This window comes from Cynocephalus volans, chromosome 2 (assembly GCF_027409185.1).
Source record: "Cynocephalus volans isolate mCynVol1 chromosome 2, mCynVol1.pri, whole genome shotgun sequence".
Taxonomy (NCBI): domain Eukaryota; kingdom Metazoa; phylum Chordata; class Mammalia; order Dermoptera; family Cynocephalidae; genus Cynocephalus; species Cynocephalus volans.
This window is the reverse complement of record NC_084461.1, coordinates 133,049,017-133,192,378: the sequence shown is the minus strand read 5'-3', so window position 1 is coordinate 133,192,378 and position 143,362 is coordinate 133,049,017. Positions and strand designations below refer to the sequence as shown.

Genomic DNA, 143,362 nt, shown 5'->3' with positions numbered 1-143,362 from the left:
CCCCTGCTGGCAAGGTCTCCCGGTAAGGGTGGAGTCAAGATTCAAGCCTATAAAAAGAAGATAATAACCCCCTCTGCCCACCACACACAGGAAGAAATAAAATAATGGAGGAGACATATGTTTTGTCAACATATGTTAAAGCTTACTAAGGAAGCTCAGGACTCACTTGCTGAGGCAACGTTGGCTGGATGAACAAGTGTGAGGGTGTTGAGACACTGACAGGTAAGGTCTGGAGGACAGAGGTCCAGCGCAGGGTCTGGGGGCAGGTTGAGGAAGGAGGCTATGGTAGAAGACGCGGAAGGAGGAGGGCGGAGCGTGCTGAGCCTAACTCTACAGATTCAATAGACTGGCCAGCTCCCATCCCCTGCCTCTCCTCTTCCAAAGCCTTGGCTCAGCGCACACGAAGACATCCAGCCCTGCTCCTTCCACTCTCTGTGGTCGTGGCAGGTCATTTCCCCACCCTGGGCTTGAGAAAGGGCAAAATCATATTGCCACTTCACCCAGCATGGCAACAGTGAAGGTGAAAGTGCTGACTCTGGTGCCTGGCACAGAGCAAGAGCCTGGTGCCCTCAGAGGCAGTGGGGGGTAGTCAGCCAGTGGGCCCTGCACTCCAGGGCCTGCTCTGTGGTAGCCAGCCACTAAACAACCTGTGTGACCTTGGGCGAGTTACTTCCCCTCTCTGAGCCTCCATTTCTCCATCTGCAAATCAGTGCTCATTACAGTGCCCACCTCATAGAGTGGTTGTGAGGGTTAAACAAGCTAATATAAGTAAGGAGCTTATAGCAGAGCCTTGCACGTGTTAAGTGCTTAATACCTGGCAGGTGTTATTGCTGTAGAGAGGGTTGGGCTGAAGTTGTTGCGGTAGAGGGGATGGAGGAGGTTGAGCTAGAAGGATCTACAGAAACCCTCCATCCCAGGACCTGCCCTCAGCTTAGAGGTTCCCTGCTGAGTGTCTGTGCATGTGTGTACCAGGGGTATTCAAAAAGTTCATGGAAAAAACAATATTATCTTTTTTTTGTAGGCACCTTTATTTTATTTTTTATTTCAAAGGAAATTAGCTCAGATTTTTAACATTGAGTATGTTTGCTGTAGGAATTTACAGATTGCTTATACTTGATTAAAAGTCATACTCTTCCTGACTTAATAAGGTATTTTTATCACAAATAAATATTGAAATATATAAAATTTTTTCTGCTGCTATATAAATTGTCAAATATATTATTCCCCTTTCTTGTTAATGTGGCAAGTTATATTGCTTTACTTTTTAATGTTAAATAGCCTACATTGCTGAGATAACTCCAAATGTTCATGATGTACTGTTAATTTTATATAATGCTATAGTGCAATTTCCTTAAAGTTTTGTACACATTGTAATATTGGCCTATAATTTTCCTTTCTCTAGAGTCAATTGCAGATTTCAATATCAAGGTTTTGCATCTTCATAGCAAAAATTGGGAAATATTTTCTCTTTTTCTATACTCTTAAATTTTATATAAGGGTGATCTTATTTTTTATTGAAAATGTGTAATTTGCTATTAAAACCAACCATACCTAAAGTGTATATGTGTTCAATATTATCTTTTAATTCCATTTTTCCTCTGTGTCCATCTGTGTATGTGCCCATATGTATATGTGTGTGGCATTTATTACGTGTGGGAATCTGTGTGTATATGTGCATATCTGTTTGTGTGAGTCTGTGTGTGCCTGAGTATGTTTCTGTGACATGTGTGTATCTGTGTGCATCTGTGTGTATATGTTTTTGTGTCTGTGTGTATGTAGATATATATTCTGTGCATATGTGTCTGTGTGTTTCCATATGTCTATGTGTTATCTGTGTAACTGTTTCTCTGTGTGTCTATGTGACTGTGTGCATGTGTGTCTTTGTGTGTATCTGTATATCTGTATGTGTGTATTTCTGTATATGGATGTGTGTCTGTGTATATCTGTCAGTGTATCTGTGTATAAACCTGTCTGTGTGTTTGTATGGCTGTATGCCTGTGTGTAGCTATGTGTTTGTGTCTGTATCTGTGTGTATATCTGTGTATGTAAGTATGTGTTATGTGTGTCTCTGTGTACATCTGTCAGGGTATCTGTGTGCATAGCTGTCTGTGTGTTTGTGTGTCTGTATGCCCATGTGTAGCTAAGTGTTCATGTCTGTATCTGTGTGTGTCTGTATCCGTGTGTGTCTGTGTGTGTCTATGAGTCTCTGGGTATATATGTCTATATGTGTCTCTGTGCATGTATGTGCATGTCTCTGTGTGTGCATGCACGTGCTCATGCGCATGCATGCATGTGGTGAGGGTGTTGGAGTGTCTGCAGAGCTGCTGGGAGTGGCCCAGAAGGTGGTTCAGCCAGACCAAACAACCCCAGTGAGCTTGGAGCCTAGGCTTTTCTCCTGACTGTTTGCTTTCTTCTGCTCCTTTCCGTCTCTCCCTTAACCCCTTCCTGCTTCCAGAGGAGCTGGGAGGGAGGCCCTGCCAGGGGAAGCAGCAGGGCCCTCCCCTGCCCTTCTCCCCGTATGGTTTCCCACCTTTTCACCTCCACCCCTTCAGTCCCTGCCTTGTTGCCATGTGAACCCCACACAGGACCCTTCCCCTCTCCGAGCCTCAGTTTCCCACTTCCTCAATTCTCCAAATATCCTTCAGGTACGAAACTCTTCCACTACTCCTGCTGTCAATGATAACGAAGAGCAACCACTACTGACCACCCGCCATCCCAGGCAGAACATTCCAGGAGGTGTTTTTGGTAGTGTTTATGGGAAGATTTGAGACCAGCCCCTGGGGGACTGCTCCACTTGGAGCTCACAGAGCCTCTGGCCACCCGTCCTTACTTACAAATGGTGACTGGAAGGACTATTGGAGAGGAACAGTTTAGGAGGCAAAGACCTCCAGGTGGGCATTCAGCTAGAGTAGTATTCATCAAGTACCTACTATGTGCCAGGAGCTTCAGGCTGGCTCGTTTAATCTTTACAGCTGCCCTATGAGGTAGGCACTCTTCCTGCCCCAGTTTTACAGATGAGGAAACAGACTCAAGGGGTTAAGAAACCTGCCTGAAGTTACACAGCCCATGGGGGCAGGGCCAGGCCTGGAAGCCAGGCCTGGGAAAGAGCTGGTGCTCTTCCCTCCGCTCAGGGCACATCTCTTGGTGTCTTGTTCTTCCCTCTGTAAAATGATGATGACACCCTCAAGCCAGCAGTTATTGACAGGCCTGACACCTTTGAGCTACTATTTATCCAGTGCAAGCTGAGAGCATGCCGGGGCTTCTGTACCGTCACCTCGCGAGTCTTCATGACAACCCATTTCAAGGATCAGAAAAGTAGAGCCAAAAGAGATGCAGGGACCTGGCAAGTTCCCACAGCCACTGCAGGAGCAGAGCACAGGTACACCTGACTTTCTTTTTTTTTTCTGTTTTCCTAACCCAAGAGCAAACTTTAGCTTTTCCTTGCCTGAAGTTAATATATGACTCTATAGGTAAACTGCTATGCTGCCGCTTCCACACTTTGCCTCTACCAAACCCAGGAAAAAGAAATCCAGGAGAGATCTAAAGTGGAGAGGCCAGGGCATCACTGTCGGTGGGTAAGCCAAGTGTTACTAGGCTCCTCTGCCTGCATCTGGACCCCATACTTAGCCCTCCAGAGTGACTTATTTAAGCCGGCCATGGTTATATGAACAGTTTCCTTTCCTAAATGAGACCGTTTCTTCAAGAATGAGTTGCTCTTTAAGCTCATATCCTCTCCTCTGAGCAGTGCCACCTCTCACTCCCCCATCAGGCAGATCTCTCTATAGTGATTCTGATAAAGCTGCTCAGGGCACCCTGAAGCAGGTCTCCGTCCACCCTTGGCCTTGGGTGTAGCTGCTAGTGGTTCAGCAGGACGCACAAGGCTACCAAAGGACAGTCAGAATGTGGTAAGTTCTGCAGGCATAGACCATGCCCTGACCATGGCCAGCTGCTTCCCCAGGGTTTGAAACAGCTGGCCCAGGCCCCAAGGACACCCAGGCCCAAGAAATGTGAGTGACTCCCTGTGGCCCATTCCTGCTCCCAAGGAGCCCAACCCCAAAACTCACAGGGTTCTTCCCCCTAGGGAAGGCGCCCTTCTAGAGGAACAAGAATCCTCCAGAAGTAGGATGCTGCTCCATCCTAGGACAGAGCTATAGAATCATTTCAGCCTCATCAAGGACAATGCTTCCTGGGGCCAGAGGAGAGGAGGGCCAGAGAGGGCAAGGAGCTTGCCTAGGGTCACACAGCATGTTAATGGCAGGGCTCAGATGGACCCAGCCCTGGGCTCCTTTCCTTTTGCACCTGGGGCCTCCCCAAGGAGGGGCCATGAATTCATCCCCACCCAAAGATGCTGTCCACACTCTTGAGCTAAAGGTTGGTACCCTTTCCCTGTGGCAGGATGAGACAAGAAACAACAGTCCCGGAAGTTGTACTTCCCACAGCAGAGCAGGGTCAGGCTTCCCTAAACAGCTGATGATGAGACAAATCACCAAAGAGCCACATATGAGCAATTATCATCACAAGTAACAATAACAGCAAACTGTGCAGGAAGGGGATAGGGGTTCGTCCTCAAGGATGCCAGCTCTGACCAGCCCAGCCTGGAGAAGTGATTGTGGGCTCTGCTGCGGGGACCCTCCACAACCCCTGCATTCTCCCAGTGCACTCCTCCTGGAACAGTCCTGGGTTGGCAGATAAAACACAGCAAGCAGCCAGTGAGCCAGGGCTGAACGGCAGGAAAGGCCAAGGCCAGGGTGGCCTCCCACCTACCCGCCCACCCCGGCCATTCAAAGCAAGGCTCAGGCCGGACAAAGCACTTGAAAATGTCAGTCAGGGGACAATCTCTTTCCCAAACTTTTACCTTGGGCTCCTAGCCCCCACCTGTGATGGGCTAATCTTTTCCCCAGCTCTGCCCCATTACTACACACACACACACACACACACACACACACACGCACACGCACACACACACATACACGCACGCGCACGCGCACACACACACACACACACCAAGGTAGCAACTGGGCTGTTCACTTCATAATCACAGAATCATAGGGCTGCTAATTTGTGGGGACCAAAAGATGGTCTACACAGCAGATCACATCTTTGGGCCCTAGGCAGCCAGAACCAATACTCTATGAGCATTTAAAATAGTACAAGCATAAAGAGAGCCCACTATCAAAATGGATAGGACCTCAGGGATCTTCTGCTGGTCCCCTGATTTTCATTCATTTGGGTAGATTATACTTTTATTTAAATCTACTCACTGGGCCGGCCCGTGGCTCACTCGGGAGAGTATGGTGCTGGGAACACCAAGGCCCCGGGTTCGGATCCCATATACGGATGGCCGGTTCGCTCACCGGCTGAGCGTGGTGCTCACAACACCAAGTCAAGGGTTAAGATCCCCTTACCGGTCATCTTTTTAAAAAAAATAATAAATAAATAAATAAATCTACTCACTGGCTCAATATGTTATTAACATATTTTTCCCTAATATGGGTAAAAGTAATACATACTCCTGGTTCAAATGAAAACTGGCAGTCCACGTGGCACCATCTCATGAGCCACCGGAGGTGTGCACACCACACTTTGGGAAACACTATCCTGGCCTACAACACTTCCATTGTAGGGATAAGGAAACTGCAGCCCAGAAATGGGAGGAGACCTGCCCAACATCCACACAAGACAGTGGCAGGGCCACCACCAGAACGCAGAGCCTGGCTCCTAGCAGGGCTCATTCTTTAGATAGAGATGACCCAGGACTCAGGTCACCTGCGCCCACAGGAGTGCCCACATTTGCCACAGAAACTGAGAGTTCAGCCTCCAACCTTCCCCCAAGGCTGAACCCATGTCCCAGGAAGCCTCTGACCCCCTGATGGGTCTGGACAGCCCCCATCACCATCCCCCCGATGGCCATGACCCCTCGCTCAGGCCTGGGTTCTCACCTTGCCGGCTACAGTGATGATGCCAAGCTCCTGGAGGCAACAACTCTGAAAAGATGAAAACAGACGGAGGAGAAGGGACTGTTGTCACCCCTTTGCTCCGCTCCTCAGCTTTTCCCTCTGGGGAATGGGTACAGGTTGTGCAAGTGCCAAAGACTGAACTGGGCTGGAGGAAAAGAAACAAAGAAGGATAGTGGCCACAGGGGAGTCCCAGCATAGTTAAGGACTGCCACCACTCAGCTGGGTGTCTCCTCACCACAGAAGACCCTCCCAGGAGGCAGCCAGAAAGCTCCCAAGCTCTGGGTGGCCTGCCCAGGACTCAGGCTACAGGTGGCCAAGAGGAAGGCCACTTTGGCCCTGGGAGCAGTGGCACTCCATGGACCTGCAGACAGATTCACTCACACACAACACACACACACACACAAACACACTCATCCACACAACCTGCACGCGCACACACAGAACTCAGACGTCCACTCACGCTCTTTGACACACATTCACGTGTTCAGATGTAGATGACCCCACGTCTTCCTGCGCAGCCCCTCACCCACTCTGGGGCACACTCCGGGGCACACGGTGGGGCAGTCTGCACTTTCCTCCCCCAGTCCCAAGCCCCAGGCTTGGCGGCGTCTCTGTCCGGCTGCCTGGGAGACACATGTGGTTTCAGTTAGCAGCAGAGCGGGCATTTCCGTCCCAGACAGCAGGGCCCTGCCAGGGCCTCGGCCCCACAGGCGCCCGCAAGAAGGGCCACCTCAGCTCCCACGCCCCCACTGGCCATCCCAGGGACCCTGGAGGCCCCTCCGCCTGGGAAGAACGCTCTGTCCTTCCCCGCGCTCACCTTCTCACCTGGAGCTGGACACCGCGCCCACTGGTGTGGGGACCGGCGATGCCCGGCCGCGTCCACAGCTGCCCGCCTGCCCGCCTGCCTCTTCACTCTGGCTCTGTCTCGAGCAGGCTGAGTGGGACGGGAGGAGGGCAGGGTGTCAGGGGGCGGGCGGGAGGGAGGGGAGGGGGCGTGTGGAAATGAAACTTTAATAACAGAGCCCCTTTTGTTTCCGAACATATGGGATATTTCATACATACTGAAGACATTAGCCGTCTATATTTTTAAGGGCTCAGGCTAAAGGATGAATAAATACAGCCCATATTCTGCTCTGCAAACACACATGCTGAGTGCTGACTTCTGGAGCATTTCAAAACCCAAAGAAAAAGCCCCCAGTCACACAGGACACTTAAAATAAATATGTTTCCAAAACCTCAGGCTCGCCTTGCCCCCTCTTGGAGCCATCTGGAGGTCTTGGGGTTCCTTTTCTTCCACGGCACTCCCGCAAGACCATCCCTGTGCCTTCTGCTCAGTAGTGGGAAGCAAGCCCTTGAAATCCAGGCCACCCCAATTCCCTTTCCCAGGACACCCAACCCCTACTTGGATCCCAAATTGTCTGAGTTCCAAAAGAGGTTGGAAATCTCTGCCCTCCTCACTGCAGAGACAGGGAACCAAGGCCCAGAAAGGGGCAGGGACTTGCCTGAGGTAACACAGCAAATCAGGATCTTGGGCCAAGGGGCAGTGCCTTCTTCTTTCAACAGGTGGGATCCCCCACTTCCCCATCTGGGAGTGGGGTGGGGGTGGGGAGACCCCAGGGCCCCAGGGCGTATGGGCTGGGAGAGTGCCCTCCTGCCTTTCCCACTGGGGTACTGTTCTGGGCACCACCCCCAACTCTGGGCACCCATCCAGGGGCGACGTCAGCAGGGCTGGGAACTGGGCTGGCCCAGGAAATCCCCTTCAGGCTGGCAGATCCCAACAGGCCTGGAAGCCTCAGGTGCAGGAGCCTCCCTCCCTAACAGCTCAGCTCCCAATCCCCTCATGCCCTTCATTTGCCCTCCAGGAACAAAAACAGAGGCTCAGAGAGGGCCATGCATTGGCCAAAGTCACACAGCAAGATGACAGCACAGCAGAAAATTGAGCCCAGATCTTCTGAGCCTGTGCTTGCTGGCACAGCTTTGCTGGTGAGCTGTTCTCTAGCTCCCTCCAGCCAGGGCCCCTTCCTCCTGGAAACTTCCTCCGCACAGTTTCGCCACTGGTGTTTTCATCCTGCAGTCTCAGCTCCCTTTCCTGTTAGAATTCAGTCCCTTCTCACCACTGTCTGACCATCCATAGTTTAGTGAGCACAGTGTTTGACACTTAGTAAGTGCCTACAATAAACGCAATTTATTTTATGGTTGGGTGGATGAGTTCTTACCACCACCAAGCCCATGTCCAGCACTGGTGCTGCAATAGTTACTGTAGGACAAGCCCACACCCTCCCCTGCTCACAGGACAGGAAGAGCTTTCATCTTGGCAGGCATCTTCAAGGAACTCTTCCCCAATTAACTTTGCAGTAGGTACCACAGTTGTCCCCATTTGGGGACAACTGAGGCTCAGAAAGGTTCAGGTGCTTCCACAGGCCTCCCCAGTGGTGAGTGATGGGGCTGGGCCTTCAGGCAGGACTCCCTGATTCCAGAGCTGGTGCGTGGAACCCTCCTGGGCTCACCCATCACCCGGCCCTGGCCCTGGTCCCAAGAATACCCAGCATCGCATTACCATGAAACATCTCCACATTTGATAATAGTCATTCTCCTGGCCCCTGCCAGGAAGAGCACGCCCAAATCTGCCAAGAAAAAGGGGCATTGATGTGGGGACTGTAGAACTGGGTTCATGTCCTTGCCCTGCCACTAATGAGCTGTGCAAGGTCCCTTCCCTAAGGACATAATTCTTCACCTGCTAAGTGAAGATAACGATTGCACTAAGTTATGAATCTCACACAATGTAAAGGACGTGAGAGGGGCTTTGCCCAGCCCATGGTGATTTCCCTGTCTGGAATTTCATGTTGCAGATGGATCCTGACATTAAATCCTGTGTGGCTTCCAGCAGGCCCCGACTGGCCTCCTTGCCCCCAGCTGGGCCCTCTACATAGCCTGCATCCACCCCCAGAGTCTGCTTCCTGAAGAAGCCCTTCTATCTCAACAACCTGTAATGACCCTGCAGCAGCTCTGCATTGCCCCACAGGCTAGAGAGGCATTCGAGACCCCTATGACCTTGGTCCTCACCTCAACCTCCCCCCTCCTGCCACCCAGACCCTCCATCCACATCAGCCCGGCACCATCAGACTCCCAGGAAGCCCTCCCTTCCTCACCACCGTCCATCGGCCCCCAGCTTTCCACTCCTATCACCACCTCACTGACGAAGGAAGTCCACGAGCTTTGCTGCGTAGATGTGGAACTCTCTATGGCAACAGCTCAGAAGCCTTCTGCATTCAGAAGATTTCCAGGGAGGTGAAGGTTATTGTCTCGATGCTAGTTATTTCGTACAATAACAATAAAACTGCCATTTGTAGAGCATGTGCTTAGTGTCTCACCTGCATCATGCACTCCTTCCTAACAATCTCATGAGGCTGGTAGGGAGGCCAAACTGTCTGCCCAAAGCCCCTAGCCTGTCATGGCAGAGCTGGTATTCAAGTATGGCCCACCAGCTCCAGCCTATGCTCTCAACTGCCTCATAGACCGGTTCTCAGGTCGGTGTTTTCTCTCCCCAGTGACAGTACAAGTCCCTGGACCGTTCTTTCTCCCTAAAGCAGTGCCAAGCACAGTGCTTTGTTCAGAATTGGCATTAGTGATATTTGTTCAATTGGATACTATAGTGGCCCTGGTTAGATTCTCCGATGGAAGGAGGTAGCATGTGCATGTGTATGTGTATGTGCGTGTGCATGCGTGCACTGCTTCTTCAGCTTTGCAAGTCCTGAGCAGCCTACCTGGAGCCCATGACCATGGAGTGTTGCCTGGAGGGCAGTGGTTATTCACAGGCATGATCCCACTACTGATGAGCATAAGGTTGGTTCGCTCCTCCTTAGGCAAACTGGTGATCCCCCACTCCCAGGAGGTCACTATATTAATGCCAAATTTAGTGTCAGCACAGCACACTACGGCTCAGAACTCCTGGGCTCAGTGGTCCTCCTGTGTATGTTGGTGGTGAGGGGTGGGAAGCCGCAAAAAGGCACAATGTCCAGGAAGGCAGTCCTTGAGCAATGGGCTCAGAGGTGTTAAATGGAGTCTTGAAGAAACAGGAAGCCCCAAATCCACTGTCCCTCACTAGCCAATAGCAGAAGCCACAAGAGGACAGCAGGGATTATTTCAATTTCCTGAGGAATGCATGCTAAGACATAGCACTAGGGCCCCAAACCCTCACAGTCACAGCCTGACTAGTGACTACCAGCCTTACCATCCAGGCTCCCCTGCTAGGCTGCAGAACGTGAACAGAAGTCCTGAGGGTTACCACCCCTCATAGACTCCATTGGCTGGGCATTTGGCAAGGCCAGTGGGTGTAAAATTCATATATCATCTTCCTCCCTTTGCCAGCCTTTACACCATGATACAGGTCTTCGAATGGGGGGCCTGAGCCAGTGTTAGAGGGGGCAGCCTCTTCTGGGTCCCCTACACTTGCTCAGCAGGGTGCTGCTCACCAGACCCCATCTCCCCAGGGACCTCAGGAAAGCATCCTGGGCTGTGAGAGGGGTGGATCACAGGCCCAGGAACCCTCATCTCTGGCAGAGCAACCTTCACCAGGGCCCCCTCTGACACATGAGCCGTCCTGATCAGATCACCGGTAATTGAGTGGCTTTGGGGGGTAAATTCCATCCAGATGTGGAGGGCGGGGCAGACTTCCTGAGCAGAGCAGGGGCGGGGTACTGATACATGGGGGTCATGCAGCCAACTCATCAAGTACCCAGGAGGGCTGGGATAGAACACTGTCTTCTGAAAAGCCAGAGGTAGAATTTCAAGGCTAGGATATGTGAGTACAACCTCCTGAGTGGGCAGATAGGGAAACTGAGGCCTAGAGAGCCTAAATAGTAGAAGGGACCAGTCCAACAGTGATTGGTAGATGGGTTGGATTAGGATCCCAGATCTCCTCTCTGGCCAGATCTCTTCAGTCTGGAGGTTTTTAGATGGAAGTAGGCTGGGTAGCTCCCTTCCCAGAAATCCCCATCAAGCCCTGGATTAGGAGATCAGGAGTGGGGGTCAGGAAGTAGAGAATCTGTGGTTGGGGGAAGCTCTAATCATCTCCAGCTTGAACCCCCAAACAGAGAGAGCTCTGCGTTCCGTTGGCAGAGATTGTGGGAGCAGGGGAGAAGTCTTCCGGAGGGTCGAGCCTGTAAACAACATGCCACATACCCCACCCCCACCTGCCTGTGGCCCGGGCCTGTTTTCCCAGGGGAGGCCCCTCGACACTTCTCTCCTTTGACCTCCTCTGGGCCACATACCTTCCTGGCTCCTTTGGGCTGACTTACTGGAAGGCAGGAAGAGGCCAGCCAGCTTGGGGGGGGGAGCATGAGAACTTGGAGAGAATGAGAGGAAACGAGGGGGGAGTGGGCTAGGGTGGGGGGAGTCTAAGAAGGGAATTTTTTCCCTCCTGCCTCATGTTTTGGCTGCCTTAGTGTGAACATGTCTAGGCGCCTTATCGCGAAGGCCAGCACAGTCTGCACGAGAAAGAAAATAGTGTCTGCAGCGGGAAAATCACATCTTGATAAAATGTCCCTCTGGGATGGCATTGTGGGTCTCTTATCAGTGGGCAGCCAGGCCCCACATACCTCTGTCTGCCTGTCCCCAGGCCCCCAGCCCCTGCTTTTCCTTCTCCCTTCTCTGTCTCCCCACCCCGTTGTCTCCTCAGAGAGTGGCCTGTGCTGAACCTGTCAGGGAAGTCAGGAGACCCGAGTTCCAGTCCTGTCTCTGTCACTGATACTGTGTGAACTGGGCCACATTCCTTCCCCTCTCTGGGCCTCAGTTTCCCTTCAGTAAAGGTCAGAGAGGGAGGGATGGACCGAACAGTTCTTAAGACCCTTCCACTATTATCACTTTGTGATGCTGATGTTTTTGTACTTTGTGATTCTCTGTTATATAGTTTTCCAACCTCCATCCAAATGCCATCACTGCTAAATGTCTGACCCAAAATGTGCAAATCCCCTTCATTTCCACTGACACATGAAGCTCTTCCTTAAATCCCAGGTAAAGCTGCCCAACCTGAAGTTATGCAGCTCAGAAGAGGGTAGGTCGTCTCGGTTCCCACCTGAGAAGTCCTGCAACAGCACAGGGATTTCAAATACCTTAGACATGTTTTCCTCAAAATACTTCTATGTGGAAATCCATTTAGAAAACAGCCAAGTGAAGCAACTGTGCCTACTCCCACCCACCCCCTCCTCCCCCATATCTGACCCTCCTCCACATCCAGGGCCCCACTGAAGCCTTTTGCAAACTTCTGGGGCAGTGGATGGAGGTCTGGACACAGCAGCAGGAGTCCCAACTCAACCACTACCTCGCTGGGTGAACAGGAGAGAGTCTTTCCCCTCACTGAGCCTCACTTTTTCATCTGAGAACTGGAGGGATACTGCTCAGCACGCCCACCTCACCAGGTTGATGAGAGATAAACTAAGTGTGAATAGGAAAGTGCTCTGTAAACTCGGAGATCTTATGATGATGAGGGAGAATGTAGAGTCTGAAAATGTGAGACCTGGAAGGGCTTTTAGTGACCATCTATCCAAATCCTTCCTCATACAGTTGGGGAAACTGAGGCCCAGATAGAGGGAAAGGGGCTTGACCAAGACCCCACAGTGAGATAGCAGCAGAACCAGGGGTAAAGGAGGGAGCCAGGGAGGAGGTGGGACCGTCTTTGGCCATCTGTCAGGAAGGCCTGTCCATAGGCTGGGGAAAGATGAATTGATTTTAGGGACTCTGACCAGCTTGAGATACTCAGAGTCTGGGCTTTCCCCTCTTCTAGCCTCCCACCCCTGCAAGGTAGAGATGGAGAGATAGCCCCTTTGTGTGTTAGCCAAGCCCCAGCTTTGACCCATGATATGTTCCCTAATGGCCTTCCACCTGGCAGAGAAGTCCCATCTGCACTCTGCCAGCCCCCCTCGCCCCCCAGCTAGCCACCCCTGCTGCCTTCATGCCACCCTGCAGCCGTGAGCCTTGACCTGTGCACAGGATTCCACAGAGTGCCTCTGTCCTCTGGCCATGTGGGTGGCAGGGCAGGAGCTAACACACGTGATCATTTGCAGGCTGGAGAAAGGCAGGGCCAGGTCAGCATGATCATGTAGGGATGTCCCCTAGCCCCTAACCAACTTCACTGATCACCTCATTTTGTCCTGCTATAGAATGGTAGAGCCACACACTGCCACAGCTGGCAGCCCCCTCAAGTCCACGATCAGCACATATGCAGCTCCTAGACTGCCATTCCACTGGCCGCACAATGCCTGTTTTCCCACTGAACCCAGACACTGCCTCAGAATCCTTGTTATCACAGGACTTCAGCTAGCACTAACCAATCAGAACAGACACAAATGAGTTTACAGATATAGCACAAGCAGCTCACAGTACATAAAGTAGAGCTAAGGTCCAGAGAGGAGAGGAGACTTGCCTGAAGTCACACAGCAAATTAGGGACTGAGCAGGGAACAGAACCCAGGGCTCCAGGGCTCCTCTTGCAACAACTACAGACTGAGCATCCACAAGAAAGGAACTTCCCTCCCTGTCCTGGCTCTGTCCTGGTCTCAGCTCCCAGCATGTCCCCTGGCCAACCTCTTCCTTGCTCCCTGCCTGAAGACAGTACACAAGTCAGTGCCACCCCAGGTAACACCCCCAGCCCAGGGTCCCAAACCATTTTCCTGTAAGTGAGGATACCAGAGACCAAGCTGAAAGAGGTACACTTCAAATAAATGGGTCTATTTAGACTCCAGTGGGCTATCATCACAGCTGACAGATGTCTCAAGGACTGTCCTGAGGCAGAGGAGAGCACTTTGTTCAGCAGGCAGAAGTAAATCTACAGAGACAGGGCAGGAAGGCAGCCTTCTGTTCAGTCTAAGGAAGAGCTTTCTAACATCAAAGCTGCCCAGTGATGGAAAGAAATGCCTTGGTAGGCAGTGAGCACCCCATCACTGGAGACAACTTTCAGATTCCCACATGGGGTAGGCAGGGATGGGAGAGGAGATGTGCACAAAAGCCCTTTTCTGTCCCGAAAGTGTGGGGTTTGGGCAAATACACACAGTCACTCACGTTCACAAACCATGCTCACCAGTGCTCTCAAACATAAGCCCCTCCGTCTTCTGAGCAGGGTCAAGTCTCTATCCCTGAAGAGTGTCCTCTGTCCCTCAGGCTGTGGGGGGAAGGGGGAAGGGTGCTCAGAGCTCCAGGGTTGTCACCTTACTCTGGCTGACCTATAGGGTCCAGCCCCAAGGCCTCCTCATCCTCTGGGGAGTCTAGAATTTCCCCAACTGGAATACTCTTGCCTACCTCCAAATTCCTACACTATTGTGTTTCTTTAGTAGGGATACCACATGGAAACATCTAATCTCTTAGCAGTGAGAAAATTATTCCTTTAGAAACTCTCATGCATCAAGGATAGCGTTGCAAGGCTTAGCAAATAAAAATACAGATAAACAATGAATAGTCTTTTAATGTTAAATATGTTCCAAATATTGCATAGGCCATACTTATACTGAAAACAGTTATTTGTTGTTTATCTGAAATTCAAATTTAACTGGGTGTCTTGTGTTTTATCTAGCAAGTCTAACCAAGAAGAAAGCCTTAGTTGGGTGCTAGCCTGTCTTTAACACAGCTCTCACTCTTGTTAATTTCCCTTTTTATCAGAGAGAGAGCAAGTTTCAGGTTCTAGGTAAAATGTAACTACATTGTTTTGTTTTTATTGCATTTTATTTATATGGTTACTATGTATGGCAAGTGATACAGTCTTCCATTTATAGTAGCAATATAAAGTTCCTTTTGAAATAAATGTATACAAGGTTTAAAAAGTGAATCAGTTTAAAGAAAAGTGGTATGTAAGTAATGCCACAGCTAAACAGGGCTATGACAGAAAGTAGGAAGAGCCTAAGGGATCAAGGCTTGGGGTTATCTGAGAAGGTGCTTCTCCCCTTCCTCATCTGTGATCTCCAGGGTCCCTTCCTTCCATGCCCTGGTCCCTGGGCCCACACAGGCTCAATGGCTGGAATTCTCCAGCCCCTAGGGCAGGCCTTCAGGAAGTGCCGGAGGCTTGGCTGGCCGCATGTGTTGCAATTCTGGGGGAGAGGTTTCAACCCCTTCTCCATCACTGAGGTCTCCAGAGCCCCTTTATACAAAACAGCCTTCCTGGCCCGGGCTCCACTTCAGAGAGGTTGTTTCTGAGGAGGCAGCCACCAGGGACTTCTCAATGTGTTTCCAAGTCAAATCCAAACCTTTCAGCCTTGCCAGGAAACCACCCACCCCCCTTTTCACTCTGGCTGCCTCCAGGAGTCAGGACTGCAGGGCTACACGCTCCAGACACCCTTCCCCCCACCACAGGCTTTCAGGCCCAAACACCACCGGGTGCCCCCATCCCATGCCTGGCACTCACAAGACAACCTTGGAATTTGAGGTGGGGGTTGGGAGGGAAGCAGAGAAGGAGCTGATTCCCTGGATTGCGGTGAAGGCCACAGCCCCTCCTTAGACCATGATTGGGGTGGGATGGGGAGGTGTATTAGCAAGTCTATTCCTCACTAGCCCCTTCTCCTTAAAACCCCTTCCCCACTTATTTATTATAACCATCAACAACAATAAAAGCTATTATTCTTGGAACTCTTTATGTACCAGGCACTGTGCTAAGCACTTTCCATGAATTTTCTCATTTCACCCTCCCAGAGACCCTTCAGGGTGGGAAATGCCACTATCCCATTTTACAGAGGAGAAAGTTGTGGCTCAGCAGTGTTAAGTAACTTGCCCAAGGTCATACAGCTAAAAGGGACAGAACCCAAGATTTGAACCCAGACAGGGTGACTGCAGACACCCAGACATAACCACCACCCTCAGATGCAGGGTATCAGCATGTAAAGAGTTCTAGAAAGTGAGGTAGAGAAACTGAGAGTCCAAGAGAAACAGAGACTGCCAGACTCAGTTTGACCCTGGCAGAAATCCCCTCCATGATCTCCCCCAGCATCTTATCACCACCAGAGCTAGAGAGCTCTACCAATTTGCTGTGTGGCCTGGGGCATCCCTCTTGCCCTCTCTGGGCCTCTGCATCCCCTTCTGGGCTCTATCACAGGGGCCTTTCAGGTTGGCCAGGCTGTGATGGTCTCCTCACCCCCCTCCAGGAGCCTGTAGTCTGGCCAGAGTGGAGCCAGGGAAACACATAGGGGAAAGGCCTGGGGACCATCTCAGGCTTCACTCCCCTCTCAATCCTCAGCAAAGATGCTTCTCCCCAAGGCAGAGGCAGTCTCCAGCCCAGACATCAAAGGGCCTATGCGGCTGGCGCTTTGATGGGACTCTTGTAAAGTAATAGGAAACATGAGGATGACACTGTGCCCCAACTCAAAGCGTAAGCCTAGGAAAAATGAAAAGAAGAAACTCTTGGCAGCCCTCTGTGCAGGCTTTGGCTGAACTCAGCTCCTTGCAGCTGCCGGCAGCCTGTTCTCTCCCTACTAGGCTGTTTGCAGCCACCCCAAGGGATGCAGGTCCTTGCATGGCTGTGGGGCTGGGGGCCTCTCCCCACAACAAAGAAACTTGTCTACAGGGACCCGTTTCTCCCAGGCTCCAGAAAGCGCTGCAGAGAGTGCCAAAGCTGGGGGCCATGGAAGGGCTCACAGGTACTCAGACTGAACCCTCATTTAGAGACCCTTTAGCCTGTCTCAAACCTCAAGACTGTGTGGCCCGTAATCCAATAATTTGCTCTTTTTCCTTCTTGCCAAATGCATCAGGAGCAACTGACCAGACCATGGAGGCCTGTCATTCCCTTGCTCAAAACCTTCCAGGGTAGCAATTTGGTGATATCTACTGAGTTAAATGCACATACCCTTTGACCAGCAATATCACTTCTAGGAAGTTACCTGGCACACATAGCAGCCCATATGCTCGAAGGTGCACGTACCAGGATATGTTCATTGCAGGATTGTTTATGGAAGCAAAATGATAGAAACAATGTCAATGACCATTAGTAGGGACTATGTAATGAATCACAGAACATCCACACAGCAGGACAGCACGTGGGGGTAAAATCAATGAGACAGACCTATGTGTGCTGCCCAGAAACAACCTACGAAGCATACATTGCAGCAGAATGATGCATATAACATGCTGCACTATAAAAAGGAGGGGACAGATACAATGAATCAATACAGCCTAGACTATCTCTCCAAGGACGTGCAAAACCGGTCAACAGAGGTTGCTTCTCGGGAGGGAACTGGAGAAGGGGGAAGGGAAATTTATTTTTTACTGAATGTTCAGAAGTACTGTTTGCTTTTTTTCTTTTTTACAATGAGCATGCAGAATAAATTGTTTAATGTCAAAAAAAAATGCGGAAGCCTTTTATAAAAAAAAATTGTTCTTTACTCTATAGAGGATAAAGTCCAAAGGCCTCAGGCTGACTTTATGGCTCCTGGGAGCCCCTAGAAGCTCCACCCCAGCCTCCTCTTCCCTTCTCTTTGCCTTCCTGCACGCACCCCTACACAGACAGAATGCGATCCTGTCCTCTTCTGACTCCTGCATCCCTGTGCTGGGGCTCTGAGTACTTTCTTCTATGGCTGCCACAGAAGCCCTTTCCTTGCCAACACATGGAGCCCCTTTTTCTCTGGGCTGGGACAGACAGCCTAAGCTGGCTCTTGGGGCATTCTACCTGGCCTAACACACACCCCCAACTTCAGGGGCTGGTGTTTCAGGAGTCCAGAATAGTGAGGAAGTTTCAGGTAGAGCTTATGGAACCAAAAACTCACTAAGAGGTCCTTCCACAATCTGCAGCCCCCAGAGTACATGTGAGAGTGGGAAATCATGCATGGAGATATGAGATGGGGTTGGTGGCCAGGCCGGCTCTAGGGAGAGATGGAGGCTGGTCCTCCCACCCCAGGCCTGGGACCTCATTCCACCCCCGGGGGCCTGGGATCAACCCTGACAGCTTTACTGGGCTTTGAAAAAGGTATCTGGATCCAGGCCTGACAAAGCCCAGTGAAGCTGGCCTTCCCCAAAATGCAAAGGAAATGCTAGATTTGGTCCTGGGAGAGATCCAACCTTTCCTCTTAAAGAAAAAATGGAGTCCCAATAACTTGTCCCAGGTCATGCAGATACCTCAGAAGAGACAGGACTAGAATGAAGGATTTTGACCTATTTCCCAGAGGGTGTTTCACATAGTGGTGAGAAAACAGGGATTTGGGGTCACCTAATTTGCTGTGTGACCGTAGACAAATCTACTTCACTTCTCAGAGCCTATCTGGTCATCTCTCATAAAAGGGAGTTGAATTCTGTAATTGTCCCTTCTAATTATGATGCTGAGCTATGTTTCATGCTAATATAATAAATAAAAATATCTGACTTTAGCATTCTAGAGTTTCATGATTACAATTAACATTCTAACAATCTAACATTCTAAAGTTCCACCCACCCATCCACCCATCCATTTATCCACTCACACATCTATTCACCCACCTACCCTACCCAGCACCATTCATCTGTGCGTTCTTTCACTCACCCACCCACCCACCCACCCATCCATCCAAACATACATACATACATATATACATCTACCCATCCACCCATCCATTTGTTTAACAAATATTTCTTGTATTTTTACTACATGCCAAAGTCTGAGGACACTCTGGTGAACATGGCAGACACCTCTCCTGCCCTCTCAGAGCTTGCAGCTAGGACACAATATCAATCCAACAATCCCATAAATGAGTATATAATTACAAACTATGTAGGAGAAGCCCTAGTTTTAGAAGTGCTATTCTGGAGGAATCAGACCACATCTCCATGTGGTGTGGCGAGGGTGAGGGGCAGGCACCAGGGTGGGCTTCCTTGAGGAGGAGTCACTCTAGCTGAGACCTGAAGGATGAGGAGATGTTTAACTAGAAGAGGGGAAATCATGGTGGAAAGTAAGTCCATGGGTTGATTTAGGAGGTCCCTGCCTAAATCATTTATTGGTTCTACTACAGTGTGATTGATTCTAATCTCTGTGATTTGGCGGATTAACTGAAAAAAATCACAGTACTGGCCTCAGCTGCCCCACCCTACAGAGACAACTGGCAGGGGTGGGGCTTCCCTTCTCCCTTCCCCATTTTCCAGCCCCACCAGGTCTGCCAAGGCCAAGGGCAGCTTCTGCCTGGCACTCACCTCCACTAGCCTGGTATGCTGGCCTGTAGCTGTTCCATATACCAGGGAACTTGAAGCCGAGACCTCCTGAGGATCTTCAGAGCCTGTCCCCGACAGTGTCCGTCTCTGGGGGTGGCACAGCCACTAGGACTGTCTTGGCTCCTCCTTCTATGGGGCCTGGTTTATGACACCAAGGAGACCTTTGCCCAGCTCAGTAACTCTGTGTCAACCCTGGCAGAGTCTCCAAGGGCTCCCCAGACCTGGGTATCTGGGCCAGGCTCACCTGTCGACCCTTTCTTCGAGGAAGAATCTGAGTGATGCCATGAGTTCATGTGGCTCCCTTAGCCATAAGCCTCCTCTCTAGCTCCTCTGTCCCCTCATTGATCTAGGACTCACCAGTTACATTTCAGCCTCCATACCTTAGCTCAAACAGTGCCCACTTCACAGAATGCACCCTCTCGCCTCCCATCCTTTCAAAGGCCTGCCCAAACCCTGAGCTCCTTGCCAAAGCCTTCATCTGTTGGAGGCCCCTGTCCCCCCACCCATTCCAAGGCAGTGCAGCCTGGTGGGACAGCTTGGGTTTTAGAGAAAACAGACTTAGGCTTGAGTCTTGACTGGTTCTTTTATCTGTACAATGGGGGAAAGATGGTAGTAATAATGTCTACTTGCTGGACTAGCAGGAAGAGTAAACAAGAGAATACACATCAAGTGCCTGCTGCATGCAAGCACCCAATGCATCGGAGAAAGGATTACTGTTGGGGCTACTCTGAACTCCATGTAGGAATCCATGTCTGATCATGTAGTATTCAGAACACAGCACATGTCGCCTTATATCATTAGTTCCCAAAATTAAAGCCCTGGCCTGGGTAGGGGAAGCCTTAGCTATTAGGCCTGGCTCTGCCTCTCACTCTCTGTTTGATCTTGAGCAAGCTGCTTCCTTCTGGGCCTCATGAGATTGGATGTGCTGTCAGTCCCCTGAGGCCAGAACCTGGGCTACCCTCCCCAACTAGACCCAGCATCAACCTCAGTGCCAGGCACACAGTAGGTAGGTCCTGGGGGTTGGCTTGAGAGGGTGAAGGAGGAGAGAGAGGGGAGAGACAGGGAGGGTGAGGGAAGGAAAGGGAACGGGCTCAGCAACATGGGGATGGGGTGGCCGCTGCTCCCTTCCAGTTCAGAAGCGCAGGTCTGGGAAAAACTTTGAATCTATACAAGAAGCCAAGAAGGTGGTTCACAGCCTGGATTTACTGTGTCTCCAGCTGCCTGAATCTGGACAAGCCAGGTCTGTTCAACTGTGTACCAAGGGCTGGGTGAGGCATGAGGTGGGGTTTATGTGGGGAGCACTCAGCTCCCGCAGCTGGGCAGAAAGGCAGCGTTCAGGGAGAGGGATGGATCGGGGTGTGGTGGGGTAGGGGGGCAGTGGGGGCCCCGGACAGGGCTCTTCTGCTCAGCACCTCTGGCACCTTAGGTGAGAGACTTCACCCCATCTGTGCAATGGAGCTGACGATGGGAGGATTAAACAAAGCCTGGGATGGGCCTGGCACATAGTAAATGCTCAATAAATGTTATTTAAATTATTGTATTATTGTGTGTCTGAGTCTGATCACATGTGCATGGGGCAATGAAAGTGCAGGCTTCAGTTTGTGTGTGTGTGTGTGTGTGTGTGTGTGTGTGTGTGTGTGTGTGTGTGTGTGTGTGTGTGTGTGTAGGGCAGAGAATACAGCTGGAAGTAGCTGTGTGCAAAGTTGAATGAGAGCATGGGCATACAAATTTCACAAAAGGTGCCGGTTCCATACAGGTGACAGAATTCTGGGTTCCAGGAAGCCTTGAGAGGTCACCCCAAGTCCATTCCCTTCCTCCAACTTTCTCTGAGCTGTCACAGCTCGTGCCGCTTGGTCACACATCCCTCTCCCAGAGGAGGAGTAGCCACGTCTTCTTTAAGTAGCTTGCTCTGGCACTGAGCTGCTCTCACCCCAGCCAGGTCTTCCCTGTGTCCCTCAGGGGGAAGCTGTTGCTGCACAGGCCCATGCCTGGGCAAGTGCTCATGACATGGACATCCTGCCCTTGTGCCCACTGCAGTCCCCTCACTAGTTGCAGAACTCCCTGCCAGTAGGGTGGGATTGTAGAGGAGCTGCTATCATTCACAGACTGTGTAAACTGATGAGAACTGTGACATTGGCTCTCTGCCCCGCCCCCATTACAGATGGGGAAAGTGTGGACCAGACAGGATTTATCCAAGGTCTGCTCAGTTCCAACCCACCACTCCCCCACCCTGTGCTTCTGGGTCTGTAGGCAGACTCCGTCTGTCCAGAGTGCCACTGCAGCCACAGATGAGGGTCTCTGCAGGCACCAGGCACTACCAACCACCTTCCTTCAAAGGTGAGGTCAGAGTGCAGTGGACATTGAGGACAGCTTCGGGGGAAAGAGCACCTGCCTGTGAGTTAGATTGGCTTATTCGACATACTCTACGCAGTTTTACTTCCTGGAATTCATCCTAAGGAAATAATCCACCTGTGTACAAAGGGGTAGGTACAAAGGGATTCAGTGCTGCTTTGTCCGTACTAGGGAAATTTTGAAAATTACCTAAATGCACAACAACATGGGGCAGCTACTCAATGGAAAAGCACTAAAAAGTTGAGGTGGACCTACAGTTTCTGACCTGGGCAGGTGTTCACAGTGTGATGTTGAGCAGAGAAAGGCAAGTTACAAAGCTGGATGGATGCAAGGAGCCCGCTTTTTTGAAAAGTATACTTACATTAATATACATGACGGTACTTCAAAAAGTTCATTAAAAAATAAAATTAAAAGATGATATGAATCTTTCCATGAGCTTTTGGAAATACCCTTGTACATAGGCCCAGAATATAAAAAATAGAAGAATTACACCAACATGTTGGCAGCTAATCTTTCTACATGGTGAATCTTGAAGTGATATTTCATTCTCTTTTTTTGTTATTCCATATACATTTTTTTCTGTTCTCTTCTAGTTATTAGATGTTTAATAATAACATCGTTGGAAAGTGCAGACACAGAGCCCTGCAACGTTCTACAACATATCACGGTACTTGAGGAGCTAAAGAGCAATAAATATACCTGGAGTCTACCTTAGCACCTGCTGGTGGAACTTCTCTGCGCAATCCAGAATCTTCCTTCAGACCCACTCCTCAAATCACAAATCCAGGGGCCTCACCTGGATTTTCTTACCCCATGAAGGGCTCAGGCCCCAGTCACACCTCTCCCTATAGCTCTGGCCAGAATAACCCAAGAACCTCAGGCAGGTGGAATGTTTTCCTCTTTAGAGCTGAAAGCCCTTGCCTGGGCAGCTATCTTCCTCTCTGAGCAGGACAGTATGGGTGAGAACCACCATCCCCAATTCTGAACAGAGTCAAAGCCCAGGGAGACACAGCTACTGGCCAAAGGTCAGCAGTAGAATTGAAGCCACCTGAGCCCAGCTGCTGAGGGGGAGGTAGAAAGGCTCAACATCTGGGCAGCTGCCCTCTGGCCCACAGCCGGCCTCCCCTGCCCCCATCCTAGCTCCCTAAAGGCTGGGAACATCTGGCTGCTGGCCTGGCTCCAGGACGGGTAAGCAAGGGGGCCTCCTTCCTCCAGGCCTGGACTCTGCCACAGTGCAAGGTACATCAATCAAGCCTTCAGGGCTGGCTGGTGCTGCGAAAGGAGCAGGCTTCTTCCCCACCCCCATTCCAGACATTCCTGCGTAATGGAATCTCCTTTCCTGTTCATTTATTACCAACCCAAAGAGCTTCGCCAAGCCTGGTCTGCAGACTCAAGCCCCACCGAGCCCCACAGACACTGCCTTTTCCTGGGTAAAGGGATTGCCTGGGGGGACCTGGAAAGAGCTCCAGACCCCACTGCTCACTAGCTTTCTCCCACTGTGCTCCTCTGCCCTCAGGGACTTGCCCAAGGGGCGAGCTCTGCTGGGCACTTCACGTGGGGGCTCTTGAGTGTCTTTACCTGTGAGATGAGCATCCTCTCATTATCCTCATGTTAACAGATGAGAAAACTCATGCTCAGAGACGTTAAGTCACTCGCTCAGAGCCACACAGTGAGACAATGAAAGTCTGCCTGCTCCCCAAACCCGAACTCTTTCCTTGCCCTCTTCTTCTGTTGAAAGACTCTTCTTGCCATTGAATGGTCTTGGCACCCTGCTGGAAATCAGCAGACCACAGAGGTACAGATCAGTTCAGATGGAAATCGATCTATACATCTAGCTTTGTGCCAGCACCACACTGTCTTGATGACTGTTGCTTTGTAGGAAGTTTTGAAACCTGGAAGTGTGAGTCCTACTTTATTTTTCTTCTTCAGGATTGTGTAGGCTATTCTGGATCCCTCCAAATTCTATATGAGTTTTTACAATCAACATATCAATTTGTACAAGGAGTCAGCTGAAATTTTGATAGGGATTGTGTTGAATCTGTACAACAGTTTGGCCATCTTAACAATATTAATTGCATCTTCCAGTCCATGAATATATTATGTTTTTCTATTTATTTAGACCTTTAATTTCTTTCAACAGATTTGTAGTTTTCAGAGTATAAGTTTTGTACTTTTACTAAATTTATTTCTATGTATTTTATTCTTTTTCATGCTATTGTGAACAGAATTGTTTGCTTCATTTAATTTTTGGATTGTTCACTGAGAATGTATACAAATACAATTGATTTTTGTATATCGATCTTGTGTCTGCAGCCTTGCTGGATATTTATTAGTTCTAATAGTTTTTTAGTGCATTCCTTAGGATTTTTTCTACACAAGGTCATGTCATCTGCGAATAGAGGTAATTTTACTTCTCCCTTTCCAATCTGGATGCCTTTTATTTCTTTTCCTTGCCTAATTGCCACGACTATAAACTCCAGTATGATACTGAGTAGAAGAGGTAAATGTCCTTGTTGTGGCCCTTTTCTTCTTCATGTCCCATATCTCCCCTTCCTTTCTTATGCTTCCTTGTCCCCTTCCTCCTTCCCAACACAGTATGGGGAGGACTCTAGGAGGGAAAGGTGTGTATACAATGTAAGCGACAAGAGGAAAAGGAGAAGGAAGGAGATTAATTTACTAGTCACCTAAAAAGCTCAGGGACTATATCAGGACTTCCACTGTATACCTGAGAAAACTGAGGATCAGGAAAAAAAAAAGTGACAATATTTATCAAACACCTACTACATGCCAAGTACTTAAGATACGCAGGTGAATCAGACCCTTTAGTAAGGGTCAAAGCTGGAATTCAAACTGAGACCAAACCTAAGGTAGACCCACACTACCATCTTGTAAAGGGGAAAACATGAAAGGAAACCATCACTGTCTCTCCACAATCTCTTGATTGCTAGAAGGGGCAGGGACAGAGGTGACAGGAAGGCAGCAAGTAGAGAGTCTGATTCGGGTTGGGTCCCTGCTCCTCCACTTTCCACCCGTGGGGTCTTGGGAACATATGAGCTTCCCTGAGCATTAGTTTCCCTAATGTGAAATGGAGAGAATTATAGCTCAGAGGACTATTGTGAGGATTAGACGAGTTAGTTGGTGAAGTAGTTAGTAGGGGCCTGGCATGCGATGGAGCTCTATGAGTGAGTCATTCCTTTTCTGCATGTTTGGCCCCCAGAAGCCAGCCTGGTCGTGGTGTGGGAGCCTGCGTGGTGCTGTGAGGCTGTCCATGCTGGGTGTTTGAACGGGACTTATTCTTGCTGCCTAGACCCTTTGGAGTCACGGAAGAAACTGCTGTGACTTCTGTTCCCCTTATAAGATGGAACTCCTTGGTGTTTGCCAAGGGCTCACTATGTGCAGACCCACTGCTGGGGACTTCTCAGAGAAGATGATAATCATAAAAATTGTTATTCTATTACAGCTCACTATGTGTATCAGTCAGGGTTCAGCCAGAGAAACACAATCAATAGGAGGTGTGTGTGTGTGCATGTGTGTGCGTGTGTGTGTGTGTGTGTGTGTGTGTGTATATATATGTATGTATATGTACATGTACATGTATATGTATATGTATATAAAGAGATTTGTTGCAAGGACTTGGCTTACATGATTCTAGGAGCTGGCTAGGCAAGCCTGAAATCCTTAGGTACTATGGTTAATTTTATATGTCAACTGGACTGGGCTACAGGGTGCCCAGATATTTGGTCAAACATTTTCTGGGTGTTTCCATGAGGATGTTTTTGGATGAGATTAACATTTAAATTGCTGGACAGAGTAAAGCAGAGTAGCAGTCAGATGAAAACCTGAATAGAGCAAAAAGGCTGACCCTCCCAAAAATAAGAGAGAGTTCTTACCATCTGACTGCCTTGTAGCTGGGACGTCAGCTTCTTTCCTGCCTTTGGATTTGAACTGAAACATTGGCTTTCCTGTTTCTCAGGCCTTCAGACTCAGACCAAAACTACACCATTGGCTCTTCTGGGTCTCCAGCTTTTGACTGCAGATCTTTGGAGGTTTCAGCCTCTGTAATCACATTCATTATAACAAATCTCTTCATATATACAATATATATAAATACACACACACACAGACATACACATACCCTATTGGTTCCATTTCTCAGGAGAACCTGACTAATACAGCAGGGCAGGCCATCAGGAAGGGCAGGCTGGGACCCTCGGGCACAGTACCTGCTGAAGCTGGTGTCCAGAGGTAGAATATCCCCTTCTTCAGAAAAACTTCAACTCTGCTTTTAAGGCCTCAGACGGATTAAATCAGGCCCACCCAGACTACCTAGGATAATCTCCCTTGCTTAGAGCTGACTGATTATGGACTTAAATCACATCCACAGATACCTGCCCAGCAGCACCTAGACTCATGTCTGAATGGATATCTGGGGAGAGCTGCCCAGCCATGTTGGCACATAAAACTGACCATCACAACATGTGCCAAACGTGAGGGCAAGCCCAGGACTCCAGATCAGCTGACTTGTTTCCCCAACAATCCCATGAGGAAGATTTGTTAGAACTCTTTTTTCTAGAAGAAAGTGGCTTGCCCAAGCTCACAGAGCTGGCAGAACAAGCTGGGGCTGGAACCCAGGTTGCCTCCAGAGCCTGTTCTTAACCGCTCTGAAGCTCCACATCCTAACTCATCTGCTCAGTCCTCAGTCCTTTGTGGTGGGATTCTCTTCTCTGCAGGAGGAGGGCATGGAGGCTCAGAGAGGGTGTGTATACATGGTGTGTACACATGGTGGGGGATGTCAGTCCTGCCCCGGAGCACTCCCAGCCTGGCATCTCTCCCCCAGCCCTCCCAGGACCCACAGGTCCCAGGCCAGGAAGTGGAGGGCTGTTCCACATCAACTCTGGTTCTCCTCCTCACAGCAGCCATCTGCCCACTCCCCTTCACCTCAGCAGCCCACCACAAAGGACAACATACTGAGCTTCTGCTCATGAATCTCTGTGTGACACGGGCACCCTTTCCTCCTGGCCTCAGCATTACCCTATGTAAGGAGGGGCAGGGCTCTTTCAGGATTCACATTGGAGGGCCAGGCCTTGGAGCACAGAGTAGAGTCTAGGGACCCCTAGCTCCAGGGAGCTCCTATTTTGGGGCTAGTCCCACCCTTGAGAGGAGGTATTTAGGACATCCCATGGGACCTACCCAGTTAGGACCAAATGCCCTCAAATTGTCTCCCTCCCCAGCCTCAGGCTAGAGAGCGCCTCGATTGTCTGGTAGAATGAGCATTCCTTGGGAAATGAGGGTGCCTTCTGAGAGACCAGGCCCCCAAAGGGTCCCAGCTCAGCCAAGCCTGCGGTCAGTGCTGGCCATGGCCTGGCCTACCCGCCCATCCCTTCCTGTGGGGGCTTCAGTGCCAGGGGAGGTGTCCCTGTGAACAATGCCCCACTCTGTTCTTGGCCTGGGTGGGGATGGCTAATTCAGCTAGACCTCACACCAGCCTGGGGATCCAGTGCTCCCCTGCTCACCCCCACTAACTGGCACCTTCAGTTCTCAGAGGAAACCCAGCCCCTCCGTGCTTAACATCTAGCTCCTCAACAGGCCACAACTCAGCAGTCGGGCCAACATGACTTCCAGGAGAACTGGGGCTGGGGCTAGGGGTGGCACACCAGCAGGACCAGCCAGGAACATCCAAAACTCCACCCCAGGCAATGTGGCTCCACCTTTGCTCAGCCACTTTGACTACGCCACTGTCATCATTTGCTGAATGTGGAGAGGAGGCTCAGAGAGGCTAGGCGGACTGCCTCTGGTCACAGAGCATGGAATCAGCAGAAGAGACTCAGGTCTGTGAGCCTCCAGAGCCTGTGGTCATCACCATGGCACCAAGCTGCCCTTTGGAAACTCTGAAGTGATCATGAGTCCAAGGGCTTAGGGCACCCTGCATAGGTTTCAACACACATGTGCACATGTGTATGCACACACACACACACACACACACACACACTCACCTTCCTCAGTAACCCAGCCCTGTAACAGGACCTGCCCTTCCCAGGCAACCTTGGAAAGGGCCTTGCAAGGGCCTGAGGCATTCCAGACCCAGTTCTCCACCTTCCCCTTGGAGGGGGCTTCTCTGCCTCCCACACTCCCAGCCTGGGCCCAGGAGTTAGGTTCCCAGCTCAGGGTTCACTTGGTGTGTATACATGGTGGGGGGAGGTAAATCCTGCCCTGGAGCACCCCCAGCCTGACATCCCTCCCCCAGCCCTCCCAGGACCCACAGGCCTCAGGCCAGGCCTGGTTTCCGGAGCTGCCGCCACCTTGGCCGGCCACACCACACATGGTTTTAATCAGCAGCCCGCCTGAATGAATGGTGCCTTGTGAGAATGCTGCAGGCTCACCTCCATGGCAGGATGGGCTGAGTGGTGCCGCCTTGGGGAGGGGAGAATAGGAGGAGACCCAGGTCAGCACAGCAGTTTTGAGCCAGGGTCTGTGGTCAGACAGAGGGGTAGGACCCTGGCCCTGATACCCACAGTCTGAGTCTGGGCAACTCACAGAAAATTTCTGAGCCCTGGCTCCACTCTCTGTATACAAGGGAGTGATAGAGCCACTTACAGGGGAGCTGTGAGGATTCAGTGAGATGATCTTGGTGCATAATATGCACTTCATACCTAGAGTCCAGCCCAACCTACAGGGGACCCGGGGCAGGGGGCTTCAAATTTGATTTACTGCGAGAGGGGAGAGGACACAGCTTGGAGAAAGGGGGCTGGCCTTCCAAGAGGTTGGGGATGGCATCTGGGAAGGAGGGAGGCTACAGTCAACTCTGTGGTTTCATCAGCTCCCTCTACACTTCAAAGGGGCCTCACAAAGAAAAGGTGAGGAGCAAACCTCAGCTCCAGGAAGGGCCAAGCTTCAGACAGTAGTAACTATGTTTATTGAGCACTTCCTGGGTGCTGCACTCTGGTGTTATATGCACTATGCCATCTAATTCTCCTTCTTGTATTATCGTTTCATTTACATATAACAAGACTCAGAAAGGGTAAGCAAACAGGCCATAGCCACCCGGATGGGGAGAGGTAGGGCTGGGATGTGAAGCTCCAGAGTCTCAGCTCCTGCCTCTACATCACTTACCCTGGCCCCTGCTGAGGAAGCGCCACCTCCTGCAGAGCCTGCCCAAGGCAGCTGAGAGCGCCTTCTCTGCGGGCCTCCAGTGGACCGGGCTCGGCCTCCTCTCCCACCCACAGAGTTTCCGAGGCCCAGTCCAGAGGGCCCAGGACACATGTCCTCCTCCCTGTCTCACTCCCAGCACCTGCACTACCTGGCACAGAGAAGGGGGTCCTGGGTATTTGAGAGCAGAGCAGAGGGAGAGAGAAAACCTCAGGGGAAGGACCAAACCTCCTCATGTCTCTCCTTAATGCACCAGTGTGGCAGTCCTGTCACTGTCAGGATAAAGTGCAGACAGACTGCTTACCCCTTGCACAAGACGCCACAGGAGTTGGCAAAAGTCTCCAGCTCATCGTCCTCTACCCATCCCCACCCCATCCCCACCCCTGCTCCTAACCTCCACTCTGCAGACTAAGACTTCAGGTCCTCACAGCCCTCAGACCATGGTCTTTCAACCCTAGGCTATGCCCATCTTCCCCCTACCTGGAACCCTCTCCCTGTCCACCTGGCTAACTAGTTCTCCATCTTGGGCAAGTATCCCAAGCACACTGTGCATCAGGATGCCTGGATCAGGACTCCCTGTGCTCCCTGAGTTCTAGAACATTCCCCCAAGTGCTTCTGAGAGCACAGCCCTGGGGCCTCCAGGAGTTGCCCCAAATTCAGAATCCATCTCTGCAGAGGAAGGAGCTGCTTCCTCTTCCCTCTGTTGGAGACAGGATACCACCTTTTCAGACTGGTTTTCTGCTGTTCCTCTTCTAACTCAACTATCTGCAGAGCTGGGGGCTGCCTCCCAAGTCTGTGTGGGTGTCATTTGCAAGGGGCTCATTTCTAGCTCCCAGCCTTTCAGTGGTTCTCTGAGCTCAGCTGAGATGCCATTTATGGAGGACTGTTTAAAGAACAAGACGTCTGGTGTCTCTACAAAGACTAGAATGTCTCCTCAAGGCGAGCTGGCCCAGCAGAGAACTGGGTACAGACATCTCATCAGGTGCCCCCCATCAGAGTCACCCTGATCCCCTTGCCCTCTGGTACAATGGATTAGTGGGGGCCACTGGAAAAAACAGCCCTGTGGAAATAACTGTGGACATGTTCAAGGGGTAAGCCACAAAAATCTTCAGCATGGCTTTGTTTATGACACTAAAAAAATCGAAAATAACTCACATATTCAACAATGAAATAAAGATGGTCTCTAGTGGTCTGAGTGGTTAGTGGAAAAAAAATGTGGTCCATTCGCAGAACTGAATCCCATGAAGAAGGATATTTAACAACACCAAGAGATGATCACAATTTATCTCTAAGTGAAAAAAGGAGATTATAAAATATTATGTTAGGGGCTGGCCAATTGGCTCAATTGGGTAGAAAACGGTGTTATAACACCAAGGTCAGGGGTTCAGATCCCCCAATCCACCAGTCACCAAAACATACACAGAGGGAGAGAGAAAACATATACATACACACACACATATATATATACATATATGGAAGAGAAAGACCTTAGGCGACTATGTAAAAGGGACAGAAGGCTGTAGAGTAAGGGGTACCCCAGAGTGTACACTTGGACCTGGGGGGCTTAGGTCCACAGGCAGGAAGACTCTGCCACCTTGTAGCCAGGAGGCTGTGGGCAATTCAAAAAACCTAAAAGCATAGGATGCTTTTTACCATCTGTAAAATGGGGATAATACCGTACATGTTGATGTATACTAGCCACTTAGCACAGCGTGTGAGGCACAGATTAAACACCCAATAAACATTACATACACCAAACGCGGGCAGGGCTCGTTTCAATATTATGGGTGATTTCCATTTTCTTTTGTTTGGTTATTTGCATTTTACATTTTTTTCTGCATTGAATACATATTGCTTTTATTAATTCAAAAAATAAAAGCAAACATGACTTTACAAGGAAACAGCCCAATGGAATCCATTCCTGTGTTTACTCCCGGAACGTTATTGAGGACACTGCTTGTTATGTTGCGCTGATGAGGTTTTCTGGGAAAAGCTGTGAACTGCTCTTGGTACCAGAAGGTACCTAGTCACATTGGCTGCCTGTGGGCTTCAAGCTGCAGCTGCGCACCTAACCTCAATGCCCCATGTGAGGGGATCATTTAGATAAACTATGGCACAGCTATACCACATACATAAGCTTATAATGTACATAGGAGAATGTCTGAAGGATTCCCACCAGAGCTAGAAGTGTTGCCCTAGGGACAGAGATGAAGGGGACACTTGTGTTTGAGATTCACTAATGATTTCAATTCTTTCACAATAGTCTTGTATTACAGTAAAAATGGAAATACCATAATTTGATATAGGAGAAAAATATTTAACAACACATAAAGATGTTGACAATTTATTACAATTAAAAAGAGGTTTGCAAAAGAGTGTATATTCTCCTTTCTATAAAAATAACTTTAGGGCCGGCCCGTGGCTCACTCGGTAGAGTGCGGTGCTGCTAACACCAAGGCCACGGGTTCGGATCCTATATAGGGATGGCCGGTTTGCTCACTGGCTGAGTGTGGTGCTGACAACACCAAGCCAAGGGTTGAGATCCCCTTACCGGTCATCTTATAAAAAAAAAAAAAAAAAAAAAAAAAAACTTTACATATCAAACAGAAAGGAAAAGTCCCAAAATGTGAAAGGTGGTTATCCCAGGGTGGTGGGATACAGACATTTACATCTTCTTATTTGTCTGTATGTTGTAAATTTTCCACAATTATAATTTTTGTGGTGAAAAAAAATGTATTTTCTTAAAAGGAAAGATTCGGCCCCAGTTTCTGCCTGTTCTAAGGGCCTACGTCACGGCAGACCACATTTTAGCCTTTTCCTTGTGCCACTCTTTTCCACCCATGTGCCTGTTTTCTCAACCGCTTTTAATTTGCACCATCTTGCTGTCCTTCCTGTGTCCTTGTAAAAGTCCTGAAACCCTTGCTGGAACCAGGCAAAGCAGAAGCCAGGGTGCAGGCCCTGCCCACGGCTCCCCAATCAGGGCTCCCCCCACACCCCACGCTGCCTCCTGAGGTATTGTTCCAATTAGTGGGGACTCGAAGCAGACCCAAAGACGGAACTATAAACACCAGAGGCAGAGACCCATAAACATCTGGGTAACTGACTCCAGCTGTGCAGATGGGTCCTGGTCATTGTTCCTGCTGGGGGCTGGATGGGGGCTGAGCTGGCCACTGAGGACTGCCCTCTGCCTCTGCTCCTTAGGCCGTGAGCTGCCACGAGCCTGGCAGGCACCATGAATTAGAGACTTGTGGGGGTGGGGGGCATCTACACAAGCCTGAGTGAGCTTACATCCAAGTGAGTGGGGGAAAGGAGTCTCGGTTACCTGAGCCCCTTACCTATGCACTTGGGCCTCAATTTATCTATGTGTAAAATAAGGAAGAGAGGAAGTAACAGACAAGATGGGCCTTCTCAGCTCTACCACATCATGATTAACCCATAAACTTATGCACTAGTCCTAAATGCCTGTAAATATATCTATCTGTGATATAACAAAGGTACACATCATGTGATAACATAAACACATGGTATAATAAAATTATCTGTAATGTAGCCTGTACATATTACATATTATATCATACTCTTTAATATTATCTTTCTATATTTTTTAATGACCATCTATGTATATCTGTGATCAGAGAGGATGTGGAGGCAAGCCAGGAAGTCTTCCTGTAGAAAGCAAGATTTAAGGACAATGAATTTGACAGGCAGGTGAAAAAAGCTTTCAAAAAGGCCATAATGGAGGGGAAGGGAGAGAGTTGAGTATGAGCATATTTACAGGGATATTTGGGGGGCCATCCAGGGAAGGAATCTATGTCCATCTTCCACTCTAGAAAAACACAGCCTGGCAAGGTGGAGGACAGGAAGAAAGCACACTGGACTAAAGCAACCAAGATTTATCAGCCCCAGTAGCTCTGAAAACTGGCCACACAGAGGAACCACTGGAGAACTTGGTAAAACACAGACTCCTGAACCTTTCCCAAAACTCCTGAATCAGAATCTAGGACAGCATGACCTGCATATTTGACTTTTTAATAATTGCTGGTGGATTCTGAGGCTAGAAGTCAGGCACAGGTGGGTGTTTGGGAAACTCTGTCCCAGAGTTCCCAGTGTCTATGGGTAGAATGGGGGCAGGGGAACAGGCAGCCCACCTCTCATACCATAGGCAGTTGGCCCAAGGGAAAAGCCTATGCCTGGGACTGCCCCACCCACCTGTGGACTTCTCCCCCTCCTCCAGGCCCAGCCATGTGACTTGCCCCTTTCCCCATCTGGGATTCCATGGGGCCGGGCATGGAGTAGGGGAGAGTGGAAAACTGTGCCCTCAAGATGAGAATCTTTTCAAGAGGGGCCCCTGGGAGCACAACATCCCTGGCTTGGGTCACATCTTCCCAAGCCAACTCAGTTCCAATTGCCATTTCTACCCACACCCCTTTTTCATACTCTAAACATTTCTTTTGTGATTATAAACACAGCAGAGCCAGACTGGAGATGCTGAAAACTACAAAGCCCACTGAAAACAATTAAAGATGATGTAAATAAATGGAAAGATATCCCCTGTTCATGAATTGGAAGACTTAATATTGTTAAGATGGCAACATTCCTCAAATTAATCCACAGACTCAACACATTCCCTATCAAAATCCCAGCTACCTTTTTTTGCAGAAATTGACAAGCTGATCCTAAAATTAACATGGAAATGTAAGGAACCCCAAATGACCAAAACTGTCTTGAAAAGGAAGAACAAATCTAGAGTACTCACACTTCCCAATTTCTACAAAGTTATAATAATCGAGACTGTGTGAAACTAGTTTGAGGATAAACAAATTGATGAATGGAATATCACTGAGAGAATATTTATATACTTATTTTTATGATCAATTGGTTTTTGACAAGGGTGCCATGACAGTTCAATGGGGGAAAGAAGTCTTTTTAACAAATGGTACTGGGACAACTGGACATCCACATGCAAAAGAATGAAATTGGATCCCTACCTCACACCATATACAAAAAATTGACTCAAAATGGATCAAAGACCTAAATGATCTATGTGATAAGAGTCTAATATCCAGAATACATAAATGACTCTTACAAATCAACAACAAAAAGACAAACAATCCAATTCAAAGATGGGCAAAAGACTTGAATAAATGTTTCTCAAAAGTGATATACAAATGGCCAGCAAACACATGAAAAGATGGTCAACATAATTAGACATCAGGGAAAGGCAAATCATAACCACAGTGAGGTACCACTTCACACCTACCGGGATGGCCATAATAAAAAAAAATAGAAAATAAGTTTTGGTGAAGATGTGGAGGAATAGAAACTCTCACACATTGCTTGTGGGAATGCAAGTGTATTAGTCAGGGTTCTCCAGAGAGACAGAACCAATAGGATATGTTATAAATATATGAGAGGGAATTTATTAGGGGAATTAGCTAACACACTTGTGAAGAAAAGCCCCACAGTAGACCATCTGCAAGCTAGATGCCAGTAGTGTGGTTCAGTCCAAGTCTGAAGGCCTCAAAACCAGGAAAGCCAATGGTGTCCTTGGTGTAAGTTCTGGAACCCAAAAGCTGAAGAGTCTTGAGCTCTGATGTCCATGGACTGGAGAGAAGAGTGTATCCCAGCTCCAGTGATAGACAGGCAATTCACCTTTTTTCTCTGTCTTTTGCTCTCTCTGGTCCCCCAACAGATTGGATGGTTCCCTCCCACATGGAGGGCGGGTCTTTCCCACCCAGTCCAATCATACCCTCATACTAATCTCTGCTGGAAACACCCTCACAGACACACCTAAAAAGGTAGCTTTACCAGGTTTCTCAGCATTCCTTCATCTAATCAAGTTGACACCTAGAATTAACCTTCACAGCAAACAAAATGGTTTAACTGCTGTGGAAAAAGTTTGGTGGTTCCTCAAAAAATTAAACATAGAATTACCTTATAACCCAAAAATTCCCTTCTAGGTATATACCTAAAAGAATTTCAAACAGATACTTGTACGTGAATGTTCATAGCAGCACTATTCACAAAAGCCAAAAAAAGTGGGAACAATGCAAAATGTCCATCAACTGATGAATAGGCAAACAAAATATGCCACATAATGGAACACTATTCAGCCATTAAAAATGAAGTATTAATATATGCTACAACATAGATGAACCTTGGAAACATGCTAAGTGAAAGAACCCAGGCACAAAAGGCCACCTATTGTAGGATTCCATTTATGTGCAATGTTCAGAATAAGCAATCACTAGAAACAGAAAGTAGTTTAGTGTTTGTGAAGGGCTGGGAGGAGGGGAGAATGAGAAATGACTGCTAATGGAAACGGAGTTTCTTTTGGAGGTGATGAAATGTTCTGGAATGAGATAGTGCTGATAGTTGCACAACTGTGAATATACTAAAACACACTAAATTATACACTTTAAAGTTTTATTTTACGTATGTAAATTATATCTCAATTTTTAAAAATGCCTTGAATGCTGTATATGTTTTTTTATCATTATTTTAATTGACACATTGTAATTGTACATACTTATGGGGTGGGGTATAATCTGATGTTTTGATACATATATATGTTGTATAATGATCAGGTCAGGGTAGTTAGTGTATCCATCACCTCATGCATTTATTGTATATGTATTTTTATTGTGGTAAAATACATATAACATAAAATTTGACATTTTAACCATTTTTAAGTCTACAATTCAGTAGCATATGTACACTCACAATGTTACACAATCATCACCATTATCTACTTCCAACATTTTCCATTACCCCAAGCAGACAGAAACTGGACCCGTTAAGCAATAACTCCCTATGCTCCCCCTCCCCTCAGTCCCTGGCAACCTCTAATCTACTTCCTGTTTCTATGAATTTGCCTATTCTGGATATTTTATATAAGTGGAATCATACCATATTTGTCCTTTTATGTCTGGTTTATTACACTTTGCATAATATTTTCAAAGTTAATTTATGTTGTACCAAGTTTAACTCATGTATCAGAGCTTCATTCCTTTTTTCAGCTAAATAACATTCCATTATATATATATATGTATATATATACCATATTTTGTTTATCTATTCACCTGTTGATGGACACTTGAGTCATTTCCAGCTGTTGACTATTGTGAATCATGTTTGAATTTTTGATGAGCCACCAAAATGTTTTCCACAACAGCTGTACCATTTTACACTCCCACCAGCAATGTATGAAGGTTCCAATTTCTCGACATCCTTGCCAAACCTTATTTTTCTTTTTAAAATATTGTAGCCATTCTAGCAGGTGTGAAGTGGTTTTCATTTGCGTTTCCCTAATTAATGATGTTGAGTACCTCCCCACATGCTTATTGGCTATTGCATGCGTTCGTTGGAGAAGTGTCTATTTAAGTCCCTCAACCATTTTTTTTTTTTTTTTTTTTTGTCTTTTTCGTGACCGGCACTCAGCCAGTGAGTGCACCAGCCATTCCTATATAGGATCCGAACCCGCGGCGGGAGCGTCGCTGCACTCCCAGCGCTGCACTCTCCTGGGTGCGCCACAGGGTCGGCCCTCTCTCAACCATTTTTGAATTGGGTTGTCTTTTTGTTGTTGAGTTGTCGTTCTTTATATATTTTTGATGTTAAACCCTTATTAGACATATGATTTGCAAATATTTTCTCCCATTCTGTAAATTGTCTTCTCACTCTCTTGATAGTGTCCTTGGACACACAAAAGTTATTTTTTAATTTTAATGAAGACTGACATATGTATTTTCTTCTTTTGTTGCCTTTCTTTTGGTGTCATGTTTAAGAAACCATTACCAAATGCAAGGTCATGGAGATCTGAACCTATGTTTTCTTCTGATAGTTTCATACTTTAGCTCTTAAACTTAAGTCTTTGATCTATTTGAGTTAATTTTTTGTATATGATGTGAGGTTTTGCATGTGATATCCAGGTTTTTCAGTAGCATTTGTTGAAGAGCTTGTTCTTTCCCCACTGAATGGTCTTACCACCTTGTCAAAACTCAATTGATTTATTTGTGGGAAGGATAAAAGAAAGAAAGAAAAAGAAAGAGAAAGAAAGAAAGAGAGAGAGAGAGAAAGAAAGAAAGAAAGAAAGAAAGAAAGAAAGAAAGAAAGAAAGAAAGAAAGAAAGAAAGAAAGAAAGAAAGAAAGAAAGAAAGAAAGAAAGAAAGAAAGAAAGAAAGAAAGAAAGAAAGAAAGAAAGAAAGAAAGAAAGAAAGAAAGAAAGAAAGAAAGAAAGAAAGAAAGAAAGAAAAAGAAAGAAACCGATTAACAAATGAAAGGGTTTGTTTCTGGCCTCTCAGTTCTATTCCATGGTCTATATATCTAGCCTATGCCAGTACCACACTGTTTTGAGTATTATAGATTTGTAGTAAATTTTGAAATCAGAAAGCATGAGTCCTCCAACCTGCTCTTCCTTGTCCAGATTGTTTAAGCTATTCATATATTAATATGAATTCTAGTATGTATTTTTTCATTTCTGCATTGAATCTGTATATTCCTTTGGGTAGTACTGTCATCTTAACAATATTTAAGTCTTCTCATTAAACATGGCATGTGTTTCCATTTATTTAGGTTTTTTCAAATTTCTTTAAGCAATGTTTTGTATTTTTCAGTATACAAGCCTTTCACCTCCTTGATTAAATTTATTCCTATATATTTTATTGGTTTTGATGCTATTGTAAATGGAATTGTTTTCTTAACTTCCATTTTGGATTGTTCATCACTAGTGTATAGAAACACAACTGATTTTTGTGTGTTGATTTTGTATCCTGCAACTTTGCTGAATTTTTATTAGCTCTAATATTTTTTATGTGTGTATGGAGTCTTTAGGGTTTTCTAGACATAAAATTATGCTATCTGTAAGTAGAGATAGTTTTACTTCTTCCTTTCCAATTTAGATGCCTTTTTTTCTTTTCTTTTCTTGCCTAATTGCTCTCATAGAACTTCCAGTATTATATTGAATAGAAGTTCCTGACCTTGAATAGAAGTGATGAAAGCAGACATCTTTGTCTTGTTCCTGATCTTAGAGGAAAAGCTTTCAGTTTTTCACCATTGAGAATAATGCTAGCTGTAAGTTTTTAATATGTGGTCTTTATCATGTTGAAGAAGTTCCCTTCTAGTACTAACTTACTGAATTTTTTATTATGAAAGGGTGCTGAATTTTGTCAAATGCTTTTTCTGCATCAGTTGAGATGATCATGTGGGGGTTTTGCCCTTTATTCTATTAATATGCTAGATCATCTTGATTTTCATGTGTTGAACTACCCTTGTACTCCTGGAATAAAACCCACTTGGTTATGAAGTATAATTCTTTTGTATGCTGCTGAATTTGGTTTGCTAGTATTTTGTTGAGGATTTCTGTATCTATATTCATAAGGGATACTGATTTGTAATTTTCTTTTCTTATAGATACTATCTAGCTTCAGTATCAGAGTAATGCTGGCCTCACAGAATGAATTAGGAAATGTTCCCTCACCTCTAAGTTTTTTGGAAGAGTTTGAGAAGGATTGGTGTTAATTCTCCTTTAAATGTTTGATAGAATTCACCAATGAAGCCACCTGGTGTTAAGCTTTTCTTTGCTGGGAGTTTCTTGATTACTGATTCAATCTCCCAACTTTTTATAGGTCTACTCAGATTTTCTATATCTTCTTGAGTCAGTTTTGGTAGTTGGTGTACCTCTCGGACTCTGTCCATTTCATCTAGGTTATCCGATTTGTTGGTGTGCGGCTGTTCATAGCAGTCTCTTAATGCTCCTTTTCATTTCTGTGAAGTCGGTAGTCATATCTGTATTTTGAAGGGTCATTCTTACTGTCCTAGATCATCCAACCATTTCCGTTTCAAGAGTTCCAGGAAGAAAAATCAAATGTGATGAGTTTCCACACTGGTGAGCCTCGCAGACCCTCAGCCCCACCTTCATCAGTCTCAGGACTAAGGTGGCAGTGTCACCCCCAGACTCAGGCTCAGACACAGGGGCTAGATGAGTGTAAAACCAAGAACCAGAGCAGACTTTACCTAGCACTGACTGTGCAGCAGGCTCCTGCTGAGGGCTTTCCAGGCACTCTCTTTACTTCTCACAACAGCCCTGTTGCCTGAGTCCTATTACCATCCCCATTTTACAAATGAGGAGACTGAGGTTCGGAGACATCAGGTACTTGCCCAAGGTCACACAGCCAATATGAACCTATATTTGAAACCAGATCTGCCCTGTAGTGTTTGACAATTACTCTATACAGCCTCATCCCTTCCCAAGGGAGAGCACCCTAGAATGCGGTTAAGACTGGGGAATTAAACTCTAGCCTTTCCCTCCCTCCTTGAAAGGTATAACAGAACAGAGCCTCCCCAAGCACCTACAGCAGAGGAGACCCTCCATCCACTGCCATGCAAAGCCAAAAATAACCCTCCACCCAGTGCACAGAGGCTCCTGCGAAAAAGCAAAGTGTAGAATAGGATGAGGAGGGCAAATCAGCAGGGCATATATATGTACTTAGCTGCTCGTACATGTAAAACAATTTCTGGAAAGATCCACAGAAATGGGTAATGGTGGTTTCCTCTGAAGAGGCAAGTTGGGGGACGGGGGTCAGGGTTGGACAGAGACTTCTATCTCATTATATGCCCTGTTGTACCTTTTTTGGTTTTGTTTTAGATTCATGGATACATATACTTTAAGTGTTTTTAGTGGCTCCCCAGGACCACCCAGTCCCCAGCCCTGAGGGAGACAGGACCAGGCTCAGTATGTCATCCCCACTCAGCTGATGGGCACTGCACTTCTCAGCTCTCAAAGCCAGGGCACACTCCCAGCACCAACCAGGATGCAGGAATGCCAAGTAGGCTTCAGGCTGTGGGTCTCATGGACCAAGGATTCCCAGCTGTGTGACCCTAGCAGAGTTACTTAACCTCTCTGAGCCTCAGATTCTTCATCTATACCATGGGAATGGTAATAATACCTACCTCAGAGGGTTGTTAGAAGGATTAAAAAAAATAGCACTAGACAAGCACCGTGCCTGCCTGATGCAGAATGAGAAACATTTTTTATTGTTCATATTATTTAATTCATTGATATTATTATTTTAACATTATTACCCCATCACCATTAACCACCAGCTCCTTCTTTGGTGGGAGCCTCAGGCTGGCTATCCCATGACGCTGGGATAATAGTGCCCCCTGGTGGACACATTCTGGACTGCACCTGATAAGTACCAGGCTGACCCAATTCAGCTCCATTTCTCCTCTTTTACTCTTAAATATTTCAGTGTGCACATCTTAAGAACAATGATATACTCTTACATAACAGTAAAATAACCAAAATCAGAAATTTTGACATTGATAGTATACTATTATCTAATCCATACAGTCCACATTTCACATTTTGCCAGTTGTCCCTCTGGTATCCTTTGTGGCTAATTGTTTCCTGGCCCAGGACCCCTGCAGGATCATATGTGGCATTTAATTACCAGATCTCTTTAGTATCCTTTAATATTGAACCACTTCTCATCCTTTCTTTTTCTCCCATAACCTTGTCATTGTTAGAGTTCAGGCCAATTATTTTGCAAAATATCCCTCGAAAAGGTCATGTCTGCCATCTGCTCTTAGGAAGACTCATGCTATGTGTTTTTCCCAGGAATTTCACAGGTGTTGTTAAGCTGGGTCCTTCTCAGTGCATCACATCAGGAGACACATGATGTCAGTCTGTCTCGATACTGGTGTTGTGAACTCTAGTTACCCCGTCTGTGGGTGTGGAGAAGCTAAGCTCCAAGGGCCAGAGAGGAACTGAGACCTGCCTATACTCACACGAAGATCACGGTCCTCAGCCCAGGTCTTGACAAGTGCTCAGGACAGATATAGCAAGACAAGAAATTCCCCACCACCACCCTGGGCCTCCTCTGGACCTTAACTCTGGTAAAGGACCTAAGGGCTGGGTAAAGGACAGCATGTCATCATCCTGACAGTTCTAGCTACCTGGAGCCCCTCTTTCTGCTTCATCCATTTCTAGTTATTTTTTACTAAGACTTTTTCATTCCATAAATGATACATGAATACATTATCCTTGCTTTAATAAAAACTGTTATAGCCAAGGCTAAAGTCCCCTTGGAAACTCCCCCCTTCCTCATCTCCTCTCCCTCCTCCAGAAGTAACCACTGTTATCAGTCTAGTGTGAGATGTATGTATCTATAAACCCAGGAAAAATGCACATTATGTGGTGTTCTCTTCCCACAAATGGTCAGACTGTACAGATCAGTCTAGTAGAAATTTCCCTGGCAGGACTTGTAGAATGAGCTAATTATTTTCAACTGTTTCATGTTTCAGTGTATGGATACACTAGAGGGTATTTAGCTGATCCCCTATGGAAGGACATCTAGGTTGTTCCCAACATTTTGCTATTATGAAACACAACACCTTATGCACACGATTCAAGGGAACTACCCACCTCTAGGAGCCTGGACAACTCCTGGGATACGAGATTCCCTCAGTGGACTCCTCATTGTGGGCTTTTATTCACTCAACCTATTAGAATTGCAGTATCCTCGGGACCTCTGAGAGCAGCTGGACTGTTTTCACAATGTGTTCAAAGGAATCTTAGGGTCCCAGGATAAGATGGGAGACAGGGAGGAGCTGGGATGGTGAAGAGTCCACACCCTCACCCCCACTCCAACCAGAGCACCCCCACCTTTACCTGGTTTTCGATTAAGTGACTCTTTCAAAAAACAATCTCAGGGCCGGTCCTGTGGCTCACTTGGGAGGGTGCGGTGCTAGAAGCGCCGACGCCGCGGGTTTGGATCCTATTTAGGGATGGCCAGTGCACTGACTGGCTGAGCGTGGTGTGGACAACACCAAGCCAAGTGTTACGATCCTCTTACTGGTTAAAAAAAAAACTCTCAGAGCTCACACACCTATGACGTAATCTGACCCTTAGTTGGCACAGGAACCCCATCTGTATCGTGCCTTCTGGATCTGCTCCCGTCAATGCAGCCTCCAGCCATGTTCCTGTTGGTGATTCGACATGACCCACACCAAACTCCCAGCTGATGAACCCCAACAAAGTCTCTGCAGGTGCAGTCCTTGTGCCGCGGTAGGCATTTTGGTGTGTTCTCTTTGGCCCCTTGTCCACTCTCCTGGATCCTGGGATCCAGGACCACCTGCTGTGTCCCCAGCACGCCCCTCCTCAGATCCCCTGGGAAATGTCTGTACACATTTCTGTGGACCTTCTCTGGCTCACATTTAGTGGCCTTATTCAACGTTTCCAAACCCTCCTGAGTACCAGAGAAGTTATTAAAATACACACAGCTGGGTCCCACTCCCATAGGTTCTGAACAAGCGGATCTGGGGGAAGCCCAGAAATGTGCATTTTTAAAAGCTTCCCCACCAGCTTCTGAGGAAGCTGGTCCAGAGAGCTGCATAGCAGACAGCTGGCCTGGGCTTCTCTGCTTGGCCAGGCTCTGTCCCTCCCCAAGCAAATCTCGAGTCTGGCCCTCAATTAGACTGGGAAGGCTAGAAAGTCATTTGTTTTACTCTAAGTTTTAGTTTTTTGGACAGTGGAGCTCTCCACATAAATTAGAACCTGTAGGAACCATCAATCTGAGCCAGGGTTTCAAGAGGAGGGCCTTGGCATGCTGAAGAGATTGTTACAAATGCAGATACCTGGGCCCAACGCCACTGGTGTTGAATCTCTGCAAGTGGAGCCTGGAAATCTGCATGTTAGTTCGCCAGGTGAGGCTACTGAAGCCAACTCCCTCCATGCCTCTAAAAGATGAGGGAAACTGAGGATCAAAAAGTAAAAGTGACTTGTCCCTAGTCAAATAGAAGCAGAAATGGTTCTAGCATCTCAGTCTCCTAGTCCAGCACTCAATCCCCAGCACTTCCGAACAATGCAGCTTGTCTAAAGGTTCTTCGTCATCCAATACGCCCCATGTAGCTGCCCTGGGATAGGCCTCTGCCATATCTGGAAAAGCTTCAATTTATAACCCAGTGGAAACGACCTAAGTTACCGTGTGTGTGCACACGCCTGTGTGTGTGTTGGGGTATGTGTGTGTGTCAGGCAGACTTTGGCCATGCATACAAGCATCCCTCTCTCTACCTTCCCTGCAGGCTTTGCAAAAAGGTCAAACAGACAGACAAGACCAATGTGTACAAACAGAACCCCACTTTATTAGCAGTTAGTTCGAGATTGTACATTAATGGAGGAAGTTTCCCACTTTTAACACAACCCAAAACGGCTGGTTTGAGAGCCCTCATCAGGTGAGCTGGGTGACGCCCCCTCTTCAACCCCTCCCCACCCCCCACAAGGGAAGGAAACCTCTGCCTGCTCCCATAATGTGCCCCCACCCTCTCCAGTCAGCCTCTCCTCTCCCCAGGAAACGACATGAATTTCATGCACAAATTACAAAAGGAGCCCTCTTGCTGATAATAAAAGCTAGCACAGTTATAGAAAACCCTCTCCCCCTCATTCTCCTCCAGGGCCACAGCGAAGAGCGAGAGGGATGAACTTCTTAGGATTAAACACAGCCAGAGTCTCCCCCGGCTCTTGGCATTGATTCCACACAAAATCCCCGGCAGTCTGAGCTGCTAAGAGCACCAGCCCGGAGTCGGCAAAACAGGAGCCTAGCGTTGCCTGGAGGCTTCACCCAGAGCAGAGCCCCTTGCTTCTCTGACATGTGAAAACACCTGCTGTACCCCATCTGCTCATTCGACAGATAATTATATAATTACAGCAGAGACCCTGGGAGGAAGAACGTCGAGCAGCTACTACAGGTGCCCAGTTGGGAGGAAATTTCACAGCTCCTGCCTCCAGCCCAGTGCTCTTCTCACACCGCAGCTTGCAGGAAGCAGCTCCCCATCTGGGCCCCTCCCTGTTGCATCCCAGAAGCCTGGCTCTGCTCCAGGGCACACAGACCACAGGTCTCCAGGAAGTGAAAATCCTGGGACCACAAAACAGAAAGAGAAATGCCGTGCGGTGCCTGGCAGCCCATCCCCAGGGTTGAAGTGGGAAGCAAGGCTTTTCAAGCCACAGGTGTCTCATTCCCAGCAGGCCCCGAGGCTGCTTGGCCCAGCCTCCACAGGCAGCCTCCTCCTTCCAGAGAACCCCTGTCCCTTCCTCCCAGGCCCAGCATGATGCAGCCTTCTCCAGGGAGCCCTTCCACCCCTCCCCTGAGCTCCTGGAGCTCTGACTGACTCCTCTGCTGGTTTGGCACCTGGTACAGGTGACAGTGGAGGTGCATCTTAGGCAAGAACGAAGCTGTCAAGTCAGCGCAAAAGGCAAATACCCACATAGCCTAAATTAATCTTGAAAACAGGGGACAGAGGAAGTGGTTACGTGACACTGTGAGGAAACAATCAGACGGATCCAAAATGTGGGACTTCTACACGACAGCAGGTCTGGGGCCTCGAGAATAGTGTCATTCAAAAAGTCAAAGTGGGCACAAGGAAGACTTTTCAGCATTCAAAGAGATTGTAAAAACACAGTTACAAAAAACAATGTGTGCACCTTGATTGGATCCTAATTTCAAAATCAGGTATGAGTTATTTGGGGGACAATTAGGGAAAATTTGAATATAGATTGGATAGCAGATGTTGTTAGGAAATCGTCTTGGCTGTGATATCAAGCCAATATGTAGGGGAATACCCAAACTCTTATCAGATGCAGGTGGAAGCATTTAGGGGTAAAGTCTCATGATGTTTGCAACTTACTTTTAAACTAGGTCAGAAAAATATACGTATGTACAGAGAGAGAGAAACAGATACGGCAAATGTACATGTTAAATCTAGACACTGGACAGTGGGCATTCACAGTAAAATGTTTGGTAAAACATTTTTGTACTTGCTCCTCCCATTAACAAACCGGTGGGGATGGCTCTGTGTTGGGACCACTGATCTCTGTGGTCAGTTCAGCAGCTTTCCCTTGCTGGCAACAGATGCTGCTTCCTCAGCTGGGCTCAGAAGCACTGGCTGCTCATGTATTGGGGCTCAGAAAAGGCCCATATTTAAACTGCAGACTCATCTGTCAAACAGCAAGATACCCACACTACAGAAGGCTCTAGAATCCTGAATGACAGAGGCACCTGCAGGTGACGCCTCCCACCTGCACCCACCGTGGGGCAAAGGTTTTGTGGAGGTGGACCATAGAGTGCACAATGGCATCACCTGCACTGTTTAAGTTATGTCTCCCTCTCTTTTTTGGGGCCAAACACTTACAGAGAATTAGTGGACATTAAAGACTGATGATGCTGCCCCCACTCATCCCAGTTTTCCCTTCTCGTGAGGGGATCTGAGTGCCCGCTACACCTGAGAGCTCCTAGGGCAAATGACCTCCCTCCCTTCCTGCCCTGTGCCTGCAAGTCTCAGCAGTGTCTGGGCCAGTGGGTCCTCAAGAAAGATTCATTAGGCAAAAATCCAGAGTATCTCCTCTGCTCTCCCAGGTTCTCAAACGTGCCTGCTCTTCTCTGAGGCCAGAGGCAGAAAGAAGTGAAGCCCCCTACCCCACGAGGGCCGGCTCGAGGCCAGCCCGAGCTCCCAGGGAAGGTAGATTTCAGAATGTGGGAGCTGTCAGGCCTCACTCACAGATCACCGGGCCCAACCCCCTTGTGGACAGATGGGAAGTGAGGCTCAGGGTTTGCGCTACAGAAGTTGCTGTCCCACTCTGGGAGTCTAGTTTCACAGTGTGTGGGGAAGTCGTGCTGAGTGTACGAAGAGACATGCCACCCTGTCATCAAACACTGTGCTACTCAATCCTGCTGGGCCGATGGTGCCCAAGGGTCCCAGGTTTAAAGGCCCCAGTAAGAAGCTTGCTGGGAACACTGCACTCTGCACACAATGAAACCACAAGCAGCTGGTCCCGCTGAGTAACCAACTCTGTGCTCCACCCCAGAGGCAAACCGGAGAAAAGGGAAGCAGTTGAGAAGGAAGACAGACACAGGTCCAGCAGGCTGGGGAGGACCTGTCGAGGAGTGGGGACAAGACAGAGATGCAAACGCAGGTCTGGGAACAAGAAGGCTCAAAGGCACCCTGGCTGGGAAGGAGTGGTTTGTCCCCTATCCTGGAATGACCACGGTTGTGACTGAAGGAGGGACAGGAACCTGGCACAGAGTAGGGTCCCAAGGATGGGCTCGGAGGCAGTGTGGCACGAGAAGAGGAACACTGGACTCAGAATCAGGAGCCTCGAGCACAGTGCTCAGCCCTGCTCCCTGCCAGCTCTGTGACATCAGTCAAGCAGCCACCTCCCCTTTCTGGACATGTTCCATACCCGTTGAAGGACCCTTCCAGCCCCAAGATGCTAGTCTTCTGAGCAAGAGAAGACTCTCCAGAAAGTATTTCCTGGGTCTCAGTTCAAAGCTGAATTGGCAGTTGGAGGGGGCTGGGCAGAGGTGCCCCAGTCTCAGTCACTTCACATTGTTAAAAGAGGGGGGTAGGAGCAGACCCCAACCAGAAAACAGCCCAGAGAACCCACTGTCTACGGTGGGGGAGTCAGGGGGCTGGAGGCAGGTCTCTGGGCCCTGGTGGGCATCCCAGCTCTCAGGGCAGCTCCTGACCTAGCACCATGTGAGGGGGACAGGGAAGGGCCACATTTGGTCCCAGCTCTCCTACCCCAGCCCCAGCTGTTTCCTTTGGCCAAGATTCCCCTAGGGTCACCAGGCTTCATGAAGCCAGATTTCCTGGAGAGAGCTGGTCTTCCCTGAACATCTCACCACCTCTGTTTAGCTGGGGTAGCCCCAGGACAGCTGCAGCACTTGGGAGAGGGAACAGAGACCTCTCTCAGGGACCCTTCACACTGTCTCTTTGAGGGCCTAGACTCTCCAAGACATACCCTTGACCCATTCCATCCCATTCTCTAGCACTAAGATATGCCATCCTTGGAGACTGGGGGTTACTGCCATTTTGTACGACTGAATTAAAAACAAACCCAACCAAAAAAAATATAATATATATATATATATATATATATATATACACACACACATTATATATATATATATAAAACACAGTGCGACCCCAGCACCCAGGGTATAAACTCTGGCACCAAGAAAAAAAAATTAAAATACTTTAGTTTCTTAGTATTTGGGAGATTAAGGGATCTGGGGGAACCCTTGGCCACAGGTAGCTGGGGCAAAGCAGCAGACAGCAGTCTCTCCAACTCTGTCCACATCTGCCAGGGGCCGAGGCTGGCGGGGGTGGTGGGGACAATGTATGTACACTGAACATGTATACTGGCAGACTCCTGCACCTCCTCCGTCTTTTACCACAGGAAACACCACACTGGTCATATCCCAGGATGAAGAAAGGGGGAGGTTCGAATCCTGGGTCCCTGGGCCCAAATGGCCTGGCCACACCCCAGGCCCTGAAGCAGGCCTTGAGGACTGGGTGATACTGTAGGAACCAGAGATTCTCTCCCTAGAAAGGGAAGGTGAGATGTGAAGGTATTAACCAGAGTGTGGAGGTTCAGAGCTCTCTTGAGGTGGCCACCTCATATCCAGCCTAGTGACTAACTCTGGTACGCAGCTGACCCCGCTGAAGGGCCTGGCTCGAAACAGTCAGGGAAACGTCCAGTCTCTCTCCCTGGTTTGGCAAAAGGCCCAGCTGGGCTCTTCTCCCTTACAATCTGGAGGACAGGGAAAATATGGCAGCTGATACTGAGGGGCTACCCTGCCGGAGCAGGGAGTGGTGGGCTGAAGGGGAGGACAGGGGTGCTAGAACACAGTGAGGGACAGACAGAAAAGAGAGTCTCATGACTCCCTCCTACCAGAAAGTGGCCTTCCACCAACAGGAAGAGACCTCCCCAGGAGAGGCTGTGAACAGAATGGACCTCTGGTGGCTAGGGAAGTCCTACAGGACACAGACCCAGCAGTGGATGCTCTGAGGCGCTTGTAGACCTGCCGGGGCTCTTCTCCTGGCCCTGTGTGGCCTCAGCAGAGTATTGCTCATAAGTGCTTGGCCAGCCCAGGCCCAGCTCCCCACTCTGCAGGTCAGTCTGGCTCAGTGTGGGGCGGGACGTCCCCGCCATCACCATTGTTCAGTCTGGCTGTGGTGGCCGTGGCTACCTGGTGTTCTGGAGGTCCTCCCGCAGCCAGGTGGGCAGTGTCTGGCCCATCTTGTAGAGCAGCTTGGAAAGCTCGATATTGTGGTCCCGGTAATAGTCCTTCAGGAAGGCTCGGGACTGTAACGGGAAGGAAAGCTCAGGTCTTGCTGATGTGCTGACTCAAGAGTGACCCCCTCTTTAACACCACCATCTGTTGGTACCGTCCCACACACCTCTTATTTATCCACACTCTTCTTCTAAATAGTAGCCTCTACTAGAAAACTCCTGGATAGTTGAAGCTCCAAAACATAGCTCACAAGGTCAAACTTATTGTGATTTGGAGAAAAAGAGGCAGGTGGGCAAAGGGAAGCTTAACAGGGTCTGCAGTCTGATCTTTTCCCTATGTGCTTTTGCACACGCTGTTCTCTCCTGCAAGAACAGCCTATCCTTCCAACCCATAGGTCTGAATCCTATGGAAAAAAACCCATCCTTCTAGCCCAACTCCAGAGAACCCCACCTCTCCTTTGAGCAGCCTTTATCTCTCCCAGCTTCGAGTGACATCCCCTTGTTCTGAATCCCCCCAGCACTTGTTTGCACCTGTCTTACTGCACAAAGCACCCTCTGCCCTGTGTTCTACATACAGTTGTATGTGTGACTCATCTCCCTCCTAGACCAGGAATTCCCTGAAGGCAGAGAATGTGTCTGGTTCAGCGTCAAGCCCTCACAGCACCTAGCCCTTAGGAGAAGGTAATAAATACATGTCTGACTGAATCAATTCTGACCCACCATGTCCCAGCTCATATTTTCTCCTCTTAAGAATACTGTCGAAGAGATGCCAAGGCCGTTAACATGCTAGGTGTAGCGTAAAGGGGGGAGAAGACCCCCCGATATAGGAACCCCCTTCCACTTATCCAGATGCCACAGGTAGAGTGCACGTCACTTACATCCAAGTCCATCTCTGGGTATTTCCGGCCCTTGCTTTTACCCAGACACTTGGTTTTTCCTCCTTCGAGCAGTTGGCACCAAAATCCTTTCTTTGGATCAAACCTGTGGAGGTGACGAAAGTCTGTGGATGGGAGCTGGCCCAGCCCAGCCCCTGCCCACCATAAGGCAATGTTCCCAGATCCCAGGAATAGCAGAGCCTGGGAGATCAGGAAATCTACTTCCCTCCACACACTCATGAACCCACACTGATTATGGGGCTGACATTTGCTATCTTGGCCCAAGCTTTGCCCCTGGGCTACGTAAAACATGCCTGCCCTTCCTCCCAGCACAGGGTACCTCACATGCTCTGAACCCTTTCTCTCCAGGCTGAGTAGCCATCGTTCCTTCAGCAATCCATAACATGAATACTTTCCCAGCCTTCATTACTCTGGGAAACCTTTTCTGAACACTCTCTAACTCAATAGTGAGTAACACTTTTTTTTTTTTTTTAAATCCGAGATGCCTTCTCTGCACCTCCCAGCTTCAAGAGACAATAGGGGAGAAAAAAAGTTTACTGGAGGTGCTTTTGCTTTTCAATAAAGTGCATCTTTATGAAGCAATGCAATGTCTGCAGCTGTACTTAAGCATCCTATCATTAGAAAGTTTCATTTTGGGGAGTAAATTTCAGAAATGACAGAGCAAGACTTCTGTACCCAACGTCATGCTGCCTTTCAAGGCATTTTTGGGAGATGAGCTCTGAAACTGTCATGGGGAGGGGTACATTGCCGTCAGAACTCAACCCCACACCACAAACCATTAGGAGGCTCTTCAGCATGAGGGCATCAGGAAAACAGAATTCACATTTGGCAGGTGAGGGAGACAGGCATTTCTGGATGGGCCCCAGGATAGGCACAGATGATGGCGGTGGTGGTGGTGGTGATGATGACAACCACTACCATTTACTGAGCACTTCGTACTTGCCAGGCACTGAGCTGGGAGCTCCACACGCATGCTTTCATTCAACTCAGTGACCCTCAGAAGGTATCTTTATTCCCAACTTGCAGAGGAGGAAAGTGAAGCTTGAAAGGCTAAGGGACCTGTCCACGGTCACACAGCTAAGCAACGGATCTGGGACCCTAACCCAGGTATCTCTGACTCCACAGCCCATACCCTTAGCTATTTGTCCCTTTCTACCACCAGGTGAAGGACTGACTTCCCTTCTCCACCTTCAGCTGCCAAGACAGTGAAAAGGGACTGTTCTTGCTGCAAGACTTTCCCAAGAATGGAGCCAGAGAGGGTGACTTTATTGCTCCTTCTTGTGGGCCCCCCTCATCAGCTGAAGAGGCATTAGAAGGCAACTTTTCCCCAGCCCTGAGCTCCTGCAGCACTTACTCATCGGGGGGCATTTTCAGTGCACTTGTACCAGGTTCTGAATGAGTGGGATTATTAGTTATCAACAGTAATATTTGTAGTTTTCTCTTCCTGAAATTATACTTTAAGTCAAAATCTAATGCTAAGAAAATCTTGTGAGAACTGGGGTTGCTCACTGCTGGATCTAGCTTACCTAGATAAAACACTGAAAATGTTCAGCCCAGAGTGAAGAGAACATGCCAGGGTGGGCTGACCAGAGTAGAACAGATTTGTCACCTCCCTTTTTCTTAAGTCAATACCACTATGTGTATGACTTAAGTCATATTAATAGTAGCTTTTCCGCTAAACTGCCGTCAGGGAAGTCTGCACACTTTCTCATACTTGCTGACTCTAATTAACCTGGGTTTCTACTGTAATCACACAAGCCTTTGGCTTTTTGGTCAGGTGCCTGATCAGGTAAACTGCCCTGTTGGAAGGCTGAGGCCACACTCACGCCAAGGTTTTGTGGTAGTCAATGGTGTTGGTCACCCCAAGGAACTTCTGCACCATGTCCATCACTTTAGCGGGTTCTGTTCGCAGCAGTTTGCCATCCAAGACCAGAATCTGGAAAGAAGGAAAGGGAGGAAGGTGACCTGGACCTACTTTCACCCCAACGGCCAACAGGGGCAGCAGCCACAGCAGCAGAAACGGGCCTGGTTACAAATATGAGACCCTGCACTCTCCAGAATCTGCTTCCTCCTCCACCTTTGAACGGCAGGTATCCCAAAGCCTCAGTCCTCTGTGTTCTAACTCTCTGCTCTTTGCCAGCTTCCCCTGACTGATGATATCCTCTCTCAGAATTTAAGCTATCACCCAAACCTGCCTACCCTCACATCCCTACCACATCCCTCTCCTGGTCTCTCTCCAAGCTTCCAGCCCATCATTACTCTCCTCCTGAAATCAGCCAAGGCTTTTCCTAAAAGGCCTCATGTGATCTGGCCCCCACCTACCCCTCCAACTAGGCTCCCCCTCCATCACCACGCCCTAGTCTCCCCCTCCAGGATTTTCTGGGTCCCCTTAGGGCCACAGAACCTGCTGAGATGGGACAAGGGCTTGGAGAATTCTCACGTATCAATCTTGGGATAAAAAAAACTAAAACCTTTCTACAGACCCAAAGGTCTAATTCTCCAAGAGAGCATTTCCGGCCTGATGACTGGGGAGAGAGAATTTGAGGATCTCCACTAACTGCAGTGAGCCAGCACCGCAATGCCCTCCCAAGGTACAGGGACAGGCAGCTACCTGGCTGGCGTGAAAGGCGCTGAGCCAGCGCTCGATGTGGGTGGCATACCAGCCAGGGACCAGGCAGCGGTTCTGGAGGGCACGCAGCTTGGAGGACGTGTCGGGGCCGGCAGTGATCACTTCGTGGAAGGTGTACTTCAGGGCCACAGGGTCATCATGGGCCCGCTGGTGCTGCAGGCAAGGGGAGAGGTCTGCATGTCACATGGAGAGCACAGAGGAAGAGGCCTTCAAGGGACAGCAGCTCAGGAGGTGGCCAGAAGATCCTGGGCTGGAGCCTCCATCCAAGTCCTGGCTCTGCCTCTCATTGCTGTTCATCCTCAAGGAAGTCACCAGCCCTGGAGCCCCAGCTTCCCCGTCTTTGCAAGATGGGAGTTGGATGAGATCAGTGTCTACAAATGTTGGTCAATCACACACCATCTCTGCAGTTTCTGCCATATCCACAAACCATTGGTAGGTGCCAATGTCAACATAACTTTCCTTACCTTGACTCACCTTTCTTTTTCACATAAACTTATTTCAAAAGAAGACTCACTCTCACCTCCATAAATGAAAAACTAGAATATCAGCTATCATACATAAAAGGTAACCATTCATAAATATAATAAAAATAAAGCAATCTTCTCAAACACCAGCCAGACACAAATGTCTGCTACAGGCACTGAAACCAAAGCTAGCACTCCCTTTGTTGAAAACAGAGCTTAGCAGTATCAGAAAGGACATAAGAGCCACCTGTATCAAACCGAGCATTTCTCCTTTATAGAAATTGGAAAGATTGGGAAAGAACTGTAAAGGGGGAAATGCCAGGTCTCAACCACCTACAGCAATGTCATGGGCCAGCAGCAGCTGCAGAATCCTCAAAGTCCAGAGCTGGGGCACCTGCCCACCCGGTGTTACACCTCACCAGCCACCCCCACTCCACTGAGGACCACACGCAGCCCAGGGAAGGGGCCAGCTGGGGCAGCGGTGGAGCACGGCAGCCTCCTGGTCCTGACCTCCCTCTGAGACACACCACACCCTTCCTCTCCTTCAGCCCCTTCCTGGATCCTCCTGCTGGGCATCAGTCTCCCTTACTTTCCTTGACCACGGGCAGAAGAAAAAATGGGATCTTAGGTTTAGAAGACCTGGATTCAAAATGCCACCACATGGAACTTGCTGAGTTTTGGTTTATGCCATCTGTGAGAAGGGGACATACATGCGTGAACCCTCTTCTGCCTTCTAGAACACTGCTGTGATGCTTCAGAGGGGGCAGAAGGAGAGCATTGTCATTACTACGGAACAGAGACTGAGCCAACCTGTGACAGCTTCTTCCAGATCCCACCATGTCCCCCATGAAAGCTGACAGCCATTTCTCTGCTTGTCACCAGGAAGTGGGGGCACAAGCACAGCTGAAAAGAGATATGCCCTGTGAGTGTTTCCAGGTTTGTTTCCCCTAAAGACAAAGCCCACAGGAAAGGCGGATATCAGGGCATAAACAAAAGTCCTGGAGAACAAGAGGCCTCCCTACCAAGCTCAGGGTATGACAGGAGGGGGAGAAAGCTCTGTGGGACCAGGGGCAAAAAGGCTCTCCACCTGCCTGCTGCCAATCCTGCAGAGGACACAGCAGGGCCCAGACATGAAGCAGCCACTGAGGCACCCAAATAAAGAAGTTCAAAAGGGGAGGGACTACCCAAAGTGGCTGCGCCTGCACAGTCCTTCCTGGCCAGGACAGTGGACACCTCTCAGGTGACCAGGAGCTAAGGCTCAGGCACCACCAACACCAAGAATAGAGCCAGTCCACCGGTTGATGGTCAGGATCTTGGCCTCGGGCAACAGGCTAGATGCCCACCAGGGTGCCACCTCTGAATCAAAGGACTTGGCTGTGTGGCATAATCCCAGGAAGAGTGGAAGGCAGGGGAGGGACACGAAAGGCCTGAGAGCTTTCCTGTAAGCCCAGCAGGCTGGCACACAAAAGAAATTAAGTCAGGTGATAGAAATTAAAGAAAGTTCTGGTTCTTACATGCCTCAAGCAGGGACAAGGATTCACACCTTCTCTAGCGTGTGTCGTGGTCCAGGTAACCTCCTGAGCTGACCAAGTGCTCATGTCCTCCACCGAGAACAGCAGGTCCTATGTCTTGTCCTCCTCGGAGTCCCAACTCCTGTCCACCCCATGTCCAGCAAGGAAGCTACAGCCAGCACAAGTCCAGACCATGTTTGCCAACCCTGGCTTCCTCAAGGTTTAATTGGATTCTGCCTCCTACTGGTGTCAGATCAGAGGCAAGAGCCACACAAAGCCAGGAGGGTGGGCTACTGACTGCTGCCAGGCATCAGCATCCATTTCTGCTGGTCTCCTCTGCCAGCCCAGAGCACCACGGAGGGGAACTCTACTCTTAGTCACCACCACATTCCCAGTGCCTTGTCAGGGCTTGCACACAGTAGGAGCTTGCTGAATATGAGTTGAGTGACTGAGTGTCATACAGAGCCCCACACCCCCCATGCAGGGGCCCCACCCCCACCCTGCTCACCTGGTACCAGGAATAGGCCCGGTCCGCTGGGTTAATAAGGATGGTCAGGATCTTGGCCTTGGGCAACAGGGCAGCTGCCCGCCGGGGCGCCACCTCTGAATCAAAGTAGTTGGCGCTTTTCTCAAAGTAGAAGTCGGAGGTGGTGTTGGAGGGGATAGGGAAGAACTCCATGTACCTGCAGGAAGCCCAGAGAGGGGGCTCACAGGGGACTCACGAGAGGGGGGTCTGAGGAACACAGCAAGAGGGGTGAGGGCTGCTGTGGGTAGAGCCTCCTCAGAAGGCAGGTGGGGTATATTTTCTCCAACCAAACAAGGACTCGCTTCTGGCGGGGATTCTAGAGGGGAATGGCCACTTGACAGTCTCCCTACTTTGACTGTGATCCTTTCCAGGGGAAACCATGGGATCAGGAGGATCTGACGACTCACAGAAGTGGTGTGGGGTGCAGAGCACGGGGAAGGGGTTGTGTCGTTCCGACCTAAACTCTGTTATCTGCCTGCCCTGTCCGATGCTCCCACAGCTAAGCTGAAAAGGCTCTAACTCTCTCTGCCTCTAGGGGGCAAGCAGGGGGCTCAGGGCAGCTTCACCTGACCAGTGAGGGCCAGCACAGAGGGGAGGGATGCCCTCCTCTGCTTCCAGAGGGAGGGTTTCTTTCCTGCCCTGGGATGGCATTTTTGAGGCTGTCACTGTGAACCTGGGTAGGGGGTAGGGGGTAGGGTCACCTCCTACACTCATCCCCCTCCCCAACTTGCCATGGGTAAGCACAGCTTTCCAGACTAACATCCCATATCCCACCCAGACCAATAACTACCTCTGGATTAAGGATCCCTCAGAAAAGTAAATGAATACTCCAGATCCTCTCAGGGACACCTACTCATGAAAAATCAGGGTACAACTTTGGGGGTTCATGGGAGGCGGAACCCACCCTGATTAAGGGTATAGGATCCCTGCTCTATCCTGTGAAACAGGATGTCTCCAGGGTGGTCCCAAGGACCCCCTTAATCAGAATCACCCGAGGGATTGTTAGATTCCTGCTCCTCACCTTAGACCCACCTACAAAACCAAAATCTTGGGAATGGGGCCAAGGAATCACACTCTTTCTCATCTTTCTGAATTTTCTTTGTATGTCCACAATCCTTTGCTTATAATATCTAAATTGAGAAAGCCCTGAAAACAGAAGCTTTGTTTCCTAAGTTTGTAGCAAAGCCATTTGGCAGCAAAACCTGACTTATTAATCTTCCTTAGTGTAAATATTCACACACTTTGTACAGACGTGTCAATGTATTTGCTAGTGGGATGCTGCCCCAGGTCCTATGTTGCTCAATGCACGGTTTCGCACCATATTACCTTCCTAAAATCCAAAAACTGCTGACTTCCAATAATACATCTGGCCACGGTGGGTTTTAGATAAGAGATGTGAACATGTTAGAGATATAGAGAAATGGACAGGTGAATGGATAGACGGATACACAGGCAGACAGATGGACAGAGAGTTGATAGATAAAAGAGAGAAATGCACACAGAAAAATACCAAAAACAAAGAAATAGAAAGCCCATAGTCTCTCCACCCAGGTATTCCATTGACATAAAAATAATAAATAATGGTAACACTTATACAAAATGTAAAAAAGGCAAATAGTAGAGAAAGATGCAAATTGAAAAACTGGAGGGTAAAACCATCACAGCTCCGGCCCTCACACCCTCGAGGCAACTCTGTCCAGATTTGGGTAGGAAGCGGTGACTGCACCCACCTCCCCAGGTGACACCCCAAAGGCTAGTGAGCCACCCTTGAGGGCCCACAAGAACACCTTCAGCTCCACGGTCAGCCAAACAGTGGGAAGGGCCAGCTCTCGGGTCAGAACATTTGTATTTCAGCCCCTGCTCTGTCCCCAGCAGACCTGGGGGTCTTGAGGGACCCCTCTCTTCCTCTAGGACTCAGGATGCTTTTGTGCAAGCAAGGGAGGGGCTATACTCTGACTTCAGCAGTCTCTGACCCCAGGCAATAATGCAACGGGGCAAAGGGCTTCCTTATCCAGGATCCTGTCTGTGACAACACTCTCACACTATGACTCAAGGGTCACCACGCTTGTCTGTTTACAGGAACTTTAGCTGCGTGTGAGCAAGCTCCAGCTGCTTCCTGCTGTGGCCACAGCAGACCTCCTGGGCAGCTCCATGATGGCCTTCCCATCCTGCTGTGGACAGAAAGGCCCACTCACCAGTCGATGCCTTTGTGATAATTGTGGCCGTTAAAAAACTGGATCTCCTCAAAGGTCTCTGAGCTGGGGTAGTTGCTGCTTAGGTCCGGGTGCATGCCCAGGAACAGGTAGAGGGCTGTGGTGCCTGTAGGGAAAGGAGGCAGCTGAGACCCAGGGCCCAGCCCCCAACAAAAACATGGAGTCGGGTTCTGGGCCTAGCTCTCCATTACCTACTGGAAGATGCTGAGAAAATCACTTCCTTTTTCTGTGTCTTAGTTTCCGCATCTGTACAACGAAGGAATTATACTAAATCTAGGATGGCAAATATATGGCATGCATGTGGACACCCCATCTCCTGTACCCACTGCAGACATCACTAATCCATCACAGCATCTGTATCACTAAACAAGGACTTGGCCTCAGAATCCTTCCCACCACTGCACTCCAGCAGCCATGTCCAATTGATTACTATCTCATCAGAATCCTAGAACTAGATGGTTTGTGCTGATCCTTTCCAGCTCTGGGCCTCTGTCCTCTCTGGCACTTGGGAGAAGCTCAGGGGATAGGATGCTCCCAACCCTCCAACTCTGTTAATGTGAAATTCTGGAAGAGCCAAGAAGTCCAGCTCCCGGGTTTCCTCTGCCGGGTGCCCTCCCCTCACTCATGCTCCCTCTTCTCCCTCCTCCTCAGGAGTTCAGTTCATTCATTCCCTATGGTGTGAGTCCACGGATTACACTCTATAATGAGAGGACTCAGAAGAGGAGGCTGTAGAGCTTGGCAAATAAGAGTATAAGCCTTGGGGTCCCAGAGACCAGGGTTCAAGACCTGGAACTGCCATTTCCTAACTGAATGTGTTAAGGGAAGTTAGTTAAATTCTCTGAGCCTCAAGTCTGTTGTAAAATGGGAGTGCCTGTTTGTGCCTCACAGGGTCCTGTGGGTAGCAAATGCTTAGCAACCACCTCACTATTCCTCCCTCCTGCACCCCTAGCAGACAGGACTAATTGTTCGCAGTCCTCTCTGCACTGAACCCATTTTGCCTGGAACTGCTCAAACTTGCAGAGCAGCTGATCTGGGCTTCTCTGCCTAGACTCAGAGACTCTCAGGACACAGAGAAAGCTCCCTGAGGTTGAGGTTTGTGACAAACAGGAGAATTCCATGCCCACCATCCAACACCCTTCCCACCTCCATACCGACAGGCCACTCACGTTCACCTCAACATCACTCTCACTGCCTGGGAAAGAGGGGGCAGGTTATTGGGGAGTGGGAACAGGGCCAGGCAGTCCCCAGAATTCTGTAGCTGAGACAGCAGGCAGTGGGAGAAGCTAGGCCAAAAGTGGAGAGACCTGCCTGTTTTCTGGGGGCCGATGATGAGGAGCTTGGGGAAGCGGTCACACGTCTTCTCCTTGGACCAGATGTCTTTGTGGCGTTTGTCTTCACAGGGATCCTAAAACAACAGTGGAAGGGGTGTGAGGGGTGCCCAAGCACCTAGTGAATGGTCTCCCACTGCATATGGACATGTGGCTCCTACAGCCCTGACTGACAAGCATAATACCTCCATGTGTCCCTGTCACATCCCCACCCCCAGACACTGGCTGCTGACAAGCAGGGACCATTTCTGGTTAGTCTCATGTCCCCCAAAGAGCCTAGAAAAATGTCCAGTCTGTGCTTGGCACATCACAGGAACTCATGAGCACTTGTTGAATTTAATTGGACAAGCTGTGTCTGAACCAGGGGTCATCAAACTTTAAAGTTTAGTAAATATTCTGGAAAATGTTTAACAAATATTTTAGGCTTTGAGTACTATCCAGTTTCTATTGCAACCACTCAACTCTGCTTGCTGTTGTAGCATGAAAGCATCCATAGACAGTACATACAAGCATGAATGTGGCTATGTTCCGATAAAACTTTATTTACAAAAACAGACCACAGGCTGGATATGGCCCATGAGTCATGGTTTGTAGACCCCTGGTTTGAACTATGAGACTGCCACCAATTCCCAATTCTGCTTCCAGGTTTTAAAAGCACTCAGAGGCAGACTTTCCCAAGTATTGTCCCCTAAACCTCCCATCAGTCCTCTTCCCAATGGCTCAGAGCCTGCTGGTGGTAGAAGGAGCGGAAGAGATGATCTAAGAATCTAACCGAAGCGCCTGGCTAGCTCAGTCGGTAGAGCATGAGACTCTTAAGAGTCTAACCGAGGCAGGACAGTCACTTTCTACATTCCATTTACACCATGTTCACTCTCAGCTTCTTAACACCGTTTCCTCCAAGGCTGTGTATGAGTGTGCATTCATGTAGGTCTGTGTGCGGAGGTGTGCCCATATATGTACCTAGGCACATACATGTGCAGAAGAGCAAACGGGCACCTGACTTTACATTTGAGAGTATGAGGGCGTGAGGGCCAAGCCTGAGCCATGTGTGGAGTGCATGCCTATGAGCAGGGGGGCACTCCGTCCGTGCAGCAAGGTACCAGGCTGCTCTGCCCCCACCTGCCAGAGTGGATCCTTCTCCTCGGAGAAGATCTGGAAGTACTTCTGGGCCAGCTGTACAGGAGGCAGCGTCTGCAGCCGGAGGTTGGTCCATGAGTGCAGGAAGCGCACCAAGTGCTTGAAGGTATACAGGCCCAGGCGGTCATTCCCGTAGTTGGACAGGTGCGTCATGAAGATGCTGATCTGCTCCGGGGAGGGGAGGAGGGAGGCAGAGGCTGGGTCAGCATTGGAGCTACCCTCACCCCCACCTCTGACCTGGCTGGCCCTGCCTCAGCTTGCAGGGCTGCCTGATGGCCAGTGCAAGGTCCAATAGGGCTGTCAACAAACTCACTGTGTGACCTTAGGCTAGGCAAAGCCGGGTGCAAACCCACATATGACTGACCCCCAGATACATATTACAACCCCAGAATGGGAAGAGGACCTGTGTGGGAGCTATCTGTGTTTTGTGTTGCAAATTTGGCAGGGGAGGATATGCATGGAAGATAAGGAGTACACAGCCTATAAAGCAGAATAACAACAACCACTTGATATTTATTTAATATTATTAAAGTATGGATGGTTATTTACATTTTACAGATAAGAGGACCAGGAAGCTCAAATGAAGAGTAAAATGTGTGTGTGTGTGTGTGCGCGTGCGTGTCTATGTATACACATATGTGCCTATACACACACGTGAGCTAAGACTGGAAAAAGAACATGCACAAAAATGCCAGCACTTTTGTTGTGTCGATCATGAAAGTGCATGATCATGAAAGAAGAAAAAAGAAAGGTCAGATTCTTTAGCCAAGGTCATGCAGCAGAGGAAGGCCAAAACCAGGGCAGGAGAGTGGGTCTCCCAACTCCCAGGCCCTCACTCCCGCCCCTACGCCAAATCCCAGCGCCAAGAGGCCTGTGTCGGCTGCAGGCTGTGGAGCACTCACAGGATTGAGGAGCACGGTGAGGAAGAGCTCGCCCCCATTGATGATCTTATCCAGCTCGCTGGAACCACCAGGGTACTCGTTGTAGAAGATGGTGTGCGTGAAAAGGCCACAGGTCTGCCGCGGGAGGACCTGGGATGGGCAGGGGAGAGGAGCTATGGTGTCTCTAGGTGTCTCCTCAGAAAGGCAGCCTCCTGTATGGGCTGCACAGCCCCCACACTCGGGGTCCTCGCTCCCAAAGACTCGCACAGCCTGTGACACTCTCCCATGTGAGCCAGAGGCTTGTCATTTCACATGCATCATTGCTATTCCCTGCACAGATGAGCAGGCCCACAAGTAACAGAGGGAGAATGTTTCTGGAAATGGTGGCTGCCTGCAGTTCTAAAGTAGCTCTCCCAGTCACACCCTGCAAGCCCTGTCACGACACTCCAACCTGGTAGCACTTGTGGTCATGCACTGGCTTGGCTATTTATTGTCTGTCTCCCCTCATGAAACTGTGGCTTCCGAGTAAGTAGGGAATGTACCAGTCTTGCCACCTCATCCCTGGAGTTAATGCGAGTGCCTGGTACTGAGGAGGTCAGTGGGTGGACGGATGGACGGATGGACAGGTGGATGGAAGGACAGACAGATGACTGCACAAACCTGGCCTTCCCACAGCTGCCCCATCTCATCCTTACAGTGCCTCAAGCCAAAAACCTTAGAGTCATCCTGGACTCCTCTCTGTCTCCCACACTCTACATCCAATTCATCAGCAGATCCTGTTGGTTCTGATTTCCAATAGGCCCAGAACACGAACACACCCCAATACCACACCCTGGTCCAAGTCACCATGTCTCCCATCTGGAAGACTGCAGTGGCTCCCTAACTGCTCTCCCTTCCTCTACTTTCATCCCCTCCAGTCTGCTCCACACCACATCCAGAATGATGCAAATCCTTTTAAAATATAAGTCAGATCATGCTCCATTCAAAATCTTTCCATCTTAGGCTAAAAGCTGAAGCCCATTTAATGGCTGGCCTTACATGGCCCTATGTGATCCCTGACCTCATCCACCGCCTGCCCTCCAGCCACACAGGCCTCTTAGTTGGTCCTCAGACACATCCAGCACCAACCTGCCTCAGGGCCTTTGCACATACTGCTTTCGCTGCCTTGAATGCTCTTCCTCATACAGGAGCATGGCTCATTTGCAGGTTAGCCCTAAGTAACCACTTTATTTAAAATAGTTTCTCTTCTAACACCAAGGTCAAGGGTTTGGATCCCTGTACTGGCCAGCCAACAAAAACAAATAAATAAAATAAAATATCTTCTCTTCCCCCAACACTCCCTATCTCCCTTCCCTGCTTGATTTATCTCCACAGCACTTATCACTGTCTGACCATTATACACTTTACACACTCATGAGTATATTGTCTGTCTCCTGCCATTAGAATGTCTAATCTACAAGGGTAGGAATTCTGTTTGTTTTTGTGCATTTGGTTTGGGCATTTCTGTGTCCCCAGCGCCTAGAAAAGGTACAGACACACAGTAGAAGCTCAAGAAAAATGTTTAAATGAGCAGACGAATGAACGTTAACAGAGTCCTGTCCTGCGTCCTCCTCAGAACCCCCTTTAAAGAATGCTCACTCCTTGATCCTCTGTCACAAAAGCTAAGGAGTCATGAAAGGGGCCAGAATGGCAGCCCACCTCCCCGGGGATAGAGAGCTCCGAGGCCAAAAGTGGGGCAGGGACCGGGCTGACATGGCTAAGCCCGCTCCCCAAAGCCATGCTTCCCAGGACAGCACATGCACACACAGCTGTGTCTTCAGTTTTCTCAACCCCCCACCCCTGCTGCCAGGGGCCCACCATGATGCCATTGTGGATAAAGCCACGGCGATAGCGGGCCGGCTTCAGGTGCGGGTACTCCTCTGTGCTGGTCACGTGGATGCTCCACACCTGCTTCCAGGCCTCGTACAGCTGCACATGCACAGGGTACACGCCAGAGTGGTGGGGTGCCACTGCATACCCCATGTCTGTGGGAATGCCGTGCTCCTGGGGAGAGGACAAGCAGGGCAGGATGAGCATGGGGCCCGCCCCCTGGGGGCTTTGTAGACAGGAGAGAGAAATCAGAGGCTGGACTGGCAGGGCAGTTGGCCCAAGCCCTCCTAGGACAGATAGGGAAGCTGAGGCCTGGAGGGAAAGGGACATGCCCAGAATGTCAAAATGAGTGACTGCCAGAGCTGATCTAGAACCCAGGTCTCATGACCTTTGATCCAGGGCATGTGCCCTCCAGCACAGAGCACTCAAGCACCCCACAGTCAATGAAAAGGTCAGGGACTTTCCCCACCTTCTCCTGCCTCTGACTGGCTGGTAGGCCCCAGCTTACTAAGCCCCTCGCCCAGCTTCCAGTGCTCTTGCCCTAGCCTGAAGGCAGAGACTAGGCTCAGGAAACAAACAGGCCTGGGTTTAAATCCTGGTGTGACCTCCCTGAGCCTCAGTTTCTTGTCTGTAAAATGGGGCTATTCTCTCAAGGCTTCAAGGAGACAGTGGCTATAAAGGAAACTTACCCCAGGCCCTGGCACAGAGATGTTAGTAAAAATCTGTCAGACCCCACTGCAAAAGCAGCGCGAGGCCCACAGAAAAGACCCCCAGCCCAGCCCCTACCCCGCCCGGCTCTGCCCGTAGGGAATCTTACTCACGACAGCGAACTTCTTGTTCAGGGCCATCTGCTCGGCCAGCACAGACTGGTTGTGGAAAAGGTGGGGCTGCATGTGGCTCCACATGTGCGGGAACCACCAGAACTCCTTCACGTATGATAGCAGCAGATCGTCCCCAGCATCCTCGGCATCAGTACCTGCAGCCAGGTACAGGCAGCTCAGGCCAGCCCACCAGGCCACAAGTCTCTCCAACCTGGGCCTGTGTCTGGGGGTGGGAGCCCACGGCCAAGGCCCACCCAGGCGCTGCTGGAAAAAGTTATCTGAGCTACAGCATGAGAGCAGACAAAGCCCCAGTCCAGAGCCCTGGACTCAGGTCCAGAGTGTGTCCTTGATTCAATGAGTGACCTTGGCCAAGACCTTCTCCTCTTTGGGCCCTTGGGCCCCAGCTGTGCAACTCAGGGTTCAAAGTCAATGATCTCAAGGGTTTCTTCCACCTCTGACATGCTTGCTCTGATCTTATGATGATCCAAATTGGGTCATTTGCCTTTTACCTACTGATTTGCGGAAGCTCTTTGTATATATACAGGATGTCTCATATATATTCCTACAACCACCTCTGATATGCTAAGGGTTAAGAATTCAAAAAATGCAGAGACAACCCAGTGTGACTCCTACCTAGCTTTGGGGCTATGTTGCACATTTCCCCTCATTCCGAATTGTTGACAAATACAGTTTTGTGTAGAATTCAAGAGAGGCTGTCCTCACTGTGGCCTGAGCAGAAGGTAGCTCAGGGGCTGCAGATTACCAGCTCGGGGGCTATTCCCTCTTTTCCAGTCCCTGAGGGACAGCATGTGAGGAACTTGAGAGAGACCAAAATAGGAAGGAAGGCATGACCAAGCAACCTATGGCCTCAGCTTCAACCCCTTCAACTACAAACTAAACTCAGGACATTGGTCATCCTGGGGTGGGTACACTGACAGGGCATTTTAACTTTCTATGCTATATATTTCCACAGTGCTCCCCTAAAAGATGAGAGAAACTGAGGAGCAAAAAGTTAAAGTAACTTATCCCCTGTCACATTAACAGCAGAAATGTTTCTAGCATCTGTCTCCTCTCAGTCCAGTGCTCAATCCCCAGCACTTCTGAACAATGCAGCTCGTCTAAAGGCTCTTTGTCATCCAGGATGCCCCATGTGGCTCCTGGGATAGGCCTCTGCTATATCCGGAAAGGCTTCGATTTATAACCCAATTGAAACAATCTAACCAAGGAGAGAGAGAGAGAGAGAGAGAGAGAGAGAGAGAGAGGGAGAGAGGGAGAGAGGGGGAGAGGGGGAGAGGGGGAGAGGGGGAGAGGGGGAGAGGGGGAGAGGGGGAGAGGGGGAGAGGGGGAGAGGGGGGGAGAGGGGGAGAGGGGGGGAGAGGGGGGGAGAGGGGGAGAGGGGGAGAGGGGGGGAGAGGGGGGGAGAGGGGGAGAGGGGGAGGGAGAGAGAGTGTGTGTGTGTGTGTGTGCGCGTGCGGCCGTGCACACAAACATCCCTCGCCCTGCCCTGCCCGCCCCACCCAGGACAGCACAGTCTGAAAGGCCAGGGAGGGACAAGTGGAAACCCTTGCTGCTGCTGTCCCCAAATGGCCTCTGCCTGGGGCTGTGACTGCTCTTATAGGCTGGTGGCTCTGGGGGCCAAGAGGGGTCAAATTTGCCCCCAATATGGGCCACTAAGCCCACCTGCTGCCCTCGTGGCACAGTGCTCTAAGGGTTTAGGTGTCGAGAAGCCCCCATAAGTTGCTAGTAAGGACAGAGGCAGGCCCACTTACCTGTGTGGAAGAATTTCCCTGAGTAGCCCAGGTTGAAGGTGAAGTTTGGGATGTGTGTGCGTAGTTCTTTCTGCGTATCAAAGAGGGCCTGGGATAGGCAGTGGAGAAAGGAAGGAGTGAGGGGAAGTCAGGGCTCCCTGTTCCTCCCACTGAGGGCCCAAGAAGAGTCCTGCTACTGAAAGACCGGCTGCAAAGTTTGTGGGGCCCAGTGCAAAATAAGAATGTGGTTCCAAAATTATGAAGAATGTCAAAAAGGCAACAGCAGAGCATGAAAGCACGTGTGGGCCCCTCCTGAGCTTGGGACTCATGCGGCTGCACAGGCCACGCACCATGAAGGCAGCCCTGTGCCATCTCCTCCCCCAGGCCTCTGGCAAGAGAAGACCAAGGCTCCAGCTTGGCTCCACTATGTGTCCTGGAGAAAGCCTCATGACTTCTCTAGGCCTTGCTTTCATCTGTAAAATGGAGATGATAATTTCTCCCTCACAGGGCTCTTGGAATCAAGTGAGATACTGCACATAAAACTGCCTAACATTTAGAAAGTGATGAAAAATGGTGGCCATTGTTATGTCTGTGGTCTCTGACACCCTGAGCCTCAGTGTCTTCATCTGTCAACCGTGGAGGGTTTCTCCTCATTGGTGGAATGCAAGGCTGGTGTCAAAGGACCTTGACATTTTCAAGGATATACTGTGTGTCCAGCAATGTGATGTTCCCATGCATGGCACACCCAGTGCTTTGCAAGTTAATGAGGGGATGTTGACACTTGTGAAACAAATGTACAGTTGTACTCTGGGGTTAGGACTGCATGATTCACCAGGCTGCTAAGAAACCTGCAAGAGCCTGCTATTGGAACACTGCAAACTAAAAGTCCTGGCCCTGCCCGGTGCAGTGTTGTCACACCGGCATCCTACCCAGGCCATGCACTCCCTGGTGGACACTCCTGCCCCACCTCTAAGCCTCAGCACCCTCCTCTGCAAAATAGGACTCAACAATGTCCACCTCACAGGGCTGCTGTGAGAGTCAAATAAGGCGACACTAGGAAAGGGCCACACACAGAGCCTGGTGCTTACAGAGCCCTGAACAAGCAGCTGCTGTTGGTATTATTTAAATTGTGCTGCACAGCCAGTACTGCACGTTAACGAGGTGACATTCATGTCTCTGAGAGAAGGGCTCAGTTATAGCCTATGCTTGGATTAAAGAAGAAAATTCTCTGCCCTTTCTGACTCACAAAGATGTTTAAGGCAAAAGAGACCCTGGCTGGAGCAGCACTCAGCAGCCTGCACTGAGCTAAGCACACACAAGGGGGCGCTTCGACAGAAATGGCTCCAAACTGCTAGCGTTCCCCTCATTTTAAAAAATTGGGAAAATAAGAAGCCAAAGAGGGCCAACCAGGGTTTGTGGGGGACCCAGTTAGCCCTGCAGCCTGATTTCCTCCTGGGGCCAACCCTGGGCCAGAGGTTCACTGGGCAACCAGGACGTAGGTTACATACAGCAGGAGAGACAAGGCCGGGCCACTGGAAAAACAGCCTAGGTAGAATGCCCTGTCTCACTGAGGCAGGGAGCCTGGAGGCTGAGTCTGGCTGGTCTGAACATACCTTTACCAGGCCCAGCTATCCAGGCACCTCTGTGAAACCCCTGGGCACCAGGAAATAGCCTGGAAACCTCTCACCCTCCTCATCTTGTCATTTTGCAGCTAAGACTCATAGATGGGAAGGGACTTCCAAGTCACCCAGTCAATGAGGGCCCCCCTGGGACTGGACTCAAATGAAGTGTCAGCTCCCCAGACAGTGCCTGCTCCCCAACACCATCTGCTCTGCTCGTCTCTCTGGAGATGTCAGGAAGAGCAGAGTTCACTCCTGACCAAGGCACGGGGATGAACTCCACCAGGACTTTCCTTCCAGCCAACCCCTACCAGTGATTTCAGGTGGACAGAGGACACAGCACCAAAAGCCTGAGTCACTGGGGGAGAAAAGTATTCCTCTTACAAGTCTCTTTTTAAAGCCTCCTACTAACATCAAAGAGAAGTCTTGGTTTGATGCTAATATGTTACTAACACTTGCTAATCTGCTTTAAAAGAGGACAGGCTGTCAGCAGGCAGCAGTCTCTCTCTAGAATTTAATCCTCCTGTTTTGTTTTCATTGGATTTATTGTTATGGTTGCTCTCTGTCTATGGCAACTGATACTGATTTCTCCTTTACACTAGGATGCTGTCTCCTTTACAAATAACTTAAGGTAAAATAATAGAAGATGAAAACTGTATTTTAAAGATTGCTTAATGATCTTAATTCGTAGACTTCTCTTTCACAGTGATAGTTCACATGTGTAAAATTTTATGGTTTGCAAAGTGCTTTTACGTACAGATTTGTTTGGTAAAGACTTTTTTTTTTTTTTTTTTTTTAAGGCAGCTGGCCGAGACAGGGATCGAACCCTCAACCTTGGTGTTGTCAGCACCACACTGTAACCAACTGAGCTAACAGGCCAGCCTCCAAGGTAAACACTTCTTGAATTAGACAAAGGCATTCCACTCAGTTAAAATATGCTTTATGTATGACTCAAGCTCTCACTCTTGTTTTAAAAGTTTGGTAGGAGCTCTGATATTGACATAAACATTGTTAAGAGTTAAGCATCATACCTGGATTAAAAGGTGGATAGCTGGCCAGTTACCTCACTTGGGTAGAACTTGGTGCTAACACCACCAAGGTCAAGGGTTCAGATCTCTGAACCAGCCAGCCACACAAAAAAGAAAGAAAAGGTAGATAAACAATGCTGCAGAGCTCCCATCTTTGTATTTTAGTAACTAGGTCTTTTCCTTCACAGATACACATTTAAACTCCACACCCCAGATGCAAAATTCCTCTAGATCTGATATTTCAGTAAAATTTTAAATAACACTTGCTTCCAATAAGACAATAAATAAAGACCAACTGGTGGAGGTGGGGAGGGCTCTGTACTTTAAATAATTAACAGCACAGGGGAGATGCAGATGATGAAGTGCACAAAGGTTTGCAGTTTGTGAGGCCCTGCCTTACGCAGTCCGGGACTCCAGCCGTACCTTCACGTCCTCCACCTTCATGCGTGTGCCCTCCTTGCCCACAAAGATGTCATCGATGTCCACCAGGATGTAGCGGTCCAAAGGCAACGAGAGACGCTTTCCCGTGAGGAAGGCCACAGCGTCCACGAAGACAAGCTTGTGCAGCCAGAAGTTGAGGTTGTTGCCAAAGAGCACGCGCTGGATGCCGTCATGGAGGCCCAGGTCCTGGACCACGGTGGCATGCAGCACGGCATGCAGGCCAGCGTCTGCACCCAGGTGTGGGATGGACTCAGACGAACGTGTTTTGGCCAGCAGCACCGGCTCGTAGGTGGAGTGGTTTGACTGGAACACGGTCCAGTCCTCACCAGGCAGCACGCCCTTCTCTACCTCACTCGGCCGCGTCACATACAGCAGTGGGGACTTGGGGTTGATGCTGCAGTCCTTCAGGCCCAGGTTCGAGTGCAGGAATAGGGGGAAGCCCTTGAGCTGTGCGCTCAGCAGGCTGTTCTCGTTGGCCTGCAGCCGGGTAGGGCAGGAGGGGGAACAGAGCCATCAGACCCAAAACCCAAGGGACACAGACTCAGTTGTGGATGGATAACAGTAGTATCAGTGATATTCACCAGCATTCCTGGAGGGCACACCATATCCCCAGCCCTGTGCTCCACCCTCCTACCCCCACAATAATATACTGGCAAACATATATGACTCACTTACCTAAGTCAGGCACTGGGTTCCGTGCACTTTGCTCAAAGGAATGCTGTTAATCCTCCCAGTGCCCCACGGCAGAGGTGTTGCTACCATACCCATTTTACAGATAAGGAAGCTGAGGCCTAGAGAGGCCAAATCACCCAGAGGAGAGTCTAGCAGTTGAGAGCATGAACACTGCCACCAGACTGCCTGGCCTTGGGCAAGTTGTGTCACCTCTCTGTGCCTTAGTTTCCTTTGCTGTAAACTGTGGCTAAGAACAATAAATACCTTCAGAGGCAGTGGAGGATGATCAGTGTTAATGTTGGCAAAGTGCTTAAACAGGGCCTGTGGCACGATCAATTATTAATCCAGTGCTCACATCATCAGCCTTGTTTTCCCACTCCACAGGTGAGGAAACTGAGGCTTGGAGGGGAGTGCTGCCCTCAGTCACACAGCAGTGGGAAGGAGCCATGACTTGCAGCTAGGATGTCTGGCCTGGAGCCTTCACACTTAACTACCAGGCTCCACCGCTGGGGTTTTCAAACTGGCTTTGGTCACACAACCCTTTCTTCAGGAGAAATCCTACATAGATGCCAATGCAGAAGATCAAAAAGGAGGTGTCTGCTGGGGTTGGGGAAGCAAAGACACTTCACCCTAAGCATTCCAACCCCCTCGTGGACCTAGCACACCTGTGGCCACCCCCTCACAGAAGTCCTGTTCCCATGCCTGTCTGGTCATGCTGGCTGTGGTGAGGTCTCTGCCTTCCTTCTCCTCCAGGGTCTGCTGCTGCCCAGCTCCCAGTGGGTCCACAGGCAGTGCCCACAGCCCCCCAGATCCTCTTCACAGTCCTGTTCCTTCTTTCCCTCCCTCACCCTCACAGTCACCTGCTTCTGGATATGGTACAATTTGTCCTTGTTCCTGTGCCAGTTCCAGTCTGTCTTCTTGGCCTGGCAAACTTCTGATCATCCTTCAAAACCCAATGCATATACCCTCTTCTCTGCACTGGCCTCCCTTGGACCATATTAAAGCCTCAGCTGCACACTTCTCACCTCAGCTGCTGCATTATCTGTTCATTCCACAACCATCCACTGTGCCAGGCACTGTATTAAGTGCCAGTGATACAGTGAGAAAAGAAAGAGATAGCCCCTGCCCTCATGAACCTTAAAGTCCATCAGGGAAGAGAGACATCCATCAAAACCTCAGGAATAAACAGAAAACTTCAATGTGGCACATGGTACACAGAGGAGGTTCATAGATGTAGAAGAGCAGAGTACTGGACACAGTCGATGGCTCAGGAGGCCTCCTGGAGAAGGGGACTTCTGAGCTAGCATTTAAAGAGTAAGTACACATCAACTAGGGGAGAGAGAGGGGCCAAGTCCACGAACAGCAAATGCAAAGGCCCTGGGGTAGGAGAGGGCTCGGCATGGTCAAGGAATAGCAAGACACAAGCAGAGTGATCAAGAGGGACAGTAGAAGATGGGGCCAAAAGGTCAGCTGGGACCAGACCTGCAGGACCCTGGAGGCTTGAGTGGCAGGAGGAAGCCATCAGACTCCATGAAAGGCTTCTGAAGACTGTATGACAGGTTCCAATTTGCATTTCTAAAAGATCCACGTGAGGGCCGGCCTGTGGCTCACTTGGGAGAGTGCGGTGCTGATAATACCAAGGCCATGGTTCGGATCCTTATATAGGGATGGCCGGTTAGGTCACTTGGAGAGTGTGGTGCTGACAACACTAAGTCAAGGGTTAAGATCCCCTTACCAGTTATCTTTTAAAAAAATAAATAAATAAAAGATCCATGAGGCTGCTGTATGGATGATGAGTGGGGTGGGGCAAAGCAAGAGTTGACAAAGATCACAGAATGAGTGTGGAGAGGGAGACAGGGTCATGTACAGGAGGACCCCATGGAGGGCTGCTCAGGTGATTTCTGTGCAAGGACACACAGCTGAGCGGTGAGTTGGGGGTAAAATCTGAGCCAAGCCTTGTACCCCAATGTGGAGCTCTGCCTGTTCAGAAGGGTGCCCTTTACTAATCTCCTCCACACAGAAGTTCTTTATTCTAATGCCCACAAAGGCTTTGTGGGGACCTGGCCTTGTAAACCATGATAAGGAGGATGCATCTGATTTTCCAAATACCAGAAGTACCTGCCAACCCCCCACCTTGCCCTGAACCAGCATCAGGGATTGAGGCCCAATGCAGAGCCAGAGCCTCAGAGGCTGTCTCCCCCAGCTCCAGGTTCCCAGCAACCCGTAAGCCAGCACTGGCCAAGGACAAAACTGCTTGGGCTGCATGGGGGCCAGAGATGTTCAGGCCCTGTCGATCACCTGCTGAGGTCCAGGAAGCCACACTGGCCATGAGTGCTGAGGGACCCCATTTCAAAGTCCTGACCCTAAGCTAAGGGCCAGGTGCTGGTAGCTCAGCCATCGAAGAAGGGAGAAAGCCCAGTCACTGATGGTCTACCCCAGTCAGCAGAAAGGAACCAGCCAGGAAAGGGAACAGAGAGCCTGTGCACTGCAGAGGCTGGCCCCCAGTAGAGGACTCCCCCCACGGAGTGGAAATCCCTCCTGCTCATCAGCACTGAGGACCCACTGAGGAGACACCAAATCTTCCAATGGGGTCACCCACGCAGAGGAAGAAAGAGCCCTGATCCAGGAGTGGGGAGGCGGAAGCCTAGCATAGCCTTAACCGTTCACTAGCTAGACAGCCTTGGGAGCCCCACATCTCTTCCCTGGCTTCAGGTCCCTCCTAGGTCAGTTTGCTCTTACATGGACTCCTATGTCTGGGTTAGAAGCAGTGAGCTTGGCCGTCAAATCTTGGCTCCATGACTTACTAGCTATGTCACTCTGAACAGGCCATTTAACTTTTTGAGCCTCGGGTCCTTACCTGAAGATAAAGTGCCTACTTCACAGGTTGGTTGTGAGAATTAAACATGATAATGTCTGAAAAGCAATGAGCTCAGTGTCCGGCACACAGTAAGTGCTCAACAGAGAGGTCAGGGACCTCTGCCACATCTCTGCAAGCACCTGGAGTTGTAAGGTTGAGGCATGACAGGGCCAGGATCTGCGGCTCCAGATGAGGACAACCCAATTCTCACCCTCAAGGAATTCACAGGGGCACACATCAGTCAGAGCTACAAGGGAGACAAAGTGCCACCACCGCTGTGATGGCTAGACTTGAGACGACAAAGCATGACAGTTGCCCTTTGCTGAGTGGCTGCAGGTGTCGGGCATGGCGCTTAGTGCTTCCCACTCACTGTCTTATCTTCAACACAGCCCAGGGAGGCAGGAGTTGTAACTGGCCCCACTTTACAGATGGGTTTGAGTATCCTGCACAAGGTCACTCTGCTTCTGAGTGACAGAAGATTTTGAACCAGGGTCTGGACTTTGAGGCCTCTGCTTTCACACTGCTCTGGCAATCTAGTGCAATGGAAACTGGAAAATGAGGGTCTCCGGATCCCTGGAGTCCACAGATCCTCCTGGTTTGGCAAGCCCAATGCACAGCACTGAAGCAAGCTGGCCTTGCAGAAAGAGCTGAAAGATGTACCTTGACCACCAGGGGGTGTGTATTTGAGCGGAAAATCACAGGCCTCTGCTGAAAACCAAGGAGAGGTCTTGTCTTATGCAATAGGGTAGGAAGAGCACAAAGACCTGGAATTGCCATTGACCCCACAGTGAGACTCTGAGCATGTCCCTGTCCCTTCCTGGACTTCATGTTCATCTTCTGTAGATCAAGGAGATGGGGCTAGATAGGGTCCAAGCTCCATTACACCAATTGTGCCCAATGACCCCAGCCCACTGCCTGGACTATGGGAGCTCTGTGCATTGGATGTGGCCTCTGATGCAACTTATGCTAAATAAATGGTAGGTGAGGCTCCTGGTTGCATCAAACAGTGGTTAAGATGAAGGCTTCTGGAGCCAGACTGCCGGGGTTCAAATCCCAGATCTATACTTATTAGAGGTATCGGCTTGGGCACAATTCTTACCTCCCTTTGCCTCAGTTTCCTTCTCTTAAATCAGGATGCTATTCCACCTGCCTTGGAGGATGGTCTATTCATGTGAAGTGAGTTAATTCGTAGAAAGCATGTAGACAGAACATGGCACTGAGTGAGCACTCAATAAATGTCGGCCATCCTGACGTTTTTCAGGCCTGGGGCTCTGAATCAACTTAATGAAGTTCATGGAAGAAAGGATACAGAGTCCAGGGGGAAAGAAAAAAAAAAAAAAGACAATGGAGACAGTCTGACTTGATGCCACTGTAAAGCCATAAACCAGGCCAGCGTTCCCCAGAGGGTGCTCTGTGAAAGAAAGGGTTCTGTGATCAAACCAGTTGGGGAACAGATCTCACCAGGTTGCTTTACTGCAGGACTTCTAAGGGCTTTCAATTCTTGGCTCACAATACCTTTTTAGTGGCAGAGCCTCCTGCTGCATTAGTGTGTGAAAGAACATGCCGTGGGAAACCCTCAACTAGGCCAGCCCCGTCCCAGCATGGAGCACAGGGCCCAGTGCACAAGCATGCTGGGAAGGCTTAGAAAGCATGGGCACCAGCGGTGGACATGGGCCCCTTCTGACCCATCTGCTGCTCCTTCTCTCCTCACTCATGCCAAGAAAGCTCTTACTGTCCCTCCTGCCTGGAAGGCTCTTCACACGGTGAGCCACATGGCTCCTTCCCCTGCTTCCTGCAGGCCATTTTATCAAAGATGATTTCCCTGGCTGTTCTATCAAAAATAGTGTCAAACTCCACACCCACTACCTCTATGACCTTTCCTTGCTTTGTCTCTCTTTGCATTTATCACTCCCTACCATATCCTATGTTTATTTGTTCATTGCCTGTCACCCACCCCGCTCCCACGGTGCTGAAATGTCAATTCTATGAGAGTGGGGATTTTGTCCATTTAGATCACCACTGTGTGTCCCCGGTGCCTAGTACAGACCTGGAACACTGCAAGCTTTCAGTAAATATTTGTTGAATGAAAAAACAAATGCCCATCTAGAGTGCCAGCTAATGCCTGCTTTCATCTTGCAGGTCAGAGTTCTCTGGTCCCAGCCTCTGGATCCCCCTCCACTGTTCCCATCCTCCCCTCTCCAAGGACAAATTCTTCATGACACCCTTTCAGTAAGGACCCCAACCCGAGCAGTCATTCCAGAATCCCCATAAAGTCCAGAGCAGCTCCCCACTGGGATTTCCTTCTCCTCTTTCTTGCAATGCAACAGGGTTTGGGAGATGCACATGCTCCACACCCCACCACAGAGGGCTCGAGCAAGAAGATAGATCATGGGATACAGAGCTCAAACTATCTATGTCTGGGTTCAGGTCTTGGCTTCCCTACTTATAGGCTGCATAGCCTACAACAAGTAACTTAATCCCCTTAAGCCTTGATTTGCTCATCTGCAAAATGGGGACACACCCCCTCCCTCGGGAGAACTGCTGTGGCAGGTTTTAGGGCACCCAGCAGAGCACGCCATCTCCTACCTCGCACCCATCCCCAGAACCTCCTTTAGGCAAGTGCCTGCTGTGTTGTGTGCTGGACCCCACGTATGGCAGGCAATTTCCTACCATGCACCCCTCACACTTATGAGCTAATAATCATAAAGCACTCACAAGGCACCAGGCACTGTGTACTCTGAGTACTTCACACATACCCATTTAACCTTCATGACAATCTTGGGAGGTTGGTGCTACCATCACACCCATTTTACAGATGAGAAAAGTCAGGCACCCAGCTAGACAGTGTGCACATGGGGCTCTGAACTGCCCATGGACCCTGCTCCCTGCATACCTTGAAGAAGCCAATGATGCCCACGCCATAGGCCACACAGTACTTGTCCAGCAGCTCCCGGTTCCAGGCATCCAGGTTGACGTACTTGAGGATGTTCTCATAGATGATGAGGGCGAAGCGGCCTCGGCCCTTGTCGGTGAGCGTGGGCATATCACCTTTGCCCGGAGCAATCTCCGTGCGGTACTTGAAGCGGCTGGACTCCAGGATGGCCACCACCTCCTGGCCCAGCTGCGAGTAGAGGCTCTCCACGAACACCAGCACCAATGGGTCTGTGCGGGAAGGGGTGGCCACCTGCACAGGCTTGAGCGGCAGCAGGCGACTGGGGGCCACGGGCGGCGGGTCCCCACAGTCGGGCTCAGGGGCATCTGCCGAGGGCTCCAGGCCCCGCTTCCAGCCATATAGGTAGTACGCTGAGACGAAAACGCTGAACAGGCAGAAGACAAACAGCAGGAAAAGGATGGCCTGTGGGGACACATGCCGACACAGCCTCCGGAGGCACGCCAGGGCAGGCATCCTGGCCCCCAAGACCTTGGCTACCGGAGGCCCAGCCTGCCCTGGCCACCCCAAGGCCCCACACAGGAGAGACACAAAAGTCGTCAGCTGACGAATAAATCCACAGAGACTTAGGCAGCGGGGACGGAGGATCTGGGCCCCTGGCCCTTCCTCCCAGCCGGGGGTGCAGTCCGCAGGCTGGTCGCGCTCCTTCCTTCCTCCACGCCCTTTATGTCACCATGGCAAACCCCCGCGTGGTCCTGCGCAGAGCAGAAGTGCCCCAGGGCGTCAGGGCCTCCTGGGAGGGCTGGGCAGCAGACCAGAGGACAGGCAGGCCCGGGGGTGCTGCATGGCACTCACTCAGTGGGCCACCAGGCTAAAGCTGTGGAGAGAACAAGAGAGGCAGAGTGTGGGCTTCAGGGGCCAGTGACTGTGGACACATGGACCTGACCTAGGTGGGCACGGGTTCAAGTACTCCTGCCCAACCTGGTTGCATGGTTTGGGGCAAGCTCTTTAATCTGAGCCTCAGTTTCCTCATTTGTGAAATGGGGCAGACAATAAATAGCACCCATCTCACAAGGGGTTGGAGGATTAAGTCCCACAATGTACGTAAATCACTTCAGAACAGTACCCAGCTTATGGTACTATTGGTACAAATGGTACAAATGGTAGTTGCTATTTTTTATTATTATCACAGTCCAAGACTAGGTCAAGAAAAATCCAGAAGCAGGAAGGGTAAAGTGAGGTGATGGGGCCAGCCAGTGGCTCACTTGGGACAGTGTGGTGCTGGTAACACCAAGGCCACGGGTTCGGATCCCGTATAGGGATGGCTGGTTAGCTCACTGAGTGAGCGTGGTGCTGATAACACCAAGTCAAGGGTTAAGATCTCCTTACCGGTCATCTTTTAGAAAAAAAATAAAAAAATAAAAAATAAAGTGAAGCGATGGTCTTTGCAAGGCCTGGGAGCTAAAGGTGGAATTGCAAATCATGAGACACCACATCCTCACCGTCTCCACACTCCCCTATCCATTTCTTTCTCTGAATGAGCCCAGCAGCTTCATCCAACACATGAAAAGACTAAGTCTCCAGCAAAAGCAGCCAAGCCAGGATTTAAACACACAGCTGAGGCCCTGGGCAAAAAAGGCCCCAGGTAGAGCACCCCACTCCTCTCAAGCTCATCTGTAAGATCATCACCTCTGTGGTGCAGGACTGTGGCTGAGAGTTAACTGAGCAAATGAGTCTGAGGAGCTTGACACAAGAAATGCCCAGAAATGGCAGCAGTCACTATTTGCCCCTAGTGCAACCAGGCCCCTCTCACCCTCAGGGCATGTGCCCACAGATGCACACAGCAGCCCAGGACAGCAGGTGACCAAACCCCTGCCTGAGGATTCCAAGCTTACCAAGGGACTGACAAGGAGGCTTCCCCCACACTGAGCCTTCTGTCCACCCAGGCAGCCAGCATTCCAGGTTCCAGCCTCCCCCCACAACCTGAACCCCAACACAGGCCATGCCACTTGCACCCATCTCACTAGAGTGAGTTAATGAAGACCCACATACATTGTGCAAAGGCCCCAATTCCCCCACCCCAAACAGCAACCCCAAACAGGGCCTTCCAGTCTCTCTTAAACATGAGTTGAAGCCACAGGGAGTGAGATTTCCCAGCAATCCATGGAGCAACTTTCTATCAGTGACAGTTGCTGAAAGCCAGCAGGAGAGCTCTCCATGACCAGAGCCAAAGGGGTAAGAGCCTGGGAGGGAATTCAAGCCTCAGGTCCAGCCTTGGTAGGGAAGATTTTTGAAGTCCCTCCCAGCCCCAGACTATATGGTGTGTTCAGCATGGGTACAGCATGCCAGAGACCCAAAGGTTGCACTTCTAGGAATTTATCCTCGAGGTAGTAATTGCAGAACTACATAAAGATTTTCCCTCAAAAATACAAATCCCGGGATGGCCCATGGCTCACTTGGGAGAGTGTGGTGCTGATAACACCAAGTCAAGGGTTAAGATCCCCTTACTGGTCATCTTTACATAGGGGAAAAAAAAAAAGAATACGAATCTCAGTGCTGTTTATAATAGCAAATGCCCAACAATAGGGGGATTGTCTTTAGAAATTATAATGCAAGCATGTGAGGTAATCCTAGGCAGCCATTTACAGTACGTCAAAGAAGAACATTTACTGACATAGAAATAAAATTACCATATATATTGTTAAAGTGTAAAACATTTATAAAACAGTTTGTATGTGTGGTCATACATATTTTTGTTAAACCTTTTGTTATACGTAGGCTAGAAACTGGTGCTAAATTTAAAAAAAAAGTTAACAGCGATTATCACTGGGTGGTTTTTATCTTCCGCTTTTTATTTGTGAAATGAGGAAACAACAACTGGAACAGCAGGTCTGGTCCCAGATCTGCCATAATGTGCTGTGTGACCCCGAGCAAATCCTATACCTCTCTGGGCCTCCTTCCTGTTAGAGAGGGACTTGGGCCAGATGATCTCTACTTCTGACACTCTACATTTTAGTCCCCACTATGTGCCAGCACCCTGGGGAACCAGAGGCAGCCAAGAAAATCCAGAGGGGCAATGCAGGCAAATGAGTATAGGCTTGGGAGAAGGGAAGGGTGTTTGGGAGAACTGAGGGGCACTTAACCACTGTGGAGGTGGAAGGCATCTGGGGAAGCCTTCCTGGAGGAAGTGGTACCTGAGCTGACCAGAACCAGAAGTAAGGGTTGGCCTGGGGTAGGAAGAGGGGATGGCACATGCCACAGCTTGGAGACAAGGGAGTGTGTGGCGCTTTCCAGGGACTCCCTACAATTCTAGCTGAAAGCAGGGCAAGAAGGGGCCAGTATCCTGGGCAGAGCAAGGAAGTCTGGGGTGACTGGTCAAGTTTGTGCCCAGGGTGCACCAGTGTCTCCCTTCCTCTGATAAGAGCAGCCCTCTGTCTGTAACCACAGCAGAGCCCCACCCCTTGGCTCAGGGACAGGAGAGAAGCACAGGGGGTGGGGAGGTAGGGATACACTGACAGTGCCTGCCGAAGTCTGCCACCCAACCCCATGGAAGAGGAGGAGTACAGCCACAGGCCACTCCTTGCAGGACTGAGTTCTGTGGTCACTGACCCTCTGTCTGTCACATCAACGGCATTTCAGCATATTAATGTTGCAGTCCACAGAGTCTCAGGCATCTGGGGGTCAGGGATGCCTGTGGAAATCTGACATTTTTCAGATATAAAAAATATGCACTTTAAAAAAATGCACCTCTTTGCCAGAGGTTAGGGGTGGAGCAGATGAATAGGCAGAGCACAGAGGATTCTTAGGGCAGGGAAACTGCTCTGTATACTATGGTGGTGGATTCATGTCATTATACATTTGTCCAAACCCATGGAATGTACAGCACCAAGAGTGAACCCTCATGAAAACTATGGACCCTGGGTGATAATGATGTGTCAGCGTAGGTTCACCAATTGTAACAAATGCACCACTCTCGTGGGGATGCTGACAGTGAGAGAGACTGTGCATCTGCGGGCGCAGGGGGCATATAGGAAATCTCTGTACCTTCCTCTCCATTTTGCTGTCAATCTAAAACTGCTCTAAAAAATAAAGTCTCTTAAAAAAATAAATATGCACATATCCTGAAAAATGCTGTAACAATTTCAAGAAGTTCAGACCTTCATCTCCCAAGTCTATCCATGGACTTAAAGTCCTAAGTTAATAGAGCCTATATGTGCAGACTAGAGCCAGGTGGCTTCGGTTCAAGCCCTAGTTCTACCACCCAGTGGCTGTGTAATCTTGGGCAAGTCATTTAACTTCTCGGTATCTCAGTTTCCTAATCTGCAAAACAGGAAATTTTTATATACTTCCCAAGGTTGTGAAAATCAAATGAGTTGATAAATAAAACGCTCACAACCATGTCTGGCACACAACACTGAGTAACTGTCAGCTACTATTATACTGCACTTCTGTAGCTTATTTAACATACTCACAAAAACCCCTCACAACATGGATAATGGCTTAGCTCACAGAGCGCTTTCTAGCTCATCTGTCTGGCTCAAGTCTCTGACAGCCCTAGGAATCAGACATGGAGAGCACGGTCACCTCACAGAGGCACACAGCAAGGTACGAGGGAGGTCTGCCTGTTCCTCACTGTCTGCAGCCATCCTCCCCTCACCACACCCTGGGAAGAGTCCCCATCTTTGGAAAAGCTCCCCATCTTCCCCAGGAGCTGGATGGATGGGCAGGGCCCAGAAAATTAGAAACCAGCAGTCCAGGGATAAGGCCATGGAAAAACCCAGGCCACGGAGAGGACAAAGTAGCCCCTGACCCCAGAGAAGGCCAATATCCTGGGGTTGGAGGAGAGCCAGTTGCTCTAAAAACAAAGCGCTGACCACTCAGCTCGCTGGCAAGGGGGTTGCAGCACAGTTGGCTGCAACCTACTCCGCCATTCAAGGCCCTCCTCAGCCGCCTGCATTCCAGAGCCCCTGGGATCAAGGTGCAAATAACTGGGGGCTTCTAATCCCCCCGGAGCCATCAAGGCCTCAAGGACAGCTGGGGCTGAGGCCTCAATGCCCTTTTCACCCTAGGCCTTGCTGACATCACCAGTTGTTTCCCCTAAACTCCAGCCTCACCCAGCAGGTCACCAATCTCGGTCAAGCATCTAGGCCTTTGCTGATGAAGTTCCCATTGCCTGGAATGCCTCCTCTGACCCCTTGGGACACTTACTCATCATTCAAGATCCCAGTTCTAATGTCATCACCTCTCTGAAGTCATCTCCAACCACCACCCCCTCTCCTGCCCTGAGTCCCAGTCCTTAGGCTCCTGCCCCATCCCCACTCCACAGCATGGAGGCTGAAAACCAGTACCCTCAGTCCAGAACAAAAAACACATGTGTTTCTTGGCTTGCACAGCATTTTTCTTTAATTTGGGATTCCTTATCAACATTCTTAAATAAGGAGATTTCATATAAAAGTCAGAAGTTCTAACTTCTCTTTTAAAAAAGGTATGTTCAGGCCGGCCCGTGACTCACTTGGGAGAGTGTGGTGCTGATAACATCAAGGCCACGGGTTCAGATCCCTATATAGGGATGGCCAGTTAGCTCACTTGGGAGAGCCTGGTGCTGACAACACCAAGTCAAGGGTTAAGATCCCTTTACCGATCATCTTTTAAAAAAAAAAAAAAAAAAAAGGCATGTTCTGGTGACACCGGGCACATATTCCCATCAGCCACCATCAGCTGACACCCTTACAGTGCCCGCCTCAGATGGGCCATGTATTCTCCGCCTCTCTCTACAGTCTCACAGCCAAACTATCCCCGTCATTGAACTTCCTGTCCAGCCCCTGGGTGCACCCAAGCGTGTGGTCTGTGCAGAGCAAACCTGGGCATTTCTACACACGCCTATGCCTCCTGGAGCCTCCAGCTCCTCAGGGCAAGGCCGGTACTTACTGACCTCTACATAGGCAGACCCTGCCCTGAACCTGGCAAATAATTTCCTTTCTTCCCCCTCTCCCCCGGCCTGGGTGCCACAAGGGCAGAGACCAAGTCTGATTCATCATGGAAGCGCCCACTTTTCCTAGGGCCAGTTCCTTACTGAGTACCCGGGACATGAATGAATGAGCAGCTGTTATTATTCCTAAGTTACAGATAAGGAGATGAAGACTGCCACAGTCACATGGAAACTGCTAAATTTTTTTGTGGCTGGCTGGTACATGAATCTGAACGCTTGACCTTGGTGTCACAACACAGTGCTCTAACCAACTGAGCTAACCGTCCAGTCCTGAATCTGCTAAATCTGGATTCAAACAGGTTTCCTTCCTGATTTTTGAGTTTGGTCTTTCATTCCTCCATAAAACTCTATAATTTCTATAATATATATATAGAAGTTTCTATAATATATAATATAATATATAATAGTTTCTATAATAAAAGTAATAACAACAATAATGCCATTATAATTAGCATAATTATTAACTGCTACCACATATTGAGGATACTATGAACCTGGCACTGTGCTAAGCACTTTTCATACCTTATCTCAATTAATCCTTACAACTAATACTGTTATTATTCATGTTAACAGTTGAAGAAAATGAGGCACAGAGAGGTTAAGTCAGTTGCCCCAAATCACAAAGCTAGTCAGTGGGAGAACTAAAACTTGAACCCAGACCCCAGGAGAGGGAGATAGCTCCAGAGCCTGCAGGGGAACCTTGGCTGGGAGTAGGTGGGAGCCCGAGGGGACCTCAGCCACCAAGGCCACCAGCCCTCAGCCCGGCTCCCACTCCACTCTCCCAGCCCTAGCCCCAGCTTTCCCTGCCAAGGTGCTGGGGATAATGAATGAGATGCTCTGGTCGTCATGGAGACGCCACGGCAACGCTGCAGTTTCGGGAAATACCACAGCAACCATGGCCACTGCTCTGGAGTTGAAAGTCACTCCCTACCCCACCTCCCCACCCGAAAATGCTCTGGTTCACCACAACCCTCTCCAAGACCCAGAGGAGAAAGGGGCAGAGGTACAAGGGCCTTCTTACAGAGCAAGCTGTCCAGAGACTGAGACCAGGGAAGGGGGTCCAGCTTGGGCCCTGGATGAATGGGTGGGCTCCAGGAACGACACCAAGAGCTCCCTGAGAGCAGGCAAAGAGACTGAGCTAGCTGTGCTTTTCATGGTAAAGTGTGCCCAATAACCCATGTACTTAGTGCCTACTGTGTGCCAGCAAGCCTCCTGGGAGGGCTGTGTGCATCATTCTATCTCACTCAACAGACAGCAGCATAGTGGCTGCTAGAAGTGCAGGTAAGTGTTCAGACTGGAGCCAGCCTAGCCTTGTCTCCCAAGTATAAAATAGGGTTTATACTACTTATCTGTCTTGCAGGGCCGCTGCAAAGACAAAGAGTGATGATGCACCTAACACACTCAGCTCAGTGCCTGGCATGTGGTGACATAGGCTAATAAAGTGACTATCCATTGAACAGATTTGGAAACAGAGGCTCAGGAAGGAACTACATATCAACTTAATAGCAGATCCAGGAAGAAAGAGGAAGAGAGGTCACACTGAAGCCAGAGGGGAGAAGCAAGAGAAAGGGCTCCAGAAAGGAGAGAAAGGTTTGAGATCACACCGGGAGTCAGGGACAAGCAAGGGATTATTCCCTTCATTCTGCATTTATTGAGCACCATTAGGTGCCAGGCATGGCACTAGGCATTGAAAATGCAGTGGTGACCAAGACCCACAATGGTTTCCAAAGGTGTTTGGGATCCAGGGTTTTAAGTCTCTGGTTTGATGCTGCTGCAGGGTGAATAGGGGAAGGTCCCCACACCCCTGAATGCTTACCAGCCCATATTTTATTTCCAGCCTGGGTCATTTCTGACAATGCCCGCTGTGGGCCGCCCTCCCCGACACACCACACTCACATGCACATGAATGCATCGACACACTTACAGGATATTGACATGCTCAGAGGTGTCATCACATGCACATGGGGGTACAAGGTTAAGAGGAGGTCAGTGTAGGAAGAGGCCTGCAAGCAGATTCAAAAGCGTGTGAATGGGCATCAGGCCTGGGCAAGGACTTGAGCAGGGAGGGGGAAGTGGCGGCTATAGGCCCAGACACTGGTAGTCCCACAGGCACCTAGGGCCACTCCCTACAGCTGATCCAGCCCCTCCCAGCCTGTCACACCCCCAGCACAGTCGCACCACCACCCACACCCAGCCACACCCCACAGCCGCCCAGCTCCACCAGCCATCCTGCCACAGCCTGCTCCACCCACCATGTCCAGCACAGCAGAGAAAATCTTCCACATTTGCTTCCCAGCTGTGCGGGAGTTTCTCCAGTGCAATTACACTCCTGGGAGGCCGAGACCAGAAGCAAATCCCTTCCTCTGCTGGAATTCGCAGCACATCCCATCCCCCACCACCCAGCAGTGCTGCCTGGCCAGGGGCCAAGCTGCCGCCTGTCAGTCACCCCGGAGTCCAGGGTTGCCACCGCCAGGGGAGGGACTGTCAGAGGTCTGGCTTGGAGTTCACAGAGCCACAGAGAACACAGTCCACCCTGCAGTGAGCACACAGGGACACTAAAGCCCAGAGAGAGGAAAGGACTCCTTGGTATTTTGCTGGCCAGGATTACTCAGCTCCCAACTACCTTGGCCCATTTTCTTGTCCATTAAAAACCCTGTCCATCCTCCTCCAAGGCCAGACTCAGCAGGGAGTTGGATTCCACTTGCTGTGGATTTCCAAAGTCCTAGTTGAGCTCTCCTGCTCTCATCCCACCGTGCAATGCCAGTTGTGAACTGCTCTCGCAACTAGAGCTCAGATCTCCCAACCCCGCAGAAAGCTTTCCAAGGCAGAAGTGGTCTCCTACCCAGAGTAGGTAGGTGCTCAAGAGCAAAGTGCCTTTGCCATTTAATTTCCCCTTCTTGAATCTGCTACAAGGCACCTCCAAGCTAAATGTATTAATGTTAACTTCCATTTATTAGACACAATATTTCTGTAGTATGTGCTATTATTTCACCCTTGCAACAGCACCATGATCTATATTCCCCCATTTTACAGATGAGGAACTGAGGCCCAAAGAGCAAGTGGGCGAATAGGAATTTGAGCACAAGGCCACTGAGTGTGGACTCTTCACCCCTCAGCTCCACGGGCCCCCCTGTTCCCCTAAGACAGCTAACACTTGCCAGATGCCTCATACATCCCATTCTCTGCTCCCTTTGAGTGGTTCCCCTTCTGTTTTTGTTTTCATCCATCTTACGTGTGTTTTAACAATCATGAGCAGCTTCTAATGATCCTTCTTGGAAGCAGCCCCACAAATCACCCATCAATCAACCAGTAAACAAAGCCTAAAGTGCCAGTTTACTCCCTGGTTCTCAACTCGTTCTGGGTTCCCTGGCAGGGAAGGCCCAGAAGAAAACCTCAGAACTTAGACCCTACTTGTTGAGAATTTGTGCTTCTTCCAATGGGGTCTGAGTTGAGAGTTTACCTTTGTACCAACTCTGAAGAAAGGGTTTACCAAGCAAACAAACTGACAGCCTGGGGGTGGGCCCTGTGTGGGGAACAAGGCAGGTAGGGACCAGCCACCCTCCCAGCCCAAAGACAAGCTCCCACCAGTCCCACTGAGGCTCCTAATGCAGACCAAGGCTGGCAGGCCTATCACAGGACATGCTATTCATTGGCTCATGAAGCTTCCCAAAATAGGCTCTTTCTCCGCCAACTCCCAAATCTGCCTACGACAGAGTCAAATTCATCCTGAACTATTATTCTTAGGTTCAGATCACAGACACTCAAAAGGAACAGAACAACATTTCCTTACAAATTTCATAACCTCCCCCGTTGACAGCAGTCAACACTGACAGAGCTCCTGCAAACTCCTGGGGGCTATGCTGAGAGCTCCCCTTGCTTCACCATGCTCCATCTTCACACCTTGAGAACTGGTGTCACTGCTACGTGCACCTTACAGAAAAGGAAACAGAGGCTCAGAGAGAGCAAGTATGTCACTCAAAGTCACACAGCTCGACAGAAGTAGAGCTAGAACAGCCCCTCCCAGCCCATCTCAGAGCCCCTGTTCATAACCCCTATATAGTCCTGCTGCCTAGCACTCCACGCCATTCCTGAGCCCAGGAGAGAGGCTACCTGTAAGTGACCAGCCCCAGGGCTGCTGACTTATCTTCTTTAGCAATGGTGAGGTTCAGCCTCCTGGGAAAGCCTGCACTGACCAAGAAGTGCACCATGGGCCCCACAAAGGCAGAACCTCAGCCAGAGGGTCCTCACTTTTCCCTCCCCAGGTACGCATGAGAAAGGAGGGCTGCCTCCATGCCCCAGGCAGAGGCTTCATGCTAAGGAAGAGGAGAGAGACAGGAGTGAGAGTCGAAAGCAAGAGATCTCAGTTAAAAGGGAACGCAAAGGACAATGGTGACCAGCATGCCTCATGGGCTTTGTACGTGCCAGGCACTATACCAAGCATTTCCCAGTCATTACCTCATGTATTTGTCATTTATTCCCAATGAAGTGAAAACAATTTTATCATGCCATGAGCTTCTCCCCCTGCAGAGGAGGAGCTGGGAAGTGCTGTTCCCCACCAGCCCCTACCTTCTCACATGCCCAACTCCAGGCCGCCAGACACCCCCTGAGAGATTCCAAGCAGCAGGCATATTTGAGGGCCTCCATCTCATGGATGTAGGACTGGAATCCACATCAGCATCCCAGCCCCTCCCCAGGCTCTGAGTACTTGGGGGACGAGAGGGTAGTGTCCCCTCTGAGTGAGCCAGGCTCCCCCAGCCCATGAGGTCGGGAGCTGAGGCCGGAGTGCCGATGGGGAGATGTCTCAGAGACTCCATCACTGCCTGTATGCCTCTGAAAAAGCCCCTTCCCCTCTCTGAGCCTCAGTTTCCTTAACTGTACAGCGAGGGCTGGACTAGAGCAGAAGTGTGAGACCTTCTGGGGGTTACAGAACCCTTTGAGAATCTAATGGCAGTTGTTAGCAGACTCTCTCCCCAAACACACATATTCAGGGTGATTGTGAGAGGCCCCCATCAAAAGCCAAGGTAGGACACCCAGGCCCCTCCCTTGAGGTATGTAAGTACACACACACATTCAGACAGACCTGGAAGGACAGGGCAGGGGACTAGGGACAGTGGCCAGAGGGTACAGGGAGCCAGGGAGGGAAGGACAAGACCCACCAGAGTTCCAGGCAGCGGCTGTTCGGCTCCTCTTCACTTGGCCACGTCCCCTCAATGGCTCCACACTCTTCACTAAACACGGCTGCACCTAATCCCAGAGCCAGAACAAATGGCATTACTGTCGGCCCAGTCCCCTCCCTGAGAGGGAGGGAAGGAAGAAGGGAAGAAGCTGGCCCTAGGGCACCCTGAGACACCAACCACATTCCCGGAAACGTCCCGGCCCCCCCCCCGCCCCCACCTCCCTTGCCAGGGCCACCAGCTCATACCTCCTCAACCTCAGAAATAGGATATCCTCCCCCAGTTCTACCCGATGCCCAGGGATCCCCATAGCAGGCAGGGACCATGCCTAGAGGTGCCTTCCTTAGAAAAGGAGAAAGCATGCCCCTGACCCTCAATGGGTCCTCTGGTCAACTCTCAAGAAAGGTGGCAGCCAGGAGTGGAAGTAGCCCTCCCTGGCAATAAGGATGACTGGGTTCTGGTCCCCCTCTGCCTGACTTACTATGTGATCAAGGGCAAGGCCCTTCCCCCTCCAGGTCTCAGTTTCCCCACCTGTCCTGAAGAGGAAGAAGGACCAATATCCCCTATAGGGATGAACTGGTGGTCAAAGCGTCTATGGTCTATGACATTGGCCTTCGGCCCCCACCCCCGCCCCAGCTCAGCTGCCAGGCCCCTCCCACTGCCCCACCCTGCAGAGGAGAGAGAAAGGTGACTGACGAAGGTGTGGAGAGTTTTAAAATCAATGCCAGAGCATCGCAATGCTAAACTGAAAAGGGCCAGGCCAGCCCGGGTTTACTTCCTGACAGCAAACACTTAAAAGTGTCCACCTGAAAAGGTATTTCCCTTCCTAGAGGACACCAAGGAGAGCCTATGACCCTAAGAGCAGCAGTAGAAAAAAAAGATGGTGTGTTTATATGTGTGGGGCTTAGGGATGGAGACTGGGCTGACTTTCCAGAGCCTTCTGTCACACCATGAGGGTGATCTAGGGTCCCATCAGCCACAGGTAAATCCTAGGAACCCCTTTCTGGGATTAGTAGCTGTAGCCAACTTTTAAGGAGTCAACTAACGCCCAGTGGGAAAGACTGGCAGTGGTGACAGATGAACACCCCAAGACCAGCCCACCCTGGAAGACACCAAGGCCTTGGGAAAATGAAAAGCCTCCAGGCCCCACGGCCAGAGGGGAGGGAAGCCAGGCGGGCTGTGGATGACACAGAAGGAGGGAAAAGCTTTGAGGCATTTGGAGCTGCAGAAGCCCCCTAATCTCCTGGAGGCCTGGCGGGCACAACACAGGGCCTGCTGAGACCAAGGAGGCTTCACCGAGGGCCCACATGAAAGCAGACTGTCCCTCCAGACTTGCCGGGTCTTGTCACCACAACAGGAGCTCACTGCCAACATGGCTCTGGTGTGAGGGGGCTCAACACGCTTGCATAGAGGTGCAGCTGCTGGGGAGGGGGGACGTAGCTGGTGGGGGTTGGGGGGCTGGTGGTTGGAGGGAGGTGGGCAGGAGGGCCTGGATTTCTCTAGAATGCACCAACCGCTAGAGAGCAAAGACACAGAGCAAAAAGTGTCCAGTGACCTATGTCACGCAGGCTCCTTTTAAAGGGGCTCAGGAGTGTTGGTGACATTCTAGAAGGTGCCTTACAGGGGTCCTGAACAGTTCAGTGGTCAGGAGACTGGAGTTCAAGTCCTAGATCAGACACTAACCCAGGGCCGGGCTCAGGTGAGGCAAGTGAGGCGCCAGGGCATGGCCTTGGAGAAGGCACTGGTCCTCTCCGTGCGCGAGCGCACAGTGGGCACCCGGGAGTGGGTGCTGCTGCAACTCTGCACCTGTGCCTCACTCACCCCATCCCAGCCCCAGCCTGGCACTAACCCACCTGGAGGTTAAGCAACTTGTTCAAGCTCCCAGTTGGGAAGTGCTCAGCTGAGATTCATACCAGCGTCTATCTGGCTCTTAATTCCCACACCCTGTCGTGGCATCACCCACCGATAACCCCAATCCCACCGGGGCCAGGAAAATGCCATTGGATCTTTGCACCTGCCACATTTTCTAGCATGTAACGCTGGGGTTAATGTGCAAGGCAGGCTGGTGGACAGCCAGAAGCAGGTAGGCGGAGATAGGGAAATCCGCGTGAGTGCTGAGCATTCCAGAGATTGACCAGCCTCCAGCCCAGCCAGTTGTCCACCACTGTGGTTACAATGTCCTCATCACCACCAGCACACCACAGCCACCGTTGTGCCATTTTTAAATCATTACACAGATGCAAAGCTTTTTTTTACAGTGATTGCTTTGGTGTCACCTAACAACTTTATAAAAGCCTAGCAGGGATTTCTTCCCCCTTTCTCAGAAGAGGAAAGTGGGGTTCCCAGCAGATGAGTGACTTTCCAAAAACCACAGAGCATTACAGTGAACTTGGCGCCTACATCCTCTGCCTCCCTGTCCAAGACTGGGTCTACTCCTCCACACTCTCATCTTTCCAGTTCAACCAGCACTGATGGGCCTTTGGAACAATGACCAGTTTTGAGAGTTTACTCTATGCCACATATTGTACTCAGTACTTCGCATATTATCTCATTTAACCATCCCAACATCCCCATAAATTAAGTACTGCTACTGCTTTCATTTCACAGACAGAATGCTGAGGCTTGGAAATGTAGGGCATCATGCCAGGGTGGCCACGCTAGGAAGGGGCAGAGCTGGCATTCTACCTGAGCTCAGTCTGGCTCCAGAGCCTGGGCCTGAAGCCTGTGCTGCTCAGGTCTGGGAGACTCCATCACAGGCAGTCACTGGAGGGGGACAGAGGCACAGACACATCAAATGGTGTGTGTGCCTGGCAGTTTATGGCAAGATTATGATAATAGGAGGATAAACAAAACTCTCAGGAAGCCCACAAGAGGGAGGTTGTTACAAACGTCTGGGCAGTAGGCCAGGAGTCGGAGCAAGGGACATGGGAACAGAGGAAGGTGACAGATATGAGGGAGGGAGCCTTGTGAGACCCTGGTCAAGTGCCTTGCTCTCTCTGGACCTCAATTTACCCAGATGTTAAGAAAAGTCCCTGGAATATCTCCAGTGCCTCCTCCACCCCTAAAGACCCTTGGATCCTATGAAAACAAGCAATGCTTGGTGATGGCCTATCTATGAGCCCTGAGGACTCTAAAATGTCCTTGGCCATCCTGGCACAGCTCAACTGCTGGAAAACAGGCTTGCAGAAGCACAGAGCTCAGCCAGCATGCCTGGGCACCAGTGAAGTGTGGGTCCTAAGGGGGCCGCATTCCACCCATTGTCAACCTCTCCACGGCTCCATTGGAGCAGGCACCACCCAGCCTGGACCCAAACCAAGAACCAAGGTCACATCCAAGTGCCCAGTGGAATGCCCTGCCCCACCAGCCCTGTCCAGAGCCCTACATGCAACTTAAATCCCCTCAATATCACCCACTCCTCAATGCCCCTCACTCACATTCCCTAAGGCTGGTCACTAGGATGTAGAGACAAAGAGTCCTACAGGAGACCGTAAGGAAAATGACCACCCCCATCTCTGAAGGACCTGTGAAAGACAGAGGCTGCCCATGCCAGGTCAATGAAGACCCTCAGCTGGGGAAGGGGGAGATAGTCCATTAGGGCCAACCCTCCATTCTCATTCTGGAAGGTGGAAGGGGCTCAGGGACTTGCTAAGAGGACTCAGACCAAGTCTCCACACTCACAGCTGCCCCATCAAACCACATGCGTAACATGCTCCTGCTCAATAACCTCCCATAGCTCCCACTACCCACTGGGCAAAGACCCTTAACCTGACCAACTACACAGGTCACCATTACTAACAGCCTCCGTTAACTGGATGTAGTTGGTGTCAGGGCCTTTGCAGAGTGTTTTATGCACATTTTCTCATTTAACCCTCACACTAATCCTGTGAAGCAGGTACGATTAGCCCATTTTTACAGATGAGAAAATTGAGGCTCAGAGTGGTTACGTCACTTGCGCAGGGTCTCATAGCCAAGCAGCAGAGCAAGGATCCACACCCACACCTGCCTAACTCCCAGCCCAGATTCTTAACCACTGTGCATACAGCCTCCTCAAATGTTCCCTGCCACCCTCAGAGCACAGGGGCCAGCTCAACACTTCTGTGCACAGGAGGGGAAAGCAAGGCACAGAATTTTCTCTATTGGTAGCAGAGCCAGGTTATGGCGGCCTAAGGCCTCCAGCCTCCCTTTCCAGCTCCTTCCACCCCAGAAGGAACTCCCACCCATGAGGCATGCCAGGCAGAAAGGGTAGGACCACCACTGTGGCAATGAGTCCTCAGAATCTGCCTTTTTCCTCTGTCCAGAAGGAAGGGAAAAGCAGCAGGAGGTTTGCAGACAGAGAAAAGAACATGAAGAGACCAGGAAACGTTTGTTCTTACAGAACAGACTCTTGAGGTTGGGGAGGGCCCTACATGACACCCCCTCGCACATCTCTGCAGGAATTGCCCCAACAGCATGCAGGGCCCAGGATAAATCTCTAGCAATGTACCTCCACCCCCAACCAGCGTATACCCCAACCTTACACAGTTGACCCAAATTCTCAAATTCTCTCCCCAAACCTGCTTGTCCTGCAGTCTTTTCTGTCTCAGTAAATGGCAACACAGTCCTTCTAGTTCCTCAAGCCAGAAACCTTGCGGCCGACACTCTCTCTTCTTTTCACGCTCCACATCTAATCCATCAGCAAATCCTATCAGCTCATCCTACAAAATAAATCCAGAATCCAACCCCTGGTTGCCTCCCCCTCTGCCCCCCACCACTGAACCGTCCATCCTCCCATCTGTGTGACTGTAGCAGCCCCCTGGCCGGTGGTCCTGCACCCACCCTCGCCACCCTCCAGTCTCTCCTCCATGCGGTAGGTAGCCCATGTGGTCAGTGCTGGGCCCCCAGCCCTCCAGCAGCTTCTCCTTCACCCAAACAGTGAAATCCTCCTGCGGGGCTGAGGCCCTGTACAATCTGACCCCGGCAGCCCCGCCCATCTCCCTCCACCTTCACTCAGGCTTTCTGCCCCACCCGCCACCCTGCTGTTCCTCACACACACCCACCCTTCTGCCTCAAAGCCTCTGAGGGGCTGCTGCCTCTGCCTGGGAGATCGCCCGTTGCTCCCCCCTTCCTTCCGGAATCTGCTGCCCCTTCACCTGAGACCTTCCACCACCAACAACCATGGCAGGGCCACTCCCTCGAGTCACACTTTCTACCCCCAACCCAGCTTTATTTTCCTTCCAGGCACTTCTCACCCTGTGACAAACAGATGTATTTGCTGGTTTGTGGATTCTATCCTACCACTAGAATGTCAGCCCCAAGTCCGAAACAGAGACTTGTCCTGTTTTGTTCTCTGCTGTGTTCCTGTACCTAGAAAAGGGCCTGGACCAAAGCAGATGCTTAACAAAAATATGTTGCTGGTTAGAGCACAGTGTTATAACACCAAGATCAAAGGGTTCAGAACCCCTTAACAGCCAGCCATCAAAAAAAAAAAAAAAGTGTTGCATGAAGACTATTTCTGCCCTCATTGAACACACCTTTTGGCCTCTGCAGGCCCCAAGGAGCCCAGGGTTACCTGAAGGTTAGTATGATATACCACCTGTGCCAGCTGAGACCCTGAGGGTCTTCATGTGACCTGTTCCCAGTCAATCCCCAATCCTGCTGTAGGACAACTGACTGCTAGGACCAATGGACAGGACTTTACATCCGTCCCTCTCTGGTGCCTTTGCCCATCCTTATGGCAACTGAGAACTTCTGGGTCCTAAATTTGGGCCCAAGAGGGACATGGGCTGGACTGCTGCTGCCCTCCCTCGCAGCCTACCAGTGGGGCCAGGGGCCAGTGTCTAACAAAGGCTGTCCCATGCTCCTGGCAGAGAAGGCAGAGGAGGCAGGCCAGCGCCATGCCTGCCCTTTCCCCATGGTCAGCAGGAGGACTGTCAGAAGGAAGCTTTGTTCTCAGAAAAAAGAGCATGAAGCCCAGTGCCAGGCGGAAGCGGGCACAGAGGCAGCTGGCCCATCAGAGACACTTTAAGGAAAAACAAAAAAAAAAAACAGACAGATGTTTGCAGGGTAATTTGCACAGCCAAACAGTTTCATGCCTGGGGGGTTGGGGGGAGAACTGTGATGATGGTTCACTCTTCGAGGCTGTAGCCTCCAGGTCATCACAGACAATCAGAAGACTGTCCCAGCTGGGTGATCTGCCACTGACCCTGCAGAGGGAGGTAGGGACAGAGGAGTGTGGCCTTTCCTGGAGTCAAAAGACATGGTGTCCCAGCCTGACTTTCCACCCACTGTGTGACATCAGGAGAGTCTCTTCCCTCTAGGTACCTCAGTTTACCCAACTGTAAATGGGGTGTTCAAGCCTGCACTTCACATTTCAGTCTGCCTGCCACAGGAACATATAGCATGGGAGTCCCTCAGCCTGTAGCCAAGTCTCCGGGCCACCCAGGCCAAGCCTTCCCAGTGGGGCCTGACATGAGGGGCATAGCTCCTGCCCACTCCGACGTGGGCTTCTGGCCTGCCTCCTCCCCTGGGTCAGAACACTCCTTTCCTGAGCTGTTACCTGCTGAGAATGTGAAACGCCTCCAGGACTGGCTGGGGTGGGGCCAGGACTGGGAACCCTCACTTTACCCAGACACGGGCACCTGCCCTGATCCCTTCTGTGTTATCCTCTCCAAGGATGGCTCACAAGGCACTCTCAGTCACAACAACTAGGAGGAGCCTGGCATGTTGGTGCAGACAGAGAAAGGTTCATGCTGTCACATAGCACAATTGCCACCCAGGGGTCCTCCCAACCAGCCCTGGGCTCCGTGCATTAAGACAGGATCCTCTAGGTGTAGTCTATAGACCCCCATGTCTGAATCTTCTGAGAAGGGGGAGGCTGTACCCTAGACTAAAAGAATCAGAGCAGGGGATGGTAGCGGGGAGGGGGGCAGAAATCTGTGAATTTTTGCAAGTTTCTCAGGTTTTTCTTGTACCCAGAACAATTCTGACCTCTCAGCTAAGACCTCTTCCAGGAAGAGACATCTTAGCTGGCCTTGAGGGATAGTTAGGATTTCAGTTAAAAGAGTCAAATAAACCTTTAATGGACAGACAGCTGGACAAAGGAGCTAATGGATAAAGTAACCTACCCTAAGAGAATACAGCAGAGAAAAGCCCAACAGAGGGGAAGCCCAGTCCAGTAAACATCCAAACCAGTCCACAACCCCTAGTCACCTGTCCCTGCAACGCAAAGGTCTGGACCTGATGCCCTCTGAAGGCTTCCAAGCTCAGCCCTCCTCCTTCTCAAACTGCTCCAAGCTCCCTGTGAGAGTGAAACCTGGGGACAGCTGCAGGTGTTGCAGTGTGGGGGCAACACTTTCAGGGACTGTTTATCTGCAGCTTAAGAAGCTGCCTGGGTCATGGCTAAGCAGCCAGAGCTTATCTGGGGGGAGGATTCAAGGGCCACAGGGAAGGCTGATCCAGAGGCCTCTATCAAATGGAAACTTCACAGCTGGCGGGGACATACTGCTGCCATGCCATTCCTCACACAGGAAGCACTTATGATGCTCCTTCTGGGTACACAGTGCTGAGCCTAAGCACAATGCTTCAAGGCACAAAGAGATGAGTCAGCCCCACCCCCACTGTCTTCAAGGAGCCCACAAAGGAGACAGACAAGGCAGCACACTACAAGTCAGGAGAGAAAGTAGTCTATGCCTTAAGGACAGGGTTGCAAACTCAGCTGCCTCCGGGACCAGAAAGATCATGCAAGAGCATGAAGTGGCTAGCTGGGGAGGGAGTAAAGTGGAGTGTACGTGCCCCATACATGCCTCATCTCCAGCAGTGGCCACTGGAGAATGTAGGCTCAGGGTTTTCCAATCTTCCCATTTTTGAAGTAAAGCCAGAAGTCTGGATTTTTAATACAAAATCTTCTGTTGGCAACTAACTCAATATTTGGCATGGGTCAAACAAAATCCTCCCACAGGGCAAATGTGGCCTGCCAGCTTGTGACCTCTGTTTTCTTAAAAGGGATGGAGAACATGCTGTGGAGCTCAGTAGAGGCCAACTTCCCTGCAGCTAAGGTACCAGGGAAGGCTTCCTGGGAAAAGAGGCCTGGGAGCTGGCTGCGAGGAGAGGAAGGCTCTCCTGGGGAGGGAATCTTGGGGAGGGAACAGGGTGCAGTGCTGGAACTACCAGGGCCATGGGTGGGCGCCTCCGGCTCTAAAACCTAGCAGGCTGGACCAAGGGCACAAGCCATCTAGACGGCCTCCCTTTCCCCCCAAAAAGGAGTCCCTTTCACCGTCCCCAAAGCAGGCACAGAGGCATCAGATGTGTTCTGTCCCCAGGTGGTGGGAGGAGGGGCTGCCTGCCCAGCAAACCTCCATACTAAATCAATGGGTGGCAGAACAACACGGGTCTGATTTCATCCCTGGAGCTTGAGGAACGGGTCAGCTAATGACAGCTCCATGGGGGAAGGGAGAGGACGAGACAATGGAGGGACAGAACAAGGCCACTGGTTACATAACCCTGCCTCAGGACAAAGCCAGGGAGGGCCTGGGCTAGGGAGTCCCAGAATGCAGAGGGTTGTCCTCCCTCCCCTACCCACCCCTGCTCTCCAAGCCTGCCCTGCAGCTCCCGGAAAGGCCAACACAGAGTACATAGCTGGGGGTGGAGAACAAGGCCCCAAGATAAGGCACTTACAGATCACACAGCAAACAGCAGCAGAGCTAGAACCAATAAGAATAGCAAACTTTCACCAAGTAAATACTTTGCGCAGGCACTGGGATAAGTCCTTCATATGCATTACCTTAATGAAAAGTCTAACTATAACACCATGAGACAAATATTCTCATTAATGCCATTTCACAGATGAGGAAACTGAAGCACAGGCAAAGGAACTTACCCAAGGTCACACAGCTCATATGTGGAGGAGCTGGCTGAGGACCCGGCGGCCAGCCTTGGACACCACACTCTGACCACAAGGCACACCGCCACCTGGCTGCTTTCTACTTGCACCACACTGCCAGGTTCTCGCAAGCTTGCAGTACATGCAGGCCCCTGCCCTCCTGTCGGCACTTCAGAGGGACACCTAGTCTTCTGACAACCTGATGAAACTGACAGACTCTTTCCTCAGGAAAAAAAGCACATAAATGCCTACAAAATGTTGCACCTGACTTCAGGGACTCACAGACCCCTGCACTAGTGGGAATGAACAGGCCAAGATCACGGGACACTCAAGAGACAGGAGTTGGCAGAGGGAGGTGATTCCCCTAGGCCCCCAGGACCCCCTCATATCTGCAAACTCAGAGCGCAAACCCACAGCTGTCTTCATCCACAGGCGTGGGCACAAATGGGGCTCAGGGCCTCGTCATCCCTTCAGGGCTGGGAGAACAGAATGAATCACGACACACAATGGCCTTTGCTTCTGCACCCCCTGGGTGTGACTCACGGCTCCCAGCTGCTGGGCAGACGGTGCACAGCTGGTCCTGGCATCTGGACGGGGGTGGCATCACCAAGCGCACTGTCTCAGCCCTCTCCACCAGCAGGGCCACCTCATTACAGACCAGACCTGGCTTTACCCCAACCTCAGCAGCAAGGAGCATTTCCAGGGAAGACCCTGCCCAGCCTCCATGCCAGCCAGAGCCCTGGGGGGTAGAAGTCAAGATGGACAGCCCCTTGTAAGGCCTGGGAAGGCCTCTCCCACCTCTCAGCCTCTATTTCACAGGGGAGACTACCCGATCAAGTTCTTTCCAGCTCCAGAGCCCTGAGTCTATAAACAGCAGCACCTGACAACCTTCACAAAGCTCTGGGACCCTGCTTTCAGGAAGTTACATAAACATCCTTCAGAGGAACAAAAGTCAAACCTAAAGACTACTTTTTTTCCTTAAGGATACCAAGAAGCCCTTTTTATAGTCCAGCTTCCCCCATCCCACTTCTATTGTTTCAAATATCCTCCCAGGACCTAGAAAACACATTTGGTTTCCGTCTAGAGTCTGGGCTTCTTGGTGTTCTTCCTCCTGGAGGCTGTCCCACCCCTTCTTGCTGGCCCTCTCCCAGGGCACCCCATCTCTGCCCCCAGCATTGTTCTGGGCATCCTGAGGGCTACGGCTACCCAGCTTACCAAAGATGGGGTGGGGCAGGGATAGGTTTTGAGAAATAAACACTTCTCTGGTCAGGACAGAGACAATTCTGGGTTGCTGTCCCAACTGTGCCTCTGACACCCAGTGTGGCCGTGGACAAGTCCCTGTTCCTCTCTGGGCCTCAGCCCCCTAACTGTGAAATGAAGGGGTTCCTACCCTGTGTCAGGGAAGCCCATGGGCTCCTGGGCAGTACCTTGGGGACAGTGAGACAGGAAAGAACAGCAGGGGACTCTGATCTTGACCCTCCTACCTCTCCTAGGACCCAAAGAGACTCACTTATCTCTTTGATTTGATCCTTACCCTAGCTGTGGGACACTGAACTCACCACCGGGTCTCTGAGACTGAAAAAGAACAATGTCTGCAGTGGAGGGCGAAACTTGGAGGCTGGACCCCTAACCACCCCAACACAATCCACTGGCCCTCCCCAAAGCCTGATTCACTCAATTGATAGAATATGTATTTGTGGGGGCTGGCCAGTTAGCTCGGTTGGTTAGAGCATGGGGTTGTAACACTAAAGTCAAGGGATTAGATCTCAAAAAATACTGGCCAGGGACCAAAAAGTAAATAAAGAAGTAAATAAATTGATTAATTAATTAAATATTGGGGGACATATTTAGAAAGCCAATCTAAGTTGTGCCTACTACACAAACACTCCATGACAATCCCCTTGTCATTCTCCCAATGAGATCTTGTTTCTAAGCAATCCTAGAGAATTCTATAGAATTCCTAGATCTCCCGTACACTTAGAGCTGTATGGCCTCGGTATGTCTATCTATAAACAAGGGACAATAAGAGTGTCTGTCTACCTTACAGGATAGTTTTAGGGATTATGCATGAAAGTGCCTAGCAAGCATTTATAAGCTGCCAATAAATGTGAGCAGCAATTATGCTCATTGTCATTAAAATTATTGAGGAGCTTAAAACCACTGGACTGGTGACAGCTAAGGTCCCTTAGCTCTCTCAGACCACATCTATTTGTCGTGATCACACGTGTGCTCCCCACACACACACACCCCCACGCATCACTCTCTGAGGCAGGACCCACACTCTCTGCCCAGCCCCAGCCCCAGCCCCAGAACACAGCTGGCTTGTTCCTGGCACTCATCCTTGCCACCTACAAACATCCCTCCCACTCTTCCAAAGTCCCCATCCTGCCTTCCTCAAGTTGCCCCAGCACTGTCTCCTCTAATCACCTTGGGGTTCTGCTGTCCCCCAGCATGTGTCACAGATTATTTCCTGGGAGACAGGGAGCTATTATTACAAGATGGTAGCTCCTTGATGACAGGGTAGAGGGAAACTCTAGGTCCCCCACATTTGCTGGGTGTCTGAATATGCTGAAAACAGGAGAACCCAAGGAAAGAGGCATCTAGTTTTGTTTTTTTAATGACCTAACCCAGTGTCTCTCAAACTTTAGCACACATCACCTGGAGGGCTTCTAAAGACACAGATTGCTGCATCCCACCTCCCATAGTATCTGATTCAGTAGGTCTGGAGTAGGGCTAGATAATCTGCACTTCTAACAACTTCCCAGCTAATGCTGATGCTACTGGGTCCCAAACCCAGCTTTACGAACTACTGACTTAACCTGCAGGTGAATCAGGGAGAGCCTCCACGAATAGATGATGCTTATACTCCCATAAAAGCATGAGCAGGAGTTGCCCACATGTAAGGACTGGAGGAAGGGCACACGGGCAGAAGGCACAGCATGAGTAAAGGCCCTGCTGTGACAACATTCATTTCTCCTCACCTGGCCTCTGTCTGGGCAGGTAGCTATTTGCAAGGCTGGTGGTGTAAACCTGAGGTGGCTGCCATTAAGAAATGACTACAGCAAACCTCCACCTACCACCACCTCAGGACCTGCCCAGACAAGCCAATCCTTGGCCGGCCTGGGGACGATGAGAGTCCAAGCCCTCCCTCATGTTGCCAGACCTCAGTTTCTGAACGAAGCCAGAGTCCCCACTACATCTTAATCGTGTGAGCTCCAGGATTCTGCTACCACTTCCAGAAACAGGGAGCTCACTCCCTCCAGACTCACCCCCTTCCATCTTGGTCTGCTCTGATTAAGATTCCTCATCACTGAGTTGAAGTCAGTCTCCCCTGGCACGTCCACCCATCAGATGTGCCTGCTGGTGCCTCACAGAACAAGTCCAATTTCTCTGTGCAGAGCAGCCCCCAGAGTCAGCAGACCCTGACTGTAATCCCCTGAGTCTAAACTCCTCCAGGCTGAGCCACCCACCTCTCCAAGCCTCAGTTGCCACATCTGCTAAAAGGGAATAATAATAGTGTCTATCTGCTACTGCTGTTGTGAGGATTAAATGAGCTCTTTAGTCAATAACAATAATATCAACTACATCAATACCTCACTAACACGGATTGAGCTCATAGAAAGTACCTTCCTTGTATTATCTTCCTAAATGCTGTGAGATGGGGACAATTATTATCCCCTCTGTACGGATGAAGAACTAAACAGCTTGCCCAATATCCCACAAGTAGGAAGTGGTCCAGCAGAGATTTGAACCCAGATCATCAGCTCCAGAGCCTTGCTCCCAACCTTTGCTCTGTCTGGATTTCCTAGCCACCTGCCCCAAGACCAAGCCCATATAACCACTCCCTGCCACCATCCTCTCTACCTTCCCATGGGAGGCTGGGTGAGAGTCCTCTTGAAGCTCCAGCTTTTTTCCTGGTCATGAGAGCAGCCCCAGGGCCACCTGCTCAGCAGGGCCTTCCAGCCAGCCCCGCTTATCTGGTGCAAGCTTTAGACACTGCTCGACATGGCCACCAGGGAAGAGAGTGAGCCTATGGAACTTAAGCACTTTAACCTTAATGACAGAAGAGAAGAGAAAAAACAGAGAAGTAACAGAGAGGAAATTCCATCAGCCTTCCTGGATGAGACTGGCAGCTCCCGCACATCATGCAAACTACGCTCTCTCTCCAGCCTCAGTTTCCTCATCTGCATAAGCCTTCTGAGGCCATAAGCAGAAAGTTCAGAAACTCAAATTCTGGGGATTCTTCCCTCTACCTCTAAAAAGACAGATCACCTCCTAGCCATTAACAATAATACTTGGGCTGGCCAGTTAGCTCAGTTGGTTAGAGTACAGTGTTACAACACCAAGGTCATGGGTTCAGATCCCCAAACTTGCCAGCCACCAAAAAATAATTATAACAAACAATAATACTAACGATTGTTATATTTGAATAACAAAGCTACTACTTCCTAGGCTCTATGTGTCAGGCACTGATTTACTCAATGACATTTTGCAGTTGACATTACACCTAACGTGGCAGAACTGGGATCTGAAGCCAGGACTTTTGCCTCCACTTGCAATGCTGCCCACCCCCACTGCAAATGGGACACACACTGCCCCTGCCTCCAGGGCACCAAGCTTACAGGAGATGAGACATGTCTTTAAAGAACCAGAGTTCAAAACCAGGAGTGAAAGGGCCCCATGAAAGGTCCAGATAACAGGTCCTGTACAAGTAAAGGAGGGAGCAGGCAATACCAGCTCTGGGGAATTAGAAATGATTACATGGAAGAGATGATGCTGGAGCTGGGCACTGCAGGGGTGGATTTTGGGGTAGGTGAGGAGAAGTGACTGGGGTGCAGCATTCTCACCACAAGCAGAGATGTGGAGGCAGGAAGGGACAGGGCATAGCCAGGGAGGGAGAAAGCAGGTTCTGCTTGAGGATTGAGGGAAAGTGGGAGATGGGGCACTGTGGTCACATACCAGGCCACCTCCCACACCTTGCCCTCAAATAAACAAATGCTCATTTGCCATGCACATTTTTAAATTAGATTAATCCAATCTGTATCAAGAAATAAGAAGGGAGGAATAAAAAGGGCCAGGAGACAAGTTAGCACAAACTCTCCTCCATTTAAAGAAGAGCTTTGGTGGCAGACTGGCTCTAGCCCTGAAGCCACACATATGCCCCCAAAAGTCCACCTCTTCCAATGAGCTCCAGACCTCCAAGACCCAAGCTGATGGAAAGAGCTTTGTAACAGCCCCACTGGCAGAAGAAAGTGCCTTTGCTGGTGACCCCCAGAGACCAGGAGACCCTCCTTTAACGTTTACTGAGGGGAAGGAGGGGGACAACCCTGCCATTCCACCCCCATCCTCCAAGCCCTGCTCCTCATTTTCAAACCCACTAGCCCTCTTCCCCAACCCCTATTGATTCAGCCTGATTCATGACTCAGCCTTATTTCCTCATAGCTGAGAATAGAGAGACTAACCCCATTTCACAGATGGGGAAATAAAGCAGAAGGTTCAAGTCCTCTGGGAAACTACAGTCCCCAGCAGCCCATACTCTGGCCACTGCTCTGGACATGCCTGAGGGGCCCCCTTGAAGGTCAGTCAGGCTGAGCATATTCCAAAGGGCAAGGACTCTTGCAGGTGGAGCTCTGCAGGCCAAGCGGGTATGGAACTTCCCAAGACGCACAGGAAGGGCAGCTAGGAAAGCTGTGAGAAATGCAGGGGGAGGAAGAGGGCTGAGCATGACCCAGTGCTGAGATTCTCAGTGAAAAGGGAACTGAAAGCGGTCACCAGGGCCTGACCCTCTGGTACCTCCTCCTGCACCCCCCTCCAACTCTCTGGTCTCTTGAGTTCCTTCAGCTTATTCCCAGTTAGCTTGCCCGGAGCTGTCACCCTCTGTGTTGCCTCTACCCTCAGGAGCCCCACAGGACAAGTCCAGCTGGGTTCAAGGTCCAGCTCTATCCCCTCTGCCTGTAGAGATCCATTCAGGGATTGAAAAGCAGTGATACTGACCCTTAAAGGCCCTTCCCCAAACCTTAGACCACCTGTGTTGATTCCCAATTTGCAAGGGAGCTATTACAAAGTCCTGCAGCCTCCCCCTCCTTCCCTCTCAGGCCCACTGCCTGAGTCAGACTTTGATCAACTCTCTGCTGGGCCATGATGAGCATCTACTCTGGGCTGATCTCAGCCCTGCCAGTCTTGCTACCATCTTTGGCCAAATGACCCCTGAGAGAAGAAACACAATAGGGCAGGAACAGTTCAGGCCTGGGTTCAAAGTCCAGCTCTCTAAGTGACTCCACCCCTCTGAGCCACCATTTCCCCATCTGAGAACTGGGTGGGGGTAGGGGTTACTATCACCAGCAGCAGCAGCAGCAACATTGCAGGGTATTGTGAGATTTCAATGGGGTGTCTATAAAGAGCCTGGCATAGTGCCTGGCACAAGGCACAGTAACAGGCAGCAACTCAACAAGCTACTTACAACCCTCTGTCCTCTCTATCAGCTACAGAATAAAATCCAAACTCCTGAGCAGGACACTGCAGCCTCCCCATGACCCAATCTTGTGTCCCATTGCCCCCTTCGTCCAGCCTGCATCCTCGCAAACACTTCCTCCTCCAGGAAACCTTGCCGACATTAATAACCAGAGAGCTTTTCTCCTCCTCCGACCTTCCAAAGCCATCTATCACTGATCACATCCTGCCTCACAGCTATCACTTGGATCCTTGCCTTCCCTCCCCCATCAGACCAGCAGCCTCTCCAGTCAGAATCCAGCAGCACCTCACCCCATTTCATGTCCCCTGTCACCCTTGGCCACAGACATTTTCCATACATATTTAACAAATTACCCTAACGTTCCATTTCAAGTAAAGAATGTCCAAGTCATCCAAACAGTCCAGATATTTCAAGCCATACCCAAAACCAAATTCCAAGCCAGTAGAAGTCTGCTGAGTCTCTAGTGATTTGCAGGCCTGGCTTTGGTCCCAAAGCATGGAAGCGCGGCCCGAGGCATGGTCAAGTAGATCCAAAGCCCAGGGCAGAGAGCTTTGGACTGCTGAAACCACAGCCCATTTCTAAGTTTCTCAGATGCAGTTTTTCAGTTGGCCCCTGAGCCAACCCCCAGTCTATGAGTTCACATTCTTGACCACATCCTCAACTTGTGATTGCAATACTGTTCCTTGCATACCCCTTGTGACAGGAGGCTCACTACCCATATTCTCTTGTTTGCTGGCTCCCTCCCTTCACCTGTTGACTCCCCCAGAGGCCTCTCCTCTTGCTCTGATCACAATGACAAGGAGAGTCTGACCACATGACAAGGGACAGCCCCATCTCTCAGGATCCCTTTCAGCCTTCCAGCCCCTCTACTCAATCCTCTGGTTTTTTCTGAGTCCCCTCAACATCCAGATAAGTAGTGGAATTTCCACTCTCACTCCTGCAAGTTGACAAACAGTGAAATGTCACCCCAAGAGGGTTCTCTATTCCCAGGACCCAGGAAAAGCCTATGCACCCTGCAAATCCTAGACAGAGTTCTGGAACAGCCCTTGGAGCAGTTAGGGCTGTAACACACAAACTTTTCTCCCCAAAGAACTTCCATTATCTACCCTCGCCCACAACATTCTCTCTGAGCTCTAGGTTTTAAGATGTCATTAATTAAATAGCAATTTGTTTTCCATGCTTTAAGTAATTACTCAAGGCCCCCAATCAGAGCCTGATCGGTAGTCATGAGATGTCACCACCGCCAAAAGACTGGGCCAGCCCAGGGTGCAAAAGCCAGTGGAAGTCTGAACCACCCCACACATTCACTCATGGGATATTTACTGAGGACCTACAGGGTGGCCAACACTGTACTAGCTAGGCTCAGGAACCTGTACACACGTGCATTTGCCATTAGGATTCTGCATTTCTGACACTGGCTCAAAGATTATCCCCCTGGCTCAAAGATTATCCCCCATTACTATCCTCAAGCACCTTTGGGGCCAGGGCATCTAGACCCGTCTGTAAGTCTAGCAATGAGGACCCTGCTGATGGCCAATTCACACAAGAGCACACTTGGGCCTTAGGTCTCTCACCTGCCCAAGGGCTCCACTTCTTGGCCCTACCTCTGCCCCCTGCTGACCTGAAAGTTACCTGCTCTGAATAGGGATGAAAGGCTCTGCCATCCCCTGGGTGCTAGGAAGAAGGCTGTTGACAAAGCCACTAGCTGTTCCCAGTCTGAGCCAGGAAGACGGGCTCCTCTCTGCATAACCTACACTGGGAGAGTGGACCCAGCCAACAATAGAATTGGACCATCGCAGAGCTCCAGGTCCAGGCTCCATCCGTCCCCTACTGCTGCAGCAGCCCACACTAACAAGCGCCAGGGCACAAGACCTCACCCAGAACAAGTACCAGACAGAAGGGAGCATCACCTGGGGGTAAGGGTAATGGGGGAGGGAGAAGGTTTCTACAAAACTTCAACCAAAAATGAAACTGTGAGCTCAGTCACAGCAAGACCTTATAGACACCTGTGGTTGAGACACAGGCTGGGGTGGGGGTGGGGGTCAAATCCCAACTCCACTACTTCTTACCTGTGTGACCTTTACCATTCTGTGCCTCAGTTTTCCCCTCTGTAAAATGTGGTTAAGGGTAATGCAGTTCAATTAAATGAGATAATGCATATAAAGCAATTAAACCAGTGCCTAGCACATAGTACACATGCAATAAATACTTGGTGAATATAAGTCTGCCACCATTTACTGAGGCACCAGACTCGTTTTATCCTTACTCTAGCAGTTACTGTATTTTTCCCATTTTACAGGAGAAGAAACTGAGGTTAGGGGAAAGTAAGGAACCAGCTCAAGGTCACATAGCTGGGAAGTGACAAACATCCATGTCCCTCTGAACCTCAGACCAGGGGGCAATACTGCCCCAGGCTATACCTCTCCTGGGGTGAGGAGGGGGTGAGAGGGGGAGGGACTGACAGTGGGGCGTGAGGGGGTGGGGCTCTGTATCCTCGAGCCTGGCACAGCTCCCGCCACGCCGGGGTGCTGAATCCGGGAAAGTGCCAGGTGGCCGGTCCCCAGATTCCCGGCTGGTCTCAAAGCCCACTAGTCCCACGGGCGCCCCCTCCTCACCCCGTCCCAAGGCATTAAAGAGCAGCGTTTAAAGGGGGTACTCCTTGCTCCCGAGACCCTGAGGGACGAGGGGAGTTAGAGACCAGGCCTCTCAGGGCCCGGAGAAAACCGGTCCGGCTGCCTTACCCTTCCCGAAGCCAGGACCCGGCCTCTAACCCCCTCCCTTGCTAGACAAAAGTTTCCCCTGTTCGGGAGCAGGGGAGGGGGAGGGGGCATTCCTCGTGAGTGACATTATCCGTGACCCACAGCTGCCGCGCTGCCCTCGCCCGCACCCCGGCTTGCCCCCCGCCCCCGCGCGGCCCCCCACCCCTTTGTCCTGCCGCCCGCCCGGCGCCCGCCCGCACCAAACTTGCGCCGGCGGCCGCTTGGGCTCCGCACGGCCTGCACACCCGGCTCGGGCCCCGCCGGCTCGGCGACAGGGGACTGGCAGGCCCCGGCCCTCCCGGACTCTTACCTGCCACGGCTGGGGCGCCACCCGCGGGAAGGGGCTGCTCCGGGCGAGACGCCGGACTCCTGGGTCGCCCCGGCCAAGCACGAGCCGCTGGGCTCCGGCCCGGGCCGGGTTAACCCCTTGGCGGCCGCCTCCCGCGGCTCCCACCCCCGCTCCACGCCGCAGCCGCCGCCTGCTCCGCCTCCCGCTCGCTCTCCTCCCCCTCCCCCTCCCCCGGTGCCCAGCCCCCAGTCCCGGCCCGGCACCGCGCCGAGGCAGCTCGCAGCCTCGCCCCTCGTCCCGCGGCGGGAGGGGGGTCTCCCCGAAGACTGGAAGCCGGGGTGCGCTGCCTCGCCCCCTTGGGCCCGTGGAGCACCGAGGGGCGCACCCGCGCGCCGCGGCCCCCAGCCCGTCTCCCCTTACCCTCCGGGCCTGCCTCCCGGAGCCGCGGCCGCGGGGAGCGGGGCTCGATCCCGTGTTGACGCGTGGGTGCCGGCTGGAGATCGGCTTCAGAGGCCGCGGCGGGGGCCGGGGCGGGACCGGGCGCTGCTATCGGGGCTGGATTCTCGGCTTCCACCCGGATTCTCCCTCGGCTCCCCCTGCCGATTCGGTGCTGCTCGGCGACCACGTGACGCGAGCTGCCTTTGACCCCTGTCTCCGAGCGGGTAGGGGGCGGGGGCCGGAGGGGGTGTCAGATGCGGGACCCACAAGGGCCCGGGGCGGCTGCCGGGTGTCCCGGAGGCGGGGACCCCGGGGAAACAAAGCCCGGGGGAAACCAACAAGTTATTCGGGGTCAGAGACGGAACAGCGCTGGGGGTCGGGAGAGGCGGCAGAGAGAAGGAGGGAGACAAAGACCCGCGCCCGCCGCGCCTCAGAGGGCCCTGGGAGGGCCCTGGTTGGACCCGAGGGGCCTCCCGGCTCTGCCACCACTGCGCTTGTGGCAACCCTGCAAGACCTCCTCTGAAGGGTCCCGACAACCAGGTCCCTGCAGGAGCGACCCCTCCTAGGCAGGACATCCTCCCCCCCCACACACACCCCTTTGCCCTGACTCTCACAAACCCCTTTATTTCCTTTACCGTGATTATCTGATGCATTCACTGGTTTCATTGTTTAGGAGAATGTCATCTCCCCCGACAAGTTGTTCCCAGCTGAATCCCCTCGCCTGGCACATAACAGGCAGATGAAGAGGTGCGTGACCTTGTGCAAATCTCTTCTCCCACTGAGACTGTTTCCCACCCCCAGTGTTATTCCTGCCATCCCAAGGACTCTGCAAGTTAGGCGAGGTTACAGTGGTTGCACCTGTTAAGCAGATGGGAACAATGAGGCCCAGACAGATGAGATGATTTGGGGGAGTCTCATAGGTAGCTGAGAGTCCAAGCTGGCACTCATGTCTGACTGCTTCCAGCTGAGGGCTTTCTGCCATCCATGAGCCAGCCTGTAAAATGAGGGGGGTGGAGGTGGCGGTTGATCAGTGAATCCCTTAAGGAGCTTGCTAACAATGCAGATTGCCAGACCCCTCTCGTGGAGATCCCGATTATGTGAGTCTGGGGTAAGGCTGGGGCAAATTTGGAAAACAGTGGATTGGTGGATTCCAAAAGACCTTTAGAGGCTCAAAATTATCTACCTGTTGGAACGAAGCTCAGAAAATATATAAACCATCAGAGCAAAGCAAAGGAGTATAGAGAAGCCAAGCTAGGCATGTGAGGGTAGGATAGACTCATTCTGTTTCCCCCGAAGGGTAACCTCCTTATGCTGGGGGGAAGGGTCTTTCTGTCAGCCCACTCATGTTTCAGAGGGGGAAAAATATTGAGGTCTGAACAAATAGAGATGCTAGGAAATGGGACCAGGCTTCTGACTCCCATATGTGCCCATGTGACACCTTTGGATGGGATATGGTCAGGACTGAGCCTGATGGTGGTGGCCACAAGCCCAAACTACAGGCCACTTACAAAGATAGGCTTGTGACTTCCTAGTATGTATTCTAGCCACCCCACCACTTTGCCCAAGGAAATCAGCATAGACCAGCCAATTCTCTATGGTGATCTGTGTTCCTGTGGTCAGTGATCTAAAGTCCTTACGGTCTGGGTCTTGGGCAGATTAAACAAGCCCCTAGAATCTTACTCATGTACTGTCTGCTTTAGAAGTCTCCCTTCCATCTGCATGAGGCTGTGAGCATCTTCTCTGTGCCAGGCATTGTGCTCCTGATAAGGGAGATACAGGATATGGGTCTGCACTCTCAAGCAGTGTCCAGGCTTATTTGGAGATGGCCTGCATGTCCCTCTTTCTGTCCATAGGCTGGCTGACCTGAGCGTCCACTGGGGAGGTACAAGGCAATGCTATGGCTCAGAGGAAGAGGGAAACAGAGTGAGGGAGTTTTGGGGAGGCAGCCTCTGAGCAGGATCAGGAAGAATGGGTGGTACTGGGGTAAGGAGATAGACATTCCCAGCACAAGGAACAACCTGTACAAAGGCCACATGGAAAGGGCTCAGGAAAAACTTTGCATGGAGAAGGTGTGGGGGGAAGCAGGAAGGAAAGAACATGCAAAAAATTGGAAAGGAGAGTCAGGAGCGGTGATGGGTGACCTTGTGCAAGGGGCTGCATGGCCTGCACCTTACCTGAGGGCCTGGTGGAGTGAAAAGGCTGTAAGCAGGTGAGGAGTCACCTGTGGGAGCATGGAGGGGAAGGTAGGGGGAGGAGGTGAGGAGGCCAGTCAGGTCAAGGAGCCATCCAACCAACTGAGTTAAATGAAAGCCTAGGTCTCACAAGTGGAGCTGCAGACCCAAAGCAGCCTCTCCCTCAGGATTTGGGCACAGCCTGTGAACTAAGGGTAACTCCACATCTCTGACAGCTCTTCCTATTCTTGAGTCTTCAGAGATGCTGTTCACTGAGCTGGGCCCAAGCCCCCCAGCTCACTGACACCGAGAGCCTGTAAGGAGGTGAGGCCCAGACCCCACCCAGGGAGTTGGCCCCATGGGTCTAGGTGAAGGGAGGATCTACATTTCTATCCACACCCTGGGAGTGCTGAGGAAGACTGCCCTTGAGATGCCCTGCTCCTGCCTCCCCTCAGGACCTTCTTCAGGCTGAGGGACACCCCCTTCCCAGACCCCCCTCCTCAGCCCCAGGTGCCAGCATTGCCCACCTGAAGCCCTCTTTGGCTGTCCCAAGCTCAGCTCCAGCTCAACAAGTCAAAGGCTGACCTCACCATCTTCTATCCACACCTGCTTCTCCTGTGTGCCCAATTCACATGTCCAGTCCAGAAACCTGATGCCCCTCATCCAATCCATGAGCCAGTCCCACTGATCCTGCCTCCAGTGTTTTTCACTTACCCAACCCCATTTCTTCTTTTTTATCAGCACTGCCCTCAGCCAAGCCACCTATCTCTCCACTTGACCCACATTACAGCCTCTTCACTGCTCATCCCTCCCTCTGCACCTCTAATGCAACCTCATCTGCCCATTTCCACTTAGAGCTACCAGTGGCTTCCCATTGCTCTCAGGACAAGTTCTCTGCCTCTTCCAGCCTCATCGCTTCTTTGTCTGAAATGGTATATTCCACCTTCCCCTTTACCCACCTAATTCCTCCGTAAGAATATGGACTTATGCCAGACTTCCTGGGTTTGAATCCTGACTCTGCCTCCTGTAAACTATGTGACCTTGAGCCAGTTTTCAATCTTTCTGGGCTCAGTGTCCTTATCTCTCAAGTGTGGGTAATAACAGTATGTTACATGGCTGTTGTAAGAATAAAATGAGTTAAATATGTAAAGCCCTTAGTGTGGTATCTATCCCATAAGGACTATGTAATGGTAGCTAAATGATTCATTGTGATCCTTTAGGTGTCAGGTTAAACTTCATTTCCTTCTGGGCTTTCCCTAAACCCCAGTCTGAGCCTCCTAGTAGGTGCTTCCCATCTCCCACTTCATCACCCTTGTGGCAACTTGTCAGCTACCTTTCCTCCCTCTAGAGTATATGTTCTGTGTGGGCAGGAATGTGTTGGTCTCAGACACCACTGAGCCCCAGTCCCCCACAGAGCACCACACCACACACATAACAGGCAACCAGCACATACCCGCTAAATAAACAGATGAAACGAAAGTTAATAAATTCATCACAAGACAGAGGACACTGTCTACCTACAAAATGCCCGTTGATGGTATGTCATTTATTTGTTCATCTTACATTTATTTTACACTTATTAGTACCTCTTCTTGAATCCTTTTTTTTTTTTTTTTGGCGGCTGGCCAGTAGGAGAATCCTCTGAACCCCTGACCTTGATGTTATCAACACCACTGCTCTAACCAAGGGAGCTAACCCGCCAGCCCAGTGCCTATTCTATAGTCTTCCTCACACCATCCTGGTGAGTGGGGGGAAATGGGTGGACACAGAGATGAACAAGACAGATGTGGCCCCTGTCTTCAAGAAAGATATAGTCTACTGCAGAGACAGACATGTAAATACATAGGAAGGAACAATGCAATGTAACCATGTTGTTTTAAATGGTGTGTAACATTTTTGTTTCCCAGGAGGCTGGGACGGGTCTTCAGAACAATGAAAGTGAAAGGTAACTGAAAACAAACACTGTTGCCTACTTTAGCCAGCATGGAGTTCCCAGCAGGGTTGTCTTTAGAACAGGAAGAGTAGGTCCTATCCCAAGGACATTCAGGCCACCTTCTCTTTCTCTGCCTGGAGACCTCCTATTCAGCCTTCAAGGTCCTACTTAAGCAGTGCCTCCTCCCAGAAACCTTCCTGCTCCTGCTAGAGGTTTGTATGGGCCCCAGTCACAGCTCTAGTGATTTCCTGGGAATAAAGTGGGATTTGTCAAGGACAAACAAAATTTCATGTCATTTAAAAAAAAAAAAAGGTGATTCAATGAATGTGTAACTACATGTGATTTCATGTTTGGACTTCAGTGGAGGCAGAAAATAGCTTCTGTCAGACCACGTGACCTGGTTTGTGGTTTGGAGAACATGGTCACCATAATTACAGCATTGACCACATGGTGTGACAGTTTCCTCTTTCTCACTCTCTCTCTCTCTGTCTCTCTCTCTCTCTCTCTCACACACACACACACACAGACACGTGCACACACACAGGCACACTGAACTCTTCAAGGTTAAGGACCTTTTGCTTTCTGGAAGAATTTGATATCTGTCAAACAAATGAAGAAGAAAATCTGTAATATGGGCAGGTTATCCATGCTTCAGATAAACAATAGATATAAAATATTCTGGAAACCAAGGACTGTCTGAGATAGGGATTGGGGCAATTAACAACAATTAATTACTTGCTCTGGTGCATGCCACCTGCTTTGTTCTCTTTGTGACCTCAGCAACCCAGAGAACATGAAGCTCAGAGAGGTGAAGTTACTTCTCCAAGGTCACACAGGTGCAATAGCAGAAGAGATTTCAAATCCAGTTTCATCCAATTAAGAGACTAAGTTCTTGTCACTACTTACACTACCTAATGGTGCCCAGGGGCCATAAGCACCCCCAACCATTCCAGACCACCTGGGTTCTGGGGTTCTATTCCTCCTTTCCTCGCATCCATGGGATTCCCTCCCACCCTTTCCTGCTTTGTGCTTTCATTGATAATACCGCTGTTTGAAGAGCACTTCCAGCTGGTTCCCAAAGCAGTTCCATCTTGGGGGCCAGGTTTCCTGCTTCAGGCAGAGCCTAAGGATGCATGGCAGGCCTTTCCCAGACCATCCCTCATACCCAGAAGCCGCCACCAGGAGAAGAGTGGTCCTCGGATTCAGCTAGCACGATCCCTTTTGCATGTAGCACTTTTTCTGTTTTTTATAAAGCATTTTCCCATCTGTACACCAATTCCTGAGGGTCCCAGAGCAGCCCTAAGCCATCAACACAGTGGGGATTTTTCAACCCCACTTTACAGAAGAGAAAATGGAGGTTTGGTCAACCTGCAGTAGATCCTCTCAGCTTGCAAAAGAGCCTCTACAGCTAAACTTGGATCTTCAGACCACAGGCCAGAGTTCTTTTAAATCCCTGGAGGATTTAACTTGACCAAGAGAACAGGGGTGGAGGAAGAAAGATCTTCAAAATCCTCACACAGAGAAGATAATGGCTTCTGCAAACAAATGTAAATCGGTTAATATCCCCTTTTACTGTGTTTATTGTAATGCACCAATTACAGCCTGACAAAAGAAAAACACTCCCAAGCACAAGTGGTCTCTAGATGAACATTATCAGCAACAGGCTCAAAGTCCCCTGAGGGCAGGGCTAAGGCCAGGCCTGGCCAGCAGAGTGGAAGGCTCAGCTGGAGTCAAGGTGGCAGGTGTGAAGGGCCGGGACTGTTCTTTCCCAAACCTGTCAGCTGCTAGTCAGGGGGCTCTTCCCTGGTCTTGCCCTCTCCCTGGGCCATTTCTCATCCATTCCTCCACTGTCTGACTGCCTCATTTTGGGATTCTCTTCACTTTGGAACTAACACTTTAAAATCACTTGACTCAGGGCTGGCTGGTTACTCAGTTGTTTAGAGCATGGTGTTCATAACACCACGGTCAACTGTTTGGATTGCTATACAGGCCGGCTGCCCTCTCCCATGTGCCCCCCCCCCAAAAAAAAATTACTCAAAAGATTAGATTAGCCAAAAAAAAAAGGTGGGAGATTTCTCCACATTGATTTACATCAATTATTATTCCAGCTCAGCCTCACCACCCCTGTGGAGTAGGGATGGAGCAGGCAGTATAGGTTTCATTTTCTACTTGAAGAAACTGAGGCTGAAAGGTTAAGTGGCCAGCTCAGGGTCCCAGTGCCTCTGCAGCAGAACCCAGAAGAGCTCCAACAAGTGAAGCCAGAAGGTGTGGTCGAAGTCTCCCAGTCTGGAGGCCGCTGTCCAGTTCTCGCCTGTCCCCAGCTCTCCATAGTCACAGGCCCAGCCTACTTTGTTTACTTGCATTATTCTCCTGGCCCCTGTTGGCATCTGAGTCTATGATTCCTGAACAAATCCAATTCTCTTCCTTATAGAAATGGAGAACCTGAGGCCCAGGGAGGGGAAGGGGCCTGGCCAGATCACCAGGGACTAGTGTAGTAGAGCTAGTGCTAGACTGGAAGCGGCCCCTGGCTGTCCGACTTCCCCAGTGCCTGGCTTGTGCATATCAGAAGCTGGGAGGAAGATGGCACCAGCAAGGCAAAGATTCCCAGGGCCAAGTCTATATGTCATTCCTGTTCCTTGGAGATGTGTCAGCATGGGAAAGGGAGGAGTGTTGACCCTGGTGGGAAGCTGGCTTTGGGACTGGCATGGTGGCCAGCCCCTTGTCAGGGGCAATCTGCTCCAACAGGCATGGAAATTCTTATCATTTCATGGCCCTTTCTCCACTCCAACCTGTCTGGGCTGGGTCTGTCCTGAGATGGAGCTGGGGTTGGGGGAGGGAAGAGTGAGGAAAAGGGCAGAGATCTCCCCATACAGAGCACACAGTCACTCATTCACACGCATGCCCTGCACACCCCCAACTTCCCTTTTCCCACAACCCACCCCCCATCCAGTGCTTAAAAGCTTTGAGGTCGTCCAGCCCTCAATCACTGTCAGGTAACTTGGCTTCAATTGTGTATTTGTAGAATGAGGATAATAGTACCCACTTCAGATGGTTGTTGAGAGGATTAAATGAGATAGTAGGAAACTGTTTAGCACCATGCCTGGCATAGCTATAGCTGTTACTGTTATTTTTACCCAACACTCCCTTATAGCTCACTGGGGGTTCTCTCTCTCTCTCTCTGTTTCTCACACACACATATACACACACCCCAGAGGCTAACTCCCAGGCTGCCCTCAGCCATCCAACCCATTCTCGCAGCCCTATCACCCTCTGTCCCTTCTACTGCAGGCAGCCTGGGAAGCTCAAGGCCTGCAAATGGGCCATGTGTGTCCAGCATCCCTTCTGCCCAGAATGCCCTCCCTTCTAGCTCCTAACAGTTCTGGCACTCTAGCTCTAATCTTATCTCCTCCAGGAAGACTTCCCTGACTGACCTCTGGTCCTCCTCCTCTGTGCAGAGGCCCTCTGAGTCATTGCCATTTAGCGTGGCTTTGCAATTCCTGACTCTGTCAGTGAGAAAACCTTTTCCTTCTTCCTCCCCGGAGTCTCCTAAAATTGAAAAAGGCATTTTTTTTCAGGAAGATTTGGGGCTCCCTTAAACAACCTCCTGATTCCTGTGCCACTCCTCGCCCAGCATCTGTAGCCACCCATCACACATCTTCCTGGAGCTGGGAATGAGGCAGGGCCTAAAGACCATGAGGGGCAGGCCAGTTCCCCAGACACAGTGACAGGATAATCTACAAATTGGGGGAGGCTGGAAGGACCCTTGCTCCATTACTGGGGTTCCTGGAACAGTTCTGCTAAGGGATAGGGAGGAAGAGAGGGTCATCGGGAGCTGGTGGTCCTGGTGGGAGTCCCTAAAGCCCACCTGTAGGAACAGATGTTGAGGTAGACTCTGCAGCTGTAGGACACTGACCCAGGAGGGGCAAGTACAGGACCCAGACTCCCTGCCTTACCTGGGGAGGAAGATGCAGACTTGGAGAGCAGTCCCTGGAAGGTAGTGTGGGAACCCCCCATGAGAGTGGAAGAAGCTGCCAGAAGCAGGTCCCATCCTATACTGGAAACCCTTGATAACCATTCACCTGAGTTTTCCACCCAGAAAAGAGGAGGGATAGACATAGGCTGGGTCAGTGCTGGTCAGTGTGGGCTAGAGGGACCCCTGCTTTGGGTGGGAAATGGACCAGGATTCTTCTCAAATTCATTCAGACTCTGGGAGTTAGTGTCTAAGATTTAAAGTCAGCAATGTAGACATCTAGAAATCTGGTTCTGAAATTGTCACTATAAAGTTCTGAAATGCCACAATTTCATGATTCTGAGATTTAAAATACGATTCTTAGGTTCTAGAATTGCTCTGGCCATTAGAAATATAACACAAGCCACATACGGACTTTTCAATTTCTAGTAGCCATGTTTAAAAAAGTAAAAAGAAACAGGTGAAATAAACTTTAGAAATATATTGTATTTAACCCCACATACCCAAAATATTATCATTTTGCCATGTAATTAATATAAAGGAATTATTAATGAGATGTTTTAAACTCTTTCTTTTGTACTAAGTCTTCAAAATCCACTGCGTGTTCCACACTTACAGCACATCTCAATTCAGATTAGTCGCATCCCAAGTGTTCCATAGCCACATGTGGCCAGTGGCTAGAGTGGGGGGCAGCACAGTTTAGAAACCTAAGATCCTATAACTCTTCTAAAATTTTAGGATGCTATGCCTCTGGGATTCTAGAATTCTTCAGCATACCAAGCGTTCTGTAGCATTCTGTAATGCTTAAATTCTGATTCCATCAGATTAAAATGTTTCATGAGACCCAAGTCTGCTTGCAGGGAAGACTTCTCCCCACATGTCTTTCGTGTAGAAAGAAATCCAGATCCCTTGAAGAACTGGGTGGTGAGGGGGATGGAGGGGGAAGGAGCCCTCGCTTTGGCTGCCCCCACCATCTGGACTGCCAGCGGGAGAAAGGGTGGACATGCCTTTCCAGGTGGAGCTGCCTTCCCGGCCACCCCTCTCTTCACCCATGTGCACTAGCCTGGAAGTGAGGCTCCTGCCTTTGATTCCTCCTGGGGAGGGGGCATGGCCCTGCCTCCCTCCCTTGGTTTCTGTCCACTGTGGAGAGCATCTGGGGTCTGCTGCAGCAGATGGAGCTGCAGAAATAAAACCCCAGATGGAATCCCCTGAGGGAAGGACTGGTCTCTATTTGCTCAAGGCTGGAGCCTGGGGGCCTGGGGAGGGCAGAAGTCAGAGGCCAAGGGTCTCGGTTCTCTGAGCTCATGTGGTGTATGCCTTTCACAGGCAGATGGGGAAACTGAGACCTGAGAGCAGAAGGGGTTTCCCAAGTTAGGCACAAGATGAGTGTTATGCTCTGGCAGAAGGAATGCCTCCTGGTTAGCCACGGGTCTCCTTTTCCTCCTCGCAAACTACTGCTCCCATCTCCACCTGTGGGGAAAGTCAAGGAGCAAAGCCAGCATGGCAGGATGTCAGAGAGGCCCCACAGGTGTTGTATCCAGGTGGGTGACTTCTTGGCTTTGTGATGTGTCTTAGTCCATTTGGGCTGCTATTATATATGCCATAAACTGGGTGACTTATAAACAATAGAAATTTGTTTCTCACAGTTCTGGAAGCTGGAAAGTCCAAGATCAAAGTGCCAGCAAATTCAATGTCTGGTGAGGGCATACCTCCTGGTTATAGATGGTGCCTTTTCGCTGTGCCCTCACATGGTGGAAGGGGTGAATGAGTTCCCTTGGACCTGTTTTATACGGATATTAATCCCATTCATGAGGGTTCTGCCTTCATGACCTAATCACTTCCCAAATGCCCACCTCCTCATACCAGCACCTTGTGGGCTAAGATTTCAGTATATGGATTTTGCAGGCACAGAAACATTCAGACCATGGCAGGATGCTCATGACAGGCCCAGAAGCTTCCTGATTAGAACCTGACCCCAAGCTCACTTGGTTTCAGAGCAGTGTTATAACACAAAGATCAAGGGTTTAGATCCCCATACTGGTCAGCTGAACAAAAAAAAAGAACATTACCCTTGGCTCCTCCTTGACCCAGGAACACAGGTCCTGTAGAGGGTCTGGGGGTTGGGGGTTTGGCCACAGGCAGCAGACTGGGTAAGGCATGAAGCTGGAGCTGGACGGTGAGGGACTCAGTCAACAATAATCAGCCTCTGCATCTGCTCCGTTCCCCAGCTCAGGATTCTGTCTCAAAGCCCTTTCATAGCCACAGTCCTATTTTATCCTCACAAAGGCATGCAGAGGGATTTGCCATCAGCACATAAACTCCCAGCCCAAATCCCATGCAGGGACCAGTGCTGGAGCTTTGTTACTGTTCTCTTTTTTACAGGGTGGAAACTGAGGCCCAGAGAGGGGCAATGACTTGTCTCAAACTACAGAGCCAGAGAGGTCCAAGTCTAGGCTCCTGGGGGTCATGGGCTCGGCACCCATCCAGGGAGCAACCCCCCCCTTGCTGCACTCCCAGGCACCCAGCTACTCTGCAGCTAAGGAGACAAAAACATCAGGAGTCACCCACAGCCACATTTTCCATGGGCTGCTTCCAGGCTGGGTTTCCCCTCTGAGGAAAACCCCAAGGTTGTTCCACATGGTCAGGAGAAGCAGGGAGGAAATGACACAGATCCTGCTACAAGAGGGCAAGGGAGAACAGCCTGACCTTTGGCCTGTAGGGATCTGGCTCTGTGAAAGCAGGGGTGGGGAGGGAGTTGGGGGTACAGCAGGAAGGTAGACCTGGAATCTATGTTTTGGTTTTTTTTTTTTTTTTTAGCGACTGCATGGTACAGGGATCCCTTGATCTTGGTATTATAACACCACGCTCAAACCACCTGAGCTAACCGGCCAGCCCCAAGACCTGGAATCTAGATTTGAAAAAGTGAAAGTTTTGGAGTGAGGCAGGCCTGGATTCAAGCTCAAAGCTGCTACTCAGTAGCTGTGTGATCATGTCCATGGCTTCCCCTGGACTCCCTCCTCTGTTAACTGGGTAATGCCCATTTCCAGGGTAATGAGAATCTGAGTGTATATGAGCCAAACTCATAGTTGCTGAATAAATGTTAGTTCTTACTCAGATGCCCCTCCAGGAACCAACCAGATCCACCCCACCCCACCCCAATCTGCCACCCTTTGCTACCATAGATATATACTCCATAAATATTTATTAAATAAACAAATGAATGAATAAATGCTGCCAGCCAAAATACAGCAAAATATGGGGGAAGGCTTTGAACTAGTCTTTCAAGAGATCTGACAGACTCTGTCACAACTTGCTGGGTGGCCTCGTTTTTTAAAAGAATGTAATAATAGCTAACCTTTCCAATGCACTTTCTATGTGTCAGGCTTTGCTAAGAACTCCAGAGCACTCAGTTCCCCCAGCAACACTATGAAAAAGTATGACTATTAGCCTCGTGTTCCAGATGAGGAAACGGAGGCAAGGAGAGGCTAAGTAGCCCTGAGGTCCCATTGCTGGTTGGCGGCCAAGCCTAGACTTGGACTTAGCCAGCCTGACTCCAGAGCTCACGTTCCTCACTCTGGGATGGCTCTGAGGGCTCTTTCAGCCTCCCCTCCCAGGTTTCTCAAGGGCACCTGTGGGGGATGAGGCTCCCCTTCTCAGGTTGGTGGTGCTTAGGGATTCCATGAGTTTTGGAGGCCTCTTCAAATTAGTCTTTGGGGGTATAAGTGATAGATGCAGCATATCCACCCTGAGACTGCCGCCTGGGCCTTTGTCAGAGGCTAATGCTCTGCAGCTTTACAGCTGCTTCCTGCCCCAGAGTGAGGCAGGAAGCAAGGCCACTGGGGATTTGGTTCCAGCTCCTTCATCCTCCCTCAGCTCATCCTCCCGCTCCCCCACCCTAACTTCTGGAGTTTCCTCTTCCTTGCCCAACCACGGACCCTGAACTTAAGGTTCACTCCTAGGAAGACTTTCCACTGTGAGGGCAACAATTCAGGGCTGGGAATCCAGGGACCGCATTCTGTACACCACGAAGAACCGAAAGATGCTTTTTTTTCTGGGTGAGCAGATTTGGAGAAAGCCTGACCCAAGATAGGAGAGATGAGGGTCGGAAATGTGTGAGCAACTCACACATGCACGTCAGTTTACAAAGAAGCTCCACAGAGATTGTGTTGGATCTTCCCAACCATCCTGGTTAGAGAGGGGTAAGATTGTTACCCCAATTTAACAGAAGAGGAGACTGAGGCCCAGGAGGATTAAATGACTTGTTCATGATTATGCAGACATTTAGGGCAGAAGCAAATGTTCATCGAAGTATCCAAGATTGTATGATAATAATAACTATTATTATTATTGCAAATATCTACCAAGCTCTGACTCTACCAGGAGCTTTCTTTTCATTAGCTCATTTAATTTAATCCCCTCAATAATTCTAAGAAGTAGTGATCTCCATTTTACAGATAAGGAAATGAAGCTCAGAGAAGCAAATCACCTGCACAAAGTCCACTTAGTCACATTCACTAGTCAAAGTCCTCTAGTCAAATTTGAACTCACATCAGTCTGGCTCCAAAGTCTCAGGCCTCATAGGCAATACAGGGTCACCCCCATCTGGGGTGGAGGAGTCACTCTGTTTCCTAAAGTAGGGCCTGGGGCCAGCCTGGCCTCACCCGTCTGTTCATGGCACTGCTTCAGGCCTGGTGCACATAGCTCTTGGGAGCCCCACAGAGAATGGGCCCTGGAAAATGTAGCAGGCACTGCTGGATTTAGGGGCCATGCTATGGCCATGTCAGTGTGTGAACCTTCTCCACATAGCAGCAGCTCCCAGTCAAGGCCAGTGTGGCCCTCTGACAGCCTCATGGATGAGCTCGACATGTGCACACACAGATTCATTCATCCATTCACTCATTCATTCATAAAACTCTAGCCAAGTGGCTTCTACACATAGACACCCACGTCTTTTGCCAACCTCCCCAACCAGGGCCAGCTACATAATTTGCAGGGCCCAGGGCAAAAGGAAAATGCAGAACCTCTCATTCAAAAATGATTAAGAATTTCAGGATGACAGCAGTGCCTCCAACCAAGTGTGGGGACCTATATGACAGCAGAGGTCTCACAGGACCCATGGTGCCAGCCCTGCCCCAGCTTGCCTGGCTCCTCTCCCTATAGTTTCCCCTGCCACTTCATCCTCCCTTCACATCCTCGTGCATGCTAAACTCTTTCCCATCTCAGTGCTTTTGCAAGGGCTGTTCTTCCTGCCAAGGATCCTCTTCTCAATCTTCTGCCATAACTGGGTCCTTCTCATTGTTCAGCTCTCTGCCCAAATGTCACCTCCCTGTTCCCCCAGTCTAAAGGAGCCACCCACATCACCCTCCATCCTCTCTGCTATTTATTCTTTTCATAGTGTGCACCATGATCTGTGACTGCATATTTGTCAGTTTACTGCTTATTATCTGTCTTCCCTACTATAATGTTGGCTTGTAAGGGCAGGGCACTGAATCACCTGTGCCCGACCCAGTGCTTGGCACACAGTAGGTGTTCAATAACTATTTGTAAAACAGACAACAGATAAATGCATGGACACACACACCATAATACACACACCCTCCCACCCCTATGTCTCCTCCCACTCTCCCTCTTTAACCCTGGCAAGCACAATGTTAACCCAATGTTCTGGTGCTTGAGACATCCCAACACAGACAGCTGACAAAACCAAGAGAGGCCCTGAAACAAGGACAGAAAGAAGTGGCAAGGTAGAGAGAAAAGATAAAAAGAAAGACGGAGGGAAGAGAAAAAGGGGAAAGAAACAGGAGCCAGCAGGAAGGAGACAAGAGGTAGACAGAGAGGGGAGAACAAGTTGAGCTTGGTGATAATCCCATTTCTTCTCTTTATTAGTGAAACTAATAATTACTATTAATACCTGGCCCCTCCCTGGCCCTTTCATCCAGGCTGGTGGGTAGGTTTTGAAGATGAAAGTCTGGGGGTGAAGGGGCTCCCAGATGTAGGTTCCAGGGCTTCACAACCACTAATTAAGCTTGGCAGCCCCCTTCAATTACCCCCTTTGCTCCCCAGAATGCTGTGCCATCTGACTCCATGTCTTTCTGGGTGGGAACACTGCAGGTCGTTGGTTCCTGGGCTGGCCCCCCTCTCAGAGGTGCTGAGTAGCTGTGTGTGGGGGCGAAGAGGGGAGCTGGGATAGTCGTGGGGGAGGTGCCAGAAAGAGGAAACTCCACCAGGTGGCTGAAAGTGAGGAGCCTGCCTCCCGCTGAAATTACAGCCCCATCTCTGAGGCCACACCCCACAGCAGGGTCTGAGGTTCTGGGCCCTGCCAGACAGCAGTGGAGGAAGAAAGATCTAGGATCTAACCAGACAAGAGACACAGTTGGCTTGTGAAGCTTCTCCACACAGTCCCAGGGTCAGCCTGAGTCCTGGGCTCTAGTGTCCTCAGGGTTCCTTTCCTTCCGCCTCCCCTCAGACAGTCCTCCTCTCCATGACTGACATCGGCCAGCCTCTCCTGCCTGCTGACAGTGGTGCGGCCCTCACCACCTCCCATGGTTGAACCGCCCAGCCTGTGTGCTGTGTGAAGTGATCGCATCCAATCCCCTGACATGAAACACAGTCTAGAGGTTCCCGAAATTACATCAGCAGCCCCAATAGGTCCAATGAGCTCCAGCTGCCTGTCCCGTCTTCCTACTAGGATATCACACAGATGGCTCCCAAAATAATGGCCTGAGCTTGATTCCCACCCTTCAGCCAAGTCATGACCTCCCCCAGGCTTCCCCACCTTGGTAGACGGTCCCATCGTCCACCCTTTGCTCAAACCTGGAACCTCGACCATCCTCACCCCTGTATCCCACTCATCTGAAACTTCTACAGATTCGACTTCCAAAGTCTCGCTCCAATCTGGGCACTGTTCTCCATCTCCACAGCTGTGGTCAGCTCTCACCTGTGTGACCACCTTCCCCTCCTGCGGTTGCCACTCTTAAAGACACAAACCAGGATATGTCACCCCCTGCTTAAAGCTCTTCACCAACTTCTCATGGCATTTAGAATATAATCCACATTCCTCACCGGGGCCTACCAGGCCCACAGGGCTGGCCTCTGCCTCCTGGGTGACCTCGCAACTTTCTCTCTCCTTGTCCCTTCCCCACCTCCTTGCAGTTCCTCAGCTCCCTCTGGCCAGAATGGGAACGTGTTCCTCCAGCTCTCGTCACGGCTGCATCTTCCCACCCTTCAGGTCTCAGCTTCACTGTCTCTCCCCAGAATCCTGCCCCTGCCTGCCCCTCCCACTGAGAGAGCGTGCCCACCTCTATAACTTTCCTGGGTCTGCCTCTTTCCTTCATAGCACTTACCACGATCTGTAATGATGAACTTATTGGCTGGTTTACTTGTATAACGTCTGGCTGTCTCTCCATTTAGACTGTCCCTTCCATAAAGAAAGAGACACATGTCTATGTTATCCATTGCCTTATCTCTCACCCATGCCAGGCACATAGTAGGTGCTCAATAAATGTGTTGAATAAACAAATGACCCAGGATCCCTATCATGGTACCGCCAACCCACTGGGTCCTGTTCTTCCCTTTGGGAGGACTTGGAGCAGGTCCTCTGCAAGTCAGCCTGCAGTGTGGCAAAGTGCACAGAGGCTTGGTTGCAATCTTTGTCCACTTACTCCACTCCGAACCAGGCAAGTAACCTTGGGCACGGTCCTAATCTTCTCATGCTTCAGCTTCCTGCTCTGTAAAATGAGGCTAATAATCTGAGCTCCCAGGTGGGATGTCATGACTGAAGTGCAGGTACACACACACACACACACACACACACACGCACGCGCACACACACACTCTCTCTCTCCCCACCCATCAATTTCTTTTTTTTTTTTTTTTTTTTTTTTTTTTTTAAAAGATGACCGGTAAGGGGATCTTAACCCTTGACTTGGTGTTGTCAGCACCACGCTCAGCCAGTGAGCGAACCGGCCATCCGTATATGGGATCCGAACCCGGGGCCTTGGTGTTCTCAGCACCGCACTCTCCCGAGTGAGCCACGGGCCGGCCCCCACCCATCAATTTCTGAGCTCAGAATCTACAACCTACCTCCCACCCCGTGCCTGCCCCCCCGCCCGCCCCCTGCCCACCCTCAGCCCACCCCCAGCCCGCCCCTAGTCAGTACTATCCTTTCCCAGCAGTGTGGAGATCAGGTGCCATCTAGCGGGCACCTGGGTAAGAGCAGGCATTCTCCACTCCTGGCCCTTGCCCGGCCCTTCTTCACTGGCACTGCTGAGCCTGTTAACAGAGGGGCTGCCTGTAAGAGTCCTGCATAAAGTCCTACCCATTCACCCAGCTTCTCAGGCCCTCAAGCCCCATCCCCCAATCTTTGGTCTCACTTCCCACCACTCCCTCCCCTTAGCCACAGGGAACTTCTCCCAAATCCCTGAATGATCCAAGTTTCCCTTTGACTCGACACCTTCCCACAAGCTATTTTCTCTCCACCTTCTTCTATTTGCCCTGGCTGACCCCCACTCCCACTCTGGCCTGTATTTAAATGGCTCCTCCCCAGAGAGGCCCCTGCCCATCCTACAGCTACCCTCCTACCCCCAACAGGTCCCCCTTACCCCGTTTCTTTTTTTTTTTTTTTTTTTTTTTTTTTTTTTTTTTTTTGGCTGCTGGCCCATATGGGGATCTGAACCCCTGACCTTGGTGTTACAGCACCACACTCTAACCAAGCTAACCGGCCAGCCCCAATTCCCCTGTCTCTTAACCCCCATCACATAGTCCATGTTTCTTGTCCATATTCCCTGTTAGACAAAGAGCTTCTTTGCAGCAGGCCCTGACATGTTCACTATGGTAAGTGCTGAGGGTGAGGCCTGTGAGTGCCAGGGGCAGGTGGAGCATAACCTGAGGAGGATGGGAATGGGAACAGATCTCCAGAAAGGGAGCAGGGCGTTGCTTCAGGCTGAGCCATCTCCAGACCCTTTGCAGCCGCCTTCCCCTAGAGGTGTGCACCTGGCTAGACCTCCAGCACACACATGCTGCTCCCTGCTGTTTGCCACACTTAGACATGCAAACCAGAGCTCACATGAATTCTCAGGCTCAGACCAACTGCAGACCCATGATTTCAGGACAGCTTCACAGGGGCCAACACTTTTGAGAAGGCCCTACCTTCAAGCCCCAGGTCCAACTGGGCGGCAGTTTGTGTCTGACCCCTGGCTTTGTGTTTTGGTGAACTAACTCACCCTGTCTAGGCCGCAGCATCTTCTCCCACCCTTCCTTTGCTCTCATTTGCAAAACTACACTCCAAGGGGAGGAGAGGAGGGAGCCCATGGCAAATTAAAGTATGAACTGTCGCTAAGAATGGGAGGCATGGGGCCTTCTGGGCTGGGCTTGAGGCTCCAGGAAAGGGCTTGGGTTCTGCTTTCTCAAGGCCAATTCAAAAACCTGGATCTGAGGTTAAAAGTATTAGGGCTCTGGAGTCAGATTACTTGGGCTCAGTTCCTGGCACCCCACTTACAGCTATTACCTTTTGCTTGTTTCCTCAGTTGTGAAATGAGGGGAAGAAAAATTTTCTTCCTCATGTGGTTATGGAGAGGATGCGATGAGATGATACATGCAGCTTGCTGAGTTCAGGGCCTGGCACGTGGTAAGTGTCCAATTGATGTTAGGTACCGCTGCTGCTATTATTCACTGAACAACTGGCCACTCGCTATGCTCCTTCTCCTTCTATCTTCCCACCCCACACCCAGAGCATCCCTTGTCTCCGGCACTCCGGTCCCTGCAGAGCCCTGGGCAGCTGCCCCGCAGTCTCTCCCTGGACTCCTCCTCAGCTTTTCAAAGCCTGCTGCTACCCTCAAGAATTCCAGAACATTTGCAGCAGAATCTCCTCTGTGCCCAGTCTCATCTCTGCATATCCCCATCTCGTCCTGGGCAATCTGGCTGTCCTGTGAGGACATCACATTCCCTGCAGGCCTCTCAATGGCTCCTCCTTTTTCCTTTCTTTTCTTTTTTAATGACTTTTGTCACCTTTCCAAAGATACCTATCTTCTGGTTTAAATTTATTTTTATTTTTATTTTCATTTTTTTGGCAGCTGGCTGGTACGGGGTCCTTCTTTTTCCACAGCCTGCGGAAGTGTGGGAAGGCGACGGGGAAAGGAGAAGCCAGAGGGTGTGGGAATGTCATCCTCCCTGCTGCCCACTGCCACGTTCGGGCCATTCTCACTCCCTAAAAGACCCCTGCTTTGACTTCATGTCACCTCATGAGAGACACAGGATGGAACATCTCAGCGCAGACATCTTCCAACCCCTGGGTCACACCCTTTCCTTCCTTGAAGGCTTTGCCCTGGACTCACTGTCACTCTCAGTTTGTTCTGTTTTAACTCTTGGTCACTTCCGTATTCACATAGAGGATGCTTCCAATACTCTAGCCTCCTCTTATGTAACAGTCTTGTCCTTGTGCCTACCTCGGCCACTTGCGTCCATGGTCCTTACCAATCCCTGCAGCTCCTCCCCAAACCATCATCTCAGTCTTATGCGCCCAGTCCCTGACCACCAGCTTGAAGTATCAGCTGGAGCCTGGACTTGAGCCACCCTTTGGCCCCATCAGGACCCCAATCCACTGCTGCCACCACTGACATGCCATCCCCTGTCCCTGACAATCTTGCCACCCCAGAGATCCAGCTTCATTGCCATGCTTAGTCATTAGAATCATTCCCTTGCACGCACCCTCAATTCCCTTTTTCCCTCTTTCAAGTTGTCTTCTCTTGGCAAATTCACAACCTTGGCTAAATCTAACACTCTAGGAGTTCATCCTGCTCTATGCCTGCACCCATGCAGCGGAACTTGGCTGGAGAAAACACCCAAGCACTAACCCCAGTGGACCCTTAATGCTTCCCAGGAATCATAACCTCAGTGATGACTTCTCTTACCTCAACTCTTCAATATCTCCCTGCCCCGGCCTGATAGCTGCTTGCTTGCTGCTTCCCTGATGAGACCATTCCCAAGCTCCTCCTGCCACGCATGCCACCTTCTGCATCTCCCTTCCCCTAGAGCACAGAGGAAATGTCCACACTACTATCCAGACCTTTTCCTGCCACCCGCACACTGGAGCCCCTCACCTTTTACCAGCTCAAGGTCATGGTTCCATCATCCATTTTTCACTCTCTCTTTTATCTTTTGGAAGCTACAATTGCATGCCAAAGTTTCTCACTCTCTACTGGACCATTCCCATCAGTGCACAAATATCTATTATTGATGCAATCTTAAAAAAGAAGAAAAAACTAAAGAACCTCTTGATTCCACTTTCTCATTCTTCATCTGTCCCTTTCCACACCTTTGCAGCAAACTTGAGAGCTGTCTACATCTCCCTTTTTTCTCTCTGGAATATACTTCACTCAAGCTTTTGCACTGCCTTCTCCCCAAGCAGAACTGCTTCTGCCAGGGTCCAGTGCCCTCTGTGCTGCTACAGTCCGTGGTCACCCTCAGCCCTTATCTTCCTTGACCTCTGAGCACACTGAAGGAGCTGCACACCCTCCCACCCTCTTGATTCTGCTTCTCCACTTGGATTCCTGGATGCGCCTCTCCTGGTTGTCCTCCCATGTCACTGTTCACTGCTGCCTTTTCCTTGGCTGTCTCCTTCTCTTATGCCCGTGCTCTTGACACTCAGGTCTAGACCATTTCTCTATCTATGCTCTTTCCCTTGGTGGTCACAAACAGCCTTACAGTTTTTTTTTTTTTTTTTTTTTTTGTCTTTTTCGTGACCGGCACTCAGCCAGTGAGTGCTCCGGCCATTCCTATATAGGATCCGAACCCGCGGCGGGAGCGTCGCCGCGCTGCTAGCGCAGCACGCTACCGAGTGCGCCACAGGCTCGGCCCCAAGCCTTACAGTTTTGAATACCACCTAGATGCCTATGACTCCCAAATGTACACCTTCAGCCCAGATCCACTCCTCACTTCCAGACTCATCTATCCCTACAACCTCCTCCACATCTCCACCTGGATATGTAATGAACATCTCAAACTCAGGACCAAGATAGAATATCTGATCTTCTCCTAAAAACCGACTTCACCCTCAGCCTTCCCTATTACAGCTGATGACAACTCCACCCTTTTAGTTCCTCCAGCTGCAAAAGAGCATTGGACAACGCTCTTTCACCGTGCCCCAGGTCTAATCTACCAGGAAATCCCATTGGATCTCCTCTCAAAATACAACCAAATTTTGATCACTTCTTTCTACCTTCACTGATGCCCCCTTGGCCTCAACTACCAGTATCTTTCACTTGGTTTATTTCCTTTTTGTCTTGGCAGATGACCAGTATGCGGATCTAAACCCTTGACCCTATATGACACCATGCTCTAACCAACTGAGCTAAGCAGTCAGCTCCTTATAAAAGCCTTTTAACTGTGATTCCTGCTTTTACTTTTGACCTTAACCCCCACCCCCAAGAGTCTGTTCTCCAAAGATCATCCACAGTGAACCTGTAAAATCAGAAGTCAGATCTGTCACTCCTGTGCTTAAACCTCTCGAATGGCTCCACTCAGAGTAAAGCCAGAGTCCCTACCATGACCTATAAGGCCTATGTGATCTGCCTCCACCGTGACCTGTCATTATTACCTTTCCCATGGCCCAGATCTCCCCCCTCGCTCACTCACTCCAGCCACACTGTAGCACACCAGTACTGCTTCCCCCTTGGGCCTCTGCCTGTAGTCATCTTCCCTTAGATGCTGGCAAGGTGCCCTCTCCTCCCTCACGGCTCTGCTCAAGTCTGTCTTTGTCAAGGCTACCCCGTTTAGTTACCTCTCTGTTTAGTTCTGCCACCTGCCCCACCCCTTTCCTCAGACTCACAATACCCTTTATCCTGCCCAACTTTTTCTTCTTTCCATAGTACTGCTCACATCTAACACAATAGAAAATTTACTGAGATAGTATGTCTGCCATTCCTTCCCAAATGTAAACTTCAAGAGGGCAGGGATCATTGTCCGTTTTGGTCTCTGATGTATCCCAAGTATCTCCAACAATGCCAGACATATACTCAGTGCTCGATAAGTATTTGTTGACTGAATGAGTAAACTACAAGACATGATGGTAAACACACTCCTGTGCTCATGGTGTTGATAGTGCATGGGTTGGGGGTCAGACAAGGCAACAGGGAAGCAAGACCATGCAGGAAGTGACTCTGTCACTCCTCTAGCCTGATCTCTCATTCCTCTTCTTTCATTCACAACAGCCCAGCCATACACTGCCAATTTTTTAGTTCCTTTAACTTTCCAAGTGCTTTCCCACCTCAGGACCTTTGCATATACTGTTCTCTCTGACCAGACCATTCTTTCCACCATCATTTAACTAATTCCTACTCTACTTTCAAGTCTTGGATTTTTTTTTTCTTTTTTCTATGTCTCAGTTTCAGTGTCAGTATTATTGTATCCTAGTGCCTGGCACAGAGCAGGTATCCAGTAAAGATATGTTTTCAATATACATTTACAAAAACTCTATTATTGTCCCATTTTACTGATGCGAAAACTAAAGCCCAGAGAGGTTACAATTTTTGCCCAAGGACCCACAGTTAACAACTATGTGTAGAAACAATAAGTGTGTTGATTAAATTATCAAAGTGGAGTTTGAAAGCAGTGAATTTGATTGTTTCTGGGATAAAGATAAGACTTTCCTGTGGAAAAATTTGTCCCGAGGTGACTGTGTGCCTTTAGCCATAAGATCATTGGCTGCTTTTATCCATGAGATCAAGCCCAACTCCCTCCAAAAAGCCTTCCCTCACTGAGGTTTAGAGGTCTGGCTGTTTAATATACTTTTATCCAAAGCAGCAACTCACTCCACAATACTCCAGTTTCTGCTAACACACCTCCTCTACTGGGGAACTCACTACCAAAAACCAAAAATCCCTCTCCTCCAAAGAATATAAACAGACAATTCACAGAAGAGATGTAAATGCTCAAAATAACCCAAAAAGAGAGGTCTAACCTCACTAACAATGGAAGAAATACACTATACTTTTAATTTTTTTTTCTTTTTGGCAGCTTTATCCCGGTGGTGGGATCTGAACCCTTGACCTTGGTGATACAGTGATGTGCTCTAACCAACCGAGCTAACCAACCAGCCCTCATGGAAGAAATGCAATGCAACGGGAAGATGTATTTAGTTTCTTAGTCTAGCAGCAGTGAAATTGATATGAACTTTCTGCAGGGCAGTTTAGCAAAATATATCAAAATTTAAAATACAAAGTCCTTTTGATTTCTATCAATTTACCCTGAGAAAAGAATAGCACAAATGTGTTCTTAACAGTTTTGTTTATATTTGCAAATTCTGGAAATAACCTAAATATCTATGAATAGAGAACTAGCTAAATAAACAATGGTACAGCTATGCAAAGGAATATCATTAGTAGTTTAAAATGATGTAAAATGGGTATTACAGCAAGAAAGAGGATCTGGTTGCTGGTGACAGAGGTGAGAGAAGGAGGGGGTTTTTTGGTACTCTTTGGTAACTGTAATTTTTTGTCTTTGTGAATGTATTTTATATTCAAAATAATAAAATTAAAAATATTTCAAAATGCTATAGATCTGTACCAATTGTTATGGAAAATGTCCAGTACAATGTTGAATGAAAAAAAGTTATGCAGACAGAATACAATTTAATTTATATAAGACTGTATATCACATAATAAACACACAGGTATAGATTGGTACAGAAAGTTATTTCTGGAATGATGATATAATTTGATGATGGTGGTATGTCTAGAAGAGAGAATTTGGGGGCGATTTTTTTTTTACATACTTTTCTGTATTGTTTTCTGAATTGTTTATAATGAGCATGGATTTTTTTTTTTAACCATCAAGGAAAAATATCGTAAAGTTGTTTTCTTTTCTTAAAAAAGAAAGCCCTTTCCTGTATGTATACGCATAGATAATGTCTGGGAAAGACATGCACCAAGGTCTTAACAGCAGTGGGTAAGACTGTCATTTGTTTTTTTCCTTTTCGTTCTCCTTTCTACAGGGTTTTGTGGGTTTTCTGTAATTTACTACTTTGAGAAGGGGGAAAAAGGGCACTACATTTTAGAAAAGAATTTCTTCCCTAAATTGGCCTGGCGTCCTTCAGAGTGGTGTCAATTCCGACATACAAAGAGCTATTTGCTATTCTGCCTAATCATTCATTTTTTTCAAGAACTTATAAATATGTCCTATATATCTATATATACATATTCTATTATGTAGGTGTTATGTATAGATACGTGTGTGTTTCACGTACCTGCTGGTTGCCGAGCTCTGCTAGGTACACTTCTTGGCCCTTTCCCCATATCTTTATCAACACAGCCTCCCAATCCTTTAAGGTCCTTCATTATTGTTATTACAAGGATATATGGTAGTAACTAACTATTGAACATGTGAGCTTTGAAGTCAGAATTCCAAATCTGCCACAGATGTGTGATCTCAGTTAACATCCCTTATCTGTAAAACAGTTTATATCTGATAGTGTTGTAAGGGTTAAATGAAGGATTGCATATAAATTGCTTAGCCCAGCCTGGTATATAAATATTGAATACTTTCTTCTTATTTACCCCAGTACATAGTAGGCAAAAGTATGTGATTACGGCGGTTTTGTTGTTGTCATTCCCCTCCGCGCCAGGAGGTGCGCTGCCGCTGCCAGGCTTCCAGTCCCGTAGTCAGGATGGCGGAAGTCCGTCTAGCCGCGGCCACCGTACAGTCGCGTAAGGAAACCCTTCTCACAGCGACACCCAGCCGCTGCCTCCTTTCTCTCTCCCTTAAGTAAACCGCCTTTGCCTAGGGTGAGTTTTAATCCCTCTGGAAACAATAAAGGCTGTGTCTTCCCGGACCCAGCCTCGCCCTGTCACCTCAGAAGTACACTTCCGGGAAGCGGAAGTGACCCGTCGCCACGCCCTCCCCCATCCTCTCTTTCCGGTGGCGGAGTCCAGAGACGACGCGCAGGTAGAAGGCCCAGTCTCGGACAATCGGGGGGCATCCTGTGGCAAGGGGGCTTGGCGGGGCTGGAGGCGCGAGACTGGGGTCTTTCCGCGGAAGCCGAGCCACGTCCCGGGCGAGAGAAGTGCGGCCGGCCCACCCGGATCTCGCCCAGCCGGGATCAAGTTCGCGCCTTGTCTCGGAAGGCGGGCTGTCTTGCTTCAGGGAGGACCCTATGAAGTGGAAGCGAGTGCGGGTGCAGTCCTTAAGGCCTCGTCCCCGCGCCACGTTTGAGGGGCCGCACAGTGTGTTTGGGGGGAGCGGGGACCCCGGTCAGATGTGGGGGTCCCACCTCTACCCCTCCAGCTTCTTCTTGGGAGATCGCAGGCCCGCGTCTAATCTCGTTTGTTTCCTCTTTTGGAAAATAGCAGTTAACACTAGCACAGATCACATCGGGTTGTAGTGAGGTTTCAAGGAGGGAATGCAGGGAAAACTCTGGCCCCATGTTCAAGGAGGGAGTGTAGCCTAAACCCGGGTGCTTCTTGCCGTTGCTGCGTCGGGCACTTTGCAAATTCTGGGCGCTTAGAGCAGGTCTTTTAAAGCCAGAAGTTAGGGTAAGGGTAGGGACTGCACTTCAGTGTTTGCTGAGGTCTAGCCGTGGATTTATATATCCTCGAATGGTCATTCCCCCTCATCACCAGTTTAGGGCGACATTAGGATTGGAGAAACTACTAATTGGCATTTATTGAGTGGCCAGCATGGGGAAACTCATGCTTACTTAGTTGAGATCTTGTGGAGCCTGTCTAGTTTTCTCCAGGCTGAACTTGGGACTTCTCTCCTGTGACGCTTTCCTTAACAATACTTATACTACTGGGTTGTGCTCTTTAGTCTAATTTTGAGGGTAGGAACGGTTAACGTTGTATACTCAAGACCTACACTTGTGGGCCGGCCCGTGGCTCACTCGGGAGAATGTGGTGCTGGTAACACCAAGTCAAGGGTTGAGATCCCCTTACCGGTCATCTTTTAAAAAAAAAAAAAAAAAAAAAAAAAAGACCTACACTACTGTGGTCAGACCCTGGAGAGATTCAGGAACACTTGAGACAGACTTTTTCAGGTCTGGAGTAGTTATTTGTGAAATAGAAGTGTCTTGGCATAAGGCAGCGAGTGCTGGAATGAGAGTCAAAACACCGTGTTTGTAGGTTTGATTTTGCCACTGTCTTTGTTCAAACACTAGGTGAGGTCCTCCTGTCTGTCTTCTCCACCTGCCGGGGTATAGCCTGATTTCATTTGAGCCCATCTTAGTTCTAGTGTCTGAAAATATTAGGAAGTTCTTTTGATGCTTGATCTGGGGAGGGTCAGAAGGCCTGGGGCTTTAGGCAGGAAGTAGTCTTCTCCTAACCTTCCACATTCTCATTCTCACCTGCTTTCCACTTGTCAGTGTCTCCTTCCCCTACATCCTGTGTCATCGTAATTGCACTTTTATTATAGACCATATCAGATTAGAGTTATTTGGTCTCACAAATACATTGAATTTCTGGGATGGGTCTTTTCCATTAGCCTTACCGGAGGATATACGAGGGTACTTCAAAAAGTTCATGGGAAAGAGGTGACCGGTTAGCTCGGTTGGTTAAAGCGTGGTGCTTGAAACACCAAGATCAGGGCTTTGGATCCCACACCTACCAGCCGCCAAAAAAAAAAAAAACGTTCATGGGAAGATTCATATTATCTTTCAATTTTATTATCCCATGAACTTTTTGAAGTGCCCTCATATTTTCTTTTAATATTTGATGTTAGTAAAAGTTTGAGGATTTGACTCTAAACAGTTGTAGAAGGACGTAAGGAGATGAATTGCCAGGGGATGGCAGATAGCAATTAGATTGGCTTTTGGGATCAAATGGAGTGCAGGATAGGAGATGAGGCTTGAGGGCTATGTTGGTAAGGCACCCTTGAATTATAAGCTGAGGTGTTGGTGCAGAATTCAGGCAGTGGGCTTTTTTTTCTCGCTCCTAGATAAAGGGTCTTTAGAACAATGTTCACCAATACATGAATATATATTGGCTTTGGCCTTTTTCTTACCTTCTGGGATGTAGTCTTTCAGGTTTGTTTGAGCTTAAGCTGTAAATGGTATCTGGGGGCCAGGAAACCCAGAACACTCCTGTCATGGGAAGTATTGTGTGTGGACTGAGAATCCCCTAACCTGGTTCTGATCTCTGCAACTAACTTGCTGTGTCACTCTGAATAAGCCATCAAAAATGTTCAGCTTATATATTGGAAACAGTAAGACCCAGAGAGGAGAACTGATTTGCCCAGTTCGCAGAACTGTCAGTTGAACTCAGGTCTCCAAAGATGTAATAAGCCAGTGTGTTTTCCCTACTTTGGATGCCCACTGGGTAAGAATTTTAGGGATGCTTGTGGTCTGCTGCTAGAACCCTAAGCATCTATCCTATAGGTATTGTGAGCTATACTTCTAGTAGTTTCTGGAGAAAGGCTACCTCCTGGTAAGTTAATATCCCCCAAGTGCAGAGAGAAATGAGTTTTAGTGAGACAGAAATGAAAGTATGGTACAGTCCTGGATGGAGAGAGACAGGGACACAGAGCAGCAAAACTTGGAGTTTCCTTTAATAGCCAGGGAAAAGGGGTTCTGGAAACCTTTTGTCTGTTGTTAACAGTGTTTTCTTTCTTTTTTTTTTTTTTGTACAGAAATGGCACCTCGCAAGGGGAAAGAAAAGAAGGAAGAACAGGTTATCAGCCTTGGACCACAGGTGGCTGAAGGAGAGAATGTATTTGGTGTCTGCCATATCTTTGCATCCTTCAATGACACCTTCGTCCATGTTACTGATCTTTCTGGCAAGTGAGTACCTGGGCGGAGAGGCATAAAACTCAGCTGGCAAAGGAGGTTGAGAGGAGAAATGACCTTGGAACTGGGTAGCAGTTTGGGGGTTCTCTATAAAGAATTATTGTTTTGTCCAGATACGGAATCGTGCACATTCATTTAGTTCACAAATGTAATTTCCCAGGAGTTTAAGAAGAGACACATTCTGTTCCTTTATGGCCTTACAGTGTGACAGTCAATGAATCCTTAATTTCTTGGTACTATTCTCTTAAGATTCCTTTGTAGGGGCAGCGGTGGGCTGGAAGTCAGCCTTAGGTATGGATTCTGACTGCCATTAGCAAGTTTTTGTGACTGGTACTCAAATTCTGAGTTTTGGTTTCCTTATATGTAAAATGAGGATAATAGTGCCTACCTCGTGGAGTAATTGTGAGGGTTAAATACAAAAATAAATACAAAGTGTTGATAGGGACTGTAACTGCATTCGGTCTTTCAGTCCTACTGGACTGTGAACCCCATGAAGACAGTGCCCATGGTGATCTTGTCTGGGTTTGGGATGCATATTCAAGTTGATCATCATCCTCTGCCATACCTGAGCTTTGAACTCTTTACTCATGGGACATGATAAGCACTCAGTGAATCCCTGTTGGATGAAATGACCCTGTGCTTTTGTCTTCAGGGAAACCATCTGCCGTGTGACTGGTGGGATGAAAGTAAAGGCTGACCGAGATGAATCCTCGCCATACGCTGCCATGTTGGCTGCCCAGGATGTGGCCCAGAGGTGCAAGGAGCTGGGCATCACTGCCCTACACATCAAACTCCGGGCTACAGGAGGAAATAGGTACATAAGGCTGGGGCTGGGTGGTGGTATGACCACTAGGCTTGGGCGCCAGAACACCTGGATTTGAGGCCTGGTTTTTCTATTGTGACTGTGAATGAGATACTTTAGGGATATACCTATTTAAGAGTTGGTTCCTGTGCCCCCCACCCCCAGCAACTTACTGTGTATTAAGCACCCACTGCATACCAGGTACTATGTTCTAAGTCCTAGAAGAGAGTGATGGGAAAAAGTAGATATGGCCTCTACCTTCCTTGTATGTCTTCTATGCTGGTGGGAGAGTCACACTTTTAAAAACACAGAGAAGCAAGGGAGTATGTGGTTTCTATTTGTGGCAAGTGCTAGGAAGCAAAAGTACTGAGTTGGTAATAAAGTATAACTTAAACTGAGGTCTGAGTGATGAGCCAGGAGTCCTTCCAGTGAAGGAAGGACAGGGGGAGTATTCCAGCTGAAACAACTGCGGGGAAAAGGTCTTGAGGTGGGAATGAACTTGTGCACCTGTGAGGGAAGGAGTGGCATGAGTGATCAGAGGGGTCAGGGGTGGGGTCTTGTTGGATTTGGATTTCAGCAGGGGTGGGGTGCATGAAAACTAGAATAGATGACTGCTGGGTTGGGAATAGGCCTGATAGGAAGTTGTTTAAGTGATCTCAGAGAGATGGTATCTTGGTCTAGAGTGGGTGGAGCAGCTGGAAATGGACAGATCACCAAAGAAGACTTAAGAGTCATAGCATGTGGCACAAAGGGAAAGGGCCTTAACCAGGTTGCAGGCAGAGCAGGGCAAACTGGCCTGTGGGTCAGGTCTGACCTGCCTTTTGTTTTTGTACAGTCTATGGGCTGAGTGTAATTTTTACTTTTTTAAAAAAAAATTTTTACATTTCTGAAGTGGGTTTTTTGGGGGGGTTTTTTTGAGTATGCAACAAAAACTGTAGTGGCCAAGTAAGCCTGAAATATTTACTGTTTGGCCCTGTACAGAAAGTTTGCAGATCCCCGAACCTTAAAAGGATCTTAGAAGGAGAACTCCCAATGACTTGGCTAAAGAGTTTTCTTAACTCAAACCTTCATTTCCTAGGACCAAGACCCCTGGACCTGGGGCCCAGTCAGCCCTCAGAGCCCTTGCCCGCTCAGGAATGAAGATTGGGCGAATTGGTAAGTTCTCCCCTCTAGCTAATACTTGGATTTGTTTTGAAGCATTGACTCCAAAAAGCATGTGATGTGCCTGGTAGATACAGGGCCTGGCCTGGTGACTGTTGGCAGTTAGGTGGGGGGCTGCAAGAGGCACTATGTGATTTAAAATCTCCCTGACTGTCTATCACCTTGATGTGAATGTCCTTCCTGTCTGCATTGAACAGCCCAGTTTCATTTCTGAATCTCTGCCCTACACTACCTGGTGCAGGAGTTGAGAGAGTAGCTGGTGAAACTGATGAATTGCTGAATTGTCCTTTCTTCCCAGTGTTTCTCAAGGGCATTGCTATTGGCATTTTGTGTGGACTGTCTCCTGCATTGTGGGACTCTCAACATCCTTGGTCTCTGCCTACTAAATATCAATCGAGCAGGCCAATTATGAAAACCAAAAATGAACTCGGTGGGAAGGGGAGCAGCAACTATCATCGATAATCCTCATGTTTGTAATCCTAAATCTAAAGTTCCAACCATCTACTGCCCTAAAGACTTTTTCAGACCATTTTCAATCTCCTGAATTGTTGAAAAGGAGACAGTTGCGGTTGCCCCTGTTTAGGAGGGTTTTTTCCACTAGAAAGTAGAATAGGTGTCAGAAACTATTTGTCCTCTGCCTGTGACGTCTTTTGTGCCCTCTCAGAGCCTGTTTCCCCTTCTGGAAAGCAAGTTGAGACCACAGGAGGAAATTTGAGGAAATAGCAGATGGGGCAGCTCCACATTCATCTGTTATGTACCAGGGACTCATTTGGGGAGCAACATGATCCACTACTAATTGGTTAAACCCCTGGCCTAGAGAGGTCCAGGGTCCTTCCCATCCAGCTCCCGGCAATGATGTTTTCTCTTCCTCCCCACAGAGGATGTCACCCCCATCCCCTCTGACAGCACCCGAAGGAAGGGAGGTCGCCGTGGTCGCCGTCTGTGAACAAGATTACTGTTTTCTGTTAATAAATTGCCTTTGTGTAAACTATTTCAACTCTAGTCTTTTCTTTCCTTCATGTAGGGGCCACCCAGGGATATTTGATTCCTTCCTCCTGTCTTGGTTTGATCAGGGCATGGGGCTGACTTGAGGTCACAGGTGTAGTGATAAAACAGCAGACGTAGAGTATATTGCTTCAGAGGATGTAGTTGACCTGTCAAACAGGAACACGAGAGGGATTGTTTCAGCCTTTGACAACTGGCTTCTTGGGAGAAGGAGCCCGAGGACAGGTGAGTTACTACTCAGTAAACAGAAGCAGAGCAAGGCTTTGGAGATCTTGTTTTGAAAGTGGAGATGTTGGTTCTAAAAGCAGACCAGTTCTTAAGGAGCTAGAGCAGAGTGGGAACTGTTGATCCAAGTGTAGACTGAGCAGAAGAGGAGCCTTCCAGACCTGAGCCATATATAAACATGAGTGGGTGTGTATTCTCCCCCCACACCTTCTGTGCAAAATTGGTAGCTCACTCTACTGTGTCTTGCTTTTTCACTTGGCAGATCCTGGAGGTTGTTCCACATCAGTACATAAAGTACATAAAGATTCAGTTACCCCACAAATACACACCAAGTCCTATTTTCATCAGCAATAACAAAGATAAGTTATTGCTTTCCGGAAGCTTGCATTCAGCTCCAAGGACCCAGTGGCACCAGCTGGTACTGAGTGTTCTGCAGGGGATTGCCACAGGGCCCTGTAAGGGTGGCTGCTACACTGACACGTGGTTAGGAGAGGCAGAATGGGCTGATACAGGTGAATAGCGTTAGCCAGGCACTGTGGAAAGGACATGATGATGAGTGTTCAAGGCTGGAGAGGAGTGGGTATTGGGAATACTAGGCAGGGATCAGTTCTAGAGGAAAAAATCGGAGGAAGAGGGGAAACTTGGGATGCTGTAAAAGATGGCATGTTGGAGCAGAAGTTGACAAAGGAGTAAGCTGTGCTCTAGGCAGAGGGAAGAAGCAAATGAGGCCCTGAGGCAGAAGTGGTTACATGCCAGACCCTGCTAGGCATAATCATCATCTTGTCGAATCTCAAGCCTGATGAAAAAGGTTCTATTATCCCCATAATTCAGCTAAGAAAACCAGCATAGAAAGTCACTTGGCAAAGGTCTCAGCTTGTAAGGATAATAGTTTTGAATCCTGAATTGCACTCTTTAGTAATAGCTCTATTGAGATACGATTCACATATCATACAATTCATGTTTAAAATACAATTCAATGGATTCTAGTTGTACAACAGTCACAATTTTAGGACATGTTCATGCCTGGTGCTCCCTGCAATAGCAACCAATTAGCAGTCACTTCGTTTCCTCAGTTCTAGGTAACTGGTAATCTGTCTATAGATTTGCCCGTTCTTGGAGTTTCATATAAATGGAATCTACATTATGTGGTCTCATGTCTAAGTTAAGTGAGCATAATGTAAAGTTCATCCATTCTGTTTGTTTTTACTGCTGAATGGTATTCCATTGTCTAGATATACAGACTGCACTTTTCACAACTTTTCCCTTGGAAGAGCTCTGGAGACCTGGATCTAGCCATGGCTCCCACCAACTTAACTTGTGGTATTAGACAAATCAATAGGTTTCTTCATCTAAAAACGGTGTGATTACAAACCAGAGTATAAAATAAAGACTTGTTTTCCAAGGAATAGGATATGAAGAGGGAAAAGAGTGACTTGACTGGAGAAACCTGGCACACACTACCTTAACCAAATTAAGGTTGCAATGACTTGTGCAAAACCATGTCGATTTGTGTCCTCTGGTTTGATGTGATGAGAAGAGCACTTAATCTCGGTGATATTCTTCCTAAAAACCTATAACTTCAGTCTAAACATGAGAAACCCATAACCCAATTATAGGACATTCTTCAAGATACCAGTACTGCTAAATTGTCAAAAGATGTGAAAAACAAGGACAGAAGAACAGAGATTAAAGAAATGTGATAACTAAATGCAATGTGGTATCCTGGACTGGATCCTGGAACTGAAAAAGGGCATTAGTGTGAAAAGTAGTGAAAAACAAAGTCTGGAGTTCATTTAGTAATGCATCCAATTAATCAGTGTTCATTTCTGACTTTAGACAAATGTATCACATAATGTAAGATAGTAACAGGAGGGGAAACTGGGTGAATGGTATGTAGAAGGGCTACATTATTTTTGCAACTTTTTGGTACATTTAAAATGATTCCAAAATAAAGAAAACATGAATTATTTCAAAATCAAATTATTAGGGGAAAAAAAATCTCAAGGGGTGCTTTCCTATTGTCGGTCTGGTTTCTAAGGCAGGATGTGGTGCACAGATCCTCAAGAGGTAGACATGCCTGGTGAAAATCCCAGTTTCACGGCTTCTGATTGTGTAACCTTAGGCTTAACCTCTCAGCCTTTTAGTGAAAACAACTGCAATGATGGCTGCTTCATGGAGCATCACAAGAGTTAATCAAGATGAAAGTGTTCAGCACAGTGCCTGGTGCTGAAGAAGCTGTTGCTATTCCTATGCCTGTTCAGTTGTTATGCCAAGCAGCATGAAAGCTGGCTGGAATCCTGGTGGAAAAATGCTGGCGGTTGCTGGAGTATTCTTTTCGTTTCCTCTGGTGGGACTTTGCAACTCGTCCTGCTGTTTCCTGGTAACCAGGGATGCAATCAGCAGGTCTTTGGAAGCAGTTCCGTTCAGGGTTTTAGTTTGCAAGGACAGCCAAGTTGCGAGGCGGCTCAGGGACTCAGGCTGGAGCAGAGCAGCCTATTGGCCACTGAGGCAGTAGATGGGCTGCTGCGCACCTGAGACTGCAGACTGTGGAAGCCCAGCCTCAGCAGATGAGCCTGAAGCTGGTGGCAATAATTCTGCACCACCACCCAGGCCCCTAGGGGTGAACCCTGTTCTTTCTCCACTGCTCCTCTCCTGGCTACCTTTTCCCCTGAGCTCCTGCAACAGTCTGCCTCCTAACAGGTCTCCCTATCTTCCCTCTGGCCCCTTCATCCCTACACCACAGTGCAAAAGCGTGACCTAAAACTAATTGGACTATGTCACTCTCCTGCCATTTTACCACTGTCCCCCTTGTTGTCTTCAGAATAGAACCCAGTCTCTGCAGTGTTTTATCTGGCCCTGCCACAGCTTTCACCCTCCTCTCACTCTGCCCAGGCCAAACCTAGCTGCTTTCTGTTTTCCGGTTCTCCATGCCCTCGCATGCCTTCAGCTTTTCGTCTGTGCTTCCCCACTCCCAGCTTGGCTTGTTTAGCATCTACTCTCCCCCACTTGGCCTCACTATCTTCTGCTCATCTGATAGAATCAGTTCTTCATCTCTCTTTCAAAGTCATCCTCCTGGATGCTTCTCAAGATGCCCCTCCATTGAATTCCCATAGCACCTCTATTCCTACTTGGCACTGTTGGAGTGAGCAGGACTGAAGCCATGTTGGGACTTGAAACTGCATGGGCTGTAGGGAAAATTTTAAAAACCCCGTTTTTTCTTAGCATGCATTTCTCTGAATTCCTTCATTTCCTGTGGTTACTTGATATTTTGAACCTTGGTTATAGGGCAGGATGACATTATTTACAAAAATGTAAAGTTGTTTTCCAGTCAGCCTAGAGCTGCAGACTTGCTGTGAGACACATACTATCCAGACCCTAAGAAACCAAGGAAGACATCAATAAAGCTATGTTGAAGCAAATCAAAATCCTGCAGGACCCTAAGATAACATCAAGGACGAGAAGAGAAGAATTTGCACCTGGCCCCTTACACATAGCACTTGCAGCTCACGTGTCCCCCTCCTGCTTTCCATTCCCTCAACATCCCCTATAAAACCCCCCAGTACTGCTGGTTAGCTCAGTTGGTTAGCACGTGATGTTATAACACCAAGGTCAAGGGTTTGGATCCCCATACTGGGCAGTTGCCAAAAAAAAATCCCTCAGTAAGTCTGAGTCTTTGAGATGGTTTGAGTCTGGCCATCACCTTCAGATTTACCAGGGAGATGGGTTAGCCTAACATCTCCCTCAGGTCACAAGTATTCGTGAATTAAGCTGAATTAAGCTTCCTTCTTCACCAACAATTTGGCTTTTGAGATGTTAGTTTTTGTTTGGCGGCAGGCAGCCAGACTTGGGTTCGGTAACAGCAGCACCATTCACCCTCTATTGTAACAGCCTATTTCCCCCACTAACCTGTGATCTCTGACAGGGCAGGGAGTAGGTCTTGTTCATGTCTTGGTTGCTGCCCCAGCACCCTGCCCAGTCTATACATAAAATAAGGGCTCCATAAAAATTTGCTTGATGAATCATTGAAAGAATGGATGACTGGACTTGCACCCTATGTATTTCAGCCAATTAGATAGTGTGAACGGCCTTTCTAGATCGTGGATAAGTTAAAATAAAACATACATTCTGAGTCTCCAAAGAAGTAAAGGAAATTTCCAAGGCTTTTATTTTTTTATTTTTTTTATTTTTTTGTCTTTTTCGTGACCGGCACTCAGCCAGTGAGTGCACCGGCCATTCCTATATAGGACCCGAACCCGCGGCCGCTGGGAGCGTCGCCGCGCTCCCAGCGCAGCACCCTCCCGAGTGCGCCACAGTCTCGGCCCTTTCCAAGGCTTTTAAAGAAATGAGAAAAAAAAAAAAAAAAAAAGTCATCAAGATGAATGAGGAAGCAGAAAGCCACAAGCAAAGAAAGGTGGGGTAGCCCTGAGAGTGGCCAGGAGGTTAAGCCTAGGCTCCGTCCCCATGCTCATCCCCAACCCCAAGGTGAGGAGGCTGAACTTGACATTCACATTAAGCCAGAAATACTCAGATTTGTGGGCTAATGTCCCAGAAAGGGGTGTCCCTGAGCTCTTGGCAGAAGGACAAGCAAATTGCTATGGGTTAAATGTGTCCCCCATAAGGTCATGTATTGGAAACTTGACCCCCATTGTAACAGTGTTAAGAGGGTGGGAAATCCAATTATGGTATTTGAAAGGTGGGGCCTTTGAGAGGTGATTGTAGCGTGAGGACTGTGCCCTTGTGAATGAATTGACCCATTTATGAAGTCATGAGTTATCATGGCCATGCTTCTGATGGCTTTATAAGGAGAGCAAGTGAGAAGTTTCTCGCCATGTGACACCCTGGTTGCCACAGGACCCTGTACAGAGTTAGCACCCAGAGGGCCCTCACCTGGAGTCTCCAAAACTGTAAGACATAAATTTCATTTTCTTTATACATTACTCAGTTTTAGGTACTCTGTTATAAGCAACAGAAACAGACTAACACGTGCTCTTAATCACCACGCTGTGTCACCCCAGCAATCTAAGTCTTAGCACAACCAGGCTGCTAAGGAAGTCGAGAAGGAGGCCTCTCCCTGTCCTAGGGTCTCTGCAGAGAGTTGGGAAGTGGATAGTAGCAGAGTCATACCAGAAGGGAGCCCAGTTGCTGTGGAGCCTACACCAGTCAGAATTGGGTGACCACCAGGTGGCAGCATTGTTATGACAGGAAGCCACTTGCTGCGTTGGTGGCTGGGGATCTGAAACTTTGACCTTGGGGTATCAACACCACTCTCTACTGAGTGAGCTAACCAGCCAGCCATGGTGCCTGAGTTCTAATTTGAGTTTTGCCAGCTTCACTTCCGTGGCCCTTAGCATATCCCCTATCTTATGTGCCTCAGTCTCCTCATCTTTTCAGAGAGGAGGTTGGATTTCTATGATCTCTAAAGAGCCTTTGCAACTCAAATACCATACATAAGAGACAAGCAAAACTTAAATGCCCCCAAACCAGATGTACCATTTCTCTTCTCCCCTACTGAAACATAGCAACAAAAAACCCACTAGAATTAGCACTAAAAGAAATATAACACAAGGCACAAAAATGAGCCACATATGTAGTTTCAAATTTTCTAGTAATCATATTAATACAAAGGTACAAAAAAAGTAACATTAATTTTAATAATATATTTTATTTAACTCAATACACCCAAAATATTTTCTGTTTTTTCTCTTTTTTGTATATTTGTTTCTAAAATATTTTCATCTCAACATATAATCAATATAAAAATTATTCTCAAGATGTTTTACTTGTTTTTGGTACTAAGTCTGAAATCCATTGTGTGTTTTACACTTACAGCCACACTTCAAGGGCTCAATCCCCACATGTGGCTAGTGGCTGCCATATTAGACAACATAGCCCTCAATATTAATGCCAAACATTTATTGAGGTAGGTACTACACTGTGTTTTACATGCATTATCTTAATCAATTCTCACATACCCTATGAAGTAGGTAAGATTATTATTAGTCCCATTTTGCAGGTGAGGAAACTGAGGCTTAGGGAGACTAAGTGTCTCAGCCAAGATCACAAAGCAAGTAAGTGGAAGAGTCTGGATTTGAACTTGGTTCTGTCTGGCTCTAGAGTCTGGGCTCTTCATCATGACCTAATACTGCCCTGATGATAGTTGCTTAGGGTATGCAGTCAGAGAGATCCACTGGCAGGGATTCTAAATCTAGTGAATGGGAAAACCTGGGAGCAAACAAGCAGGGCTATGAGAGAGGGAGGTGAGGCCTTTGAAGCTGCCTTTCCCCACTCCCTGTCAGGTATTTGGTGAAGTTGAGCTCGCCTGGCAAACACTGGTGACTCTATCAAGATGAAACCATGATCTGGTGGAAATCATGTTTGCATGATGAATAACTGAACTTGGAAAAAGAAAACCTGGCATCAGGAGAAAATAAAAATTAAGAAACGCAGAACAATAGGAATACACTGTAGTTTAGTGCAGAAGAGGGTAGAATTCTAACAAACACACCTGGCCAATTAGCTCAGTTTGTTAGAGTATGGTGTTTTAACACCAAGTTCAAGGGTTCAGATCCCCAGACCTGCTAGCCACCAAAAAAAAAAAAAAAAAAAAAAAAAAAAGAATTCTAACAAACAGGGCTACATCTACGGTAAGGAGGTTATAGGCAGGCAAGTTGTAACTCTAGCTCGGAAAAATAAAGCATACTTTGTTTTACTGTGCTTTGCTTTATTGCACTCTGCAGATACTGCGTTTTTACAAATTGAAGGTTCATGGCAACTCTGCCTTGAGCAAGTCTATTGGAGCCATTTTTCTGACAGCATATGCTCATTTTGTGTCTCTGTGTCACACTTTGGCGATTCTCACAATATTTTTCTCTCTCTTTTTTTTTTTTGCGACTGGCTGGTACAGGGATCCAAACCCTTGACCTTGGTGTAATCAGCACCGTACTCTAATTGAATGAGTTAACTTGCCAACCTTCTCACAATATTTTGATTTTTTTGGTTATTATTATATATGTTATGGTGATCTGTGGTCAGTGGTCTTTAATATTACTATTGTAATTGTTTTGGGGTGCCACCAACCACACCCATATCCGATGGCAAAGCTAATCAATAAATGTGTTATGTGTTCTGATTGCACCACCAATCAGCTCTTCCCCCATCTCTCTTCCTCTCCTCAGGCCCCCCTATTCCCTGAGATACACAATATTGAAGTTGAGGCCAGTGAATCATCCTACAATGGCCTGTAAGTGTTCAAGAGAAAGAAGGAGTTGGATGTCTCTCACTTTAAACCAAAATCTGGAAATGATTTAGCTAGTGAGGAAGGCATGGCAAAAGCCAAGATAGGCGGAAAGCTGGGCCTCTTGCACTAGACAGCTAGCCAAGATGTGAATGCAAAGGAAAGTTCTGGAAGGAAATTAAACATGCTACTCCAGTGAACAGACAAACGATAAGAAAGTGAAACAGCTTATTGCTGATATGGAGACAGTTTTAGTGGTCTGGACAGAAGATCAAATCAGCCACAACATTCCCTTAAGCCAAAGCCCAATCTAGAGCAAGGCCCCAAGGCTCTTTCATTCTGTGAAGGCTGAGAGGAAGCTGCAGGAGAAAAGTCTGAAGTTAGCAGAGGTCAAGGAAAGAGGCCATCTCCATGACATAAAAGTGCAAGTTGAAGCAGCAGGTGCTGATGCAGAAGCTGAGCAAGTTACCCGGAAGATCCAGCTGAGATCACTGATGAAGGTGGCTACACTAAACAACAGATTTTCAGTGTAGATGAAACAGCCTTATACTGGAAGAAGATGCCATCTAGGACTTTAATAGCTAGAGAGAAGTCAAAGCCTGGCTTCAAAGCTTCAAAGGATAGGGTGACTCTCTTGTTAGGGGCTAATGCAGCCAGTGACTTTAAGTTGAAGCCAATTCTCATTTATCTTTCCAAGAACCCAGAGCCCTTAAGAATTATACTAAATCTACTCTGCCTGGGCTCTGTAAATAGAACAACAAAGCCTGGATGACTGCACATATTATCCTTTCGAAATACGACTGCTCATTGACAATGCACCTGGTCATCCAAGAGCTCTGATGGAGATGGACAAGGTTAATGCTGATTTCATGCCTGCTGACACAATGTCCATTCTGTAGCCCATGAGCCAAGGAGTCATTTCCAGTTTAAAGTTTTATTATTTAAGAGATACATTTTGTAAGGCTATAGCTGCCATAGGCAGTGATTCCTCTGACGGATCTGGGCAAAGTAAATTGAAAAACCATCTGGAAAGAATTCACCATTCTAGATGCCATTAAGAATGTTCGTGATTCATGGGAGGAGGTCTGTAGTGGACTGAATTATGTCCCCTCCAAACTCACTGAAGCTTGAATTGTATTCCCCAAGTTTCATATATTAGAATGTAACTGTTGAGGGTAGAAAGTCCTATTATGATAATTGACAGGTGGAGCCTTGAAGAGGTGATTGGATTGTAGGACCATGCAGTCCTGATCACCATCGATCAATCCCTGATCACCATGGATTAAAAATGGTGGTCAGGAGTGTGGTTCTGAGGGCTTCAAAGGAAGAGAGAGGAAAGTCTGTCTCTCTCTCTCTCTCTGCTGTCTCTACTTCTACCCTCTTGCAATGTGAGGCCACTGGGTCACTGTCACCACCACCAAGGCTCTCCCCAGATGTGTTCCCTGGACTTTGGACTTCCCAGCCTCACAAACTATAAGCAATAAATTTTGTTTTCTTTATAAATCACCCACTTTCAGGTATTTAGTTATAAGCAACAGAATGGACTAATAGAAGATCAAAATATCAACATTCACAGGAACTTGAAAGAAGTGACTTCTAAGGGGTTTAAGACTTCAGTGAAGGAAGTAACTGCAGATGTGGTAGAAATAGTGAAAGAACGAGAATTAGAAGTGGAGCCTGAAGATGTGACTGAATTGCTGCAGTCTCATGACATAACTTGAACAGATGAGGAGTTGCTTCTTATGGATGAGCAAAAAAGTGGTATCTTGAGATGGAATCTACTGCTGGTGAAGATGCCGTGAACACTGTTGAAATGACAACAAAGTATTTAGAATATCACCTAAGCTTTGTTGATAACGCATCAACAGGTTTGAGAAGACTGACTCCAATTTTGAAAGAAGTTCTACTGTGGGTAAAATGCTATCAAACAGCATCACATGCTACAGAGAAATCTTTCATGAAAGGAAGAGTCAATTGATGCAGCAAACTTCACTGTTGTCTTATTTGAAGAAATTGCCGCAGTGACCCCAACCTTCAGCAACCACTGCCCTGATCAGTCAACAGCCATTAACATCGAGGCAAGACCTTCCACCAGCAAAAAAATTACGACTCACTGAAGGCTCAGATGATCATTAGCATTTTTTAGGAACAAAGTATTTTTTAATTAAGGTATGTACGCTGGGTTTTTAAAGACACACTTAATACTTAATAGACTTAATACTTAATAGACTACAGAATAGTGTAAACATAACTTTTATATGCACTGGGAATCCAAAATATTTGTGTGACTTGCTTTATTGCGATATTCACTTTATTGTGGTGGTCTGGAACTGAACCTGCAATATCTCTAAGGTATGCCTGTAAGAATAATGATAATGATCATGTTAGTAGCTAAAATGTATTAAGCATTTATCAAGCAACTTAAATGTGCACCTCATTTAATTCCCATAATTACACTAAGAAGTAGGTACTGCTATTGTTACCATTTTATAGACAAGGAAATTGAGGCACTGGATACTAGTAGGTAGCAGAGCTAAGATTCAACCAAACAACTTGGATTGGAGTCCATGTTCTGAATCACCATGCTTTCTTACTGCCTAGAATGGGCTGCTCATGAAGGTAGTGAGCATTCTGTCTCTGGAGGCAGGCAAGCAGACCATTAGCAATGCCAAGAACTGCTCAAAAAGATGTTCTATCATTCCTGGTAGAACAGAAGCCTGGTAAACTGATATTAAGCTTGTCTGGAAAGTAATAGAGGTAGAAACTGCCCACATGAGACAATGATGGGAAGGAATCCCATCTACCTTTCTAATCCATCCCCTTGGGAATAGGTGGCCTGACCTTCACTAAGACTTGTCAAAGTGAGGAAGGGGCTCGTGGGAGGCAGTTTGGCATGGTGGTTAAGAAAATGTACTCTG

At 49.3% G+C, this 143,362-nt stretch overlaps 2 protein-coding genes across 3 annotated transcripts; one reads left to right on the top strand and one right to left on the bottom strand.

Annotated features, from left to right (window-relative positions):
* Window positions 1-42,937: 42,937 nt before the first annotated feature.
* Window positions 42,938-103,333, bottom strand: NDST1 (N-deacetylase and N-sulfotransferase 1). 2 transcript variants are annotated; one of them, XM_063086459.1, is made up of 16 exons: window positions 103,160-103,333; window positions 84,345-84,432; window positions 73,203-74,076; window positions 66,763-67,257; window positions 63,714-63,801; window positions 61,945-62,099; window positions 61,112-61,297; window positions 59,276-59,404; window positions 58,356-58,538; window positions 57,217-57,313; window positions 55,891-56,014; window positions 53,678-53,852; window positions 51,177-51,347; window positions 50,392-50,501; window positions 48,548-48,650; window positions 42,938-47,741 (listed from the first exon to the last, which is right to left on the bottom strand). In XM_063086459.1, the coding sequence occupies exons 3-16, from the start codon at window positions 73,713-73,715 to the stop codon at window positions 47,622-47,624; spliced, it is 2,649 nt and encodes an 882-aa protein (XP_062942529.1). In that variant the 5' UTR covers window positions 73,716-74,076; window positions 84,345-84,432; window positions 103,160-103,333; the 3' UTR covers window positions 42,938-47,621. The 2 variants fall into 2 exon arrangements, with proteins under 2 accessions (XP_062942529.1, XP_062942528.1); XM_063086458.1 differs by lacking the exon at window positions 103,160-103,333 and adding an exon at window positions 102,761-102,909.
* A 23,779-nt stretch (window positions 103,334-127,112) lies between these two features.
* Window positions 127,113-132,971, top strand: RPS14 (ribosomal protein S14). The gene is made up of 5 exons (XM_063087166.1): window positions 127,113-127,187; window positions 129,861-130,011; window positions 130,670-130,831; window positions 131,898-131,974; window positions 132,859-132,971. The coding sequence occupies exons 2-5, from the start codon at window positions 129,863-129,865 to the stop codon at window positions 132,924-132,926; spliced, it is 456 nt and encodes a 151-aa protein (XP_062943236.1). The 5' UTR covers window positions 127,113-127,187; window positions 129,861-129,862; the 3' UTR covers window positions 132,927-132,971.
* The last annotated feature ends 10,391 nt before the right edge of the window (window positions 132,972-143,362 follow it).

Coding starts and splice junctions, on each gene's coding strand:
- NDST1 (XM_063086459.1), bottom strand. CDS start 73,715: ATGCCTGCCCTGGCGTGCCTCCGGAGGCTGTGTCGGCATGTGTCCCCA. Junction 58,539..59,275: donor TCACCGTGCTCCTCAATCCT/GTGAGTGCTCCA, acceptor TCCCCGGAGCAG/ATCAGCATCTTCATGACGCA. Junction 48,651..50,391: donor GACTACCACAAAACCTTGGC/GTGAGTGTGGCC, acceptor TCACCTCCACAG/GTTTGATCCAAAGAAAGGAT.
- RPS14 (XM_063087166.1), top strand. CDS start 129,863: ATGGCACCTCGCAAGGGGAAAGAAAAGAAGGAAGAACAGGTTATCAGC. Junction 130,012..130,669: donor GTTACTGATCTTTCTGGCAA/GTGAGTACCTGG, acceptor TTTTGTCTTCAG/GGAAACCATCTGCCGTGTGA. Junction 130,832..131,897: donor CGGGCTACAGGAGGAAATAG/GTACATAAGGCT, acceptor TTCATTTCCTAG/GACCAAGACCCCTGGACCTG.